The sequence below is a fragment of the Taudactylus pleione genome, unplaced genomic scaffold (genome assembly GCF_031769625.1).
Source record: "Taudactylus pleione unplaced genomic scaffold, aTauple2 ptg001476l, whole genome shotgun sequence".
Classification (NCBI taxonomy): Eukaryota; Metazoa; Chordata; class Amphibia; order Anura; family Myobatrachidae; genus Taudactylus; species Taudactylus pleione.
Window position 1 is genome coordinate 928267 of NW_028285874.1, and position 120770 is coordinate 1049036.

The 120770-nt window shown below is 45.0% G+C and overlaps 1 protein-coding gene across 1 annotated transcript; it reads right to left on the reverse strand.

The window, feature by feature from the left end:
* Positions 1-15739: 15739 nt before the first annotated feature.
* SIGLEC1 (sialic acid binding Ig like lectin 1) lies at positions 15740-94788 on the reverse strand. Its single transcript, XM_088463866.1, has 22 exons — positions 94743-94788; positions 91503-91562; positions 85030-85377; positions 82037-82333; positions 72177-72440; positions 66693-66947; positions 65363-65662; positions 61662-61919; positions 55343-55639; positions 53560-53817; positions 45983-46282; positions 42817-43071; positions 35074-35373; positions 33543-33797; positions 30460-30759; positions 29773-30027; positions 26509-26805; positions 24929-25177; positions 24366-24668; positions 22985-23081; positions 17078-17147; positions 15740-16086 (listed from the first exon to the last, which is right to left on the reverse strand). The coding sequence occupies exons 1-22, from the start codon at positions 94786-94788 to the stop codon at positions 16054-16056; spliced, it is 5097 nt and encodes a 1698-aa protein (XP_088319992.1). The 3' UTR covers positions 15740-16053.
* Between the last annotated feature and the right edge of the window lie 25982 nt (positions 94789-120770).

Here is a 120770-nt window from a genome sequence, read left to right on the forward strand (position 1 = left end):
ATCCTCCTCGCCAACTTCCTCCTCAGCGCCAGTTACACCAGTATCCTCATCCTGTTGTACTTCAACAGTGACATCTTCAATTTGCATATCAGCAAGTGGACTGTGGGTGCTCCTTTCAGCACTTGCAGGGGGCGTGCAAATGGTGGAAAGAGCCACCTCTTCCCGTCCAGTGCTGGGAAGGTCAGGCATCGCAACCACCACCACACTTGGACTCTCCTTGGGGATTTGTGATATCTTCTTAGAAAGCACAGTTCTTCGCTGTGCTTTTGCCAGCTTAACTCTTTTGATTTTTTTAGTGGGAGGAGGGCTTCCATCGTCATGTGAAGCTGAACCACTAGTCATGAACATACTAGGGATCGACCTTAGCCATTCCTTGCCACTCCGTGTCGTAAATGGCATATTGGCAAGTTTACGTTTCTCTTCAGCTGATTTAAATGTCTTTTTCAAGGTCATTTTCCTGAACTTTGCCATTTGGGATTGTATGTGCCCGCTACTATGACATTGGGCATCGGCCTTGGCAGACGACGTTGATGGCATGTTATCGTCTATGTCATGACTAGTGGCAGCAGCTTCAGCACTAGGAGGAAGTGGTTCTTGATCTTTCTCTATTTTATTTTTATCGGAGAAAGTTTGGTCCTCCATTTATGTTATATCGATTTGATATATACGTGCGGCTAAACACAGAAAATAATTTTTTTTTTGGTTTGGACTGGAGTGTACTTTCGGGGGTTACAGCACCCTTAACGGTCAAGCCAGCCGGCCCTTTACTTATGACACAGGCGCACGCTTGGCACTACTTTGTTGATGCACGTGCGGCTACTGCGCACACAATTCACAAACACAGAAAATAATTTTTTTTTTGGTTTGGACTGGAGTGTACTTTGGGGGTTACAGCACCCTTTAACGGTCAAGCCAGCCGGCCCTTTACTTATGACACAGGCGCACGCTTGGCACTACTTTGTTGATGCACGTGCGGCTACTGCGCACACAATTCACAAACACAGAAAATATTTTTTTTTTTGGTTTGGACTGGAGTGTACTTTCGGGGGTTACAGCACCCTTTAACGGCCAAGCCAGCCGGCCCTTTACTTATGACACAGGTGCACGCTTGGCACTACTTTGTTGATGCACGTGCAGCTACTGCGCACACAATTCACAAACACAGAAAATAATATTTTTTTTGGTTTGGACTGGAGTGTACTTTCGGGGGTTACAGCACCCTTAACGATCAAGCCAGCCGGCCCTTTACTTATGACACAGGCGCACGCTTGGCACTACTTTGTTGATGCACGTGCGGCTACTGCGCACACAATTCACAAACACAGAAAATATTTTTTTTTTTGGTTTGGACTGAGAGTGTACTTTGGGGGTTACAGCACCCTTTAACGGTCAAGCCAGCCGGCCCTTTACTTATGACACAGGCGCACGCTTTGCACTACTTTGTTGATGCACGTGCGGCTACTGCGCACACAATTCACAAACACAGAAAATAATTTTTTTTTTGGTTTGGACTGGAGTGTACTTTCGGGGGTTACAGCACCCTTAACGGTCAAGCCAGCCGGCCCTTTACTTATGACACAGGCGCACGCTTGGCACTACTTTGTTGATGCACGTGCGGCTACTGCGCACACAATTCACAAACACAGAAATTATTTTTTTTTTTGGTTTGGACTGGAGTGTACTTTGGGGGTTACAGCACCCTTTAACAGTCAAGCCAGCCGGCCCTTTACTTATGACACAGGCACACGCTTGGCACTACTTTGTTGATGCACGTGCGGCTACTTCGCACACAATTCACAAACACAGAAAATAATTTTTTTTTTGGTTTGGACTGGAGTGTACTTTCGGGGGTTACAGCACCCTTAACGGTCAAGCCAGCCGGCCCTTTACTTATGACACAGGCGCACGCTTGGCACTACTTTGTTGATACACGTGCGGCTACTGCGCACACAATTCACAAACACAGAAAATAATTTTTTTTTGGTTTGGACTGGAGTGTACTTTGGGGGTTACAGCACCCTTTAACGGTCAAGCCTGCCGGCCCTTTACTTATGACACAGGCGCACGCTTGGCACTACTTTGTTGATGGATGTGCGGCTACTGCGCACACAATTCACAAACACAGAAAATAATTTTTTTTTTGGTTTGGACTGGAGTGTACTTTCGGGGGTTACAGCACCCTTAACGGTCAAGCCAGCCGGCCCTTTACTTATGACACAGGCGCACGCTTGGCACTACTTTGTTGATGCACGTGCGGCTACTGCGCACACAATTCACAAACACAGAAAATAATTTTTTTTTTGGTTTGGACTGGAGTGTACTTTCGGGGGTTACAGCACCCTTAACGGTCAAGCCAGCCGGCCCTTTACTTATGACACAGGCGCACGCTTGGCACTACTTTGTTGATGCACGTGCGGCTACTGCGCACACAATTCACAAACACAGAAAATAATTTTTTTTTTGGTTTGGACTGGAGTGTACTTTCGGGGGTTACAGCACCCTTTAACGGTCAAGCCATCCGGCCCTTTACTTATGACACAGGCGCACGCTTGGCACTACTTTGTTGATGCACGTGCGGCTACTGCGCACACAATTCACAAACACAGAAAAAATATTATTTTTTTTTTAGCACTTGGGGGGAGCACCCCTGATGGACAGAGCACCCCCTGGACAACACTACAGCACCCCTTTAGGACTGGGACACTGCACAGGACTTTGGAGTGGACACAGCCCCTATGGACAACTGACTGCACAACACAGTCCAGCCAGCCCCTATGGACTTTGAAGTAGTGGACACAGCCCCTATTAACAACAGCAGCACAGCACAACACAGCCAGCCCCTATGGACTTTGAAGTAGTGGACAACAGCAGCACTACACTACACTACACTACACAGCCCTAACTCCCACCCTCCCTCTTCACTGTCCACAGCCGAGTGAGAAAATGGCGCCGACGCGGGTACCTTATATAGGATCCAAAACCCGCGAGACTCGGAAGGCGGGATGATGACGTTTTGCCTCGATTTCAGATCCGAGTCAGGCGGGAAAAGTCGAGCCTGACTCGGATCGGACTCGGATCGGACTCGGATCGGGGGGGCTCGGGGGGGGTTCGGATTTCAGAAATCCGAACCCGCTCACCCCTAATATAAAGACGCCCAGTTCCCCTTACTCACATCCGCAACATAGCGAAATAATCGGTAACATCGGATCTATACGCACAGGTAGGGCAGGTCAGACCTCAGGAATTGTTAACTTCAGTGCACAGTATGAGGCCTCAGGCTGCGTAGGGAATTGTAGTAGATAATTTATGCACGCCCCTGCAACGCACATACAAGCCTGCGTCCCACAACCACCCCCTCGTCACCACCCACAAATGGCACTTTCGGTCAAGTCACTCTGCCATGGGTCTGCGTACCCTTTGCAATCGCAGTTCAGATAGCAAATGCTGGTTTGCGCACGCGCACTGCTTTGCATACGCATGTGTAGTGCGAATGAATCGACTGATTGCGTGCGTCTTTGCAACTGCGGTCCTTGCTGAATCAGGCCCACAGATCGACAGATTCATTCATTTGTCCATGCGCATGTACTGCAGTGCGTGGGTGAGTTCGCACTGTGATCAATCACGCAGATAAGATGCCATCGCAGAGTGGGTGATGGGAGGTCAGCATTTGGGGGTGGCGACGGGGGGAGTGGTCGGAGAAACGCAGGCGTGCCAGTCCATTTGAACGCCCGTATTTGCATAAATTAGCCACTGCGACGGCATACGCAGCTTGAGTACTCAAGGCGTGCGATGGTGTTAGCAACTTCTAAGTAAGGTCAGATCTACTGTAATTCTGTGTGAGGGGCCGATGTTACCGATGTATACGCAGGACTGCAAAGTATTGCGGATGTGAGAGAACGGTAGTGGGCGGCAGTGGGCGTCTCTATGCTGGCAGTGCGATGGCTTTGCGATTGCACTCATTAGCATATTTTCGCAGAAGACCAGCGTGCATAATCGCAGCAGCGATCCGTAGTAAATCAAACCCTCCATTCCCAAATCCGAATCAGGCCCTGAAGGCTCTCTGGTCTGATCACATATTTTTTAACAAGAAAACTTATAGAAAAAATATAAACTTTAACTGTATGAGATTCTGGGTAAAGGTTTCTGTATGCTGGTAACTTGCAGGTGACGTTGCTGTGGATGTACAGTATAATCATACACTTAGTGACCGTCACCGGAGGAGTTTTCTGTTCATATTAAGTCGTGGCCTTGGCGGAGCCGCAGAGTCAGCTCAGGTTACGGCACGATTCTGCTTGGCCTCACGTAACCACCGACACAATAGGCTGAGCGACCAAGTGTCCCTCGACATCAGACGCTGGAACACAGTCAATAGAATGTGCTGCACGCAGGTCACCGAGCCTGCCGGCCCATCTGCTCCTTCCTCTTACTCTCAGCTGTCAAGGAGAGCTGCGATGAATCTGACGCAGTGTTAATGGCCGGGGCCGTCCTTGGGTCATCACAGCCCTTCAAAGTCACATCCAGTTCTGCGGTGCAGGGATGCAGCTGCGACTTCCCCTGCATTGGCTGTTCTGCGGCCAAGTCCGTGCTGGAACTGACATCTTCTTGCTGTGACCTTGCTGTGCCCTGAATGTGATATAATGAGAGCAGCAGCACAGGAGACAGACCGAGTACGCTGCCCGTCTCAGCTCACTAACAGCTTTACTGCTACAGGGTAACGTCTAACGTGATAAGCGTCCGGCACAGGCAGCCAAAGCTTCTCTGTGTGTCCCTGATTATCATACACCAACATCATACACATCTAACTGCGGATCCCATTCTACCAAACCGCAGTTATTTGGTCGGCATTCACGGTGTTAACAATCATTATGTCGGTGCCCACCGTGTTGACAGTTGTGATGTCGATGTTGTTGAAATGTCCTCCAGAGTGGGCAGCCAGGTCGGTGCAGCAGCGGGCGCGGCGGTGGCAATGGTGGGCGGTGCGGGAGCGCGATCGCGGCCTTGATCCCCCACCATACAATGCAGAGATTACAGGAACTGTAACGCAGGGAGAGGGATTCAGCGCAAATTGCATCATCGGCTCCCCCGGACTGCCCACTTTTACTCAGGGGGGCGGGGGGGGGATTGGTGGGATTTTGCACACGTGGCGGCCAGGAGACTTGCCCCCTCTTACGGAAGCCTCCCAGCCACGTTCCTGCAGAGTAGGGAAGTATGTGTTATTTATAGGCTACGGGGGGTTATGGTTAGGCGCTAGGGTGAGGGTTAAGGGTAGGCATTATGGTTAGCGGGCAAAATGACTAATCACATATGTACTAACATACAATCAGAATCGCAAAGGACAGCTCTTTGCAATGCAGACGACGCCGGGTGAGGGGGTCTTCGTGGGACACCGCCCCCTCCGAGCACCGGGAACTTCCTGCTGGTGACCTGTGCAGGAAGTCCCGGGCTCTTCCTCCTCCTCCTCACTGCACCCGGAAGATTAGGAGGAGAAGGAGGCGGAGGACCCAGGAGGAGCACGGGCCGGCAACCAGGAGACTGAGGTGAGTGGGGGCCAGCGCTGGGCGATTGCGGGGCGGCAATCCCGCCCAGGGGGGAATACTCACCGCAATGCCGTCCCGTCAGCTGAAGTGGTAGTAACATGACGGCCAGAACCCGGAAGCCACCACTAGAGCCACTGCTGCTGCCGGCTCTACTAGACCACCTGGGACTGTTTGGCCCACATGCTATCATATCGAAATTTCTGCAGAGTCCACATGCTGGTCTGTCAACATGCTGAATGCCGACCTAGCAAACAGCCCCCGGTCCGGGGGGGGGGGACCCTCATGTAAGAGGACGAAGTTAGTAGTAGTTCATATATTTTAGCAGGGCCACCACGGCAGATTTTGGGCAACTGACATTTAGTGGGGGGGTATTACTTAGCATGCGGGGGTGCAGGCATGCCACTTTGGGATATCAGCCCCTTCTGTGGATGCTCCAACACCGGTGAGGGAATGGATGTGCTTCTATGCAGGTCCTGGGGATTTGTTCCCCACCCAGCCATATAAAGCTTGCCCTAGCTGGACAGCTCACCTCTATGATAGAAGGAGAGGAATGTGGACCCTTGAACATGACCCCAATGTTAGTGTTTCTATTAACCAAACTTTATAGACTGGTGCAGGGCTGCCTACCTTCAGCTCCCTCCTTCACGGCCGGGGGGGGGGGCGTGTCATGGCGATGATGCTCCATCCGGGGCTGAGCATGGGGCGTGACCAAGTCATCGTGGCCCTGCCCTCTCTTCACAATGCAGCAATTAACGGCATTGTGAAACGGGACGGGGACATGATGACGCGGTTCAGCGCGAATCTCGTCCTGGTTTTCTATTGTGATGGCGGGAGGGGGTGGGTGGGTTGTAAGACTTGCCCGCCTTTCCAGGGGGGGCCGGGAGCAGCACCTGATTTTCGGGAGGCTCCCGGCCGAATCGGAAGGGTAGGCAAGTATGGTCAGTGGTGTTCTAACCTCTCAGGTTTGCCAAGCGCTACCAGTCCATACTCCATACTAACATCGGGCTGGTTTTTTTTTACTTTTCATAATGTTCTGGACTTGGTCTGCAGCATATAAAACAAAACCCACTGGGACAAAGTACAATTATGTTCCCGGATTACAGCACAGGAGACGAGTGTCTGCAGCAAATTCAACGGTGCGGACAGTAGTATTGTACAGTAATCGCACTGTGGCGGCAGGGACACAATTTAGGCCCGACAGATGCTATAGAAAATTACATTGGGAAACAAACTGTTTCTATATGAGCATCAAAAGCTCTGAGCAGTGAAAGGGGCCCATTTATCAATAATTACTTTTGCATTGCAATCTGGGCGCAAAATTAGCGCTCAAAATCACATTGCAGGATGCGATTATACCGCCCCCAAATATATTAAAAAGCTCTATTGTGCCGGCATTCCTGCGTATAGGTAGCCTACTGACCAGGCATGTGCTGCGGCCTTTGCTGGGGAGGGTACCGGAGTGATACTAAATATTGGCAGGTATCCCCTGAAACAGCTATTTCTGGGGAATATGCCACAAATAATTCATGATAAGTAGGCCCCAAAGGGAGAGTGAGACACAGGACTTGGGCTTCTCAGACAGTGCATCGATAGGCCCACACTGCCTCCCAGTGGCCACATCGGGAAGAGCATTGTTAGGCAATGTCATGTGTGTCACTGGTATGATATGTATCTTCATCCCACATTATTGTATAGATTTCACAGTATTTTCAATACTGACCCACAAAAAAACTTTTCCCTGTCACTGCTGGTACATCTTCCAAGGAGTAACAGCTGAGGGGCACCAGAGGCACAGAGTGACATCTGCCCAAATACTGTACAGTCAGCCGTTTGTCAACCTGCACAAACGTGGGCTCCCTCCTGTGATGTCAGACTCCTACCCATATTTATACCCGCACATATCAGTGCAATAGAATAAAGTGCCTGGTTCAGTCGCCCCCAAACAGCCACATCTGTGATTTTTTGCACTGTGCATGCTAAATTTCCGGCATTGCGCAGAGCAGGCTTTGGTACGATGACGCGATTCAGCACGCACACTTCCACGGGCTGCCAGGAGTGCCATACGATTTTCTGGAGCCTCCCGGCCGTTGTGGGAGAGTAGGAGAATACGACCTGCAGCGTTCTTCATAGTAGCACGTAAGTCAGATGGTTCCACACTTGGGTGTAACTGGGCAGCAATGAGGCATCAGCTTGCTGATGGCATGTTGTGGGCGCGGGAAAGGATTGGGTGGGCACCCATGCGGACGTTTCAGGGCCCCGCATAAAGGGAGGCCCGACACTGCAATTACTGAGAGTAGCTGCCCAGTGTCCTGCATGCACAATGCATAAGCCCGTGAGTCCCCTCATCAGTGTAAAGTGACACTTCATGTCCCTGATGCCGACGAGGGGACACGGGAGCCGATCTGCGCTGCATAACAAGTGAAGGTGGCAATGCCGTGGGTGGTGAGGACTCAGGGGCACTGTGTAGCAGACAGGGGTGTCTTGTGAGACATATTGTGGGAGTGGGGCACTGTGTGGCATACCAGGTGAGACACTGTGGGACAAGTTAAGGGGCATAGTTGGGTGGGTCAATTTTATTGGAGGGGGCCCCCACAGCTTAGTTGCCATGGGGGCCCCTACATATGTTAATCCGGCCCTGCATGGACGTCTAGACGGAATCGCTCTCACACGTGGATGCGTAAGGAACATTTGTGGCTAATTTCAAGTGCACAGTGTGGCGCAGATCCTGCCATTTTGCCTGCGGCTCTGAATCAGGCCCAATGTCTGCAACTATGACACATGGAATAAAGAAGACTGATGCCCCCTTACTCTAAGGGACATATTCAATAGGCTGCGAGAATAGCAAAAAACCCACACCTGCGCGGTTTTTCCAGCAGGTGCAGGTTTTTTGCTATTCTATTTTGAAACACGTGCCGGGAGGTTTTTATTCTCGCACCTCCTGAGCAAGCGTGATTTTTCCTAAAATCGATGATTTTACGTAAAATCACCGGGACTTGCTCTGACACCCCCGCGGCACCCCCCCTGAGGACAAATTAAGCAATTGGAAGTATCCAGTTAGCGTAATTAGTCCTTACTTACTTACCTTCGGCGCTATCTTCTTCAGCCTGCGTCGGGAGTCAGCTCTTCTGCAGCAGGGGTGAGTATGTGAGTGTGTGTGCTGTTTGTAAGTGTGTATGACTGAGTGTGTGTGTGTCCCGTTGTCAGTGTGCCCCCCCCAGTGTCACTGTAGCCTCCCCGGAATGGGCGCTGGGAGAACTACATCTCTCAGCAGCCCTTGCCCCACAGACCTGCCCCTGGAGCCTCCCAGGAGCCCCCGGGACACCCAGCAGCCCCCTCTCCAGTAAGAAGAGAGAGGGGAAGCCACTGGGAGCCGTGGGGACCACTGGGGACCCCCGGGCAGGTAAGTGACTTTTTTTTTTAAAATTTATTACACGGCGCGTGGTTTTCAGTGATGAAAACCCTGTGTCCACTGTTTTTTTTATTGAATCCCGCAGGTATCAGGAGCATGCATACCCGCGGGATTTCGAAATTGGGCGTGAGGTTTTAGCCTCGCTAAACCTCGCACCCAATTCAATATACCCCAATGTCTCAGGGACAGCCCCAGGTTTTCAGTATTGACCCAGCTGCATGATAAAATCAAATGCAAAACATTTGTTCGAATGTTACATTTAGTAACCTGACAGGATGGGATTATAGTTCTACTAGGTGTGCCGAGACAGCGTCACTAGTAATCAGTATTAAAGGACACACTCTCCAACTGGTTGTAAAATAAAATATTAACTGAAGAGGCAAGTGGATGAAGATGTTATGTTACATTTAGAAGAAACTGTGACATTTACAGGTAAAGATACATTTGACATTTGACATGAGTTAGACATCGTTTGCCAGTTACAGCCACAATGTAATATAAATAGTGCTTTGCTGCCATCCAGTGGATATTTCGATCATGGCAGGGCATTGTCTTTGAGTATAATCATTTTGCGTTCTCTGCTGACACCTTGTGGGGAATTTAGCAATTGCATGAACTAGAGCTAAAACTGAATGTATAGTGGTGAATATTCTTAAGAACATTCTTACTGATATTCCTAAATCAATATATTTACTACAAATTGTTTATAACTCATTTGTTAGAAATGATAAACAATCTAATTAATTAAGTTGTGTTAATGGTAGTAAACCATAATTGTATTTTTTGATGGATATTTAATATACTGTACAAGGTACATAACTGAAATAAAAATTCTAAACAACAATGTTAGAAGGATGAAGGATAAATATATTTCTCCTATTGAATATAATAATTTTTTATGTTTTATCTGATCTTAAAATGATTACAATGGTTGCAGATATACCGGCGCTATTAGAGACTGTGGCCCTGATTCAGAGCTGGACGCTCTGAAAGAGCGTTCGCTCTGAATCAGGGCGTTTTTTTTTGTGCGTGACCACCCACAGCTATTGCGAGCGGCCAGGATGATGGTCACGATGGTGAAAACCATCGCGACCATCGGGGCTTGCGACAAGACCCTTGTGGTAGGGTCTCGTGGCCGCAAGCACCAGAGAGCTTCTGGCTCTATTAGAGCCGGAAGCTCTCCCACTGACATCACTGGTGATGTCAGGGGGGCCGCCCCCACAAATGGCAGGTGTTCGCATGGGAACGCCTCCGTTTGTGAAGCCACCCTCCCGTCACGCCTACAAAACGGGGCGAGCTGTTGATCAACATCGACAGCTGCCCCTTTTGTAGTGAGCCACGGAGCGAGAGAATTTCTCTCTCGCTCCGGGGCTTGCGCACACGCAGTATGGCCGCAGCACGTGCGCAGAGAACACCATCGACCCGCTCGCGAGCGCTCAAGCGCTTGCGAGCATGTCTGAATCAGGCTCCGTGTTTGTTGTGGACCCGAGTTGGTAACTGGAGTAGACACCGGAACAGGTTTAAACTGCAAGGTGGGTTGTTTAATGAATGTTGGTAGTCATGAGCAATAAGATAAACTAAAGTCCAGTAATAACAACTTATATATGTGGCAGGAGGGAACTGTAGTGAGTGGGAATAAACAAATGTCCAGATCAGTGACAGAGATGAATGAGGTGAATCCAGATAGACTGTAAGAGTGAAGTGGATATCCTGGTATGCTGAATAGTGGCTGAAAGGGAAATCCGGTAATGTTGTGATGATAGCTGAAAGGGGAATCTGGTAATGCTGTGATGATGGCTGAAAGGAGAATACGGTAATGCCGTGATGATGGCTGCGCAGGAATGGATTAACTGAGGAGACAGGTTCAGGCAGGAGTGGGTCTGGTGGAAGGTGCAGGGCTGATCCCAGGGGAGTGCGAGGCAAGGCACAGTGGTGCAGGCTATGCAGGGAGCCGGAGGCTGACAAGGAACTAGGGCAAGCACCGGAGCACAAGTCTAAGGTTCAGGAGTGCAGAGAACTCGCTCTCACAGCTGACGCTGTGAACACAATGCACTGGCAACTACAGGGTGCTCCAAACACCCTTAAGTACCCAGTAACAGAACGTGATAGGCCAGAGAGAGCAGGTGACCCACAGACGATTGGCCTGTTATGTCACATGGCCAAAGACAATATGGTGGCGCCCACACAGCCGTGACGCGGAGACGCCACTAGACTTGCCAGGGTGGCCCAATGCTGGCAGACCTCTATGTATACTCAATGCCAGTCTCCACATGCCAGCTCCCCTGCCAGAGGGACCGCACTACAGCGCCCTCACTGGTAAGGACTGCAAACCTCCACGCCACGAAACCCTGGTCGTGATAATACCCCCTCCTTACGGGTGGCATCAGGACACCTTCTAGGTTTTTCGGGATGAGCCAAGTGGAATTTGCTGTTGAGTTTGGGAGCATGGACATCCTCAGCTCTGGTCCAACAATGCTCTTCCGGACCATAGCCTCTCCAATCAAGCAGGTGTTGCAAATGACCATGACGAATACGAGAAAATCTGAGACACCTCAAATTTCACCCGCTTTTCAGTTTGGATCCTGGGGGGAAAAGGGAGAACACTGAGGAATTTATTGAGAACTAATGGCTTGAGCAGAGATATATGAAATTAATTAGGGATTTTTAGATAAGATGGGAGCTGAAGATGATAGGAGACTGGATTGATTATCTCTGTAATGGAGTATGGTCCAATAAACCGGGGAGCGAACTTCATATACGGTACCCTGAGGCGAAGATTGTGGTTAGAAAGCCATACTTGATCCCCGACCCGCATCTGAGGAACTTTTCTTCGCTTCCTATCAGCCTGATCCTTGTACCACAGGGAGGTTTTAACAAGAGCAGTCTACACTTCAGCCCAAATCGAAGCAAAGTTCTGCACAGTGGTATCCACAGCTGGCACATCAAAGGCAAGTAAACTTCAGAACTCAGGGACCCTAGGATGAAGACCATTCATGATGTAGAAAGGAGTTTGGTTAGTAGAAGAGTGGTATGATGCGTTGTGCGCAAATTCATCCCAGGGAATGGACTCAGACCAGTTGTCCTGAGATGAGGACATAAAGATTCTCATGAAGGTCTCGAGGTCCTGGTTCACCCTCTCAGTGTAGCCATTACTTTGAGGGTGATACACTGTGGAAAAGTTAAGTTTCACTTGCAGAACAGAGAAGAGAGCTTTCCAGAATTTTGGCACGAATTGGACACCCTGGTCTGAAACGATTTCTGAAGGAAGTCCATGAAGGCGTAATATATGGTGAACAAATAGGTGAGCCAAATCAGGTGCCGAGGGTAACTTCTCTAGCGGAATGTAATGGACCATCTTTGAGAAACGATCCACTACAACACAGATGGTGGTATATCCATTAGAATTTGGCAGGTCTGTCACAAAATCCATGGACAGCTGTGTCCACAGATAAGAAGGTACGGGAAGAGGCACCAATTCACCGCCTGGAGACTGTCGTGGAGATTTATGCTGGGCATACTGGGTACAAGACGAGATAAATTCAGTTAGCTCGGTTCTCTAATAGTTCTGCATTATAGAATTTATCGGGAAAGGGGTAATTTATCTGAGATATGTGAATTATAATTGCATATAAAAAAAATTCTGTGTGGAACCATTTATATATCTGGTTGCAGATATCCCCTATGTAACAACTAAAAAGTAGGGATGTGCAGGCTCGGATAGGTTCGAGTTTGCACGTTGAGTTCGGATTTTTCCCTAAAAAAAAATGGAACTCAGAAAGAGGCTAAACGTCATCTTACAAGGACGAACATCATCATTCCTGGACTTTTGTCCAGGAATGATGATGTTCATCCATGTAAGATGACGTTTAGCCTCTTTCTGCGTTCCGTTTTTTTGGAGGGAAAAATCCGAACTCAACGTGCAAACTCAAACCTATCCGAGCCTGCACATCCCTACTAAAAAGTAATGCCGCCCTCACATCTCCTATGTGTTATATCATTTACTATAGGACCAGTGTACCGCACAGCTGACAGTCTTCACTGGCCACCCCTCCCTCACTTCATAGAACAGACATATTCTCCAGCAGTGCTCCTCACAGTTCTCTTGTGTTATTACCAGAGGAAGCATCATTCTAATTTTCCCAGTAAAGTTAAATATGAGCTGACGTATCACACTGTGGGCCTGATTCAGAGACGGATGCTCTGAAAGAGCGCTCGTTCCGAATCAGAGCCTTTTTTTTTTTTTTGTGCGGCCTCCTGACCGCTCGCATAGCTGTGGGTGACCACCCACAGCTATTGCGAGTGGCCAGGATGATGGTCACGATGGTCAAGACCATCGCGACCATCGGGACTTGTGATGAGACCCTTGTGGTAGGGTCTCGTGGCCTCAAGCCCCAGAGAGCTTCTGGCTCTAATAGTGCCGGAAGCTCTCCCACTGACATCACTGGTGATGTCAGTGGGGCCACCCACAAATGGCAGGCATTCGCATGGGAACGCCTCCGTTTGTGAAGCCACCCCCCCGCCACGCCTACAAAATGGGGCGAGCTGTCGATCAACATCGACAGCCGCCCCTTTTGTAGTGAGCCACGGAGCGAGATAATTTCTTTCTCGCTCCGGGGCTTGCGCAGAGCACACCATCGACCCGCTTGTGAGCACTCAAGCTCTTGCGAGCATGTCTGACTCAGGCCCTGTATCCAGCTCCTTGTTCATTGAAGGTCTGTATATTCCACATTGAAATGCATACTTACCAGTAACTTTAGTTATCTTATAAGGTTCCCAGACTGATCAGACAGAACAGTCTGGGAACATTATAAGACCCATAGTTATTGATAATAAGTCCAGGCCCTGGATAAAACATGTTGTACATACTACCGTTTAAAATCCCATGGGCAGAACCAACATTGAAGCCACCACTCAGTACTGTAAGGATACACAAAGCAGTTGTCGTAAAACACTACTCCTGGATCATGTGACCTAGAGAAGGCATTAAAACATGCCACAAAGTTTGCAATGGGAAAGGATAAACAGCGATAGAAAACTGGTCCTATGGCTGACTGGTAATATATCGTCCCCTGAATCGCCATCTGGTCCGCTTGCTGTCTCCCCTTTGTTGCCTCCTCCACTATCTCTTGTGTCCCACTAACACTTACTGCACCTTTTTCTCTCTCTCTTCCATGATTATTACTTCATGGGCAGGCAAACAAATCTAATTATAGAGCATACGTGCCGACTATCTGGCTGCCCCTTCTGGGAGGGAGCAGCTAGATCGGCATTACTGGGGGGGCGTGGCCAGCAAACGGGGGCGGGGCCGGCCAGATGGCACATTTTGTGGGCGGAGCGGGGGAGGAGCTACACACTGCCGATATTACAGGCAGTGTGATGCAGGGGGCGGTGCCAAAATGACGCGAATCGCGTCACCGCCCCCTTCGCTGCCGGGGTTTTACAAACAATTGGGGTGGGACAGGAGGGGTCGGCGGCAGCCGGGAGACTTGCCTGCCTTCCCGGGAGGTCGGGAGTGGCACCCGATTTTTGGGAGGCTCCCGACCAAATCGGGAGGGTAGGTAAGTATGTTATAGAGTATAATCAATGAACCAACAGAACACTAACATACTGTATGGCAAATGGGCCGGGATATTAGTACGTTTTTATTATTAGTGATTATTATTGCATTTTTATTTATAGCTATAATACAGCTCCAATGGCTGCAGTCTCATCCTTTCTAACACTGACTGGCGTAAACACCGATGTACAGTATGTAACACCAAAGCCAATCACCGGTTATATACAGTCATTTCTCAAGGACCATTGGATCATTTTGCTAATATCTCTTAGTCAATGACATGTTACATTTACATATGGAGCAGACTTTGTAGCTATTTACATCGTGGCTGAGCATTAACTAAAAAATCCAATCGCCTCTGTTATTTACTATCTCACTGGCCATTAAAACTGGCCCAATGGATATCATCATGACCAGTCTTCATTATATCAGCTAGGACCCTTTACTTTCCTTGGTGTCTAGGAAACTTGTTATAGTGCAGTATATTACCCATTGTTTTAGTACAGTATAGGGTCCATTGTTATAGCACATTATAGGATATTCCCCAACATTCTGACATAGGAATAGAGGGCCTGATTCAGAGCCGGACGCTATTTGCGGTCGTTCGTTCAGAAAATAGGGGTGGCTATTCAAATGAACCGTTCGCTCTTTGCGGTCTGTTCATGCCTCTATGTCTGAACGAGCGAACAAAACTTGCGGTCGTAATTTTGAAAAATACGCCCCCTGGCCGCTCGCATCCTACATCATGTCCGCTATTTAATAGATTAATCGAGTACATCGACCAGCGTATGAACTGCTCGCTATTCTTGTGGCTGGTTTTTCCTACCGCTATTTTGCGAGCAGTTCTGACTATAAAAAAAACCAAGTGACATGGTCAATGACGCTGCTGTATTAATTATGCACACCCATAAAACGCCCGTTTTGACCTTTAAGCACGCCTGCGTTCTGAATTCCACTCCCCGTTTTCAAGCACCTTCCCCTGTTACCACCCACATACGCCTTCTCCTGTCACTCAAAATAGCAGGCATTCATTATTTAGCGAACAAACAATTTTCGGTCACACTGACTGGTGCGCACATGCGTATTACAATCCATACGCATGCGCAGATGTGCGAACATCGCTCGGAACGAGCGAACGGCCGCTTACGAGCGGCTCTGAATGAGGGCCAGTGTTTCCTGCTTTTTTTTAATGACTGTAACGTCTTTGAGTTAGTAATTTATTATAGTGATGGGAATTATTTGCTTTTTATTTTGTTTTCAGTTCCAGTTCATGAAACAAATATGACAATGTCCATATAATATAAGAGCAATATCAGCCGCCATGCAGTTTAGTCCTTCTCCGGGAGAGTGAATACAGACAGGCAAAATAACCATCCATAGGGGCACTTGTATATATATTGGCTGCAGTACATAACGCGTTGGTGATTTGTCGCAGGTCTTCCTGTTGTGGCCATCAGAATATTTACAGGATATATTGTATAATGTTATTTTTCCCATCCAGCCCGGCAGATCTTAGTGACTCCGGATGACGCCATGCCCAGCTGAATAAGTCATTCTGGTACCTGTTCTAGAGAATTTAAATTCTAGGAAACAATAAAAAAACAAATCAACATTTAATGGACGTCTAATAGAAATACCCAACATTACACAGAACACCGTCATTTCTGGACTGGTGCAGGGCTGGACGCAAGCCGGCCGTAATTGCTCCCGCATTATGCGTATGGAACTAAGGGCCTGATTCAGACCCGCTCACGAGTGCTGAGCGCTTGCAAGCGGGTCGATGTTGCCCAAGTGCGCATGCGCACGACGGAGGCTGCTCCGTCGTGCGCATGTGCGAGACCCGAATAATGATGGCCATGCCGTCGTTATGGGTCTCGCACCAAAGGGGGCGTGCTGTCGATGGTGACTGACAACACGCCCCCTTTGGTGGGCATGCCGGGGGCGTGGCTGCCCAGATGGAGGCGTTCCCATGGGAACTCCTACCGTCTGGGTCCGGCCCTACTGACATCACTAGGGGCCGGGCTTGCGGCCAACGAGACCCTACCGCAAGGGTCTCGTCGCAAGCCCGATGGTCGCGATGGTAGGACGGCCCTGATTCAGAGCGAGCGCTCTTGTCAGAGCGTCCGGCTCTGAATCAGGCCCTAAATGTGCATAGTCATTCATAGTCTGAGTTGTGCGCATCTCTACGGCCCGACCGCCGCCATCTGTACGCCCGGCGCTATAGCTGTTATCATTATCAGGGCGCACTGTGCAGAATATTCTTCCAGGATCAGGTTTATCTCCGTGTGCGCGCAGCTCTGCACAGCCCGTAAGTTCCATCACCACAATCCACAGCGCGCCCTCGCTGCATGAGAAGTCTCTGTTACAACCAAGTTTTCCCTTTAGTCGCAAGTGGAGATGCATTTGGTTTGCGTATTATTCTGCATCTCCCGTAGTTGCAGGCGCTTTTGTACCGGTGCATGCGCAGGGCGGAAACAAATAAGGTACGCTCCGCAGATGGGCTGTGTTCATCTCTGCATCAGTCCCTGTGTATGCAGCTCATTACTGAGTCCTCTAATTGCATCGCTACTGTACCTGTGACATTTCCTTGTTGTCCAGCTCTAAACATTCTTTGTGGGTTTTCCTCATATACTTCTCCCTGATCCTGCAAAATGTAAGATACATAAGTGTGTAAAGTGTAAAGAGCAGATTGGATGATGCAGCAGTATTGGGTGGTTGGATGATGCAGCAGTATTGGATGACTGGATAATGCAGCAGTATTGGGTGATTGGATGATGCAGTAATATTGGGTGATTGGATGATGCAGTAATATTGGGTGATTGGATGATGCAGCAGTATTGGGTGATTGGATGATGCAGCAGTATTGGATGACTGGATGATGCAGCAGTATTGGGTGATTGGATGATGCAGCATTATGGGGTGATTGGATGATGCAGCAGTATTGGATGACTGGATGATGCAGCAGTATTGGGTGATTGGATGATGCAGCAGTATTGGGTAATTGGATGATGCAGTAATATTGGGTGATTGGATGATGCAGCAGTATTGGGTGATTGGATGATGCAGTAATATTGGGTGACTGGATGATGCAGCAGTATTGGGTGATTGGATGATGCAGCAGTATTGGGTGATTGTTTGATGCAGCAGTATTGGGTGATTGGATGATGCAGCAGTATTGGGTGGTTGGATGATGCAGCAGTATTGGGTGATTGGATGATGCAGACGTATTGGGTGATTGGATGAAGCAGCAGTATTGGGTGGTTGGATGATGTAGCAGTATTGGGTGATTGGATGATGCAGAAGTATTGGGTGATTGGATGAAGCAGCAGTATTGGGTGGTTGGATGATGCAGCAGTATTGGGTGATTGGATGATGCAGCAGTATTGGGTGACTGGATGATGCAGCAGTATTGGGTGATTGGATGATGCAGCAATATTGGGTGATTGGATGATGCAGCAGTATTGGGTTATTGGATGATGCAGCAGTATTGGGTGATTGGATAATGCAGCAGTATTGGGTGATTGGATGATGCAGCAGTATTGGGTGGTTGGATGATGCAGCAGTTTTGGGTGATTGGATGATGCAGCAGTATTGGGTGGTTGGATGATGCAGCAGTATTTGGTGGTTGGATGATGCAGAAGTATTGGGTGGTTGGATGATGCAGCAGTATTTGGTGATTGGATGATGCAGCAGTATTGGGTGGTTGGATGATGCAGCAGTATTGGGTGATTGGATGATGCAGCAGTATTTGGTGACTGGATGATGCAGCAGTATTGGGTGATTGGATGATGCAGCAGTATTGGGTTATTGTTTGATGCAGCAGTATTGGGTGATTGGATGATGCAGCAGTATTGGGTTATTGTTTGATGCAGCAGTATTGGGTGATTGGATGATGCAGCAGTATTGGGTGATTGGATGATGCAGCAGTATTGGGTGATTGGATGATGCAGCAGTATTGGGTGGTTGGATGATGCAGCAGTTGGGTGGTTGGATGATGCAGCAGTTGGGTGGTTGGATGATGCAGCAGTATTGGGTGGTTGGATGATGCAGCAGTATTGGGTGGTTGGATGATGCAGCAGTATTGGGTGGTTGGATGATGCAGCAGTATTGGGTGGTTGGATGATGCAGCAGTATTGGGTGATTGGATGATGCTGCAGTATTGGGTGATTGGATGATGCAGCAGTATTGGGTGGTTGGATTTAGTTATGGAACTGTGTATATTTTACAGGCAGATTCCTTAAATCTTCCCACTCCTACCCCAATAGCACAACGCGGAGCAACGAGAATTCACTATCATTGTCCCACCTCTTTTTTCATAAATGCTGTGTAATACAGAGACTGCACAATAGCTCGGGAAATGGACATGTACCGGGGCCTGATTTAGAGATTTATGCAATGCTGATATTTACGCAGATTGAGCGATTGTTAGCCATTGCGCATTTGTGAAAGCTGCACTAGATTGCATTGTGATTACTCTCACCCAGAGGATTCACTCGCAAGTTGAGTGACTGGTAGTCAGAGTTTGGGGTAAGTAACGGGGGATTTGTTTACAAAAATGCAGGAGTCTTTGACCATTTACATGATGCTTCATGGGCTCTCAGCGTGTCAGTGTTTGGGGCTGGTCAAACCTGTCTTACATGCTGCATGGCTGCCCGATCTGCGTCTATGTTACCGATGTTTAAGCAGTTGTACATCCACGGATGGATGTGAGAAGGCGGCAATGGGCGGCCCTATGCTCGGCTGTGTTTTGGAAGGTATTAGCATATTTTAACACCTGCGATCCGTAAGAGTTTGCCGTTGCGATTACATTAGCGTAAATCTCAGAATCAGGCCCAGGGCTGGAAGATTGTATCACAGACACATTGCGTGTGACTAAGGATCAGCCCCTAAGGGTTCAGTGCTGCATCATCCATACAGAGGCAATATACTATAACTTTGCTCCTGTGCCCATCAGTGATACATAGAAGAGGCCTGTGTGTTGCATCATCTATACAGAGGCAATATGCTGTAACTTTGCTCCTGTGCCCATTAGTGATACATAGAAGAAGCCTGTGTGCTGCATCATCCATACAGAGGCAATATACTATAACTTTGCTCCTGTGCCCATCAGTGATACATAGAAGAAGCCTGTGTGCTGCATCATCTATACAGAGGCAATATACTATAACTTTGCTCCTGTGCCCATCAGTGATACATAGAAGAGGCCTGTGTGCTGCATCATCCATACAGTACAGGTTTGCCTACCCTCCCGATTTGGCCGGGGCCACCCTATTTTCGGGTGCCGCTCCCGGCCCCCCGGAAAGGCAGGCAAGCCTCCCGGAAGCCTGTGACCCTCCCGACCTCCCCCCAGAAAAAACTAGAAACCCCTGGGGGGGCCAATGACGCGATTTGCGCTGAATCGCATCATCATGGCCATGCCCTCTGCTTCACAATGCCAAAAATAATGGAATTGTGAAGAGGGGGCAGGGCCACAATGACGTGGTCATGCGGCCCCACCCCCAATGTGCTGTCAATGGTCGGCCCCACCACCAATGTGATGTCAATGGCCGACCCCACCTCCAATGTGATGTCACTGGCCGGTTGCCGCCCCCCACTGTTAGCCGACAATCAGCTCCCTCCTGGAAGGCTGGAGCTGATTGTCAGCAAGTATGATACAGTGGCAATATGCTGTAACTTTGCTCCTGTGCCCATCAGTGATACATAGAAGAGGCCTGTGTGTTGCATCATCCATACAGTGGCAATATGCTGTAACTTTGCTCCTGTGCCCATCAGTGATACATAGAAGAGACCTGTGTGCTGCATCATCCATACAGAGGCAATATGCTGTAACTTTGCTCCTGAGCCTATCAGTGATACATAGAAGAGGCCTGTGTGCTGCATCATCCATAAAGAGGCAATATGCTGTAACTTTGCTCCTGTGCCCATCAGTGATACATAGAAGAGGCCTGTGTGATGCATCATCCATACAGAGGCAATATGCTGTAACCTTGCTCCTGTGCCCATCAGTGATACATAGAAGAGACCTGTGTGCTGCATCATCCATACAGAGGCAATACACTGTAACTTTGCTCCTGTGCCCATCAGTGATACATAGAAGAGGCCTGTGTGCTGCATCATCCATACAGAGGCAATACGCTGTAACTTTGCTCCTGTGCCCATCAGTGATACATAGAAGAGGCCTGTGTGATGCATCATCCATACAGAGGCAATATGCTGTAACCTTGCTCCTGTGCCCATCAGTGATACATAGAAGAGACCTGTGTGCTGCATCAACCATACAGAGGCAATATGCTGTAACTTTGCTCCTGTGCCCATCAGTGATACATAGAAGAGTCCTGTGTGCTGCATCATCGATACAGAGGCAATATGCTGTAACTTTGCTCCTGTGCCCATCAGTGATACATAGAAGAGACCTGTGTGCTGCATCATCCATACAGAGGCAATACGCTGTAACTTTGCTCCTGTGCCCATCAGTGATACATAGAAGAGGCCTGTGTGCTGCATCATCCATACAGAGGAAATACGCTGTAACTTTGCTCCTGAGCCTATCAGTGATACATAGAAGAGGCCTGTGTGCTGCATCATCCATACAGAGGCAATACACTGTAACTTTGCTCCTGTGCCCATCAGTGATACATAGAAGAGGCCTGTGTGATGCATCATCCATACAGAGGCAATATGCTGTAACCTTGCTCCTGTGCCCATCAGTGATACATAGAAGAGACCTGTGTGCTGCATCAACCATACAGAGGCAATATGCTGTAACTTTGCTCCTGAGCCCATCAGTGATACATAGAAGAGGCCTGTGTGCTGCATCATCCATACAGAGGCAATATGCTGTAACTTTGCTCCTGTGCCCATCAGTGATACATAGAAGAGACCTGTGTGCTGCATCATCCATACAGAGGCAATACGCTGTAACTTTGCTCCTGTGCCCATCAGTGATACATAGAAGAGACCTGTGTGCTGCATCATCCATACAGAGGCAATATGCTGTAACTTTGCTCCTGAGCCTATCAGTGATACATAGAAGAGGCCTGTGTGCTGCATCATCCATACAGAGGCAATATGCTGTAACTTTGCTCCTGTGCCCATCAGTGATACATAGAAGAGGCCTGTGTGCTGCATCATCCATGCAGAGGCAATATGCTGTAACTTTGCTCCTGTGCCCATTAGTGATACATAGAAGAGACCTGTGTGCTGCATCAGCCATACAGAGGCAATATACTATAACTTTGCTCCTGAGCCTATCAGTGATACATAGAAGAGGTCTGTGTGATGCATCATCCATGCAGAGGCAATATGCTGTAACTTTGCTCCTGTGCCCATTAGTGATACATAGAAGAGACCTGTGTGCTGCATCAGCCATACAGAGGCAATATACTATAACTTTGCTCCTGAGCCCATCAGTGATACATAGAAGAGGCCTGTGTGCTGCATCATCCATACAGAGGCAATATGCTGTAACTTTGCTCCTGTGCCCATCAGTGATACATAGAAGAGACCTGTGTGCTGCATCATCCATACAGAGGCAATATGCTGTAACTTTGCTCCTGTGCCCATCAGTGATACATAGAAGAGACCTGTGTGCTGCATCATCCATACAGAGGCAATATGCTGTAACTTTGCTCCTGAGCCTATCAGTGATACATAGAAGAGGCCTGTGTGCTGCATCATCCATACAGAGGCAATATGCTGTAACTTTGCTCCTGTGCCCATCAGTGATACATAGAAGAGGCCTGTGTGCTGCATCATCCATACAGAGGCAATATGCTGTAACTTTGCTCCTGTGCCCATCAATGATACATAGAAGAGGCCTGTGTGCTGCATCATCCATGCAGAGGCAATATGCTGTAACTTTGCTCCTGTGCCCATTAGTGATACATAGAAGAGACCTGTGTGCTGCATCAGCCATACAGAGGCAATATACTATAACTTTGCTCCTGAGCCTATCAGCGATACATAGAAGAGGTCTGTGTAATGCATCATCCATGCAGAGGCAATATGCTGTAACTTTGCTCCTGTGCCCATTAGTGATACATAGAAGAGACCTGTGTGCTGCATCAGCCATACAGAGGCAATATACTATAACTTTGCTCCTGAGCCTATCAGTGATACATAGAAGAGGCCTGTGTGCTGCATCATCCATACAGAGGCAATATGCTGTAACTTTGCTCCTGTGCCCATTAGTGATACATAGAAGAGACCTGTGTGCTGCATCAGCCATACAGAGGCAATATACAATAACTTTGCTCCTGAGCCTATCAGTGATACATAGAAGAGGTCTGTGTGATGCATCATCCATACAGAGGCAATATACTATAACTTTGCTCCTGAGCCTATCAGTGATACATAGAAGAGGTCTGTGTGATGCATCATCCATACAGAGGCAATATGCTGTAACTTTGCTCCTGTGCCCATTAGTGATACATAGAAGAGGCCTGTGTGATGCAGGTTACCTATCTCAGTCTCATTACTTACGTCTTCCAGTGCCGATGTACAATGATCCCAGTAACCAGCAGCAGGACACATACTATAGCCAGCCAGGAAATGATCATATATGTCTGAGATTCTCCGTCTGTGTAAATGGAGAAATGACGAGAGCGAGGATTCAAACACAAGTTTAACTTTCATCTTGCCAAACATTTCACAACATGAGAAATAAATAAAAAATGCTGTACATATTATAACACGCGACATCTATGCACAGGTCCCTTTTAATTCCTAGGCCCTCATTCAGAGCCGCTCGTTAGCGGCAGTACGCTCGTTCCGAGCGATGTTTGCACATCTGCGCATGCGTACGGTTTTTAGTACGCATGCGCGAACCAGTCAGTGCGGCCGAAAATCGTTGGTACGCAATATAGCGAGGGCCTGCTATTTTGAGTGACAGAATGAGGCGTATGTGGGTGGTAACATGAGAAGGTGTTTGAAAATGGGGAGTGGAGATCCGAACGCAGGCGTGCTTAAAGGTCAAAACGGGCGTTTTATGGGTGTGCATATTTAAAACAGCAGCGTCATTGACCACGTCACTGGGTTATTTTATAGCCAGAACTGCTCGCAAATTTGTGGTAGCAAACACCAACCACAAGAATAGCGAGCAGTTCATACGCTGGTCGATGTACTCGATTAATCTAATAAATAGCGGACATGACGTAGGATGCGAGCGGCCAGGGGGCGTTTTTAACAAATAAACGAGCGTATGTTTTGCTCGCTCGTTCAGACTTAGAGGTGTGAACAGACTGCAATGTGCGTACGGATCATTTGAATAGCCACAGCTTGTTTTTAAACGAGCGACCACAAATAGCGAACGGCTCTGAATCAGGCCCCTAGTTTACCTTCTTGGTACATACATGTTAGCTTGGAACAACAGGCGCCTCTCGTACTTACATCTTCCTTAGGCAGCTTTGTGCTTGGCATACAGGTAAGTATTGTAGTGTGAGACACAGGTGAGAGAAACGTACAGAAGACATGACTGGGGCAATAGGTGAGTAATGTGAGACCGTAGGCAGGATAGCGACAAAAGGCCGGTACTATACTGTGAGACACAGGAGGAGCCCACTGGACAGGGAGCATAACAGGCACCATAGGTGAGTATAGCAATGAAGAGAAAGTACATGAGACACAGGGAGGGACAATGTATAGGGAGAATAATAGCCATAATAGTAACGTGACATATGTGAGATGAAGGATGAGCCTGTAAGAAAACTTTTGTTGTTATTATTTACAACAATAATAATAATAATAATAATAATAATAATAATAATAATAAAAAAAAGTATACATTTGGTATAATATATGTGATAGAAAAAAGTAACATCATCACAATTCACATTGAGAATAAAAGTCTACATGGAAATCTTACCCTTCACATTGAAGACTAAGGATGACCTCGTGGTGCCCAATGAGTTGCTGGCAGTACAGCTATAGCTCCCGGAGTCCCCATCTGTGAGGTCTCTGATCTCCAGCCTTAGCTGGTTGTATGAAGCAGAGGACCGGTACTTATGCCCCCGGTCAGCCCCCGTTAGTGCTGAGCTGCCCAGAAGGACGTCATTCCGGTAAAGGCCAATGGTAGATGGGGGATCGCTGTCCGCTCTGCACAGAATGACTCCTTTCTCTCTCCCGTGCATCTCTAAGAATGAGGACATCACCAGATGCCTGGGGCCATCTAGAACGCAAGGTCTGGAATATCACAACTGTTCATATTACGCAAAGTATGACCGTGCTCACATTACTTCTCATTATGGAGAATTCTATTTATAGGCAAAGTGGGTAATCTATAACACCTTCCAGATAAGCTAAAATAAAAGTGTGTGTAAAGCCAAACACTTCCATACATCCTTTATATATTGTATAAAGTTCATATTTTCAGGTTACAGTATGTTGAGTTTAGACAACACGTTACAACATCACACAAATGGATCTTACACAGAACATTTATTCCAACCAGGGGGGAGACTCTGTTCCCTCTCCTGTGCTTGACCAGGCAGTGGTAGGAGCCTGTGTCTGAGCTGGACACGTTGGGAAGCACTAGAGACTTCTCGGGACCCTCATGGAGCCACTTGTTGTTCTTGTACCAGGTGTACGTTGCATTGTCCATTCTGGGAACCTCGCATGTCAGATTCACCGAGTGGCCTTCACGTATCTTCTCATAAGGATTGACCAAGACTCTCGCAGCTGGAACACAAGCGAGAAAAACCCTCAATATATGGAGTGTCCTAACTACTGCGATCACACAAACGCCTTCCGTAGATTGCGGATGCCCAGTCCTGGTTACTAACATTAACATATACTTTAAGGTCTTGATTCATCTCTGTGGAATTTTTCTTCTTTTTCTAATGTAGGAATAATAGACTCACGGGCACCAATACATCAACAAATGGCTGCCTATCTTGTTTCATATGTTATTTGCATTCTCGCACAGAGGGCCTCATTCAGAATCCTGCACAATTCTGCTGCATCCACGGCCGCATTGTGCATGCTGGCAGCATCAATGTGTCCCCACTACACCTATCCTCCGCTTGCTAAAGTAGCTGTCATCATTATCAGCGCTCATTTGCACCTGGCCTATTCTTGTTGAAAGTGATCCGTCTGAATAGCCGGCATTTCCGTCTACACGCCCACGGCGCACCCACGGAACAATTGCTAACGTATGTGCATCTAGCTGCCACCTGGTTACACCCGCAAGTGAGGTTGCAGCAGAGATGGGTATAACTCATCCCATTGTTGATGAATGTGGCGTATGCAGGCTTCGATGCATGCGCAGTTGATGAAAATTGCGAGATCCATTCAGAAAGCAGACATGAGTGCGCCTCTAAATCAGGACTAGAGTGTATGCAGGGTCGGACTGGACCACAAGGGTACAGGGGAAATCCCCGGTGGGCCCCACTACCTGTGGGCCCACCTCCCTTTCTAATGTCAAGTTCAATTATACTTTGTTACTCTATTACAGAGTCAGTTACCTGGTAGAGCAGGAACATGGATGAACAGACCATGCACTGTAGTATCCATGTTGTCTAAAAGCTATGTCCTCAATAATGTTTAGGCAAGCCTTTGTGGTGGCTGGCCACACCAATCTGTAGGCTGGCCACACCCTTTAAGCCTGGGCCCCTACCACTGTCTTCCTCCAGTGGGCCCTTCATGCCCCAGTCTGACACTGAGTGTATGTAACATTACTTGTTGAAACAGCCGCCTGCAATGCAAACCCATTCCGTTGAAAGATCCTATTTGTTACAGTGAGAGATCACGTGTAGACCTCTATGCCCGGCCCCCATGACAGCATCATGTGACTGGTGTCAGATGATTGCACCGGAGAAGACAGATAAAAGAAAAAACTTTATTTGATACCCACACTTTAGTTTCATTTGAATAGTGGTGGTGAATTGTTAAAGCTTTACATATTGTAATAATATTAATAATAATAAATTAGACATGTAAACATTATTTGTTCATTTGGACTGGTTGGTTTGGAATTTGGGGTAAGGGTACAATCCCTGCCCCCTACTTACTTTGAACAGAGAAGTGTATGGATCTTATTGACATGCCAAGGGAATTATTCGCCTGACAAGTATATTCCCCCTGGTCGTCCACCGTGATGTCTCTGATTTCCAGTCTCAGAACGTTGCGAGAAGCTGAGAGTGTGACCCGTGGGGGAGAATCGGGAGAGCTGGTTGGGGTCAGTGCTTCCTTCCCTTTCAGAAGAGACATGTGCGAGGGAGGCTCGCTGTCCGCACTGCACAGTATGACTCCCAGCTGCCTCCCCAGCACCTCTAAGTAAGCCGTCAGTGACAGGTTCCTCGGTGGATCTATTGTCAAAATAAGATAAGAAACAACATTCTTTTGAAAACATGGGATGAACCGACAGATATGTCGCCTACACTGTACAAAATGGAGCTCATTTGGTGGTGGATCTGCATATGTGCCTTTGGCGTACATAGAAACAGCTACACACAAGAAAAACCATACATGTACTTGCGCCTGCATACGACAAGCTCCAAAAAAGAGTATTACTTAGGTGGACAGACACATAGGATTTGCACGTGTAAGGTGTAATAAGTGTTAGTAATTTTTTTTTTAGTACAATAGTATGTTGTAATGTGGTCAGATACACAAATAGGAACAAAGCCATAATATTAAAGGAAGACAGTGGCATTTACCATGTTTACAGATAAAAATAAACACACCACCATTCCCAATATGTCTCTCCCCCCTTCGTGTCTCCCCAGTGCCACCACTGCTACCATTCCACTTTATGTAAGGCAGGACCCTCCCCTTGTTCTATCCCTTACCCATCTTAGCTCATGTAACTAAGCCAATATATAAATATGTACATGACCGTAATAATAAATATATATATATATATATATATATATATATATATACATACTGTATATTAATACAAAATCTAGATTCGGATACTTGCGTATGCATTGTAGTGCACATATGCAGTACGATAGTCCATGACATATACAAAATAAACACACGGATCAACCTCTAAGTGAGCCCCCAAGTGTGGAAAATAACTATAAGCTATCTGCCTCTAACCAACGTCTGACCCCCACCATTTTATCAGCCATCTTTCCTAACAGTCAGAGTTGGAAAGGGCTGTAATTGATTATAATGGAATACAGCAACAAAGATCCAACAGAAGATAGAACATTTTCCCCTCACTCTCGCAGAACATATTCCAGTTATTTTTCATGTTTAAATATAATTATTAGGGTTAAACTGACTAAAGTGCTGGGTTTATAGAAGTGGAGATGTTGCCCATAGCAACCAATCAGATTCTAGCTATTATCCTCTGGAAGGTGCTAGATAAAAGTTAAGTAGAATCTGATTGGTTGCTATGGGCAACATCTCCAGTTCTAAAAAACTCTCACTTTAGTAAATTTACCCCATAATCCCGTATTCAGTTTGAGCTGAGCCGCATTACTTTTTTGCCTCTCTGACTTTTTCGCCCTACATCGCGTGTTTTGCAGGCGGAAAAGTATCACTCTGACATGGGGGTTCCCTATAATACCCCCGATTTGGCTTGCTGAAGGTATTTGGTGTTTTTAAATGGGCTCAATAGCTGCTAAATAGCATTTTTGTATACCTGAAGCAGAATAGTATTCAGGAGTATTTTTTGCAGAAAATAACTTATCCCAGCAAATTTGGGGAACTTGAAATGGGGGTCAGCATATTTAAAGTTGAAAAAGTGAAGTTGAAAAAATCGTGAAAAATCCACAAGCACCTGCAATGATAAAAACACCTGGGGCATACTTGGGGACCCCTCCCAGAGTCAAGTTCGCTAGTTTTTAACTTTGTCCCCCAACACTTTTTTTTTTCGCCCTAAAATTCAAAGTGATTTTTTGGGGTGTCAAGTGTTTTTTTTTTTTTTGACATAGATTACCTTTGGGGGACTGTCTGAAGGCTGCACGAGGGTTCCCACAACGTTGCTCCCCAAAACCCCAATTCTGCACTTTTTTCCGCCTGCTATTCATAGGCGATACTTTTTTGCCTATTACATTGCACTTGACTTTCTGCCTAGGCGGAAAGTCTTTCAAATTGAATACGGCGATACTTTTCCGCCTGGCGAAATGACATCATCGGCTTTTCGCTCCAAATTGAATACGGGCCATAGTCTTAGATTTTACCAAACTACATTTATTAATCAGGAGTACTCTTTGTTTTTACTCATTGCTCCCTATCACAGCCCTATCCCTGAGATGCACACTGGAAACAGTAATACTTACGTGTTATACACAGCTCTGCTTAGTCTGCATCCTCTGTGAACTCCGCTTACATGATAGAACCCAAAAGGAAATGTGACTAAATTCATACTTGCCTACACTCCCGGAAGTCGTGGGAGGCTCATGATTTTTCGGGTAACCCCCCTGCACCCCCGTAAGTGTAAGCAGACCTATCGCATGATGCCCACTTCCTAGTGAAGCGGGCAAGATGGGGAGATTTAACGAGGAATTTGCGGGTCCCACGAGGAGGGGGTGGGGCTAAACGGCACGTTTTGTGGCATTTAGCTCCGCCCCCTCCTTGCAGACACGGGAATCGTGGACTTTTCAGAGTAAGGGCCTAATTATGTCACCAGTCTGGCCCCCCCCCAGATTCAGCCTGCTGCAGGAGCTCTCCAGCCTGCTCCTGGAAAAAGATGTTCTACAAAGTCAGTAAGTATGACTAAATTGTGCACGCCAATGCATCACAGTACTAGTGTAAGCTCCACAGCATGTGCAGTGCGAAAATCCACAATATACTGTACGCTCGGCCGACAGCCATTCATCTCTGCTTCTGCCCGAGGACACACAATGGTAAATGGAATGATTTTCTAGAGCCACCCTGTTCCCTCAGCCACCTATTCCCTTCAGTCTACAAACCCCGCGTGTTGCAGATATGCCTGTCTGTTATCTTCTCTAGGCCAATTACTGGAGTTTGCAAAGTTCTAGCTAATTCATTTGCAGAAGTAGCATGTACACTCACGAAGTCACTGGTATGAACACTGAACAGAGCAAAGTATCGGAAAAATAATTCCAATACCTGGTCTAGAACTCAAGAACAATTTCCATTGCATGGAATGGGGAGATCCCATCATCTTGAGCCCATGATCTTAGGGGACAAACTCAAGCCCATGCTTTGCTTCCTTATGTGGAAATCCAGGCTAGAACAAACTGATGAAGCTATTAGACTGCCTGTAGGGCTCTGTACCTACATTACCTGAATAACTAAATGCAATCTCTCACTACTAATGTTAGTACATTCTGGTGGGACCTCGGAGTACTCACATAGCACAGACAGAGAGACTGGTGGAGATGGCCTGGAACCCTCAGCGCTGTGGGCTGTGCAGGAGTAGGAGCCGGCATCACTGCTAGTTACTCCCTGAAACCCAAGGGAAGCCCCAGACCCTTCTTGGTACCATCTGCCATTTTTATGCCAGGTGTAGCCAGTCACAGCTTGGGAACCATCTACAACATCACAAGTCAGCGTGACCGACTGCCCCTCCTGAAGCTCCGTGGATGGGCTGACAAGGACTCGGGCTCCTGTGGAAAGGTTATAAAGAAGTCACAATTAAGATCATAGTCTGACTGGCTTAACTTTCATAGACTATCCCATTCCTATGGCTTGGAAACATTTGTGAGTAGTATTGCTAGGTACGTGTTACAAGGTGCCACAACTTTAATATCTCATATTATTGTCATGTTTAATGTCCTTTTGATACCATCAGAATGTGGAACTGGTGGTAACTGATATCCCTGTCTCCCACTACCCACATCTATATCCCACCCCCCATCTTCCACACGGCCAGGTCCCCCTGGAGGCTGCTATGTTCAGCAGTAATAGGCGTTAGTAGGGGCACATGTCAATCTCAGGACTTGCTATTCTCGACTATTATATAGATGATGCACCATTTATGTATTATCAGGAATAATGCGCCCTCTATAGGTATCGCGTGACTGATACCTCTAGCTTACCTTCAACAGTAAAGAACACTGAGCCTCGTCCCGTCCCCTGTGTGTTACTGGCAATGAAGACATAGGTCCCTCGATCACTGGTCAGGACATTCCTGATCTCCAGTCTAAATGTGTCTGGGAAGAAGTAGGCATGCACCCTCTTACTGGGCCTACTAGCATCAGTGGAGGAAGCCAGGAGGCGGCCATCTTTGTACAGAGACATTGCTGACGGCGGGTTACTGTCCACAGCACCTAGAACAATTGCTACCTTGCCATTCTCTGTGTCTAGAAATGATTTAATGTTAATATTTCTTGGGGGATCTAAAGAGCATAAAAACAAAAATAAACCAATCAAACGAGCAGTTGGGCAGCAGCTTATACTGTACTACACTTATTTGTGACTATACACATAAAACATGGCTAAGGCATACACCTGTATACTCGTTTTTCTTTATTGTAGTACAGATAATAATAATAATAATAATAATAATAATAATAATAATAATAATAATAAAATACTAATAATACTACTAATAATAATATTGTAATTTATATAGCAGTTTTCTAAAAAAAAAAAAGACCTTAAAATGCTTTACTTTTGGCCTTAAAAAACACAAGATACAAAATAATCTCTACAGAAAAGAGCACTAAGCATTTGGGTTGTATTTTTAGGAACTAAAGGGACATTAGTGAAATGCGTGAGTAAACAAGTGAGACTTGAGAATGTTTTTGAAGGATTCTAAAGCGGAGGCCTCTCAGACAGTGCGAGGAAAAAAGTTCCGTAAAGTCGGAGCCGCAAACCTAAAAGCTGGACCCCCAAATAAATGAGAGATTCTAGGTACTGCAGTAAGCGAGCAGGGCAGTAGAATGCTGCTATTGTGAGATATATTTGTAAAGGTGTATGACAGCGCTGTCTGTTTGTGTGACATGCTGGCTGCTTCGTCCGCCATTTTTACCCATTCAAATGCCATCTTGATGCTTCGGTATGCCCTAATTACAGTGGGGCAACAGTTTATACTGAGATCATCCTTTATTAACAGCGCCATTTGTTCCCTTGGTTGACAGCGCCGTCTGTCGTTTATAATCCTGATTACGGTGGCCGCTGCGCCCGCTGTCTCTATAGCTATTGTGCATTCAAAGAAAACGGAGTTACCGGATATGAAATGGACTGTTAGTCCCTCAGATACTGTTTCATTGATAACACTCACTTGTCTTTTTGCGGCCTGCAGTGATGTGTATAGCAGTCAGATGACATTTCTCTGTCGGTGGATAGGTTTCTCTTTTGTACCCCTAAATTTATAATACTGTTCTGTTAATTTTTTTTTTTGCTGCTAAGTAGAATCACTTTGTTTTACTATGTTTCAGCATCATTTTAAACTATATGTTACCACAGTATTCCCACAGATTCTGCAGCTATACGAACCGGACTGTAGAAAGCTGTCATTGTACAGTATGTAAAAGGATGGCTACCACTTGCTATGACATTAGAGGATTACCTCAAACAGCCTCTGGCGCTTTTTTTTTAATTGCTATATAACTGTTGCAGCAGTGATCTGTGTTGCCCCTGAAGACAGGCAAAACTATGGCTGAAACGAACGTCGGCGGGTGGATATTACATATATCAAACTTGGTGTAAAGTTTCACATTGCCCTCATCTAAGTGAGTGCCAGTCCGACATTACAGTCTGTCTCCATTGGATTCGGTGATGAGCATGCACAACAGCTTCATGCCGTCCCCTATGCTGCATGTTGCGGCCACAGCTCTAGTAAAATCATATTTTATACTACTGCTAATACGGTCATGCTCTGAGCCACTGACCAAGTCAAGGGAAAGAGGAGTTTACAGGCACCTGGAAGCCCTCTTATTTCATTTGCCTATGGTTAGATAAAGGGTATTCAAACGGACTTGAACCCTCTGTGCCACTTTGATTTTTTTTTTAATATACAGCATTCTGGACCTCATTCAGAGTCGGTCGTTGCGGCCGCACCGTCGTACGCCATCGATGTTCGCTAAACTGCGCATGCGTAAAGTTCGCAATGCGCGTGCGCAAACTAGCCGCTACGATCAGAAATTTCTCTCTCCTTGAACACAGCCAGGTCGGTAGTTTGAGTGACAGATTGAGGCGTTTGTGGGTGGTAACAGGGGAAGGTGCTTGAAAACGAGGGAGTGGAGATCCGAACGCAGGCGTGCCTAATTATGCGAACGGCGTTTTATGGGAGTGCATAATTAACTAAGTAGTGTCATGGCACACGTGACATGGGTGGTTTGTACACTGACCTGATCGTAGTACTTAAGAGAGGGTATGGTCAACCTTATGCTCTACGACCAGTTCCGATGGTTCCCGATGCTCGCGATTAATCCTTATATGGCCGGAGATGACGTGTAATGCGTACGCGTTGGGGGCGTATTTTTTGTGTTCCGACCGCTTCCTCCCCTTGGTCGGCCAGCTAACGATCCGACCTTAGGGACGCAACATGCGAGTGCATCATTTGAATATCCGGCCCCTTTTCCAGTACGACCATGCGGCCGCAAAAACCTACTCTGAATGAGGTTCTCTATCCTTTGAACTCACGCACTGTAAAGAGGATACAACCTCTTTGATGATAAAACATATAGAGAAGGAAGATGACACAAATGGCTGTATCTAGAGCATGAATAATCCAATATACTAGTCATTGTAATGCTAGAAGTCCAAGACAAAAGTCTCCCCAACATTACAAATTGCAAAGGGAATATCAGTCCCAATGTTCCCCAATTCCTCCCGGGATTATGATGAACCACGTTTCCCACCCTCTTGTACATAGTGCCACAATCTGATTGCTGTCACTGATTATAATGCAGGTATATTACGTATATATGTTCCACAGCAAAGGATCCCAATATATATTGCTATATAAAGTATTAACCATCTCTGTATAGTATTTATGTTTTGAATTGTGGATTGTCTTGATAACCACCTCTGTGGTTGGTACCCCAGCTTCCGCCTAGCTACCCATTACAAGGTGTGCTGAATGCAGTAGTGATTCTCAGTTATAAAGGATCTACCTAAGTGGATCCCTAATGATATTTGAACATTTCAAACCACTTGGCAGTTGTTTACTTACACAGGACATTGAAAGTAACAGATGGTGAACTTTTGTTCCACTGGTGACTGTGGGCGACGCATTGATATGTTCCTCTGTCCTCACTGGTCACATTGGCGAACCCCAGCATCCTCACCGCCCCTGGCAGGTACCTGTTCCCATTTTTATACCAGGTGTAGCTGGTCTCCTCTGAGGCTTCAGTGGCCACCACACAGGTCACGTTTACAGCCTGTCCTTCCTGGACCACTGAAGAGGGGCTGATCACGATTCTGGTGGCTGTCAGTGAACAAGAGAAGAGGGCAAACATTAAGTTCTCAGAGCTCACATGTACTGTGGATGGATGAAACTATAAAATACGATAAAGTCACAGAAAACTGTTGTTTTTACGGTGGTTTACCATAATATATATTGATCACAATATGTATTAAAAAGGTCAGCAGAAGCTACAATATCAGAGATACCTGCTTTCAATCCTTGGCACAGCAGTCCCCATAGAAGTCTATGGAGCTGCGATGTGCCCATATGAAGTAAACTCTGCAAAGCTTAACTCACCGGAGCTTATGCCCAATAGACAATGCCATCTGCATTGCCTATAGAAACCTATGGCTTCTTTATGCACAAACTACCAGTAGAGACTCATAAACCCAGAAGTCACATCATCTCTGGGACAGCTTTATATGGGCTGTACCGGCCGGTAAGTATCCATGCATACCAATATTAAAGGTGAATGTGAATAGGGGCGGGATGTATTGCAAACAAATGGAGACATATGATACATTCATCCCTCGATGAGCAGTGAGGTGGGGGGCTAAGAGATAACCATTTGCAACCTTTGAACTTGGTTTCAAAGTAACTTGCAAATGAACGCAGTTTGTGATCAAATTATAGTTACCTAGGGTGGTTCCACTTGTGTCTTTGCCCAGGTTATCTACTTTTGCTCTCACCAAACTGAAGGGTGGCATCAGAGTTCCATCTTTCCTAGGACAGTACATTCACTGGCACAGAGAGAAGATGGCCGGTACCCAGAACCGGGCTGGTTTGGAGGTCCAGGGCTACTTGGGAGGTGTAACCATTCCCCCAAGGTGGCATGGTCATGTCCATCGCTGTACATGCACATACGTGAAGCTGGCCCGGTATCCTATACAGTTAATGGCCATGCTCCCTCCCTTGGTCACAATTCCCTCTAGGTCTGGGTACAGATCTATCTCTTGGTGGTCCTGAGTATATTGTCTGGTTATGGTTCTGTGCCCAGCTGTGGACAGTGTGAGGTCACTGATGAGAGTGGAGGCCGTGTTTCCCTGAAGCAGCACAATGGAATATTTGCCCAAAGTAACCAATCAGCTTCTAACATTCATTCAAAAAGACTGTGCTAGATAAATGACAGTTAGGAGCTGGTTGGTTGCTTTTAGCAACTTCTATACTTTATCTCTTTCCAAGCCTTGATACATCTCCCCTTTGAGGCATGATACATCTGCCCGGTGTATCCTAGAGAATCTAAATATAAAATTATCAAGAGATGAGGTGAAAATAGGCAGTGATGTCTCCCGCTTACTTTGCGTAGTGAATGTTACTGTTGCTCGTGACTCCCCGATGGAATTTGCTGCAGTGCAGAGATATGAGCCCTCGTCCTCCAACATGACGTCTCTGATCTCCAGCTTCAGCAGATTCTGCGAAGAGGAGATTTTCATTCTGCGACTTGTGGATTCGGAGGAGTCAGAAGAAGCCACCAACAGGTCTCTGTAGTGCAAGGCCAGCCTGGAGGGTGGATCGCTGTCAACTGAGCACTGAATGATGCCAATCTGCCCACTTTGTGCTTCCCAAAATGATGACACCACTGGCCTCCTAGGAGCATCTGCGAGGCATAAAAGTTGTTACTTAAACCTGGAAAGATTGACCAACTTTTTTTACGATCATAAAATAAAAATATTATGGGCCAAAATAAAGAAATATCTCTACCACAATGCAAAATGATAGACATTATGTGCTATTGATTTGCTTTTGTCACATTCCTTCTCTAGAACAGCGCTTCTAAAACTGTGTTGCGGCACCTGTGTTTCACGAGTTGGTCCTTGGTGTTTCATGCACAATGACAGTGAGGAGAAGAAAAAAAAAAGGGCAAGCTCTTGCAGGACAGAACAAGGGGAGGAGAGTGTGCTTTCACACTCTCTGCCCTGTTCCAGGATGTACTCTGGCAAATCAGCAGAGCAAGGGAAGGAGAGTGGGATTTTTCGAATCCCCCCCGGTCCAGGACACTCTCTGGTCAATCAGCAGAGCAACAGGAGGAGAGAGTGCTTTTCCGCTTTCCCCCATTCTCAAGAATGCGCATTGGCTGATCAACAGAGCAAGAGGAAGAGAGTATGCTTTCCCGATCTCCCCCCTGCCCCATGATGCACTCTGGCCAATCAACAGGGCAAGGGGAGGAGAGTGCACTTTCCCATTCTCCCCCTGCTCCAGAACATGCTCCGGTCAATGAGCAGAGGAAGGGGAGGGGAGTGTGCTTTCCTGTTCTCCCCCCTGCTCCAGAACATGCCCCGGTCAATGAGCAGAGGATGGGGAGGAGAGTGTGCTTTCCCATTCTTCCGATGCTCCAGAACATGCTCCGGTCAATGAGCAGAGGAAGGGGAGTGCATTTCCTGTTCTCCCCCCTGCTCCAGAACATGCTCCGGTCAATGAGCAGAGTAAGGGGAGGAGAGTGCACTTTCCCGATCTCCCCCCCTGCCCCATGATGCACTCTGGCCAATCAACAGAGCAATGGGAGGAGAGTGCGCTTTCCCGTTCTCCCCCTGCTCCAGAACATGCTGTGGTCAAAGAGCAGAGGAAGGGGAGTAGAGAGTGCTTTCCCATTCTCCCCCCTGCTCCAGAACATGCTCCAGTCAATGAGCAGAGGAAGGGGAGTAGAGTGTGCTTTCCCATTCTCCCCCCTGCTCCAGAACATGCTCCGGTCAATGAGCAGAGGAAGGGGAGGAGAGTGCGCTTTCCTGTTCTCCCCCCTGCTCCAGAACTTGCTCCAGTCAACGAGCAGAGGAAGGGGAGGAGAGTGTGCTTTCCCGTTCTCCCCCCTGCTCCAGAACATGCTCCAGTCAATGAGCAGAGGAAGGGGAGGAGAGTGTCCTTTCCTGTTGTCCTCCTGCTCCAGAACTTGCTCCGGTCAATGAGCAGAGGAAGGGGAGGAGATTGTGCTTTCCCATTCTCCCCCCTGCTCCAGAACATGCTCCGGTCAATGAGAAGAGTAAGGGGAGGAGAGTACATTTTACCATTCTCCCCCCTGCTCCAGAAAATGCTCTGGTCAATGAGCAGAGGAAGGGGAGGAGAGTGTGCTTTCCTGTTCTCCCCCTGCTCCAGAACTTGCTCCGGTCAATGAGCAGAGGAAGGGGAGGAGAGTGCACTTTCCCATTCTCCCCCCTGCTCCAGAACATGCTCTGGTCAATGAGCAGAGGAAGGGGAGGAGAGTGTGCTTTCCTGTTCTCCCCCCTGCTCCAGAACTTGCTCCGGTCAATGAGCAGAGGAAGGGGAGGAGAGTGTGCGCTTCTGTTCTGCCCCCTGCTCCAGAACATGCTGCAGTCAATGAGCAGAGGAAGGGGAGGAGAGTGTGCTTTCCTGTTCTCCCCCCTGCTCCAGAACTTGCTCCAGTCAATGAGCAAAGGAAGGGGAGGAGAGTGTGCTTTCCTGTCCTGCCCCCTGCTCCAGAACATACTGCTGTCAATCAGCAGAGGAAGGGGAGGAGAGTGCGCTTTCCTGTTCTCCCCCCTGCTCCAGAACTTGCTCCGGTCAATGAGCAGAGGAAGGGGAGGAGAGTGTGCGCTACTGTTCTGCCCCCTGCTCCAGAACATGTTGCTGTCAATGAGCAGAGGAAGGGGAGGAGAGTGTCCTTTCCTGTTTTTCCCCCTGCTCCAGAACTTGCTCCGGTCAATGAGCAAAGGAAGGGGAGGAGAGTGTGCTTTCCTGTTCTGCCCCCTGCTCCAGAACATGCTGCTGTCAATCAGCAGAGCAAAGGGAGAAGAGTGCACTTTCCCCCCTGCTCTACTGGATACTGCGTGGGCTTGTCAAAACAATGTCCCATCCATCCCATGGCTTCATGCAGCATCAGTGAGGAGCCTGGAGCAGACAGACAGCCACAGCAGTGCAGAAGTCTCAGCATCAGAGAGGAGCCAGGAGCAGGCAGACAGCCACAGCAGTGCAGAAGTCTCAGCATCAGAGAGGAGCCAGGAGCAGGCAGACAGGTGCAGCAGTGCAGAAGTCTCAGCATCAGAGAAGAGCCAGGAGCAGGCAGACCGCTGCAGCAGTGCAGAAGTCTCAGCATCAGAGAGGAGCCAGGAGCAGGCAGACAGCCGCAGCAGTGCAGAAGTCTCAGCATCAGAGAGGATCCAGGAGCAGGCAGACAGCCGCAGCAGTGCAGAAGTCTCAGCATCAGAGAGGAGCCAGGAGCAGGCAGACAGCCACAACAGTGCAGAAGTCTCAGCATCAGAGAGGAGCCAGGAGCAGGCAGACAGCCACAGCAGTGCAGAAGTATCAGCATCAGAGAGGAGCCAGGAGCAGGCAGACAGCCGCAGCAGTGCTGAAGTCTCAGCATCAGAGAGGAGCCAGGAGCAGGCAGACAGCCGCAGCAGTGCAGAAGTCTCAGCATCAGAGAGGAGCCAGGAGCAGGCAGAGAGCAGCAGCAGTGCAAAAGTCTCAGCATTAGAGAGGAGCCAGGAGCAGGCAGAGAGCAGCAGCAGTGCAAAAGTCTCAGCATCAGAGAGGAGCCAGGAGCAGGCAGACAGCTGCAGCAGTGCAGAAGTCTCAGCATGAGAGAGGAGCCAGGAGCAGGCAGACAACCGCAGCAGTGCAGAAGTCTCAGCATCAGAGAGGAGCCAGGCAGACAGCCGCAGCAGTGCAGAAGTCTCAGCATCAGAGAGGAGCCAGGCAGACAGCCGCAGCAGTGCAGAAGTCTCAGCATCAGAGAGGAGCCAGGAGCAGGCAGACAGCCGTAGCAGTGCAGAAGTCTCAGCATCAGAGAGGAGCCAGGAGCAGGCAGACAGCTGCAGCAGTGCAGAAGTCTCAGCATCAGAGAGGAGCCAGGCAGACAGCCGCAGCAGTGCAGAAGTCTCAGCATCAGAGAGGAGCCAGGAGCAGGCAGACAGCCGCAGCAGTGCAGAAGTATCAGCATCAGAGAGGAGCCAGGCAGACAGCCGCAGCAGTGCAGAAGTCTCAGCATCAGAGAGGAGCCAGGAGCAGGCAGACAGCCGCAGCAGTGCAGAAGTCTCAGCATCAGAGAGGATCCAGGAGCAGGCAGACAGCCGCAGCAGTGCAGAAGTCTCAGCATCAGAGAGGAGCCAGGAGCAGACAGACAGCCACAGCAGTGCAGAAGTCTCAGCATCAGAGAGGAGCCAGGAGCAGGCAGACAGCCACAGCAGTGCAGAAGTATCAGCATCAGAGAGGATCCAGGAGCAGGCAGACAGCCACAGCAGTGCTGAAGTCTCAGCATCAGAGAGGAGCCAGGAGCAGGCAGACAGCCGCAGCAGTGCAGAAGTCTCAGCATCAGAGAGGAGCCAGGAGCAGGCAGAGAGCAGCAGCAGTGCAAAAGTCTCAGCATTAGAGAGGAGCCAGGAGCAGGCAGCGAGCAGCAGCAGTGCAAAAGTCTCAGCATCAGAGAGGAGCCAGGAGCAGGCAGACAGCTGCAGCAGTGCAGAAGTCTCAGCATGAGAGAGGAGCCAGGAGCAGGCAGACAACCGCAGCAGTGCAGAAGTCTCAGCATCAGAGAGGAGCCAGGCAGACAGCCGCAGCAGTGCAGAAGTCTCAGCATCAGAGAGGAGCCAGGCAGACAGCCGCAGCAGTGCAGAAGTCTCAGCATCAGAGAGGAGCCAGGAGCAGGCAGACAGCCGTAGCAGTGCAGAAGTCTCAGCATCAGAGAGGAGCCAGGAGCAGGCAGACAGCTGCAGCAGTGCAGAAGTCTCAGCATCAGAGAGGAGCCATGCAGACAGCCGCAGCAGTGCAGAAGTCTCAGCATCAGAGAGGAGCCAGGAGCAGTCAGACAGCCGCAGCAGTGCAGAAGTATCAGCATCAGAGAGGAGCCAGGCAGACAGCCGCAGCAGTGCAGAAGTCTCAGCATCAGAGAGGAGCCAGGAGCAGGCAGACAGCAGCAGCAGTGCAGAAGTATCAGCATCAGAGAGGAGCCAGGCAGACAGCCGCAGCAGTGCAGAAGTCTCAGCATCAGAGAGGAGCCAGGAGCAGGCAGACAGTCGCAGCAGTGCAGAAGTATCAGCATCAGAGAGGAGCCAGGCAGACAACCGCAGCAGTGCAGAAGTCTCAGCATCAGAGAGGAGCCAGGAGCAGGCAGACAGCCGCAGCAGTGCAGAAGTCTCAGCATCAGAGAGGAGCCAGGCAGACAGCCGCAGCAGTGCAGAAGTCTCAGCATCAGAGAGGAGCCAGGAGCAGGCAGACAGCCGCTGCAGTGCAGAAGTCTCAGCATCAGAGAGGAGCCAGGAGCAGGCAGACAGCCGCAGCAGTGCAGAAGTCTCAGCATCATGAAGTCTGTCTTGGAGAGGTGCCAGGAGCAGGCAGCCGCAGACACATTAGGATGGGAAACTAAGAGAAAATGAAGAGGAAAGGAGTCCTAAGGTAAGGTAAGAGAATGGGGGGCGGGGTTGGTATGTAAAGAAGCATTGGGAGTGTGTACTTTGGGTACCATAGGGTTCATTAACTTTTTTTTTTTTTTCTATAAAATTTTGTGTCATGCATGTTGATGCCACTCTTCACTCTGATCTAGGCCCTTCCTACTATTGTCTGTGGGGCTCATGTAGGGTGGACAAATATAGGAATTCACTTTGTCCATGAAAATAGGCAAGCTCCATAACACGTCTTGCCGTAGGCACATTATTATAGAGTTAATCTTTTTGTAAGTAATGTAATTTAGGCAAGTTAGTCAGATTGCATATGTCATGCTAATAGCCTAAGCACACAATTGCGGATCTTACACAGTTTGGGGTAACTCTTCAGCGTAATTGCTGTGGGGTTTCCCCATGGTCTAACCATGACCACGGGGAAATATCGGCTGTATAATTAGAAGTGCTAACATGTCCAAACAGTTAAAGGCAACCTGGGCCTTGCAGGACCTGTAACCCATACCCACCTCCTGGGGGTGTGAGAGACCCCTAGGGCTGTCAGGACGGGACTGGTTTTCCTAGAATAGTGGCCGCATTTATTGTGCATAATGATCTGCCTGGGGCTAGTTGGTATTAGAATAGGGGGAACACTTTGCTAAAGATCTATGCTATAGTGCCATCAGCCTTGGTTGGCATAACCTAGTGCTGGCAGTGGCAAATTCAGTGGGACCCCATGCTTTTTGCTGACACTAGCCTAGCCTATGAGCACTTGTGCTGGTTTCCCTTTCAGTGCATTAAACAACATATTTTATATTCTTAATAATTTATCCAAAAATCTGCCTATCATTGTGTTCCACTTTTATGGTTCATTTCAGTGTATTGTGATACACCTCACCCAGTTTTTATTCCAGGCATATAAACTCAAACCTTAAGAATAAGAAGGTAATGATCCCTCTACAGTACAAAACTGCAGAAGTGAGGGTCTCTCTAATGTCCTCTGAAGAAAGTAAGAAAAATAAAAATCTGCATCTCTCCCATTAATATAAGTTTTTTTTTTGATTATTAACAATTTGACTCCGTACTTTCATTACGACACAGCCACTGAGCAATCTGACGTATTGCTGTACAGAAGGAATTTCAGATGCTGCAACAAATGTACCTAATTACTGTTTGTAGCATTTTAACAAATGCACCCCTCTCTCTCCTCTCTCTAAAAAGCTCCTCAAGATTCAAAGTTGCTTTAGGGCCATATTTAATAAAGTTATTTTGTGGGGAATTCCAGCAAAACATTAGCACCCTCAGGATGTATGTAGGGGGTATTTCAGGTACTGTATCTGCTGTGGCTCTCCTATTTCCAATCGCAATAGCAGCCCCCATAGGTTTCTATGGGGGCTGCTATATTGTGAGATTTATGAAGAATGCAAAGCATTCCAGAGCTTGGAATCCTCAGATGTCCCACAGAAAAAAAGATTCCCTCCAGCTCACTGCAGCAATGTCAACAAAAAATACTTATATCCTACATGATAATAGAGATTCAGAGGTATTCGTTACATACATTTGCAAATATATGAATAAGCGCCATCATCAAGGCTCCTCTATACTGGATGCCAGTATAGAGGAGCCTTGACGATGGCCTGGCACTTATTCATATATTTACAAATGTATGTAACTGATACCTCTGAATCTCTATTATCATGTAGGATATAAGTATTTTTTGTAGACATTGCTGCAGTGAGCTGGAGGGAATCTTTTTTTCTATGGTTCAGTGCAAACCCGCCCTTTACAAGCACCTGTGCTATGTCATTAAGCTGATATGAGCAATCACCATACTTTTTGTTTGCAATCCTCAGATGTCGTTAGCCCACAGCGGCCAATGGGCTACTCTCAGGGGTTAAAGTGGGACGGAATGGGGCGGAACTGCGTTTCCGTGACTTCCATAATGGAGACGGAACCAGTTCCCTTTTTTCTAAAAAAAAAAAAAAAAAGCTCAGAGGGAGGGGGTGAGTTCCAGCACTTCTCTAGGACCACTTTAAGTACTGGCTACTCAAATGCATTTTTCACCAGATCCCTCCTCGTCAGCCCCACTGACGCACGATCATCCCTACGATTGTGCACACACATTAGACTGGCTATCTCTCTGCTTACAGCTCTTCGCTGGGACGGGCGTTTATCGGAGCCTGTGTCTGGGCAAGAGACTATTGTGAAATTCCAGCAAAATAGTCATCCATGAATTGTTCTCACCTACGGTACGCTATGGACCATTAGTACTTTTCGGCGAACACATAGGGGAATGGTTAACTTAAAATTCAGCAATTGTCCGACATAAATGCCCCCTGTGCAGGTAGCTTTATTACAGACAGAGATAAGGAAATCCCTATGTTGTTTTGTATATTGCGGAGTGATAGATGAGCTAATGTAGGTTTGTGCTGGTAAAGAATTAAAATAATAGACCTTTCCGTGAATCTCATATAGGGGAGATGTATCAAACCGTCGAGAGGAATAATGTGGACAAGTTGCCCATAGCAACCAATCATCTTCTGCCATTTTTCTGGCACTGCCTGTAAAATGATAGGTAGACGCTGATTGGTTGCTTTCGGCAACTTCTCCCCTCTATCTCTCCTGACGGCTTGTTACATCTCCCCTTGGTAAAAAAGCTGGTTTTCCATGACAGGATAGGGAATGTTTGGTAGAGCACATAAACGATCCCTACTTACAGGACACGTGCAGCGACACAGACGGAGAGACGCTGCTGTCTTCTGAGTCCCTGGCGACACAGTGATAATACCCAGTGTCGTTTCCCTTTATACCCTGGAATGCCAGAGAATTGTCGCTGGTCTTCTCCAGCCACCGGCTGTTTTTGTACCAGATGTACTCTGTCCCCTCTCGCTGTGTCTTCGTCGTGTCGCATGTTAATTTCACCTGGGCGCCTTCCACAACATCCGTGGCAGGAGTGACTAGAACTCTTGCAGCTAAAGTGAAATGAAGAAATAATAGGGGTCTATTTACTAAGCCTCGGATAGAGATAAAGTGAATGGAGATAAGGTACCAGCCAATCAGCTCCCAACTGCCATGTCACAGGCTGTTTTTGAAAATTGACAGTTAGGAGCTGGTTGGCCGACACTTTATCTTCTTCCAATTCTTAGTAAATAGACCCTTATGTTTTAAATCTACCAGAATAACCTGTGTATATAAGTTTAAAAGTAGCGCTCACTTGGCAGTTATTTAATAGGTGCAACATTCGCACTAAAGCAGAGCAACCAATCAGCAATTAGCTTTCATCTGTGAAGTGAAAGACATAACATATGAAAGCATCTGATTGGAAACTGAGATGAATGTCTGTAAATAGGCCCTTCTGGTCCTAGATAATAAAAAATAGATTAGTGCTGAAGTCAGCTCACGGCGCAACACAAGGTACAAGTGTTAAATACAGCAAATAGCTGAATATTTTTAGTTACTCACAATTAAAATGTGAATATATCACTCTCGGGGACATTTATCAAACTTGGAGAGAGATAAAGTGGAAGGAGATAAAATACCAATCAGTCAGCTTCTGACTGTCATTTGACATTCTGTGCTAGAAAAATGACAGATTCTGATTGGTCGGTACTTTATTCCTCTCCAAGCTTTGATAAATCTCCCCCATAGACAGCAAGGGGTTTCTGACAGCTGCTTCTGTATATTGTGAAACTGTCACTGCGAGAAAATGGACTCTGTCATCTGGAAATAACAAACTAGTGTGAAATACAATCTGCAGCTAATTCGCTCATCTCTAGCAGCAATATGTCTGCAGGGGCATCAAGGGCCAAGAGGTAACTCTCTACAGTCTTTAGGAAGGACTGGCTAATGCACACATACTGTATGTAGACCTCTTTAAAAGAAGAAAAGATTGGAAAAACTATTTTACACCATAAGCTAAATATCTTTTTGGTTGAATTAAATATTATTATTATCATCATCATTGTTAATTTATAAGGGGTGTGGTATGACAAGTCGACAGTCAGAATGTCGACACCGCAAATATAAACTTCTGTTTTCAAAAAAACTAAATTTTGCACAATTTATAAGATCTAAATAATGTTTCCTTAAAACATATTTAAGTATAATAGCTATATATCTATATCAAATATAAATAATATTAAGTATTGCTGTAATTAAACTGCTGTAGTTTAAATAGCAAGACATTTAAAATGAAAAAAATACAATACAGTATAATTAATATGTCATTTGCAAGTGAATATGAACTACTGTCTTCTTTAATCCTATTGCTTTACCGTGACTTGTCAGAAAAGAAATGCAAAAATGTAATCAAGTACAGTATAAAAAGATGGGTGTTAATTGGACATGCGGGTGTGTGTCTCTATGGTGGTGTGTAGGGCAAAATATAAAGTGATATTGTGTTAAATTAGAATAATTTAGTGGCACACAGTTGAAAACAGCAATGAACTGCAGTCCAGAAAAATGCACAGTCCAAGGAATCTCCCTAAATAATTAGGCATAGTAGTGCTATATAAGCGAGATATCATTGTATGGTTGCCAGTTTTAGTGGGAGTATAGATAAGGGTTGCACTGAGATGTGTGTTGACTACTGCTTTCTGTTGTGTGCCTGAGGCAGTGAATGACAGATGAGAGAGTAACTAACACATACAATAAGCAGCAAGTCTGAAAATGAAGATTGCCTCTGCTGTCAGGTGGAGTTGCATCCAACATTTACCCTGCTTAATCTGAAAAAGGAAAGTGAAATGACAACAACTAATGACAGTGCAGACAAAAATGAAAGGTGTACTATGAGAGGTATGCTCAGAGAGGACTGCTGGAGCCATGGTGCAAAAGGATCTCATTGTGAGCACATGCCATCACATGAGACACGCATTTTGCTGATAGTAGCTTGTGCTTCCACTCCTTGGGAAATACACATCTCATCTCACAGGAATTTCTGATGTATACACATTGGGATCCCTCTGCTCCATGGCTCCAGCACTGCATACATGTTTAGTGTCTTATAAAGGGTTGGGTATGAAATCCCAGCTTTCGGAATGCTGCTGGTCAGAATACCGACAGTGGCATCCTGACAGCCAGAATCCTGACACCCTTAGGATCTAATGGTAAGTCTCCCCCTAACTCTACCCTAACTCTAACCCTCCCTCCCCGGTGCCTAACCCTAACCCCCCCTAGTGCCTAAGCCTAACCTCCCCCTCCCCGCACCCTAAACCTAACACCCCCTTCCCGTGCCTAAATCTAACCTTCCCCCTAGTGCCTAGGGGGGGGGGGAGTGGAGAGAGGGTAGGGTTAGGGTACTTACCAGCCCCAGTTGGGATCTTCAGCATTCTGGCTTGTGTTGTCGGTATTTAGTCAGACAGCTTCCCAGCCATTGGCATTTCATATCCAACCCCATTCTATGTCTCCTGCTCTAGTATGGTCAGACCCTCTTGTGGGAAGTATTGGGGATATTATTGTGCCCTTTTCTAGGATTCTAGGTTAAACCAATTGGTTCTTGTACATTAGAAAAGAGCAGTGGTCAGAGAGTTGTGCCCTAACTATAGTGGACTGAGGAGAAGATCTAATGGTTCCCGATCGCAGTCACAGGAACCAGCTTTTAAAATTTAATTGGTGATGCTCTAAATATGACTGAAAAATACCTTACACCGATCTTGTTACTGGCCACCCAAATACTGAGGTTGCTCTTGCACCTATAGTACCCACAGCACTGTAACCAGAGGTGGCCACAGTCATCCCAGGACCAACAGCGGCTGGTATAGTATATATAGGCACAGTTAGACTGATATAAGACACCTGGACCTGATGAGCACCTCATCTTACCAGCAACTTATATACGTTAGAAAACAAATAAAAGGTGCATTCATAGTAATGCAGATAACTTACTCTGCACCTGTAGATGAAGTGACTCAGATGTTGATCCAATGCGGTTTCTGGCTGTACAGTTATATCGTCCTTCATCTTCTAGTTTTAGGTTTTTAATGCTCACTGTCAGCTCATTGATGGATGAGGAAACCCCATAGCGCTCATTCAGAACATCAGAGCTTCTGCTGGAAGCGACCAGTTGGTCTTCTCTGTAGAGCGACATCTCTGCCAATGGGTAACTGTCTACGGTGCAACGGATGAAGGCGGATCTCCCTTCTTCTGTGTCCCGGAATGACATCAGCTGTGTACGCCTCGGTGCATCTGTGCAGGACAAGCAGGGGGTGCACTCACATAAAGCACTTCTAGAGACGGAGTGTAAGCTCACTGAGCCAGTGTACTTGGTATTCAGGTGTGTTTGAGCTTTGCTAAACTTTTATTTACATGTTTTTAGATTTTTATTGAACATACCACTAAAAACCTATATGTAACATACATACATTATGTAACGTAACACATGGTATGAAGTGATGTGTATTGTCTATAAAACAACACACTGTAGCTGAACTAAATAGATGAATAGATACAACTAAATGTATAATAACAACAATAATATTAATAATAATAATAATAATAATAATAATATACTGTAATAATAATAATACAAAAATTATAAAATAATAATATAATAATAATAATAATAAATACAATAAAATAAATGTGAATAGTAGCACTTCTGCAGTAATCATATACATAGAGATATGTACTTTTCTTACTGCTGCTCAAGTCGCGTCAAATAGCCGCACTCTGCACGCAACGTCCCGGGTGACTCATCCACACCAAGCGACTTAATTGCTCAAAATATGCTTCTTATTAGCACAAATAAAACAACTGGAAGTAACAAAACTACTTTGTTATATCGCAGTGATCAATCCGATGTGCGACACTTGTACGTCTGAATCCCTAGACAAAGTGATACGATGTACAGTAGTGATGGCGGCTTTTTCTTACGCTAAATTCCGCAGTGCTTCATCTGCGATTTTGTACGTGTTTAAAGCCAATTTCTGTGCAGTTAAAGTAGCAGCCCGGCATCTCCGGTACACCGTGAGTGCTGTTTCGCTGCGATTGCGATGCAAATAAGTTGCAAAATTTAAAGAAATAGATGGTACGCTACACCTCTCGGAACATACATAAATAATATTATTATGTAAATAAAAATTCATCCATCCTTTCGAAATCCTTTTAAGGAGAAGGAATTGCAATAGACAATGCAGAGAATTATACAGTAAGTACACAAATAAAAGTTTTTGGAGCAACTTGTGCGATATGTAGCAGGATTTATAGACAGACTGGATGCGGGACACAAAGTGCAGCTCTGAACCTAGATAACTAGCTGGAGGAGTAGGGTTTATTGTGATGCTGTCAGTAGAAGAAGAAATGGCAGAAAGACATGTAAGTAACTTGGGCCAACGCAGATGGTGAAAGAACAATAGATACATTTCGGTATCGAATACATAGATATAATATTGGATATCGAAAGCAGAATATTAATTTTCCATGAGAAGCGGTATAAATAAAGAAGCACATAATGCCTGGGACTGGGCTCATGGTTCTCCAGCTGGGAATGGGTGTGTAATGCCGGCTGTCGGGGACCCTCCTGTCAGAACACCGTCAGCGGCATCCCGGTGGTTGGAATCTCGACAGGGGTCGGGTAAGTATACTTACCCTCCCCCTTCCCCCCTAACCCTAATCCTCCCTTTTTGGAGTATAACTCTAACCCTCCCCACCCCACACCCTAACCCTAACCTTTCCTGCCTAAACCTAACCCTCCGCCTTCATGCCTAACCCTCCCCCCGTTAGTGCCTAACCCCAGTGGTGCCTGACCCACAGAAAGAGACCATGATGAATTGGTTTGATAGGTGGGATGAGACCCAGGACAGGGCAATACCTTAACTCCTTCAGGGCTATTTCACATCTGCTGGTTTTGACCGGCCGGCAAAAAAACGGCCATTTTTTGCTGGGTGTAAATTTGAATTAAACACAGAAACTCCTTTCAGATGACACGGTCTCTGAGAAGGACGGCTGTCATCCTGTGGACGTGCCGTCCCTGCAAGTCAGTGGAGTATAGGATACAATGGCCCTCATTCAGAGCCACTCGCTAGCGGCAGTACGCTCGTTCCGAGCGATGTTCGCACATCTGCGCATGCGTACGGATCGTTATACGCATGCGCGAACCAGTCAGTGCGGCCGAAATTCATGTGCTCGCAATATAGCGAATGCCTGCTATTTTGAGTGACAGAATGAGGCGTATGTGGGTGGTAACAGGGGAAGGTGCTTGAAAACGGGGAGTGGAGATCAGAACGCAGGCGTGCTTAAAGGTCAAAACGGGCGTTTTATGGGTGTGCATAATTAATACAGCAGCGTCATTGACCACGTCACTGGGTTATTTTATAGCCAGAACTGCTCGCAAGATTGTGGTAGGAAAAACCAACCACAAGAATAGCGAGCAGCTCATACGCTGGTCGATGTACTCGATTAATCTAATAAATAGCGGACATGACGTATGGTGCGAGCGGCCAGGGGGCGTTTTGAACAAATAAACGAGCGTATGTTTTGCTCGCTCGTTCAGACTTAGAGGTGTGAACAGACTGCAATGTGCGAACGTATCATTTGCATAGCCACCCCTTGTTTTTGAACGAACGACCGCAAATAGCGAACGGCTCTGAATCAGGCCCAATGTTTCCTTTCACACAAGCTGGCTTTTCAGAGCCTGTACTGTTGCTGCTGTACATGCCCCCCCAAATAAAACAGCATTAAAACGCCTCAGAGCCATTGCATGTGAAAGGAAATGATTGCCGGAAAAAAAAGGCCGACTTGTGGTCTGTTTTTTTTTGCCGGACGGTGAAAACCGGCTGGTGTGAAATAGACCTAAGGGAAAGCAGCATTTGTATGACAAGTTATTGGTCAGTGGCGCTAAATGGTCAGAAATAAAATAGAGGTGAGAAGTGACATTTAGATGTGTCAGTAAGTATGGGGGTCTATGTATTCAGACTTGAGGGGAGATGTACTAAGGGCCTGATTCAGAGTTGGGAATAGAGTGAGATATCTCTCTCAACTGATCATCTTGGTGAAACCATGTTGAACTGCAGGTGGGGCAGATGTAAAATGTGCAGAGAGATTTAGATTGGGGAGGAGTGTTTCCAAACTGACATCTAAATTGTAATAATAAAGCTGTGCAGTATTTGTGGGCTACATGCAAAAGCAGCCAGTATTTACCCTACATGTAAAAAAAATATGTGTGATACCCCCAAACCTGCAGTGTTTTCTCCAGCATGGAAGGGGTTAATGGCCAGGAGTTGGGACCCTGCTGATCCCCTGGAGATAGTTCTGCCAGCCTTAAGGAGGGAAACTACAGAGAGGCTGTTGGGGGTGGAGCTAGAGAAGCCCAGTGAGTTCTGCTCAAGACTGAGAGAGGAGCGTGGCAGGAGCCATGGTGTGTGCTGGAGAGTGCTGTGACTGAGGGCATAGAGAGCAGGGATCAGCAGCTGATCGTGGTGACTGTGAGGAGAAGAACCCTCTCATGTAAGGCAGCAGGACAAGAGAAGCTGACAGGACACAGATCTATTAAAGCTGCTGCAGCCCAAAGGAGAGGAGAGAGTGTGCATGCTGCAAAGACAAGTGCTGGCATCTGGACAGTAGCCCAAGCATTACAGCACATGGCACGTGAGAAGCACCACAGTAAAGACAGAGATCAGTCAGCACATAGCAGTCTGTGATCTCAGGGCACCAGCTTACTGCTGTACAGTGAGAGAAGCCTGCAGCAGGATATATAGCAGTAGTGCATAACACAGAACTGTAGTGCATAACACAGAACTGTGCAGGATATACAGCAGTAGTGCATAACACAGAACTGTGCAGGATATACGGCAGTAGTGCATAACACAGAACTGTGCAGGATATACGGCAGTAGTGCATAACACAGGACTGTGCAGGATATACGGCAGTAGTGCATAACACAGGACTGTGCAGGATATACGGCAGTAGTGCATAACACAGGACTGTGCAGGATATACGGCAGTAGTGCATAACACAGGACTGTGCAGGATATACGGCAGTAGTGCATAACACAGGACTGTGCAGGATATACGGCAGTAGTGCATAACACAGGACTGTGCAGGATATACGGCAGTAGTGCATAACAGGACTGTGCAGGATATACGGCAGTAGTGCATAACACAGGACTGCAGGATATACGGCAGTAGTGCATAACACAGAACTGTGCAGGATATACGGCAGTAGTGCATAACACAGAACTGTGCAGGATATACGGCAGTAGTGCATAACACAGAACTGTGCAGGATATACGGCAGTAGTGCATAACACAGGACTGTGCAGGATATACGGCAGTAGTGCATAACACAGTACTGTGCAGGATATACGGCAGTAGTGCATGACACAGGACTGTGCAGGATATACGGCAGTAGTGCATAACACAGGACTGTGCAGGATATACGGCAGTAGTGCATAACACAGAACTGTGCAGGATATACGGCAGTAGTGCATAACACAGGACTGTGCAGGATATACGGCAGTAGTGCATAACACAGGACTGTGCAGGATATACGGCAGTAGTGCATAACACAGGACTGTGCAGGATATACGGCAGAAGTGCATAACACAGGACTGTGCAGGATATACGGCAGAAGTGCATAACACAGGACTGTGCAGGATATACGGCAGTAGTGCTTAACACAGGACTGTGCAGGATATACGGCAGTAGTGCATAACACAGGACTGTGGAGGATATACGGCAGTAGTGCATAACACAGGACAGTGCAGGATATACGGCAGTAGTGCATAACACAGGACTGTGCAGGATATACGGCAGTAGTGCATAACACAGGACTGTGCAGGATATACGGCAGTAGTGCATAACACAGGACTGTGCAGGATATACGGCAGTAGTGCATAACACAGGACTGTGCAGGATATACGGCAGTAGTGCATAACACAGGACTGTGCAGGATATACGGCAGTAGTGCCTAACACAGGACTGTGCAGGATATACGGCAGTAGTGCATAACACAGGACTGTGCAGGATATACGGCAGTAGTGCATAACACAGGACTGTGCAGGATATACGGCAGTAGTGCATAACACAGGACTGTGCAGGATATACGGCAGTAGTGCATAACACAGAACTGTGCAGGATATACGGCAGTAGTGCATAACACAGAACTGTGCAGGATATACGGCAGTAGTGCATAACACAGAACTGTGCAGGATATACGGCAGTAGTGCATAACACAGAACTGTGCAGGATATACGGCAGTAGTGCATAACAGAACTGTGCAGGATATACGGCAGTAGTGCATAACACAGAACTGTGCAGGATATACGGCAGTAGTGCATAACACAGAACTGTGCAGGATATACGGCAGTAGTGCATAACACAGAACTGTGCAGGATATACGGCAGTAGTGCATAACACAGAACTGTGCAGGATATACGGCAGTAGTGCATAACACAGAACTGTGCAGGATATACGGCAGTAGTGCATAACACAGAACTGTGCAGGATATATAGCAGTAGTGTATAACACAGAACTGTGCAGGATATACAGCAGTAGTGCATAACACAGAACTGTGCAGGATATATAGCAGTAGTGCATAACACAGAACTGCAGGATATACAGCAGTAGTGCATAACACAGAACTGTGCAGGATATACGGCAGTAGTGCATAACACAGAACTGTGCAGGATATACAGCAGTAGTGCATAACACAGAACTGTGCAGGATATACGGCAGTAGTGCATAACACAGAACTGTGCAGGATATACGGCAGTAGTTCATAACAGAACTGTGCAGGATATACAGCAGTAGTGCATAACACAGAACTGTAGTGCATAACACAGAACTGTGCAGGATATACAGCAGTAGTGCATAACACAGAACTGTGCAGGATATACAGCAGTAGTGTATAACAGAACTGTGCAGGATATACCGCAGTAGTGTATAACAGAACTATGCAGGATATACAGCAGTAGTGCATAACACAGAACAGGCAGAGACAGTGACACCATTTTGGATACCAGTAATACAGTTCAGTATCATCTATAAAGTTTGTGCACCAACGAAAGGCTGTACAGTGAATTCTGAGTACTCACAGGGACATTGTGCTTTCTATCTATTGAATTTATAGTTGAACCATTTGAGATTCTGCCAACTACAAGTGCAACTTGGTATATTTAGTTTAACTACCTCTAACACATAGAGGGAGCAGGTTGGCATTCATATGTTTAGCATGAGGTTTTATTAGAAGAATACAGTATGTATAGAGTGAACCTAAGCTTATTAATGTGATATCCTGTATGTGTACCTTTTGCATTGCAACAATATTGCATGTTCTAATGTTCATTTAGAATTGTCCTAGTAGAATAGTGATTCAGAGTAATAAACCCCCATTTCTTTATATTGGTCTGGTTTCTGTGCTGGGTTCTGGGGGTTCTCCTGTCTCTCTGCTGTGATAGGAGGAGCCTGAAAGAGGAACTGCACTGATCTACGCCCAAGCAGGTTCCAGAAGAAAAGCAGGTACGATCCACTCACTGACATCCCACCAAATTGGGGGTGTTACATTTGTATTTACACCCCTTGCATTGCAATTAGGGATGTGCAGGCTCGGTTCTACTCGGTTCCGTTCGGTTTTTTTTACCAAATCTTATTGGTTATCCAAAACTCGTGACAGCTGAAACCCAATAAGATTCGGTAAAAAAAAACGAACGGAACCGAGTAGAACCGAGCCTGCACATCCCTAATTGCAATATGGTTTGTTCAGGTTCACAGTTGAGAGAGATATCTCACTCTATTCCCAACTCTGAATCAGGCCATCAGGGGTCTAGTTACTAAGCAGTGTTAGGAGACAGAGTGAAAAGTGATAAGGTGCCAGCCAATCAGCTCCCAACTGTCATCTCACAGGCTGTTTGAAAAATGACAGTTGGGAGCTGATTGGCTGGTACCTTATCACTTTTCACTCTGTCTCCTAACACTGCTTAGTAACTAGACCCCCTAAGGGGTCTATTTACTAGGCAGTGTTAGGAGACAGAGTGAAAAGTGATAAGAAAGTGATAAGGTGCCAGCCAATCAGCTCCCAACTGTCATTTTTCAAACACAGCCTGTGAGATGACAGTTGGGAGCTGATTGGCTGGCACCTTATCACTTTCTTATCACTTTTCACTCTGTCTCCTAACACTGCTTAGTAACTAGACCCCTTAGTCTTGTAGAGAGATAAAGTGGAGAGAGAAAGAAAAACAATCAGTGTTTGGTAAATATAATAAATGTACAATCGCTGTGACCAATGTGAGCAATATGGTCAACGGATCACAGGCAGACATGTGAGAGTTACAGATTACAAATGAATTAACTAATTAATTGTAAAATGAGCATCACTGGTCAAAGGATAACAGGAGGAGCGATGTCCGGGGTATAAATAGTGACAGAGCCAATGTTACTGGTGATATGTTGATAGTGACTTGCTGTTGCTTTATTGTATCAGTGACTCATGTGACCATCAGGAGTAAATGGTACTTTAGTTCATACTCACATGCGACGCTAAGACTGACTGCGGCAGAGCTGGTGGCGCTCTCGTTGTTCCATGCTTTGCAGTAGTAAGATCCAGAATCTAAGCTGGTAACCTGCAGAAGTGCTAAGAGGATCTCCCTTCCTTCCATGTACAGGGCCCCGTTTTTATACCAGCTGTAGGTGTAGTTTCTGGTATAGTACATACTGTTTATGGAGCAGGTCAGGCTAATGTTGCCTCCTTCCCGTACCTCCGCGGATGGAGACACAATGACTTTTGGTGCTATTGCACGGAGAGAGCAGAAATATAAAGTAAGAGATTTAGTTACACTTTTGCTTATCAGGGATCTTACACTCTTGAACTACTGTATCCACGTTAGTGAAAATTGTGTATAAACACCGCCAACAACCGAAACCATCCAAACTGAATTCTTACATGAAGGGTGCAATTGTATCTAATCCATTTATACATCCACAAAACATTCAGTAGCATTTATAATGTAATAGCTATTTTGTATGGATGAAATGTTGCACCAATAGTCACAATTTTACTACTATACTATACTATTGGTGCTGAAGTTATTTTTTAAAATGTCTTCTCTCATTTTGGGGCATATTTACTAAGAAAAATGTAATGTAAGTATCCCTTGGATGTATTACAGGGGCTCAGCATCAAAGATATCTGCCGTGGTTCCCCTGTTTCTGATAGCAATAGCAGCCCCATAGGTTTTTATGGGGGAATTGCTATATTGCGAGTTTGCATATATGCATATATAATATGTATATACTGTATACAAGCTGAGTGCGGCGTCTGTAGATGCTACTTTGGATCACCATTGTGACCATCGGTCGCGGTGGCCACTGCCCTCAGCCAGTCTGCATAAGCCAAAGCTTACTCAGCTTGGCCATCAAAGCCAGGGCCGTAACTAGGGTAGTCTAGTCACGGCTCTGGTCAGAACCCCTCTTCCAGGTCCAGGAAGTCTGTGTCTGACGATGCAGACCCTGGGCTTGGCACATTCACAAAATGGGGACGACGCCCACCCGTTTTGTACAATGGTCACCGCCCCTGCTCCATCCCCCAAACGCTGCAGCATGTCAGTCATGTGATCAAGTAGGACCCGCTCTTCACATGCACTTGCACAGAAGTTGAACCATCGGATTTCTACATAACTCATTGGGTTTGCATACAAATCTGAATCAGGCCCCCATAGTGTTCTTTACATAGCACACTGTAGGTAACTTGCTCTCATCTACATTACTGAATGGAGCAGCCCCTCCCAATATGAGTAAGTAAAATGGAGGTTATTATTTATAATTAAAGCAGACAATAGAGTGAAATGTGGTAAGAAAGTGATAAGGTGCCAGCCAATCAGCTCACAACTGTCATTTTTCAAACACAGCCTGTGAGATGACAGTTGGGAGCTGATTGGCTGGCACCTTATCACTTTCTTATCACATTTCACTCTGTCTCCTAACACTGCTTAGTAAAATAGACCCCTTAATTCATTCTAAAGCAAAAGAAGCAGAGATAACTCAGACTAAATATAATTTCTATTATTTGCTAACATGACTCACATATGTAAATGTGCACCAACAATCAACACCAAACAGTCAGATATTTGCTGTCATTGTCTAACTTGTACCAAACAGATAACAGCTAATTTCTAGTTGGTTGCTATGAGTTATCGCACATTTACATCTTAAAAGTTTGTATATGAAATGGCATAAAATATATACGAAAGTGAAGGTGCACATTTTCACGCAGTACATTTGTACCAACACAGCGCAGAGCGCCGACTGCTGATTACCTGCTGCCGTGAGTTCTAACGAATCAGTGCTACGTCCGTATGTGTTGTTAGCGATGCAGGTGTACGTCCCCTCGTCCTCTATTACTGGGTCCTGGATTTCCAGCTGCAAGGAGTTAGTAGAGGAGGTAACTGTATATCTCTTGATGGGAAGAGCTACCGTACTGGAGGCCACCATTGTCTCTCTCCTGTATAGGGCCAGCTGCGAGGGAGGTTCACTGTCCACTGTGCATACAATCACCGCGATAGACGTGCCCTGACTGGGCAGAAGCAAAGTTAGCAAAAGGTCACTCGGCGGATCTGTAGGAAGAATATTGATCAATTTAGTTAATTGATGTAAAGATACAGATGTGTCCTCGCTTAATTATTCCTCTGGCTGGATATAATGGGGCTAGAACTGCATGAAGTGATACTAGTGATGAGGTGATGCAATTGTTCTATTGAGCTCTATTGTGTAGCTTGTGATATCCCCTGTATCTAATGCAGAGGTTCTCAAACTCGGTCCTCAGGACCCCACACAGGTCACGTTTTGCAGGTTACCCAGCAGGTGCACAGGTGTAGTCATTACTCACTGACACATTTTAAAACATCCACAGGTGCAGCTAATTATTTCACTTGTGATTCTGTGAGGACACCTGCAAAACATGCACTGTTTGGGGTCCTGAGGACCGAGTTTGAGAACCTGTGATCTAATGATTAAGTATCACCAAAAACCCCATAAGAGCCAAAGGCCTTTGCTGGCATTTATCTCTAGACATCGTGGCTAAAGCCATGGATGCTTGCCTGAAGATCGGCTGTGAGCAGCCTACAGTGCATCCGAAAAGTATTCACAGCGCTTCACTTTTACCACGTTTTGTTATGTTACAGCCTTATTCCAAAATGGAATAAATTAATTTATGTCCTCAAAATTCTACACACAATACCCCATAATGACAATGTGTAAAAAGTTTTTTTGAGATTTTTGCAAATTTAATAAAAAAAAAACAACTAAGAAATCACATGTACATAAGTATTCACAACCTTTGCTCAATACTTTGTTGATGCACCTTTGGCAGCAATTACAGCCTCAAGTCTTTGTGAATATGATGCCACAAGCTTGGCACACCTATCTTTGGGCAGTTTTGCTCATTCCTCTTTGCAGCACCTCTCAAGCTCCATCAGGTTGGATGGGCAGCGTCGGTGCACAGCCATTTTCATATCTCTACAGAGATGAACAATCACATTCAAGTCTGGGCTCTGGCTGGGCCACTCAAGGACATTCACAGAGTTGTCCTGAAGCCACTCCTTTGATATCTTGGCTGTGTGCTTAGGGTCATTGTCCTGCTGAAAGATGAACCGTCGCCCCAGTCTGAGGTCAACAGCGCTCTGGAGCAGGTTTTCATCCAGGATGTCTCTGTACATTGCTGCAATCATCTTTCCCTCTATCCTGACTAGTCTCCCAGTTCCTCCCGCTGAAAAACATCCCCACAGCATGATGCTGCCACCACCATGCTTCACTGTAGGGATGGTATTGGCCTGGTGATGAGCTTTACTTGGTTTCCTCCAAACATAACGCCTGGCATTGATGCCAAAGAGTTCAATCTTTGTCTCATCAGACCAGAGAATTTTATTTCTCATGGTCTGAGAATCCTTCAGGTGCATTTTGGCAAACTCCAGGAGGGCTGCCATGTGCTTTTTACTAAGGAGTGGCTTCCGTCTGGCCACTCTACAATACAGGCCTGATTGGTGGATTGCTGCAGAGATGGTTGTTCTTCTGGAAGGTTCTCCTCTCTCCACAGAGGAATACTGTTGCTCTGACAGAGTAACCATAGGGTTCTTGGTCACCTTCCTGACTAGGGCCCTTCTCCCACGATTGCTCAGTTTAGACTGCCGGCCAACTCTAGGAACAGTCAAGGTGTTTCCGAACTTCTTCCATTTATGGATGATGGCGGCCACTGTGCTCATTGGGACCTTCAAAGCAGCAGATATTTATCTGTACACTTCCACAGATTTGTGCCTCAAGACAATCCTGTCTCGGCAGTCTACAGACAATTCCTTGGACTTCATGCTTGGTTTGTGCTCTGACATGCTCTGTCAAGTGTGGGACCTTATATAGACAGGTGTATGTCTTTCAAAATCATGTCCAAACAACTGAATTTACCACAGGTAGACTCCAATTAAGCTGTAGGAACATCTCAAGGATGATCAGTGGAAACAGGATACACCTGAGCTCTATTTTGATCTTCAAGGCTGTGAATACTTATGTACATGTGATTTCTTAGGTTTTTTTTAATTCAATTTGCAAAAATCTTAAAATCTTTTTACACGTTGTCATTATGGGGTATTGTGTGTAGAATTCTGAGGACAAAAATGAATTTATTCAATTTTGGAATAAGGCTGTAACATAAGAAAATGTGGAAAAAGTGAAGCGCTGTGAATACTTTCCAGATGCAGTGTATATTAATGATCATGTGTTCGGGGATGGGAAATGAGGGATCAGATACTTATCCTGAGCCCCCCATAATTTGTAAATCTCTCAGATATTCCGGGAGAATAGGCAACGTACAATCTAATACTGTACCTTATATAGAATAAATAGTTTTTAAATGTGTCCACACAAATATATTAGTATAGTAACTGTTTTATGACATGTATTATTATTGGTTTATATTAGATATTAGAATTTAATATTGTACTTATACTTGGACATTGTTATACTTATTTATTTATTGCCAGTTTTCTCTTTTATGTCCGAAAATCCCCTCACGGTGCACCATGTCCAGCATGGTTCTGCTTGCGCCGAGTATATTTGATATGAGGCACTTGTATATGCGGCGCTGCAAAAGTTATATTTTTTCTATTTTTTTTTTCAGGGGGGGCGTGGCCACGCCTCCCGCAATTAGGCCACGCCCCCTTTTCCAGGGCCCAGCCAGGCTCTCTACGGCCCTGAGTATGAATCTATTCTATATACAAAGTGCTACGATGCAGCACTGTGGATTTTCTTCCAGGTTTCGTTGTGCTTCATTTACAGACTCGTTTACTATGTTACACACAGAGATACAAGTGTTGCATATTACATTAATCAGTGCAGCCTCTGGTTGCGTATTATTCACATCGCATTGCAACTAATCTGCGTTTTTGGGGAAAAAGCAGGGTCACACAAGACCTGTCAGCTCACTCACGCCAGACCCTGGCGCCACATCCTGTATCGAAAGTAAGTGCATGAGGTCACATCTGTAGTATGTTACAGGCAGACAGAATCTAATTGGCTGCTGCACCCAGGGCCGGCGTTGGGCTGGAGCTCACTCGTGACGTGACGTCTCTCCCGTATAGCCCAGTGGGATGGAAGTGGATGATGGCGGGCGCAGGAGTGGGGATTCGGGAAAGTAGCTTTGTGTTCTGTGTGTCTGTGTGTTTTATGTGTAAGAGGCACTACTACTGGGGGCACTGCATAAGGAGTACAACTGGGGGCACTGCATAAGGAGTACAACTGGGGGCACTGCATAAGGGGTACACCTGGGGGCACTGCATAAGGGGTACACCTGGGGGCACTGCATAAGGAGTACAACTGGGGGCACTGCATAAGGAGTACAACTGGGGGCACTGCATAAGAAGTACAACTGGGGGCACTGCATAAGGAGTACAACTGGGGGGACTGCATAAGGGGTACAACTGGGGGCACTGCATAAGGAGTACAACTGGGGGCACTGCATAAGGGGTACAACTGGGGGCACTGCATAAGGAGTACAACTGGGGGCACTGCATAAGGGGTACAACTGGGGGCACTGCATAAGGGGTACAACTGGGGGCACTGCATAAGGGGTACAACTGGGGGCACTGCATAAGGAGTACAACTGGGGGCACTGCATAAGGGGTACACCTGGGGGCACTGCATAAGGGGTACAACTGGGGGCACTGCATAAGGAGTACAACTGGGGGCACTGCATAAGGGGTACACCTGGGGGCACTGCATAAGGGGTACAACTGGTGGCACTGCATAAGGGGTACACCTGGGGGCACTGCATAAGGAGTACAACTGGGGACACTGCATAAGGGGTACAACTGGGGGCACTGCATAAGGAGTACAACTGGGGGCACTGCATAAGGGGTACAACTGGGGGCACTGCATAAGGGGCACTATTGGGGGGACTGGTTTAGGGGCACTACTGGGGGCACTGCATACGGGGCACTACTGGGGCTAATGCAAAGGTGCACTACTGGGGGCACTGCATAAGGGGCACTATTGGGAGCTCTGCATACACACATACAGTAGACACAGATGTACATGAGGTATGTAGTCATCATGTCGACAGTCACATTATCCACAGTACAGGTTTAGGGTTAAGACTCTAAAACTAGAAAAACGCTATGTCGATATGCGCAATGTCATTATTATGACTATTTGACATGGACATAATGTCGACAAGCACAAGTACTCCAGTGTCGACATTCTCAGTGCTGACTCACAGAGATGCACACACACACTTGAAGTTCACCTATATTATATTTTAATATGAAAAATAAATAAAATTTTCCTGCAAACTTGTAGTATAGCTAAAGAGGTCCCCTACACAAATTGTAGTGCATGGCTATAATTATATAGCTATAGTAATTATAATGCCAGAGCTCATTATATTGATATATACTTTGCACATACTGTATTTGCCAACTCTCCCTGATTGTCATTGAGACTCCCTGAAATAATAGCAATCTCCCTGTCTCCCTGAGGAGTCCAGCAATCTGCCTGATTGTACCTTACCCCCATTATGAAGCTGTTATGTAAAAGAAAAATAACTAAAAAGAATAGTGGTCGCTCACATCAGCTTAATGATATTGCACAGGTGCTGGTAAAGGGCGCGGTTTACTCTGAACCACATAATAAAAGGATATTCCCTCCAGCACACTGCAATAATATCAGAAACAATACTTGAATCCTACATGATAATAGAAATTCAAAGGTGTTTTGTAACTAATACCTCTGAATTTCTGTTATCATGTAGGATTCAAGTATTTTTTCTGATATTATTGCAGTGTGCTGGAGGGAATATCCTTTTTTTATGTGGTTCAGAGTAAACCGCGCCCTTTACCAGCACCTGTGCAATATCATTAAGCTGATGTGAGCGACCACTATTCTTTTTAGTTGCAGGTCTGAGAGACATGAAGGGAGCCAGCATTGGGAGGATGTGCTGGTCCGTATAGTGCCAATTGGAGGTTTCTGGGGTACCTCCTCGGTGAGTCAGCTCTCAGATTATATATATATGCTGTTATTTTGCAGTACATTAATTTGTAATTATATGACCCAGAGTGGGTGCTACTATTAGGTAGCATTAATTATTTTTGGGTGAGCGTTTGGGCGTGGGGACCCCGGAGTTGTTCTGGCTGGGCCTTTTTCAGGGCATCACCACTTAATTCACATAGATACTTTCTCATCACCTTTTTTTTGTTTGTTTATTATTTATGTCATTTTAATTCTCTCATATTATAATAACACTAATTGATTATCTTTACACATCTACACTTTACACTTTTTTCCCTTTTTCGTGAGATGCCCTGGGGATGGTCCTTGGATGGATCCTTTTGGGGTGCCCTGCGCCTCAGACGTGAACCCTGAATGTTAGGGATGCCAGTATAGAGGAGCCTTGATGCTGGCCCGGTGCTTAATCATATATTTGCAAATGTATGTAACTAATACCTCTGAATTTCTATTATCATGCAGGATTCAACTATTTTTTCTGATATTATTGCAGTGTGCTGGATGCAAAAGAAAAACCCAGATATATATATACATTCAAATGGGATCATAAGTATAATTTCCCTGCATTGGTAGTTAGGCACAATGATCCCTGTAGTTACATGCATTTTCTGAAAAGTATCAGTGTGTTTTCATCAACAAATAGATACAGTATTACTAACTGCTTTGAGGCTCATTTACATTCGGGTGTAAATCAGGTTATGACACGCCCCTCAGATGTAGCAGTACACGCCCATCACATGTATGACACGCCCCTCAGATGTAGCAGTACACGCCCCTCAGATGTATGACATGCCTCTCAGATGTATGACACGCCTCTCAGATATAGCAGTACACGCCCCTCAGATGTATGACATGCCTCTCAGATGTAGCAGTACACATGCACTTTACCGCCGCGCTCATAGGTGCTGCTTTCACAATCTCCCTGAAATGCTTTTTCAAAAGTAGGCTAGTGTGACTTTGCACCTTCACATAGTAATGTGCTGAGTCTTGACACCCCAGCATGTGGTTTGTGGTTTCCCTGTGTGGTCATTTCCTGTGGATATGTGAATTTCCGAGCTCATGCCGGTGAATAGGAGAAATGAAACTCACACAGCACGTGCACTGTCACCGGTGGTGAGATGCTGCCTCCCTGGTTATTGTGGGCTCGGCAGTAATAAGAGCCAGCGTTATCCTTAGACAGTCTGTGGAAGACGAGCTCCTGTCCTTCCAGCTCCTCCTTCAGCCACTTGCCGTTCTTATACCAGGTGTAAGTGGCACCTTTCTGAGAGCTCTGTGCTGCCACACAGGTCAGAGTCACCTCTTCTCCCTCTCGTACCTCAGGAGACGGCATTACCACCACTCTGGCCGCTGTAAAAACAGACAGAAGAGAAAAAAATAAGGGTCACTGTGAGCTACAGAATCCTGTACAAGTGAGACTGACATCTCCAGGGAGCCTGGGAAAATAAAATCCAACTTAGACTAAATAACTTTGTTGTATTTTTTTTTTTAATCCTTTCTACTAAACGTCTGTCCAGTACTTCTGCGTTGATTAATAATTACTATGCGGCGCTGCAAAACTTTTAATTTTTTTTAATCCTAAGGGGGTGTGGCCACGGAATTGGTATGAAATACCGCCGGCCGCGGCAGCCCGACAGGAGCATAGTGCGACCAGCGGAAGCCCGACAGCGCTGGAAATCCCGATCGTGGATAGGTAAGTATTCACTAACCTAACCTATCCTCCCTAACCCTCCTTAGGGGTGCCTAACCCTAACTTCCCCCCCAAGTGCCTAACCCAAATCCCCCCTCTAAGTGCCTAACCCTAACCACCCCCTTCCCCACTGCCTAAACCTAAGTCCCCCGTGGGGGTGCCTAACCCTAATCCCCCCTGTAAGTGCCTAACCCTAACCCTCCCTCCCCCTAGCCTAACTCTAACCCTCCCAGGGGGGAACCTAACCCTAAGTCCCCACCGGGAGCCCTAAACCTAACCCTCCCCCCCCGCGGTTGTCCGCTCGCGGCGCCTGGCATCACTACGATCGTGATGCCAGGCGCCGGTCTCCTGGCTTCGGGGAAATGTGGGCGTCTACATCTAGACGCCCGGTATTTCACCCTTGCTGGGATAAGACGGTATTTAGGCAGTCGGCTTCCCGATTGCCTCCCGTGGCCACGCCTCCCATGATTAGGACATGCCCCCTTCCCCCGGGCTAGGCGCAGCTCTCAACGCCCCTGTGCTTATTGTATTCATTTCTGAAATTAATTCACTGATTTCTTCCCACTTCTGGATTTATTATGAAAATGCAAATATGAGGGCAAAAAAAAAAGGGTGCCTGTACTGCGTACCCCGAAATACCACCACAGATAAAGTGTTGACCATACCTGAGTTTATCGAACTATGGCCCCCTTTGCTAACGAGTTTTATCACCAAAACGAGTGATAAATGTCACTGTGTATGATAAATGGTGCTCCAGCCAATCAGCTCCCAACTGTCATTTTTCTAACAGATGACAGTTGGGAGCTGATTGGCTGGAGCACCATTTATCATACACAGGGGTCCAGTTACTAAGCAGTGTTAGGAGACAGAGTGAGAAGTGATGAGGTGCCAGCCAATCAGCTCGAAACTGCCATTTCGCAGGCTGTGTTTGAAAGATGACAGTTATGAGCTGATTGGCTGGCACCTCATCACTTCTCACTCTGTCTCCTAACACTGCTTAGTAACTAGATGCCACAGTGACATTTATCACTCGTTTTGGTGCTAAAACTCGTTAGTAAATGAGGCCCTCAGATTTGGTTTTGATCTGATATGGGACCTGATTCTGAGTCTCATGCATGTGCGCCCACAGCAGTGTCTATTGGCTGCCGCCCATGTGCGACTTTATGCAAATGGTGCAACAAGCTCCTCCCCTCGTGTACATCTGTGCGGCCGAAGGACTGAGATGCCCACTGTCAGCGCCTGCACATGCAATAATCGGTGTGTCCTTATAAGCCAGCATCGGCTGCACCATTGAAACTTGCGCCGACCCTACTGTATGGCAAGTGCCGTGTCTCCGCCTGACTGCGGCCTCCTACGCCTGTGGCTGTGTGTCTAGGAATGCAGCCGCTTGCATTGGCACGCCCACGATCGGACAATTTTACTAGCCACCGCCTGGGAACAAAAAAACAGGCGATAACGGGAGGTACGAATAAAATAGGCGAAAAAGTCAGGAATTTGCATCTGCACCCAAAAAATGGCTGTCGTACATCGGAAAATAATTTAGAAGTGTATTATTGGCTGTAATAAAAATATTTACGGTACTTAAATTGCGTTGGTTGGCGGTAATTTGTATATATAAATAAAAATGATAAAAGATGATAGAAAGCATTTTTTTTCCAAGGAAATTACTGTTCAGCGTAGATTTGGAGTACGTTAAAATGGGTGCAAGTATATTTTAGTGTCGTAAAAGTGCACTTTTAAAAACTGTTAAAAAACGCCTGCTGCAACTACAGTACTGTATGTGTGATGTTTAAAACAGTTGTTTAAAACAGTTGATGTATCCATATTGTCCCCCAAAATACCAGACCCAATACGATAAACCCATTTTAAAATGTTTATTTTCCTCCAAAATTGTTTAGGGTAATTTATCATTGGGGTGCGGGGTGTCCAAAGGTGATGTAGATCCCGGCACCAGTATCCTGACCATCAGCATCCCAAGGGTAAGTATCGGGGTGTATGGGGAGGGTAGCATTAGCTAGCGGAGTTAGGGTTAGGCACTAGGAGAGGGAGGGTAAGGATTAGGGTGTGCGGAGCGGGAGGTTAGGTTTAGGCACCGGGGAGGGGGTGTTAGGTTTAAGGTGCGGGGAGGTTATGTTTAGGCACTATGGGGGAGGGGGAGGGTTAGGCACCGAGAAGGGTGGGTTAGTGTAGGGGTTACAAAAATACTCACCATTCACTCATATGGCTGCCGGATTCTGGTTGTCTGGATGCCGCTGACGGCATCCCCACAGCCAGGATATCATACCCAACCCGTCCAAAGGGTTCTGAAAGAAATCCCCACAGTTTTAGTCAAAAATAGTTATTTTGAATTTTATTTCTCCTGGACTGAGATGATGAAAGTTTTCGCCTGGTTTTTTTTTGGTGAAAATCAGCCGTCTTCACCATTTTTTTCCAAAAAATTCGGGCAATTTCGCCGCCGGCAGTGAAAACGCTCGATTTAGCCGCTAATTGAATCTGGCCTGTAGTTGCAAAAAAATCGCTCAACCGTGTGAACAGCTGTATTTCATATGGATTGCCTGGGGCAAGGCACAAGTGTAGGTTGTAAATGCAGGATCTGGCTATAGTCAAACAGGAAGAGGCAGGTTACCCACTCATGTTATATAAGCTCATTGCTTTTACTTTTGGTAACGTTCTAACATGCAGAAGGGAAGTAGAACCTGTTAGACAAACCAACAGGCACAACAGAAGCACAAATGTAATAAAAGCAAGAGCCCTGAAAGTCTACATAAGACGTGATACTGTAGGTAACATAGATAACAAACAATTGTCATGTAGAACAATCAAGCGGCATGAAACATGGACATACAGGTGGACAGTATCATGAGAGCAGGTGAGAAGACAGGAGGAGAAAGGTCTCTAGTCGTGAGAGCTTACAATCTAATAAGGTAATACTGTATATACAGTATGTAAATTACATGTTAGATAACAGCTGTCAGCTGTTACTTCCGAGTTCTGAGTGTTTTCTAAAGAGTAATAGTATCTTATATAAAGTAATAATCATGCTCCTTCTTATAATCTATCAGGCACACAAGGAGTGCACCTACAGTAGGTAACTGTTACTAACTTTGTACAGTGAACTGAAGGCTTGAAGTAGAGTTTCCAATAGAATTCTTGGCAAAGCAGCTGTACAACCCTTCATCGGACAAGCCCACGCTCTGGATCTCCAACCTCAGGGAATCTCGCGTGGATATGACCCGAATCCTCTGAGTGGGCGCCCCGTGAGAGGTGGTGCTTGCTATTACATTTCCATCCTTGTACAGTATGAGCTCTGAAAATGGGTTACTGTCCACAGCGCAGTGAATAATGGCCAGGTTCCCCAGCTGGGTCTCCAAGAACGAGGTGAGGGTCGGCATTCTTGGGCGGTCTACAAGGTTGAAAATAACTGTGTCACATGAAGTTATACAGCAGGGTTTAAATCAGTGATTCTCAGCTCCAGTCCTCAAGTACCACCAGCAGGTCATGTTTTCTGGATTTCTTCAATCATGTACATGGGAGTTAATGTGTTTTACTGGGTCGGCAATTATCCCACCTGCTTCCAATGACAGAAATCCTGAAAACAGGACTTGTTGGAAAAACTTGAGGGCCAAGGTTGAGAACCATTGGTTTATACCAATTAGAACAAATTCAGAGTTAGAAATAAAGCAAACAAGACCTTTGCACCTTGGTAAAACCATGTTGCACTGCAGGTGGGGAAGATATAGAACATACAGAGAGAATTAGATCTGGGAGGAGCGTGTTCACACTCCAAACTAAATAATACCCCTTTTACACCAGAGCAAAAACCTGGGTTTTTGCTGGGTCTACCCGGGTCGCAGCTCAGTGTAAAAGGGTCTCTGAAAAATAACCCAGGTCAAGTGACCCAGCAATCCAACCCAGGTAGCTACCAGGGTTGGACCCAGGATGGACCCGGGTAATGGTGCAGTGTAAACGGTGCAACCAGGGTTATCTGACCTGGGTCATGCCTAAAATGAGCTGATTGGCGGTTGTGGAGCAGTCACCTCCCACTTTTTATGACCTCACAGGTTTAGCAGGGCAGACCTGAGTTCAGTGTGAACAGGGCTGACCTGGGAGTAACCCAGATCGAAGGTGCAGCGTAAATGGGTCTGACCAGGGTTGGAACCATGTCCAAAACCCAGGTCGGACCTGGGTTTTTGGTGGAAAAGAGGTATTACAGTGTAAGAATAAAGATGTCCAGCATATGTGAGCTACATGCAAATACAGCCAGTATTTACCATGCATGCCAAATTAAATAAGTGTATTTGCACCTCTTGCTTTGCAGCATGGTCTGTTCCAATAACAATACTGACAGTAACTCTGACTTGTCCTATAAAGTCCCTTATGCTACATAATGCTCTATGTCACATTTCCCATATGGTAAGTTAGGGTAAACATACACATAATGTTTAAGATGACGGGAGGAGAGGAGTCGCTGCCTTTGTCATTCTGCACCTTACAGTAATAGTACCCGGCGTCATGGCTTGTAGCTTCCTGGAAGAGCAGAGATCTCACAGACCCTTCCTTAATCCAGACACTATTCTTGTACCAGCTGTAGTGAACCTCATCAGATTTGGCTCCAGGGACCTCACAAGTCAGGATCACAGATTCCCCTTCTTTAATATCGGAGGACGGACTGACCACCGTCCTAGCAGCTGTGAAAAACAAGAATAAACACTGTGATGTGGGAAGAGCATATGAAGCCATATTTATTTATACTAAGCAGAACAGATGAACACACTGGATTACAGTATGTTGGCATACAGTAAGTTGTGCTTAGATCAAACCCATTGGAATGCTGGGAAATAATATTATTCACTGTCTGCCATATTCTATCTTAGTTGAGGATCGGACTAAGGACCTGATTCAGACCCGCTCGCTAGTTGCAGCTGCTCGCTCCCAATGTATGGAAATTCAGCTAAGTGACGTCAAGGCAGCCGGTCGCACGGCAAGGCATAAGCACGCCCACTATGTCTTGGCGAGCGATCACTTTATAGACGCCCACCAGCCTGTCTTTAGCCGCCCACTTGCGCACGCCATCTCCAGGAAGTATTTACAACCATTGGTACATCGGGAACCATCGGATCAGACAGCAGCGCTTGCGATTGACTGTACCCTACCGCAAGCACTGCGAGCAGGTCAGAGTAAAAAACTAGCCAGGTGACGTGTACTATGACGCTGCCTGTTAATTATGCACGCCTCTGAAACGGTGTTGAAACACTCTGGCACGCCTGCGTCGGCATCTCCAACCCCCCGTTATTAGTGTCCTGCCCCTGTTACCACCCGCAAACGGCCTCTCCTGTCACTCATTTCTTTGCAGGGCGAGCGAGAACATCCCGATCGCTCATACTAGTTTGCGCACGCGCACTGCGAACTATACGCATGCACACATTAGCGAACATCGTCTGCCACGAGCGGCCGCCTGCTAGTGAACGGGTCTGAACCAGGCTCTAATGGTTCTCCATGGAGTCACGCACAACACTGTAACAAACGTTTCCTAAAAAGTTGACTTTTTGTTAGTCCAATGCAACCTGAAGTATGAGCTGCGTCCAGCTGGTGCGTAATGTAACACAGACAAAGAGAATCTCTACACCACCATAAGGTCCCCATTCTCAATATTGCTCTATGGAAAATAAAGGATTGGTGGAAGCAGCAAACCAATATGCAGACTTAATCATGGCGGATTCTCTCATCTTAATAATCAAGTGTCCATCGTCTTTTCCCATCTGGGATACCAGTCATTGGCGTATCTATAATGGGTGCGGCGCATACTGGCCCCTGGATCCGTGAGAGCTCACACCGCACAGCCTCAATTCATTCCAGCTAGCTTGTCCTGCTGCCGACCATTCCATTCATCCAATGATACCTTGGAAATATGACTTTGGCACCATTTTTATATGGCACGTGACATATGTCATTCCATCTCGTCATGCCGTCACTGGGTACACAGTTTGTACCCAGCTTTACTTGATCCTCTGTATATTTTTAACTAATTTGATATTGTATATACAGTTACCATTTACTGTAATTGCTAAAATTCAATACAGAGGTTCACATAAACAGACTTCAAAGTTTCATTTCTCTCTGTTAATGTCAATATTTGTTATTGCATCATAAATAAATGGACTTTCTAAGCTGCTGTTACACTTCTTCATTTCTAGATGTGAATGATGCAAATCTAATAGTCACACACAAGAACTGAATGTTGGCACTTATACAGTATATACACTGTATATGGGATTCATTCCATCATTAACTCACTGTTATAATTGTACATGTTTAACTCCTGACTCCTGAAATTGCACAACTGCTGCTATTTTATTCCATATCATGCAGATTTGTACTCCTTTAACACTATTAGCAATAACCCGGGTTACTGTGCAGTGTGAAAGAGCCAGGTTGTAATAAGCCGGGTCGAGTCTGGTAACGAGCAGGGTTGGCACGGGTTTAACCCGGCTCATGATGCAGTGTGAACGGATAACCCGGGTCGATGCAACCCAGATCCGCTTCCCAGCATAAGAAGATCCGGCTCATGGGAATGATCACATCTCCAAGCACCAACTCAGCACGATATGGCGGTGACGTCATTGACCCGGCAATAAGCCGGGTCAGGCCACCAGCCTGAAAGGGGTATCAGCCGGTTAATACCCTGGATGGACGTGTGAACAAAATCCCGGGTACGACCCGGCATTGCCTTGTGAAAGGGGTATTGCAAACATTGCACTAAATGACATTCTGCAGAATAAGTCCAAGTTTCCATCTATAGCACTTCATACTTCTGTAAGGGGCCTGTTTTGCTGCACGGCTCCATTCTCATGCAATTTTGTGTCAAATTTGATTATTTCCACTTAAATTCCCATTTCTACAAACTATAATATAATAACATCTTAGGACTAACTCTTCCATTCTTTTTACCTATACTTCCTTGTTTGTGTTTGTTACATTGATCTCTAACTTGGAAATAAAGTTCTTTAAAACAGCATGTATTTGACATCCCGACGGTAAGCATTAGGGTTAGAGTGGAGGGTTAAGGTTAGAGGTTAGTGTTAGGCTGCAGGGGGGGGTTAGGGTTAGACTGCGGGGGGAGGTTTAGGGTTAGACTGAAGGGGGGGTTAGGGTTAGACTACGAAGGGACGGGTTAGGGTTAGACTGCAGGGAGGGAGGGTTAGGGTTTAACTGTGGGGGGGAGGGTTAGGGTTAGACTGCGAAGGGGAGAGTTAGGCTGCGGGGGGGAGAGGGTTAGGTTTAGGTTGAGAGGGGGAGAGGGTTAGGTTTAGACTGTGGGGGGGTAAGGTTTAGGTTGTGGCAATGGTGGGTTACGAGGAGGGCTAGGCAACTTGTCACAGGCCATTCTGGAGCATTGTGGGAGGTCTGAAACTTAACTTTCTAGGTGCTCTGGCGGGGTCCATCTGGCGGGGTTGCGGGCTGCTGGCGGCTTGCAGGGTGCGTGGTCGGGTCCCGGAGAGGCAACACTGGGTCTTTGGCCAGGTGGAGATGTGGTAGCTGAGAGTCTGTGCAGATGATATTGGGTGCTGGGCGCCGCTATCTTGGATTTGGTCACATGTCCGAAGTGAACCAATCCAGTCAGCATAATTCTCAGTGGACTATGACAGCCAATCAAGCTCCAGCCTTGGGTATTTAAAGGTTTTCTGGGAGATCTGAGATTGCCAGTGCAACGTCTTACACAACTAGTCTGTGTATCTAGTTCTCTGTGTTCTCTTGCTACGTTTAGCTATCATGCCATGTTCCAGCTTGCTGAATCCAATTGGTGATTTCTCCTGCCAGCTTGTCTGTCAACCTCAGTATTGGGCGACCTATACCGCCACCTACGCTTTCTTTACAGAGCTTCCTCCACCAGCGTCCCCAGTCTGCATCGGTTCAAGGTTCCTGCACTTCAGCATCTCCAGGAGTCGCTCTCAGCTTACTCTGGTGGGGTTAAGTTCATCCTATATTTCCCGGCTTCTGTCCTCTACTTCTTCCAACAAAGGGAGAGATATTCATGTGTAAGTATCCTATCCGTCCAGCTTCATTTCAGTACCAGGAATCTGCTCATAAGGACTCTTCTGCACCCAGTTCGGATCCACACCCAACTTTGGACGTGACAGAATTTACCTTTGGCCATCGGGATTCTGACTGTCAGGATGCTGCTGTCGGTATTCTGACCGCTGGCAACCTGACTGCCGGGATCCCCTACCCAACCCCTTTTAATATTTGTAAAAGAGTGTATTTTCTCCCATACATAGAGCTCAGGATACGTTCTAGAGGGCAGCAGTAGCAAATACAGATGTGTCCTGCTACAGCTTTGGTGCATACACAGCGAATCGCACCCCGAATGGAGCGAGGCGTGTGCCTGAGAGCTACTACGCGCACTGCAATTGCACACACGCCACCATACGAATGCATGGTGCAATCGCAGTGTGTGCCCTAGCGTAGTTTATGCTCTTGTGCGCAATCGCTTGGCTCGATGCATGCGCACGTTTGAAGCACGATTGTCAAAGATGTAGCAGGACACATCTGTAGGGCCGGCTTACACCAGGCACATGTCACAAACACATCCCACTTACACCCATGTGCAATGATCACACTCGCTATCAGAGAAATCAGATAAACTACACAAACCTGTGTAATAAGCAGATACAACTCATTAAGGATAATCTATTCCTGAGCAATGGAAAGAGCACCAATCAGTGTCAGCGGGGCATTTACAAACAGCCAATCACAAAGAGTGCACTAATGCTGGCCATTATCATCATCATCATCATTATAACCACCATCATCAACTGATATTTGCATCTTTCCTGACCATCCTCCAATAATATGGCTTTCCCAGGTGTTCTTGCATCTTTTCCTGGTTGAATGTGGGTGTATGGCGCACATGGTTCCCTGGATCAAGGTGAGCCCTGCACCACACACCCCGCACCCAGAACACTATGACTGCAGTGGGTACTTATTTTATGCCACTGGCATCATCTCCTTTGTGACATTTTGCGAAGGCTGGATCTGGCACACGCTATAGTAATGGCTCTGGCACTAATGCGTATACCCCATTTTCTGATAATATCCCATGAATGACAGTACCACTGGCAATAGATGGGGGCAGAAGGCACTGCACAGGGGGGTGAGCTGCACCCTGGCCTCTGGGGCATTAGTGTGCCTCAGGTGGAAACACTGCTCTGGGCATGCACACTGCAAATTCATGCAAATGACAAAGCCCTCACTGTGCATCAACTCCTGAATTATTAACTAAACAGATCAGCTGTAATTCACTTTACATTTCATACACTCTGATTCCAGCATCATCTGGCTTAATCTACTACCGGTACATTGGTGTTTCATGAAAAGCGATTAACATGACACGTGTGTCATAGGGGGAGTCACAATGTATTGGGAACAAATGCTGCACAGAGGGTGACGTCAGACATAATAGTGTTGCTGTCCTGCAGTCACTTCCAGGGAGTTTTTAAGGGAGGAGGGGGCCCCCGCCTTTATATCAGAGTAGTAGATTCTGGCTTCGTGACAGAATCAACTGCACATACTGTACGCGGGTCTCAGAGTAAATGGCGCCAGCGCCTTCTTACCGGGGACATGTTTTCTGCGCATGCACGAGTCACTGGAAAATGGCCGCCGCCATATTACTAGTGATTCTTTGCTGCTCTGCGGCACTACAGAGCAACAGACCGGAATCTGCTGCACGGTAAGTATAACTAAATATGGATGTGCGGGTTGGGCCCCACCTGGACCCAGGGGCCTGTGTGCATTGCAAACCCTGAACCCATTATAAGTACACCCCTGGTTACTTCCTCATGTGATATTTCTATTGAGTTGAAGCCATCTGGTCCCACTCTAGCCATTACTTACTATCGCCGTTAGTACAGATTACTCACAGAAGATGATAAGTCGGGCGGAATCGGAAGATGAGCTGCCCATCGCATTCTGAGCTTCGCAGCGATATTCTCCATGGTCATTTCTGGAGATGCTGTGGAAAGTGATGAAGCTTTCCCTATGAAATTGTTTCCCATCCTTGTACCAGGTGTAGCTGTTAACTCCAGGGTTGCTGCTGTTAACCTGGCAGACCAGAGTCACGGAATCACCCTGTTTTATATTCTCTCGTGAAGGTGGAAAAATGACGTTTACTCCTTTAGGTGGATCTAAGGATGCACAAGTTGAACATTAGTCACACGTGACTCACCTGAAATAAAAAAATATTACATAGAAACAGATGAGAACCACTTGGCCCATCTAGTCTGCCCCTTTTTTAACCTTTTGGTAACCTCAACCCTATATAATCCTTAGTTCTTTGTAAGGATATTCTTGTGTATATGCCAAACATGTTTAAACTGTTCTACTGTCTTAGCCTCTACCACCTCTGATGGAGGTTATTCCACTTATCCACCACCCTTTCTGTGACGTCATTTTTCCTGAAATTTCCTTTGAACCTACCTTCATGCAGTGTCAGTGCATGTCCTCGTGTTGTAATATCTCTATTCCTTTGAAGAATGTCTCCCTCATGTACCTTGGTAAAACCCTTGATATATTTGAAATTTTCTATCATGTCCCCTCTTTCCCTTCTCTGCTCCAAACTTTACATATATTGTCCAAGATGAAGCCACCAAGCTCTACATTCAGGACCTCATTCAGAGTCGGTCGTTGCGGCCGCACGGTCGTATGGGAAAAGGGGCCGGATATGCAAATGATGCACTCGCATGTTGCGTCCCTAAGTTCGGATCGTTAGCTGGCCGACCAAGGGGAGGAAGCGGACAGAAGACAAAAAATACGCCCCCTTCCCGTACGCATTACACGTCATCTCCGGCCATATAAGGATTAATCGCGACCATCGGGAACCATTGGAACTGGTCGTAGAGCTTAAGGTTGACCATACCCTCTCTTAAGCACTACGATCAAGTCAGTGTAAAAAACACCCATGTTACGTGTGCCATGACACTACTTTGTTAATTATGCACTCCCATTAAACACCGTTCACATAATTAGGCACGCCTGCGTTCGGATCTCCACTCCCCCGTTTTCAAGCACCTTCCCCTGTTACCACCCACAAACGTCTCAATCTGTCACTCAAATTACCGACCTGGCTGTGTTCAAGGAGAGAGAAATTTCTGATCATAGCATCAAGTTTGCGCACGCGCATTGCGAACTTTACGCATGCGCAGTTCAGCGAACATCGGTGGCGTACGACCGTACGGCCGCAACGACCAACTCTGAATGAGGTCCTCAATGTAATCTGAATATTTTGATCTGTGTATAATACAAACATTACCATTTAGAGAAAGAAACAAAATGCTGATTAATAATGTAATACTGAGAATGAAAACGGTAACAAATTCTAGTTAGTGTAATTTACAACAATTACAATTCAGTGGCCCTGATTCAGAGCCGGACGCTCTGACAGAGCGCTCGCTCTGAATCAGGGCCGGCCTTCTTGTTTTTTAGAGTGGCCTACTGGCCGCTCGCATAGCTGTGGGTAACCACCCACAGCTATAGCGAGCGGCCGGGAAGATGGTCGCGATGGTCAAGACCATCGCGACCATCGGGCTGGCGACGAGACCCTTGTGGTAGGGTCTCATTGCCGCAAGCCCCAGAGTGTCTTGTGATGTCAGTGGGGCCGACCCCAGATGGTAGGCGTTCCCATGGGAATGCCTCCATCTGGGCAGCCACGCCCCCAGCCCGCCCACCAAAGGGGCCGTGCTGTCACTCAACATCGACAGCACGCCCTCTTTGGTACGAGACCCGGAGCGACAGAGTGCCCGTCGCTATCCGGGTCTCGCACATGCGCATGACAGAGCCGGCTCCGTAGTGCGCATGTGCACTGGGCCACCATCAACCCGCTTGCGAGCGCATAGCGCTCGTAAGCGGGTCTGAATCAGGCCCTGTGTACTGTAGCAGTGGCTTTAGCAGTTCATCTTCAACTTCCACAGTTACATTACCAGGCAAGAAGTGTCAGAAGAATGTTAAACGCAGTAGAAAATATCATGCAATTGTTGTGAAAACTTAAAATATAATTGAATGCTCTTGACAGAGTTGTGTGGAACATTACACATTGGACCTTATTCAAACACAGCCTGAACTGAGTCTCCCCTTGGCTACGGCACACCCTACTCAACTGCGGCTCCCCCACCTTTGCTTCAGGTTCCTACCATTGGCTGTTTTAGAAATATTAAGTTTGAGGTGGTGAAATACCATCCAACATGAAATGGCAGAGAGACAGTCAGTGACACGGAAAAGGCACAGATGGTGATAAATCTGTGGAGGATAGGTAGATTTCAGTATCATCCGCATACAGATGGTACTGAAATCCAAAAGAGCGGATTAGTTTGCCAAGAAAGGTGGTAAAGATTGAGAATAGCAAAGGACCTAAGACAGAGCCTTGCAGTACTCCAACTGATAGAGGTAGCAAAGAGGAGGCAGAGTCAGAAAAATAAATGGTAAAAGAGCGATCAGATAGGAAGAGAACCAAGAAAGAGCTTTGTCCTTAAGACCTAGGGATTGTAGTGTTTGTATGAGAAGAGAGTGGTCAACAGTGTCAAAAGCATCAGAGAGATCTAGAAGAATTAGGAGTGAGTAATGGCCTTTAGCCTTGGCAGTGACCAGGCATGTTCAATTGAGTGAGAGGTTTAGCGAGAAAAAAACCTTGCACTCATTTATGGATTACAGCGGATTTATGTGCGCTCCCAATACCCGAGGTATCCAATGAAAAAAAAGTGGTTGTAGGGTTTTCAGCTCTTAAAACCCTGCCCCGCGTATAAAAATAAATAAAAAAATCTTCACTTACCTGCCATGGGGTCTTCGGGGGTCTCTGGTGGTCTCTGCGGCTCTTGGTGGCCTCCCTCCATCTAGAGGGGGGCTGCTGGGAGTCCTGGGGGCTACCAGGAGGCTCCAAGGGCTGGTGGGAGGATTAAGGGCTACTAGGAGATGCAGTTCTCTCAGCGACCATTACGGAGGGGCAGGGCCAGTGCTAAACTTCTAGGCATCTTAGGCAAACTTCTGCATGCACCCCCCCCGTACTCATTTAGCCCCTCAGGTGAAAATGACTTTGCACAGGTGGAGTGGCAGATAAGTTTTGTGTTAAAAATAAATATTTATTTATATATATATATATATATATATATATATATATATATATGAGATAATAAAGTGATTGCCAGAAAGGCGACCAGTCCGCTACAAAGTGCTAGTGCATAAATATAACGGTGGTGGTCAAAAATAAATATATATATGTATATAAAGTGCAAACAGTGATAATATATAAAAAAATTATTCTATGACAATAAAAGACAAGGCAATCAATCAAATGGCAAAAATACAATAATACATGATACAGAGGTTGAAAATATAAATACAGTTGATAAAAAATATAAAATATATGTAAAGACAATAATGGGTAAAAGGAGGATAACGGCTTATCTTGAGTAAAAGGAGTCAAGGTTCATGGGCTAAGAGGCTGCTACTCCCTATATTTTTTATCAACTGTATTCTGAATTTGTGCCACTCAAACTAAAAAAAACAATGAAATTATGATCATTAAGGCTGACGCTGTAATGGACGTGTTCCTTGCGCACTACAGATATGGTATGCCATCACACCCTGTGGTTAACTGCAGATTCAGCACTGCAAGGTTTTTTGTCTATGGAATTTCATTGGTTTTTTATAATCTATTAACCATCAGGGTTTTGATGAGCAAACTGGGCCACCTGCAGGGCAGAAGGACAACAAATAGGTACACTAGCATGGGTGGAGGAGTGGACAGCACACAGGAGGAGTCTTGGGACTGGAGAGGGAGAGACGGCTGCGGGGCAAGCTGCAAGTGTGTGATGCAGTGGTAGCAGCAGTGGTGCGGAGCAGTGGCAGCAACAGGGCCATGCACAGAAGCATCAGTGGGCAACAGAGGGACTCATTGTTGCTGGGCATGCGCCTGAGAAAATCTAATCAATAAGACACAGATGTATGGACATATCAGTGAGATCCATCCATGCATCTGTTAAAAAATTAATGTGTAATATAACGAAAAAATGACATGCCCCCACAGCACAACCAGCATCGGGCTGTGGAGCCCCAGTGCTGGTTGTGCTAAATACAGGGGACAAACGACATAGGGGTCCCCTGTATTAAGCACAACCAGCACCAGGCTAATCAGAGCCAGACCCGGTTGTCAAAATATAGGGAACAAAATGGAATTCTCCTATAGAGAACTTCCGATGGGGGGCATTGTGTGTAAGGGGCTACATCTCAAAAGCTATTGGGGCAAAAACATTAAAAATGAGGATTTGGGAGTTAACTAAAGTTCCAACTGTCAGTTTTTTCTGACACGCTTAATTAGGACCATTTTACTGCTGTACTCTATGGGGGATTTTTGGGAAGGCATCACTCAGGGTAGGGGGCGAATTTAGACTTGGGGTTTGTTTTATTAGGTAGCTATTGTTCCAGGGTAGGTGCTTTTGGGGTTAAGGTAATTGAGAAAGTTACAGTTTTTAAACTATTACCTCACGAATCCGCCATTATAGAGATTGGAAGTTTCAACTTGTTGCGCAGCCTCAGTAGGACCCTCCAGCAGGTGTACTCACTGTGGCTTCACTTGGGTGCACCAAGATGGCTGGCCAGTGTGGGCGGTAGTGGCAGTGGGCTTGGGGGAAGGAAGCGGCCATTAGCTGTGGCGGGGACCCGATAGAGGGGGGGGGTTAGTGGGCATTAGCTGCGGACCTGGGGATGATAGCGGGCGTTAGTGGCGGTGGCAGTGGTGTGGGCTGCAGGACCTGGGTGAGGTAGCAGCATACAGATGCAGGCTTGGATCTGAAAGATCCATGATACCTGCAACTGTGTATAAGTAAGCAAACACAGAAGCATGGACAAGATCAGTGAGACCTGTCTGTGCTTCTGTGTTTAAAAAAAACAACCTGTGTAAAAAAAATGGCATGGCCCTGCCCCCCAAAAAAACAATCAGCACCGGGCTTTAGAGACCCAGTACTGGTTGTGTTAAATACAGGGGACAAATGACATAGGGGTCCCCCGTATTTAGCACAACCAGCACCAGGTTTTTCAGAACCAGTCCTGGTTGCCAAAATCTGGAGGACAAATGACGTAGGGGTCCCCCGTATTCAGCACAACCAGCACTGGTTTTGGAAATACAGGGGAAAATAAATGTGTAGGGTCCCCCTGTATCTACCAGATCCAGCACTGGACCCTTTCTAGTGGGGGGGTGATGCCACAGCCAGGGGAGCCCTTTCACTGGGCCCCCCAGCCAAAGCATCACCCCTGACCACTAGTTAGCCCAGGCCGGGGATCCCTGAGGAGCAGGGGACCCCCCCAATAAAAGGGTCCCCTCTCCAGGGCACCCCAGGCCCAGGCTAATAGCCCAGGGCTATCCCCAGCACCCCTGCAGGCTGGGAGTACCATCCTCCCCTGCATGCTGGTACTTGGAGAACCACAAGTACCAGCAGGCGGGGCATTAAGAGCCCGCTGGTACCTATAGTAATAGTGCAAAAGAAATATTGAAATAAAACAAAGACACCATTTTTTAAATATTTTATTACTATGCACCTTCATCTGGGGGGCGGCAGCCTTTAAGCTCTTTTTCATGGCTGCCACTTCCCCCAGGACTTCCACGGCATCTTCACCTGGAGGGAGGCGGCCTTTAAGCTCTTTTTCCTGGCCACTGCCCATCCGGGACCTCCACGGTGTCTTCTTGCTTCAGCAGGTCTTCTGTCCTGCTACCTTGCCGACGGACTGGCTGGACAGCACCTTTATGTAAGCCAGCCGAGGGGGTGGAATGATGGCATCACAGGCTGAGGTGCCATATTTGAAATGGGCATATTCGGGTCTCACCATTGCAGTCAGTGTAACTTACCTGTCCGGATGCTCTGGCGGGGGTGTGGGCATATGGAGATCTGCGCTGCATGCTACAGGGGTCTGGAGGCATAGTGTCCTGGTTGCTAGTATGAGTATAGCTCACGCTGCAGTGTGACATGGGCACCGCCATCTTGGATGAGGTCAGGTGAATCTTTTCGGCCAATCCACTCAGAGCAACCATTTTTCCACTTCCTCCAGGTATTTAAGGGCTGAATTGCAGTCCTCCATTGCCAGTGCAATGTTATTCCCAGCCTAGCTGGGTGCTAGTTCTCTGAGCGCCTTGCTATTTCCCTGATCCTGCTGAAGTCTCACATATCTATTGCTCCAGGTTCCAGCCTGCTAAGACACTCTGTGTATCAGAAGCACTACTCACTGCTACCACCCTTGCTTCAACAAATCTGACAGAAGGTGATCCTCCCTGACTACCCAGTTATCTGTTGTGTGTACCCACAGTTCGTTTTGAGTAAACACCTCCGTCAGAATAATTTCTTCGCCAGCGGGTCACCCATGAGCAACAATCCTCTCTGACCAGTGTCCTTTCAGTTCCAGACATCTGCCCTCATAACATCTCCTGGATCCACTCCAGGTTCATTTCCACAAGTGCCCGATCCTCTCATGACACAATGGTGAGGACCGCTCATCGCCTCTCTCAGCCAATGAGCACTCTGCACCGGGATTTCCATACTGAAATTCTGCAGCCGAGCTGTCATTCGCGTAGTAGTATCCTTATAGGACACTACTAATCTATGAGGGTTTTTGCAGTTTTTATTTTGCCAAGACCCTGGATTGCCTACTTTGGAACGAAGAGGACCTGATCCACACATAGGAGGTGAGGTGAGTATGGATTTTTTATTACAGGTACTCCATTGGATAATCTGCTGGAGAAGAGGACAGATTGGCTACAGGGAAACATAGGTGAGTATGTGAGATAGTGTATGCATATGTGAGTACATGTATGTGTGCATGTATGTTTTAATAAAGTTAAACTTTTCTACAGTGTGTGTGTTCTGTGTTTTTTTAATATTGTTTTTTCTGTGGAACTACAGGTACCAGCAGGCCCATAATGCCCCCCATGCTGATACTTGTGGTTCTCCAAATACCAGCATGTGGTGGAGGCTTGCTGGCAACTGTAGTTCCACAGCAAAAGCCTTGATCACACTTTACATAATCAACCTGGCACCAACCGGCCAGGGGTGCCAGGGATATCCCAGGGCTATCTGCCTGGGCCTGGGGTGCCCTAGAGAGGGAGACCCCTTTATTGGAGGGGTCCCCAGCTCCCCAGGGATCCCCAGCCTGGGCTGACTAGCAGTCCGGGGATATGCTTCTGCTGGGGGGCCCGGTTAAAGGGCCTCCATGGCTGTGGTGTCACCCCCCCACTAGAAAGGGTCTGGTGCCGGTTATGGTAAATACAGGGGGACCCTACACATTTTTTCCCCCTGTATTTCCAGAACCAGAACAGGCTCAGAGCCCAGTGCTGGTTGCACCAAAAGTCATTTTCCCCCCATATTTTGGCAACCAGGACTGGTTCTGAAAAGCCTGGTACTGGTTGTGCTTAATACGGGTGACCCTTACATCATTTGTCCCCTGTATTTAGCACAACCAGTACTGGGTCTCCAAAGCCTGGTGCTGGTTTTTTTTGGGGGGGCAGGGCCACGGCATTTTTTTTTACACAGGTTTCTTTTTAAACACAGAAGCACAGACTGGTCTACCTGATCCCATCATGTTTCTGTGTTTGTTTATTTAAACATAGATGCAGGTATCACGGATCTTCCAGATCCGAGCCTGCATCTATGTGCTGCTGCCCCCCCCGGGTCCACTGCCACTACAAATGCCCGCTACTGTCCCCAGTTTCTGGCCACAGCTAACGCCCACTAACCCCTACCCCTACTCCCATGTGTCCCAGTCACATCAAATGCCGGCTTCTTTCCCCCCAGTCTCGGCCCCTGCTTACAGAGTTCAGCCATCTTGGTGCACCCAGGTGAAGCCACAGCGAGTACACCTGCTGGAGGCTCCTACTGAGGCTGCGCAACAAGTTGAAACTTTCTATGTTTACAATGGCACATTCTTGAGGTAATAGTTTAAAAACTGTAACTTTCTAGTTTACCTGAACCCCAAAAGCACCTACCCTGGAACAATAGCTACATAATAAAACAAACCCCAAGTCTAAATTTGTCCCCTACCCTGCGTTATGCTTTACCAAAAATCCCCCATAGAGAACAGCAGAGAAGTGGTCCTAAATGAGAGTGTCAGAAAAAACTGACAGTTGGAACTTTAGATTACACCCTAATCCTCATTTTTTATGTTTTTGCCCTGAAATTTGGCATGCAGCACCGAGCGACAGTTCTACCCTCCCATGCCAGCTCAGTACCTCCAATAGCTTTTGAGGTGTAGCCCCTTAAACACCCTGCAACTCAGTACGGAATTCTCTGTGGAGATTTATGTTTTTTTAGATTCAGCCTTAATATAATATATACAGTATATATACTCTAGAAACCCCCCCTTAAAAATCTTAAAGTCCCTATTATTAGTTGATTGATTAATATTATTATTTTTTTTTTTTACATCCATTAATTAATTCAATTACTTAACAAAGAAAACTCTGTGTCCCAATTGAAAACAGGAATGGTAGCATTTTACATATTTTATTATTGTCTTATCTGCCAACATGGGCTACTCCGTGGCCTAATGTTGCATACTGCTCATGCATATGCATTGCAGTGCCCGTGCGCAAGGACACCACTGTGATCACCAAGAGCACGGAGAGCCACTGCAGAGTGATTGACAGGCACTGAGCATTTGGGGGTGGTGATGGGGGGGAAGTGGTCGGAGAAACACAGGTGTGCCTGACTGTTTGAACACCGTTGCATGGCCGTGCATAAATTGGCCATTGCGACGGCATACGCAGCCTGAGTACTTACTGCATGCTATGAGGTTAGCAACTTCTAAGTAAGGTCAGGGCTGCTGTAATTCTGCGTGAGGGGCCGATGGTACTCGATGTTACCGATGTTTATGGAGATTTGCAAGGTATTGTGGATGTGAGATAGTGGTAGTGGGAGGCAGTTGGCGTCTCTATCCTGGCAGTGCGACGGCACTGCGATAGCAATCATTAGCATATTTCTGCAGCAGACCTGTGTGCGATTACAGAGCTGCGATCGCAATAGTGATCCATAATGAATCAGGCCCAAAGTACAGTAACATTTTGTAACTCATGTCTAACAAAACCTCCATTTATTATGTGTAGGGCCGCCAAAAGCTGTGCCAGGCCCGGGTGACAGGGGACGTGGCCTAATCGTGGGAGGCATGGCCACGCCCCCTTAGGAAAAAACCACAGAAAAAAACAGGGGGACGCTGTGAGCCCCTCAGCCCAATGCATAGCCAGTGGGGGGCGCGATCAGCATGATCGCTCCCCCCATAGGCATCGGAGACTGCTCAAGCTGCTACTTAGCAGCTGCGAGCAACTTCCCACTGCAGCCCAGCACACAGTAGCATAGAAGGGAGGGGGGGGCCGGTGCCGGACCCGGGCCCCCACATGTCCCTCCAGCAAGCCCAGGCCCCTTGTAATTTGTACCAGCTCCCCCCCTCCTCTTGGCGCCCCTGAGTGTAGAGCATGTGACTCAGAGCAGGGTGACCCAGTATTGGTGGGTTCTATTCAACTCAGAACCCTGTAGTCACAGCACCCTCTATTGTTCCACCCCCTGGCCTTCAATAAAACTGCACTCATTGCCAGACATCTATTGTAATACTATAATCATTAGCATTAAACTGTAGGTGAAGTTGTACTAATAAGCCTAGGTGTGGCATTAGCAGACTGAGAAAACTTGAACTCAAATGAAAGTTATTGATAATTGCTAAAAAAAACCAAAAAAAAACAACAACAAAAACTACTTACATGTAACATTGAGGGTAATTTCCCTGTTTGCTTTCAGGGCTCCAACAGAAACTGTACAATGAATCTTTTTCTGGTTTTCCATCCAGGTGAAGCTGGTTGTGAGGTTCTTTGTGACCAGAACACCACTGGTGTCCAGCTGCACGTTTGTAGATATGAATGACCTGTCTGGGACGTAGTCCTGCCAGTCTAGGGACACCGAGCCATCTGGACAAAAGTATGGTGTTGAACACTGAAAAGTCACTGAATCACCTTCATGAATATGTGTTGGAAGCACAACTTCTGGGGTGAGGAGATCATCTGTAGAGACGGCAATGAAATACACAATGAGATAACTGTCACCACAAACCACTAACATCTCCGATTATTATAAGAATTGTCATGCCAATAATGTTCCTTAAAATGTTGTTTAAGCTTAGAACAATAAACTAGCAGGTTAGACGATAGACCACAGGAAGATGAGCCTCTATGGCAGAGTTTTTAGAATAATGGATTACTAGCATGTAGGCTTCATGCTTTAAACATTCAATATATCATATTAAATATATAATATATAAGAATAAGAAATCTATAGTTAATATAATAAATAAACTTCCTTCCTTTCAGTTTTACAATGTGTAGCTTTGAAATGAATCCACTAACTGTTGTCAAACTTCATCTGTTGGATCTTTCTTCCATGAATATACAGGTTGAGTCTCCCGTATCCAAATATTCCGAAATACGGAATATTCCGAAATACGGAATTATTTTGGAATAACTGAGATAATGAAACCTTTCATTTGATGGTTCAATGTACACAAACTTTGTCTAAGGCACAAATTATTGAAAATATTGTATAAAATGACCTGCAGGCTGGCGTATATAGAACATAAAAGCATGCTGTCTTTATACTGGGGTCCCATTCCCAAGATATTTCATTATGATATGCACATATTCCAAAATACGGAATATTCCATTATCCAAAATACCCCTGGTCCTGCGCATTTTGGATATGGGAGACTCAACCTGTACTGTGCTATTATTTAGTAAAATGAGGCTGACAATACAAATACTGTATAAAAGTAAGAACATGATAATGATGTAGTAAAAAGTTCGACAATGGCACACTGTTAAATGTCGACAGGCAACTATTTCGACATTCTCGGAATGTCAACATTATGTTTAGGCTGCGGAGAGTAGGGTTAGGGTTAGGCTGTAGGTGGGAGGGTTAGGGTTAGGCACTAGAGGCCAGGTTAGATTTAGGGGTAGGGATAAGGGATAGGGAAGAAATACTCATCTGAACGGCGGAGGATCGAAGGTATAACCCGGAAGTCACAGTCACATGACCGCCGGGACCTGAAAGAAGCAGCTTCAGCCATCGGCAGAAGGTAAGTCGTAAGGGACGATAAGACTACATTCTAACATGTCGTCGTTTCATCAATTCTACATAATGAATGTCGGCATGGTCAATGCACATTTGTATTGACACAAGTTGAGCCCAAGTGCATAACCGGTATGTCAACCCATTTGGGTTTGATGGCTACTTAATGGATGAGAATGAAGAATTGGTTTAAAAATGTTGAGGACTTTTATCATCTTCTCTAATCCTCCAATGACATGATCATAACATGAGAGATGTGAGAAGAGAGAGAATTGATCCTGCAGCAACATGAAGACATCTGCACTAAAATATGTCTGGTTTAGAGATAGACTAGTCAATATTCAGGCAGCATGTAGTATCCAAAGTGTGTCAGATACCCATTCTAATATATTGTAAAAGTGGCCCTATTTAACCACTTACAGTAACTGGTGATTTTTTTCCGAAAACTGCTCCAAAATTGTTATTTTTTATGATTGAATTAGGTCAGAACATCTATTTAATACTTATTCAATACAATTTTATATTTAATTTTTTTTTTTTTAACTCATTTACATCGATTTTTACTATATCGGTCATCGATTAATCAGACTATCGATGTTCGGAACATAGTGACCATCACAACTATGATTTAATCTGCAGCTGCTCTTCTGAGGGGGGCTGGGGTGGGAGAGGGTTCATTTACATTTCCCTGACATCTACAGCCGCTGGGCGGGGGGTCCTGGAGTGCTGATCGGCAGCACAGCAGTCACTGTGGGAGGGTGCAGGGGTGCAGAGGGGCCAGGGAAGTCCCTCTGCTAGTGGCGGCTGCTGGAAGATTATTTTATGATAGCCGAACACCGTACATAACGTAATTGTTTTCGACCATGTCAGTTAATGTTTTGCCTGGTGGGGTCGCAAATGATGAAATATGAAGATATCCTCTAAATTCTCACAAATTTTATGAGATACTCTTTGACATTGTATCAACTTTCATTACAATTTAGTTTTTTCTATAAATAACTTATTATAGTGAGTCCGACATTAGCCCCAGGCTATTGCAGCAGTGATGTGCGGTGAAGTCAATGGTTGTGGAGGTACACATGGAGATGGGTCTGAGTGCTGGGAGCCTTTCTCACCCCCTACTCACTGTAACTCTCCCCTCACTATACTAAGCTTCAGTGTCTATTGATTCTCCTACCTGCATCACTGTGTCTTCTCTTGCTGCTGCTGAACTCCAATCTCTAAACACTGCAGTGCACTTCCTGGTCACATGACACATCCAAGGTGTCCATCAGTGCTCAAAGCATGCCCCATACTCAGAGGCATGCCTTTATTAGCTCTCTTTCTGTGCAGCTTACTGCCCATGGTGTGGCCCTGCCCCCTGCTCTGCAAACAGTGTTTGACTATACAGAAGTGAGGCTGAGCTGTTGCTGCCTCATCTCTCATCTCCCTGCAGTCCCAAGGAGCACCACAAAGCTGGTGAGTGTTAACTATAAAAATGATTACAATAAACAAAGAACATGTTTTTAAGTTATAAATGTCTTCTTTGTAGTATTCTTATAATGTTTATATACAATCTCAGGAGAATGACAGAGGATGTGAGAATTGTGGGCAACAATCTGTATCGCCACCGGTTATGTACAATTAGTAGACGTACCGGTCATTTGTAGTGTGACTCCGTTCTTGTCCTGCCATTTATTCACATTTATTATCTCAAACCGAAATCGAAATGTTGCCGCGTCTTCTTTCCGAAGGTTTTTTATAAGGATGCTGCAGTTCTTTGGAGACGAGCCCCCCAGAAATTCCACCCGCCCAGCGAACTCTTTATCAGCTGGATCAGTAGAATGGTATACCAACTTCTGATTACTGTCATACCAGATTGTATTGATTCCTTCCTTAGGCTGGATGTCACTGGGGTAATCATAACTACATGGAATAAAGACGCAGGATCCAGGGACACTCTTCATTGTCTCCGGGCACTTTACAAGCCAGGACGAGTAAATTCCTGTAGGAAAAAAGCCATAGTTACTGATTTATATCCAAAGGTTTAACAACAATATAAATTTAAAGCATTCCTAAACAAAATTGTTACTGTAAATATTGCAGTATAGTATGAGAAGGCATAAGGTATTTATACACAGGTTTTTTTTTTTTCAATTATTATTATTATTATTATTATTATTATTATTATTATTATTATTATTATTATTATTATGTGTTGGTGATATAATTCAGCTGTAGTGGGTATTGTTGATAAAATAAACTCTGAAAATTGTATTAAACTCCCTATAGGTTCATTCTACACAAAGGCCCTCATTCAGACCCGGACGCAAGTGACCGTTCGTACGTTCGGTGTACGTAAAAAAATATTTAAATTCAGGCACACGCTCGAATTTCGCTCGCATCCAAACATCCTCCCCAAACTCAGGCGACCCCTCCTCTAACTAACGAGCGTGCCAAATAGCGAGCGTACATCCCCGAAGTGGTTTGAAGGGAACGCACGCACTAGTACTACCCGGAAGTTGGACTGTCAGATTTCGATTAACTGCTCGTTTATTCTGCCTACCTCCCTCAATCGTAACATGCCAATCAATATATCAATTAGGTTAATTGGTTTTTTTTTTTTTTTACACAATGCAATAAACTTTATTTATGTCCGTGTTTGTGTTTACCCGCAGAATATGTACGGCTTAAACATTCGCTTTTAATTGTCAAAATACATGTTAGCCCCTATTAAATAATTGTTCCATTTGTTTTTCTACCCGCATATTTCCTGGAGTTCAATTCTTTATGTAAATTTGCTAACGCATGTCACTGCATCAAGCCTATCATAAGTCTCAACAGATTTCTGGCCCTGTCGAACACATGACTCATACACTAACCAATAGAATTGCTCCTGTTAATTTCCTAAATACATTAGCCAATCATAAAATTTGGGTGCACTTTATCAAAAATGTTTTTTAGGAAAAACTCCATTGCCATCATGAGAGCCTCCGCATTCACCAGGCGCGAGCTGCTGGTGCTTACGGAGGTGATGGATAGGCGGATCACCAACCCATCACCAACCGCGAGAAGCGTTCCGCATATGCATGGCCATGTTTTCCCTGTATTTCATATTTATTCATTCACTTCATATCTGCATGGCCATGTTTTCCTTGTATTTCATATTTATTCATTCTCCTCATATCTGCATGGCCATGTTTTCCCTGTATTTCATATTTATTCATTCACTTCATATCTGCATGGCCATGTTTTCCCTGTATTTCATATTTATTCATTCTCCTCATATCTGCATGGCCATGTTTTCCCTGTATTTCATATTTATTCATTCTCCTCATATCTATTTTTTTGTTTTTTTTTGGGGTGCATTTGAAATTTTTTTTGGCCGCGGATTTGTGTTGAAACTAACCACAATTTGTTTCCCATCTTTTAGGGGCCCAGCGAAGACTACGCCGTCAGCGTCGGCCAGACGGCGATCACGGCCACTCTCCCCAACCCCCAACCAACACTCCAACTCCAGTCCTTCCCCTATTCCCCACTCCTCCCCAGCCTTCCTACACCCTCAGCCTGATTTTTCTGGCCTCCTTCCCCTCCGTCCCAATTCCCCCTCTCCTCCAACCACCCCTCTTAGAATGACCCCCTCCCCAGAGTTGGTCATTACCCCGCCCCGATCTTTGGGGAATGGACCCACCTCCGAGGAGGACGATGGAGGGCCTTCCGTAGCTGGCGTTGGGTCTTCCGGTATGTTTTTCTTTGCGGTTTTTTATCGTCACAAACTGTTTGTATGTAATCATGGGTGTTTCCTTTTTTTGGGTTTTTTTGCTAAACTTTTGGGGTTTTTGGCAATTGCCTTTACCTGTTACTGCTGTTTGCAACATACACATAGCACACCTGTCGGAATTTGTACATAGGCCTTGTATTTTTGCCCTACACCATTTTAGTTTGATGAGTTTTAATGGTGTTTTTTTTAAATGTTTTTTGTGGAGTTTGGTTTTGGTTTTTTTTTTAATGTGGTTTCACTATTGTTGTATTAATCCCCACACTTTTCTCACCCACAGAGGAACAGAGGCGTCGGGCCGATTTATCCACCTGTGTGGCCCAGATGCACACCAATATCATCGGGGTGCTGGTGGTCCTTGACCGTATGTCGGTCCTCCTTAGGGAGTAGTTTTTTATTTTTGGCCCATTATGTTAATAAATTGTTATTTTTGAAGTTACGTTCTGGCTCATTCGTTTTTTCTAAAGCACATATTGTTTACCCTGACATAAGTAGACTGTTCCTGCAAGGATTTCAAATTTTTGACACTAAGAGTGTGTGTTGGATTTTTATGTCAAACAGCCACAAGAAAACACCTAACAGTAACAATCTGATTTCCCTTTTTTGGTGTAGTCACAATTAGATATTTCTACATTTTACAGGTTCCTAGTTGGTGTGCAAGCTGCTTAGGCCAATCTTATGAAGCAAAATGATTGTACAGGCTTCCTTTTGGTGTTGGTTTGGACCCTGAAAAAAAATTACATTTTATCTCAACTGGCGTCAGTACTGGATTACCCCTTAGTCAAATGTAACGTGTGTGAACCTGGTTACACTTGCTGGTAACGTTACAAAAAATGTACAACATTTCACTCTCCAAACATTTATTATCAACATAACTGAAAAATCAAAGTGGTCACTCACAAACAAAATACACAGTGATAATCTCAAATACAACACATACCAAAAAAACCACATCACAAAACAAAAAAATCAAGAACTGGTTGACGAAGGACCATGCCAACATGATTCCACAAATATGACGTTGCAATAAGGGTTCCAGAATATATCCCCAAAATGTCCACATACAGGTTTTGTAAGGGTAGCAGGAAGTAGTCATCGTTGGAGTGCCAAAGATTATGTGAAAAAACAGAAGATGGAGAAAATAATTAACAAAAAATTAGATGTTCTCAAACAAAACCAAACACATTAGGTATCAACACTGTTTTTTTTCAAATAATTACCTAAAAAATCTGGCCACCACATCATCGCGTATGGCCCCCCCACATACTGACCTCCGACCAACCTCGGGGGGCCATCCTCAGATAAGACATCCTCTGGCTGCAGTGGGACACCACTCCTTATGGCGATGTTGTGATATAATCCACACAGGACCACAATTTTCAAAACCATATCCGGCAAATACATGAGTTCGCCACCAGAGTGGTGGAGGCATCTGAATCGGCCTTTTAAAAGGCCGATACAGCGTTCCACCACTTGCCTGGTGGCTGTAAGTGCAGAATTATACTCACTTTGTGGCCCTGGTGTGGGAGCCAAATAAGGAGTGAGCAGCCAGGGCGTGCAAGGGTAGCCACTGTCTCCTGTGAAAAAGAATAGTCAACATCAGGCTCACTCTGTATGAAGCTTAACATTGTTATGTACTAAAGGTCTCCACTTACCCAGAAGCCACGCATCACCAGCTTGTAGGTTGGTTAATTTGTGCAATATCCCTGATTGCCGGATGACGAAGGAGTCATGTGCACTTCCTGGTAATTTTGCATTCAGGGACAGGATCTGGAGGGAGGCATCACATACCACCATTACATAGAGGGAGTGATAGTGTTTCTGGTTTCTAAATATTGCCTCCAGCCGTGCTGGAGGCTGAAGTGGTATGTGAGTACCATCCACAACCTCTATGATGTGTGGGAAGCCAGCTATTTGGTAAAAATTGGCCTTGGCCACACTAAGGGCACCCATATCCAAAAGCATTTGAATAAAATGATGGAGGTGCTTGAAAAGGGCCTCCATCACTGCCCTCAGGATCCGGGAAAAGGAGGATTGTGAGATGCCCGCCACTATTCCCACCGTTGTTTGGAACGATCCTGATGTACAGAAATGTAACACAGCCATAAATTGCGTAAGTGGTGGAATTGCTGTAGGACTGTCAATTTGCCGCTCAAGATCACTCTCTATTAATGAGAGAGTGTCTATGATGATTTTTGGAGGAAGACGGTATCGTCTTAAAACCTCATCATCTGGCATTCCAAAAAGGGTGACACATGTTCGAAATATCTGGGGCCTTGCACGTCTACGATGCCTACGCCTGGGATGAGATTGAGGTTGGTCGGCTTCGGGAGTAGGGCCAGAACAATCCGACCCATATCAACCTGAAATGGCAACATTGGAATGTCAGGCTTTTTACCCCACCCATTAAAAATACATTTTACTTAGCTTGAAATTACCATCCATTGATGCTTACATGCTGGGGTATTGTCATGATATGTTGTAACTGCAAATAATCACATCAAAAATAAACATCATTTTATGCTGGCCAAGTCATTATCAAAAATTTAAGCAAAAAAAACATAAAAGGGGACACACACACATTTTGGCAAAGAGCAAAATGACGTTGCGCACACTACGTCAAATTGAGGCCAAATGTAAGCAACCAATGCTCCCGAAAAAAAAAAAAAATTTTAAGGGATGAATAAACATTTCACAAAGCGCTAATTAGTTCGCATATACAAGTCACAATAGTAAGTAGTAAAAATGCGCTAATTAGTTCGCATATACAAGTCACAATAGTAAGTAGTAAAAATGCGCTAATTAGTTCGCATATACAAGTCACAATAGTAAGTAGTAAAAATGCGCTAATTAGTTCGCATATACAAGTCACAATAGTAAGTAGTAAAAATGCGCTAATTAGTTCGCAAATACAAGTCACAATAGTAAGTAGTAAAAATGCGCTAATTAGTTCGCATATACAAGTCACAATAGTAAGTAGTAAAAATGCGCTAATTAGTTCGCAAATACAAGTCACAATAGTAAGTAGTAAAAATGCACTAATTAGTTCGCAAATACAAGTCACAACAGTAAGTAGTAAAAATGCGCTAATTAGTTCGCATATACAAGTCACAATAGTAAGTAGTAAAAATGCGCTAATTAGTTTGCAAATACAAGTCACAATAGTAAGTAGTAAAAATGCGCTAATTAGTTCGCAAATACAAGTCACAACAGTAAGTAGTAAAAATGCGCTAATTAGTTCGCAAATACAAGTCACAATAGTAAGTAGTAAAAATGCGCTAATTAGTTTGCAAATACAAGTCACAATAGTAAGTAGTAAAAATGCGCTAATTAGTTCGCAAATACAAGTCACAATAGTAAGTAGTAAAAATGCGCTAATTAGTTCGCAAATACAAGTCACAATAGTAAGTAGTAAAAATGCGCTAATTAGTTCGCAAATACAAGTCACAATAGTAAGTAGTAAAAATGCGCTAATTAGATCGCAAATACAAGTCACAATAGTAAGTAGTAAAAATGCACTAATTAGTTCGCAAATACAAGTCTCAACAGTAAGTAGTAAACATGCGCTAATTAGTTCGCAAATACAAGTCACAATAGTAAGTAGTAAAAATGCGCTAATTAGTTCGCAAATACAAGTCACAACAGTAAGTAGTAAAAATGCGCTAATTAGTTCGCAAATACAAGTCACAATAGTAAGTAGTAAAAATGCGCTAATTAGTTCGCAAATACAAGTCACAATAGTAAGTAGTAAAAATGCGCTAATTAGTTCGCAAATACAAGTCACAACAGTAAGTAGTAAAAATGCGCTAATTAGTTCGCAAATACAAGTCACAACAGTAAGTAGTAAAAATGCGCTAATTAGTTCGCAAATACAAGTCACAATAGTAAGTAGTAAAAATGCGCTAATTAGTTCGCAAATACAAGTCACAACAGTAAGTAGTAAAAATGCGCTAATTAGTTCGCAAATACAAGTCACAATAGTAAGTAGTAAAAATGCGCTAATTAGTTCGCAAATACAAGTCACAATAGTAAGTAGTAAAAATGCGCTAATTAGTTCGCAAATACAAGTCACAATAGTAAGTAGTAAAAATGCGCTAATTAGTTCGCAAATACAAGTCACAATAGTAAGTAGTAAAAATGCGCTAATTAGTTCGCAAATACAAGTCACAATAGTAAGTAGTAAAAATGCGTTAATTAGTTCACAAATACAAGTTACAACAACGCCGCATAAATAAAAAAAAAAAACCACAGAGTTCGATTTTGCAAAAACAAACGTTACATGTGTAAGGCCAACCAAAGTTGCGTACAGACAAACAAGAACATTTCCAAAACAGTTTAACAAATGAACTTACCAAGAGATAATATATAAGAATCCGGAACAAAATGTCTTTGGGGCAGAGCCAAAATAAAACCTAAGAGAGATGAAATGACGGGAAAAACTTATTAGAAAAATCGACACCAGAATGAGAGACAAATTGACCCAAAGTTAGACTTCCCCAAACTTACCAAAACTGGAAACGACCAAAAAAATTAAAAGGGAAAAAAAACGAACAGAAATCAAAAAAAGAATAAATCCCCCAAAAAAACTTCAACAAACGCAATCTCCTACACCAGCCAACAATCAACTCCAACCAACGTAACCTCCAACATTCAATAAACGCCACCTCGATTCGAGACGCCCAAAGCCATAAATAGTGTTTCGTTTCCCGCACAAATTAAGGAAGGATCATAGGAACGCACAATCAATGATGCGGCCGCAAAATAAGGACGCATGTATAAATACGTCACGAGACAAAAACACAATTCTGGTGTATTTCTAGTTTGAAGCTCACACATGGCTACAGACCAGGGAAACAATGGACAACAGTCAGGCGGTAAGTATATCATGCATTTTGACTCAATGATTAATTTGAAACATAATATTGTGCAAGTTGTGAAGTTGACAATTCACCAAAATTACACACATAGGTGAGGAGGATGACATGGAAGAGGCTGCTGGGCCCAGTATTCCGGGCAAAGCTGCCAAAAAGAAAAGGCAGCCACAATTCACAAGAAAGGAGATGGAGGTTTTGATTCAGAAATGTGTGGACATCCTGCCACAGGCAGACAGGAATATGAGTGCTAGCCAGAAGTGGAGAATGTGGGAAGAGGTAGCCATGGATGTCAATAGGGTGGGTGATTATGTCCGTCTAGCCCGGGATGTCAAACGGCGGTAAGTAAACACTTGACCACCCTAAAACCAAAAACCAAATAAAAAAAAAAATAATGGTTCCAATTTCATCCCACAGATGGGCGACTTCAAATATCGCCTGAAGCAAAAACTGGCGGACAGGGCTAGGCATGCAAGGGGGACAGGTGGGGGTCCCACCCCTGTGTCATTGGAGTTGACTGATTTAGAAGAGCTGGCACAGGGGTGTGTGCAGCCTGTGGAGGTGTTTGGCGTGTCCAACATGGATACGGACATGCCAGACTTTGCGGCTCCTCATGTTGTCCCAGGTAAATGTTGTGATGTCACCAACTCTGAAATGTTATTGTGCCAATATGTAGATTCTAATGTGAGTCTTTTCTCATTTTTCCAACAGAGACACAGGCGGATGAGTCTGCTCCAGAGGGGAGCCTTGGCCGCAGAATTTCTGCTGGCTCTGCAGGGGAGGAACCAGTACATCCGGCTGAGGACCCTGCAGAAGCCAATCCAGGGCAATCCCCCTAGCAGGCAGTGTCCCTCCTCACAGAACTCAATTTTAAATCGGATTTCCATACGGAGATTCTGCAGAGGATGGACGCCAGTCTGGTACGGGTGGCTGAGGCCCTGGAGCAAAATGCTGTGGCCAACGTGACCATTGGTCAGGCCCTGGCGGAAAATACCAGGGCCAACATCCGCGTCGCCACTGCCCTGGAGCAGCTCGTTCGCCAGCACATGGTGGAGCCGACCTCCCTTCCTGCCGGAACATCAGGATCCTCCACCTCTGGCACAACATCAGCCAATCCTCCAAATGTGCCTAGCCCTGTGCCTAGTCCAGAGGCCACAACATCTGCCTCTGGACAGGCCAGCCCGATGACATCCCGGACCCGGTCTGGCGCCCTCCCTCCCCCAGCCAAACGGCCGAAAAAATGGTGACACCATTGGCTACTTTTCCCACACTCCTTCTGTGCTTGCCTCATATTCCTTTCTGGCCAAAACTTCCCTCTCCTTTCTTGTGAATTGTTTTTAATTTTTGCATTTACGTTTACCCAAAAATTATTGTTTGCACAATTAATAAATATTGTGGAACACTGCCAAAAATGTTTGAGTTCAATATGTGTATTTTTTTTTGGGTGGATACCAATAAATTTACCACAAATGTACGACTTTGTATTCTGACATTATTGTAAAAATGGGTTACATTTAATCCGGGCCCACAAGCCAACAACGTTCAAACTAAAAAATTACACATTGAAAAAAAAGGGCTCATTAAGGAACGTTTAAAACATTACCTAAGGAGGAAAAATCACCTTGCAAACACAAAATGAGGGACCAAACCTAAACATGATGACATTATTGTTACAATAGTCCAAAAACGAACACATTGCGGCCAAAATACACCCCCACAAATGTACGCTAATTGATTGTGTAATCCAGACATTAGCAGCTATGATTTCCACCTGCGTTCGGTTTTGTGCTATCCAAAAAAACTGCTTTCCAAACACATACCAAGCCGTTTTTCAATCCAACACTAATTGAGTTCCTGGCAAGCCGTGATTAATCGATGCTACATCGTGGAGTGCCGGGACGGAGGAGAAGGCCATCGCCACTGTGGTCGAGTTATCCAGCCCCTAAGCTGTGCGAGCATTTTGAAGGGAAAGAGGATTATCCAGTGACGTATGAGTTGGTACGAACACATTTGACGTTCGCATTTGTTAATGTATGTACGCCCAAAAAACGCCTCGCCACGCCTGCGTTTTTCCATCTCCACCCCGTCAACGCCCAAAAATGGCCTGTTCTGTCAATCACATTTGACATGTCACTTCCTGTACGCTATTTGACGAACGAGACAAAAAAAACTCGCAATCTGCCGTACGCACATGCGCAGTGTAACACCGACGCATGCGCGGTTACTCAACATGGGAACGCAACGAGCGTACTGCTGTTAACGAACGGCTCTGAATCAGGGCCAAAGACCCTTTCTTAATACTTTTATCAAAACTTATCTAATAAATAAAGGCACAGACAACAGGAGTTGGTATTTAAAATGAAGGTCAAATTTATTTTGACAGGTTAAATTGAAAATGAAATCATTCTGATTAAATTATAAATTAACGTTAAATCTGGCTGACTAATATGCAACATGTAACACTAAACCTCATGTACCAAACTCCTTCTCCCCTACGCATTGTAAGCTTGCGGGCAGGGTCCTCTAATCACTCAGTTTGCCTGTTAATACCCTGTCTCATTGTATTACTGTGTTACCAATTGTAAAGCACATTGTAATATGCTATATAAATAAATGTTAATGAATAAATAAATGTTTAGGCAAGTTCCTATTTTTGTATTTGCATTACTTGTACAGTCACCAGTAACCACAAAAGGAGGATATATCAATGGGATACTGTACCTGAGACACAGAAAAGAGCCAGAAGATATATCTTCAGCATCAACATTTCCATTTATCTGTGGAGGAAACAGTCCAAAGTCAGCGTCATTTCATATCAGCCTTCTCTAAGTGATAGTTACCATTTTTGTTGCCATTGTTCATTAACGTTACACAAAGGTTGTACATATAATTATGTATGTAAGTAATATCTCAGGGCTATGCACATTGATCAAAACTTTGTTTTTTGTTTATTAAAATCAAAATACATAGAATAATCTTACATTATTAATAATGTGACAGTCAGCATTTACACTTCTGTCTCTGTGACACGGATTTGGCCTTGCTTTGAGTATTAAGCAGGCTTGAAACACTAGATTTACCGTGTCCAACAGAGGACCTGATTCAGAGATGGACGCCGAGGTTTACGCAGTTGAGCGATAATCGTTAATCTGCGCATTGGTCTGAATCACACTGCGCATGCATCAATTTTCATTTTTATCATCGCTCTCCGTGAGGATTTATTTGCAAATTGATTGACGGGCAGGGACCATTCGTGGGCAGCAAGAGGGGGGTGGCGACGTTTTCCGTCTTTGCCAGCGATTGTGATCCCGTACCAGCTAAATATGTCTCTGGCGTTTCAGTCACCGCGGCCAATGATCGACTATAGGATTACTCAGAAGACCGATAATCGACTGATAGCGACCAAGCTGCGTGTTTGCACGCAGTTACTTGGATTTGCAAAGCCGCCAGTTTGCGCCTCATTACAAGCCCCTGTGACTGCGGCGTTTGCACATTTTCGCACATCAGAAATTGCAGAACCATCTGAGACCAACATTCTGGTTATTCCTGAGCCCACACCGGATACAGTAAACACGTGCGCCATTATCTATGGGTGGGTACACGGCCAATGCTAATGACAATGGCTGCAGCTGCGGGAGGAAGTAAACGGTGGGTGGGATGGGCTTCTACTTTCAGTCGCACTGATGTTTTACTATACACGGGTAGATTCTCGCATTTGCATAAGGAAATAGGTAGACTGCCGCAGCTGCACGGTAAAGCAGCCGCAGATGCATCTGACTCAGAAGCAGGCCCTGTATGACAAAATATAGAAAGATTTAAACATATACAGTAAAATATACAGTATTTCAAGTGATAGAAAAGGAAACATATATTAAAATTGTAGTCAGAAGCGGATAGTGATAATGGGCGTAAGAATAGGTATAAGGGGTGCAGCTGCTATGTGGCCCAGAGCTGAGGGGGGCCCATCCTCCTTGTAAAAGTTACACATGTTATATAGAATTTTCACCATTGGGTGATACATAGCGGCCCTTACACACTTTTACTATGGGGCCTCCAAATACCTAGTTATGCCCCTGATAGTGAGGCTTCCGCCCCCGCCTCTCAGCCAATGAATGGCTCCCTCTATTTAACTCAATGATGGGAAACGCAGTATGAACTTTAGTTTCCCTGTCACTTGCCATTCAGTTCAATGGAGGGAGCCATTCATTGGCTGAGAGAGGTGGGGGCTGACCTCTCTCAGCCAATGAATGCTCAGACACGGACCTTCAAGAAGGAAGCAGCATCTGAGAGCTTCATTCGGGAAGTAATAACCTTCCTGTTTAGCGTGGTTCACTTTTTTTTCATTTTGTTATTTTAAGAAGACCCACGGATGCCTACTTTGGACCGAAGAGGACCAAACCACGCATAGGAGACGGTGAGTATGTTTATTTTCAACAGGTACCCTATGGAATTTCTACTGGAGAAGGGGACCGATGCTACAGGGATACATAGGTGAGTATGTGTACATGTGTGTGTATATGTGTGTACATGTGTGAGTGCATGTATGTTTATTAAAATTATACTGTCACAGTGTGTGTGTGTTTTTTTCAACATTTCATTACAGGTGAACTACACATGCAAGTGGATCCTTAATGCCCCGCATGCTGGTACTTGTGGTTCTCCAAGTACCAGCATGTGGGGGAGGCTTGCTGGGACCTGCAGTTGTACTGTAAAGACAATGTTTGACATATTCCCTTTTTACATTACATTTACACAATCAACCTGCCACCCACCGCCCAGGGGTGGCGGGGATAGTCCCGGGCTATCAGGCTAGGCTAGGGGTGCCCTGGAGAGGGGGACCACTTTATTGGGGGTCCCCAACTCCCCAGGGATCCCTGGCCTGAGCTGACTAGCGGTCAGGACTGATGCTGTGGCTGGGGGGGCCTGGTGATAGTGCTCCCCTGGCTGTGGCATCTGCCCCTCACTAGAAAGGGTCCCATGCTGGTTCTGGAACTTACAGTGGAACCCTACATGTTTTTTTCCCTGTAAGTCCAGAACCAGGACTGGTTCCCAGAGCCCAGTGCTGGTTGTATTAATCACAGTGGAAACCTACGCAATTTTTTCCCTGTACTTAAACAACCCGACTGGCTTTCAAAAGTCCGGGGCTGGTTGTGTTTTTTTGGGGCGGGAGCTCACGTAATTTTTTTAAACATTTAACTCTTTATTTGCTTGTTACAGTAAGATACATGCTGGCATCTCACTGATGTCTGCATGTATCTGTGTCAAAATGAACTGCTCATGCTGGAAGTGAAAGCATGAAACAGCTCTATGCTTTCGGGGATTTGCAGTTCGGTTGAAGTGGATTTGCAGTATGATTTGTATAAGAACATGTCAAATCGAACAGCAAATCTCTGCTCCAAACCAAACCAAATCGAATTTGATTTGTAAATCGAACTCAAAATCGAACAATAGTAAATCTGGCAAATTCACAGGGTTTTCCAAATTCGATTTGAGTCGGTTTGAGGTGAGCTAAATCTAACTTCAAATTGACAATCAAATCGACCTTTGATAAATTTAGTCCAATTATTCATCATCACAATAGTGACCCTGCAGGTCTATTTGTAATAGGAGTAGAGCAATACACCAATAATAAAAGAGCTGGCAATAGATTTAGACAACTTTGCCTTGGAGAATCCACTTGGATATTCATATTAGACACTCTAAGCCCAAGAGGACTAAATGAAGCACTAGATTTTTTATGTTTAGATGAACATACATAGTTTTTTCTCCTTATCCCTCCTCTTAGCTTTATTTGGTTACTTCCCCTTATTCCATCTAATTCCAACTCATTGTTGTTCCAAGCACTACATTAGGGATCACACGAGGGACGTCTGTCGCCATGTTTTCACTATGACCATGTGATTGTAATTTTGGGGTGGCATTGTTTGTTTTTTTCTAATAAAATATATTACCTAATATCTATAGATACATGTTGACTGCTCATGTGTTTATGTAGGTAATCTTCTCAGATGTGTATATTATGTGCACATTTATATATTTATATACCCACATACATGATTTATTTAAGAATGGACATCAGTACAGTATATATAAGGACTATATCCACTTATTTCACATTAGATTTTGTGTTAGATATGATTTCTTATACCTATTTAAAAATACATTTACTTTTTATTAATTTTATGATTTTTATGAATATATGCATTCTTTTTTTCTTTCTCTTTTATTTATATATATATATATTTATATATATATATTTATCTTATTTATCCTATTTTATTTGTCATTATATTTATTATTATTTCATTTATTATTAGAAAAAGCAAGAAAAAAGAAAGGATTGTGTGTATGACCCTATAAGTGCACCAGACACAAATATTTTCTTTTTTCTTGTTTTTTCTAATTATGTAAACTTTAAGATTGTCAGGTAGCACCTTCATATAATTAGATTGAAAGAAACACTTATGAAGTATTAGGGTATAGGAGAATAATCTATCATATTTCTTGTTTTTTATTATTATGTCATTTATGTTTGCTATAAGACACATACAGTATCATTAATCAATTCATTGCAAAACTTAAGGAGACCATTGCATTAAGTTGTAGGTTTAATATTGAGTTTTATTATAATTATATTCAGGACCGTAGGGAGGGTGGTGCGGCCGGTGCCTCCACACAGGGTGGAATCCTCCAGCAGTACCGGCCACACACTTCTCTGCGCCGGGGTGCTGCAGGAAGAGACCTCTGGCAGTGGAGCGCGCCGCACAGTAAAAGTCGGCATAGGAGCCCACCCTCCCTCCTCCCCTCAGAAGGAAAGGTAAGCGCTCAGGGGGGGAGGAGGGGGGTGGAGTGTGAGCGAGAGGGGCGGCTGTGCTGCACAGGGTGCACTGCGGTCCAGCTACGGCACTGATTATATTTATTGGTATTATACATAAGAGGCTCGTATAATGTAATTTAAATAGAAACATGCATGTTATATACTTTATATACAACAACATTATTATAGTTTATTTATATTTATATGTATTTCCATTTTTCTTTTTATGTGTTGATTTTTACTTATTAATGTATATTAGATTACATTCCTCATCAGAGAGGCTATGTGGGTGATATGACTAATGACCCAATTAAACAATAACCAATGATTAAATCAGAGATGGAGGATAACAGTTAGGAAAAGGAGCTCTCAAATTCAATCTTGAAAAGTTCCCAGACAGTAAAGAACTAAACGCGTTGATAACCTGTTTACCTGAGCTCCACTACATGCTATAAGGTGACTCTACAGCGGATGATTGTGCTACAGCCAAAGGAAACAGATTGTGAGAGCTCCATTATATCTGAATTGATCTTATGAGGAGGACTGCTTAGCATAGCGTGGCGGCTGACCCCAGCACCTCTGGCACAGCGCGCATGCAGTGTGGCTTCTTGCAGGTCGTCCCTGGCAAATCTATACGGAGACGGATTGAGCTACTGAGATCTGCTTACACACATCGGCTGGCCATTAAAGGCTGCAACCAGGGCAGTGTCGGCCTCGTACACCGAACTCAGTTTTACCATTTGACCACGACATTATACTACTATACCTGGAAGGGTAAATATTTTTCATTTTTTTCCAACATTACAGCACATAAGCATTATTACATACTTCACTAGGACGCCAGTGCCAAGTAATGTGAACATTTGGACATTATTCAACTGTTACCTAAGCGCTTTCTTTTTCATTTACCAGTTTCAGATAAACTGCTCTGTTCATTATATTGTTTATTATGCACACTTAGCAGCATAGTAATTCTATATAGGGGAGATATACATGTGCAAGATTGTATCTACAAAGTGATATCTTATATTATAGATGCGAATTGCCAATGAATAGGCCTGTTTATGTGACTGTGCAACAGATTTAATATTTACTGAATGATATATTTTTTATGTGTTAATAAATATTTATTGATTTACAAGCCTCCTGTGTGCCTTAAATAGGAAGCAGATCATTGTGGTACTTACTTACATTTTCAGTTTAATTATTTTTAAGAACTAAGTGCAGTGATACCTGTTCTATTAGTCTGTTTTTTAAATATAAGTCTTCACCTGGTTTAATTCTCTTGCGGCAGAGTTCTTTTCGATTTGTTTATATATTTTTTTTTTAGTCTTTATTATATTTGAGTCATTATTTTTAGACACCAGCGCCGGGAATTAACGGATTCATTCCGTATTTTGTGTATGGTAACTTTCTAGCAGTGCCTCATTTATGGATCTCCTGCCAGGGGTGCAGGCGGTTATATCACATTACTGAGAAACTAACTAACTGCTCTGTAGTGAGAACCACTAAATGCAGACTGGTGATGATTACTGACGACAGGTTTGATAACTATCTATGGCACAGATTCAGAGGTGGACGATATTTGGTTATGGTCACAATTGACCAATGTTTTTGTGCATGGGCCAGCCCCGCAGTGCAGTTTCAGTAAAAAGGGGCATAGCAGTCAGAACCAAATTCACTGACTGCAGGAGTTTAGGTGTGGCGGGCAACCTTAGAGCTGCTCTTATTCCCGTCAGCCTGTGCAATGTTCCTCATGGTGATCTGATGCTGAGTCTTTGGAGGCATGCAGTGGATCTGAGAGGCCAAAGAGGGGCGTCTCTATTCAAATGACAACACCTGCATCATTTACATCCCTTCTCAGATCCACTGCTACAGAAGGCGCAGCACCGATCACTCCTGCGGCCCCCTCTCTACCAGCGCCTATGCTCGAATTATTCACACTGGTTTACAATTCAATTTAATTTGGCTGATTCAAAACTTTTTCAAACTACATTTGTGATTTTTAGGCCAGGTACAATTGTGATAAACAACTGAATTCACAATTCAAAGTGTGAGTTAAATGTTCGTGTTTGTACCCCACTGTTACTGCAAAACATAATATATTAAAATGCAGTAATACATTAAAATAAACTGTACAATATTGCCTGTTAGAGCAGAAATGGCTACATTGTAATGTTTTTTTTTCTTTCATTTTAGTAGTAAACATTGTTGCATGTGATCGTGCCTCTGGAATAGAAATCTGTTAAAACCATGATTTAGGCGTCTATTTACTAAGCAGTGTTAGGAGACAGAGTGAAAAGTGATAAGAAAGTGATAAGGTGTCAGCCTATCAGCTCCCAACTGTCATTTTTGAAACACAGCCTGTGAGATGACAGTTGGGAGCTGATTGGCTGGTACCTTATCACTTTCTTATCACTTTTCACTCTGTCTCCTAACACTGCTTAGTAAATAGACCCCATAATACCATGATACACTTAAAAAATCTCAAACCTGCTCAAATCTGTTCGCCTTGAATGTACTGTACATAGCTAAAATTTTGAAAAGTTTATGAAATTCTAGAACTTTAGAGTTTATTCTGTGAACTAGTTTGAGAACGACTGTGAAAAAAAGTCAGGATCTCTATTTAAGATCAGTGCTCTAAATTAAATATATATTTTTTTTTGGGTGGGGGAGCTCGGGGGTTAAATAGATCTTTACATAATTGATCTATGTTTAATAAAAATATCATCAATATTCCCCTCAAACCATTTTTCTTTACTTTGATGTGTTTATAAAATTCTATTAACAATTACACAATAATTAAAATTAGGATTCCCATTTTGTACAGTATACAGATGCCAAATAATTACAGAAATTAGAGAAGACAATAGATCAGGCTGCACAGCAGCTGGTAAAAAGAAAACAGCTCTTTGCCCAGGTTATTGTCATCACAGCAGATTTATCTTTTAGGAGTCTATATACTAAGCAGTGATAAGTGACAGAGTGAAAAGTGATGTCTGTGATAAGTGCCAGCCAATCAGCTCCCAACTGTCATCTCACAGGCTGTGTTTGAAAAATTACAGTTGGGAGCTGATTGGCTGGCACTTATCACAGACTTATCACTTTTCACTCTGTCACTTATCACTGCTTAGTACATAGACCCCTTATTCTCATAAGAACTGATTCTGAGTCACAGGCAATGTGGCTGTAATAGCGGCAGCCGCGGAAGCCTGATTTACTATCGTATGCTAATGCGAGATTCCGTTCAGCTAGCGCCAGCCCAGGGTGCATGCATCTGCGAGCGGAAACCTGCACTGAGCACTGATTTTATACCACCTGCGGCAGCCGTCATTATTAGTATCGGCACGTGCACCAGCTCCATGCTACGTGCAAGAGATCTATCAGACACAGGCTTCCCTTCCCCGCTCGCATGACTCAGAATAGCTTTACATACAAACCCATGACACTCCCACAAACCAAGGAGGTTCTGTGCGCTCACAGTTCCCTCCCTGAAATGGCCAATTTCACGGAAAGACTGATCTGGCGACTCAGAATAGGACAGACATTTGCGAAGATGCGTAAAGTCGCTTCTGCGCATGCGCTGTATGGATAAGCTCGCTGTTTCCATCCGTGCACAGATATCCATCAGCCCCATAATGACCATATTGACTATTTAAAGTAGTTTAGATTTAGAATATCCTGCGGGTGGAAAAAAACATGCTCAAAAAACTTTGTTTGTGCACTTAAAACCTTTTGACAAGTAACATAATGAATAATGATATAATGATTGTAGAATTATCCCCATTGCAGAGTTATCCACAAATGTATCTAGTCTTTAACAATTTTTGCAGAGGATAATTCTCAAACTGATGTCAGTTATCAATTTCCTTCAGGCTGTGAAAGTGGTTGAGGATCATTACAAAAAAGCAAATCAATGGATTTACCCCCCCATAAATAAATACATATATAATGGCAAGAGAAACAAACAGGCAGATGTTTCTGTTACCGTACATCCAAATCTGTACTGCACCTTTGTACATATACACCACAGGCATGTGCGACTCAGGTGCATTCGCATACATAAATCATTGTTCTACAGTGTCCGACATCGTTGCTGCGTCCAACTTAGGTCCATGGTGTCATTTACCAAGGAAAGAATGTAATATGTCTTGCTACAAAATATTCACCCGGATGTCAAGTTTTATTACTCGCCTTATAGGCTGAGAGGAGAACCAGTCATTTTATTTGTTTGTTGTGAATGCTTACTGTGCATTTCTGTCCCTACAAACATTATTTGCATATTTTATGCTATATTAATATATTCATATATTCATTTAGTTATTTTTCAAGGAATATGATTTAGCTCTGTATTTGCAGTGATGCTTACATAGAAATAATAAATTAACCACCATCTTGATTGCACAGCACTGTAAAATACATTTATGTGTAATATATTAATAAAAGTTTTATGTCACCAGACCCATAGACCAGTGATGTGCAGTGAGGTCAATGGCTGGGGAGGCACACATGGAGATGGGTCTGAGTGCTGGGAGCCTGTCTCACCCCCTACTCACTATTCACTAACTCTCCCCTCACTACACTAAACTTCAGTGTCCATTGATTCTCCTACCTTCATCAATGTGTTTTCTCTTGTTGCTGCTGACTGAGCTCCAATCTCTAAACACTGCAGTGCTCTTCCTGCACACTTGACACATCCAAGGTGTCCATCAGTGCTCAAGGCACGTCCCCCATACTACGAGGCATGTCTCTATTAGCTTTCTTTCTGTGCAGCTGACTGCCCATGGTGTGGCCCCACCCCCAGCTTTGCAAGTGGTGTCTGATGATACAGAAGCGAGGCTGAGCTGTTGCTGCCTCATCTCTCATCTCCTTGCAGTCCCAGGGAGCTCCACAAAGCTGGTGTCAACTATAGAAATGATTACAATAAACAAAGAAGATGTTTAGAAGTTATAAATATCATCTTTGTATTATTCTAATCATTTTTATATCAAATCTCAGGAGTATGACAGGGAAGTCTCTGCCTCCCCTGACTGCACATTCCGGCCATAGACCTATTTATTACAGCATGCAATCCACCGCCATTAATTATCAGTCTTTATCGCTGCATGTTACGGTAATAAGAAATTATTTTTATTGTCCTATATATCAGAGCTCTTGCTGGGACAGCAGCTCCACTAAGAGAACATCCTGTCAAAGATCTTTAATATTGAAATGATAACGCTGTCACGTCACTGCAATTTCTGACACTGCGCATCCCACCCAATAGGTCACGCATGCGCAGTGACATTTTGCAAATACGGCCACATAAGTGGACATTGGTTGCCAGAGGTGGATCAAAATCTCCATTTTCTGCATCACTTGTTGATAAATAGGACAAGACCCCAGACTCCATTTAGAATAATGGAGACTGCAATCTGCCTCGTTAGTTAGCCTAAGGAAAGAGATATCTATGAATGTTGTTAAACAGCCCCAATACCTACATCATGCAGAAAGTGCTGGTTCCACATGAGTCTTGGGTACGATTGGCTTGATGATTGCAATGACAGCCTAGAGAAGGGCTACACAACCTGCCGTTCTCCATCTCTTGTGTAACTACTAGTTGCAGTCATAATTCCGCAGGCTCAGACTCATAGTTAGACAGCAGGAGGACACCATAGGTTGCATAATGTGCCTGTACATATGTAACATTCAGGAGTGGAAGCTGAAAGTGTAATAATGTCACATACTGTATGTGTTCTGGAAAACATGCAGAATAAAAGAGGCGTTTTTACAGTATTAATAAACAAAGCAATGTGGCCTGTTTAATATGGCACAGAAATCAGATAATATAATCAGTGAAAGCTGCAAACACTATAAAGATTAGTAAGACAATCATTGCATTGAATATAACATTGTTACAATATCTCAGTACCTTTACGGGGAACCCAGGAATCTTTCAGACAGACGTTTATAATCCTGTGTATTCTCCAGTTATACGGTGTCCTTTATATATTGTCTGTACAAGTCAGTAAATCTAGTGCTTCCTCTTTGTTGTGTAGAAGAGCTTTGGGTCAGCATTTTCAGGTTCCTTTCTTTAGCTGAGAGATGGGGAAGAAACGAAAATGATTCTGACCAGATGAAGACACTGAAGGATGTTATTGTCGTTACAAACATCAGGTTCTCCAAGAAATCAATATTATTTGGGTTTGTGTTGGTTTTCCAGGGATTTTTTTTAACTGTATTGTGATAGAACTGGATCCAATTATTTCTGTCTGAAAAATCTCCCATTATATCACTGTCATTGTTAGCTACATATTATATAATGGACTGCATGTGACAATCACACCCTCTTCCTGGACATCCCTCACACCATTAGAAAAGCATGACCTTATTTATTGACCCTTGGCTTTGCATCAGTGTAGTTAGCCAGTCTGCGGAGCCCATTGCAAGGTGCGTGTATGCCTACTCTCCAGTTCTTGCATAAGCTTTCTTACTGGTACTGATGCTACGGCCTGCTAACATGACCCCAATGCAACTCTGCCCACAATCACCATACCAGCATACCTGTGAAGATATAGGGAGAAAGTAAAACCCAAAGGACATACAATAAGGCATATGGGGCAAGTAGCTGGATGTGGCTGCATAGCCACTACCTGGAGCAGTTCCCCTGATTTCTAGGAATGAGAGGCTACAGATGGCCATCACAGGGAAGAGCCCCCCATGGGCATCCTACATGCACAGATGTCAGGGCCCATCACAGAGTGGCTGCAACACTAACCTGAGTCACTCACCAGTATGGACATTGCTTCTTCTTGATCATCATTCACTAAAACACTTGATGCCACTAGCAGAAAGCACACACAGTCATTGCACAATAGCATGGTACGGTCTACCACCCACACTGCTCATTGCTTACCCTATGATGTGGTCATCCAAACTGAGCAATTCTACAACTTCCAGCCAGGTACCCTATCCAAATAAATACAGTATCAAACAATACACAACAAGATCCAATGCAATGCATAAGTAATACAAAGCAATGCAAAGGACTAATGAGGAACCTATCTGCAGAGGACTCTGGGAGTTCTCTTTTGCCAAATTACTACTTGGGCTTAGAAAGGATAATATCCTGTATTGGTGGAAACCAGCCCAGGGCATGACTACTGAGGACCTGCTCAGGCCAACACTCAACCACCCTCATGGCTAGTAGCTTTGGCACTGTTTGGGTGGTTGAGTACCTCGTACCTGCTTCACAGGAAAATGGTGTTGTAGCTTTTACACGGCCTGATCTTGAGTCAAAATGGATCTTTGTGCTCAGGCGCAAATGGAGAGTTTTTGCATGGTGAGTTTCAACCAGTTTAGGAACACCTCTCCATCCCGGATTACATCCCTGTGTACCGGTGTGTTCTTCCTGAGAAATAGCACAGGTCTAAAGTACAAATTCAAAATTCTTCCCCTTGAAGCAATGTTCCAGTAAAGCTGCTTTTATTGGATAGAAAATATATTTCCTTGTTATTTAACCTTTTTAAAATTGCCCCAGGTTGCCCACTCACCAAAACTATTTATCTTGTGGGAATTCTCTTTGACCCTATTCCCTGATTTTCTTATGTAACAAGACTATGGGTAATAGAATGTGACTTTGAAGCAACTTTCTCTCACTGTGTATTAATGTGCTGAGATGTAATGAAATGTCAATGTGTGTGTTTGATGAATAAGCAGCAGTATTAGCTAGAGGTGTCCCTAGAGGTGTCCCTATGCAAAGTGGATTATTCAGAAAGTGAATGCCAATGGGCTTATTCACATCACCGATGCCACACTGCATTTATTACATGCTGCCAGGACACCTGTGCTTTATAGAGCGGATAGGTGCTGAATGCTGAAAAGCTGAATGTAATTACCTGTTCTGTTCTTCACCAACAAATAGCTACAATAACAAGTGGAGTCTAAACAGCTATAATATCTGTGTGCTGTGAGCAATAAAACATCTATTCCGATAGGTTAAAATCACTTTATTCATCATAATTCATCATTATTCATCATAAAAAAGTTTACTATTGTGTTACAATCTACAACAATCATCCAGTGTAATCAATGAGGTGCTATTTGCAAGTCACAGAGAATAAAAACGTCACTGTTGGCAAGGTAACATCACTCCATTTAGTATAACAGGACCTGTCACCAGGGGTGTATCTAGGGGTCCAAGCGCCCAGGGTAAACTAAGGGACTGGCACCCCCCTCCAATGACTGCTTCTACTGAAAAACAACAACAACACACACTGGGGGTAGTTTAATTCACACACGTGAAGAAATAGGGAGAGTATCATTTTTATGTCTCTTTTTAATATATATATATATATATATTTTATAGAACTTACTCTATTGCAAACCACTATATATAAACTTATTTATGCAAAAACACACAGGAAAAGCTTGAAAATATTGAATCAAAAACAAACAAAATGCATTATGGGTAATATAATTTACATATATTCAAATTGGGCCATCTATACTGCATTACGCTTTTTAACAACTGACACCATTAATTTACTGGGATGATAACTCACATGAATTATTTATATTATCCCACATAAGAATGAAGACAGTCCTTATGGATTGCGTCTTTTTCCCAACACAGGGTTAGCCACAACCTATAAAAACCATAGCCAGACCCCCAAACTGAGGAAAAAATTTATTTATTACACTTACACTGGGGGTAGTTCAATTTACATGCCTGTAGAAATAGGGAGACAATATATGTATATATATATATATGTATTTTTTTCAGTCATAACACTTACTACATGAAAAGCACTGTTTATTAATTTCTATATGTCAACAACACAAGAAAAGAGGGCATCAATAACAAACAAGATGCATTGTGGGCAAGATAATTTGCATATATGCAAATTACCTTGCGAATAGAGCCTTGTGATTGATGTGGTGCTTGCACTGTTTTCCTGCACAGTTGACATATTGGAATTAGTGAGTGGTGATTGGTATGTGTTGGGTATTGTGGGGGAAGAAATATATTAGGGATAAAAATAAAAAAAAATTATTCTCCCTAATTTTAAATGTTTCTGATATAAAGGGACATATAAGAAGTCTAATACATATGAGCAACCAATGAAGCACACTGGTAAGAGCAGAGGAGACAGAAAGAAACCTGGTATCTTTGCTGCTGCTGACTGTAGAACACTGCTAAGCGCAGCGGAAATAGAAGATCATGTGTTAGTAGTGCCCCACTTTGGCCGGCATCCCTGGCAAGGGCCATCCAGGCCAATAGGAGGATACACCCCTGCCTGTCGCTACTGTCTTTAACCACTTGCCTGTCATGGTCACATTGTTTACGACCACACCAGGTAGTGCGTTAACGCACAGTGGGCAGCTGCTGGATGATACTCTCATGGTCCCTCTGCATCCCTGTACCCTCCACCAGTGTCTGCCGTACTGCTGATTGTCGGCATGTCAGGACCCCCCCACCCAGCAGCTGCAGAGAGCAGCATTTGCTGGGGAAATGTAAATTAACCCCCCCCTGTGAGTTTCATATCATCAGCTGGCTGGGGTCACAGAAGCTGAACACTGATCCTTGACTGCAGCAGTGTTACAGGAAAATTTTTTACTTTTTATTTTCTTCAGTGATTAGCCTGTGGTCTATTTAGATACACATGGCTGATCACAGGTGCCAACTCTGAGCTCTGTTCTCCCTGTCAGAGCAGAGCTGGAGTAGGGAAACCAGGAGAGAAGCCATAATGAGATGTACAGTTTGGTTCTCCAGAAATCCGAATCCACCCAAATTTTGTGAATCTGGACAGATCCAAGTGGCGGTTATGATCTCGGGAGGACATCCGGACAGATCCGAGTCGCAGTTCTGATCTTTCCATGGTACAGAAATTGGGTATTAAATCAGAATTTTAGGTTTTGGATTGCAAAAATTACATGATTTTACCTGTTTTTAAAAACTTTTATCACTTAAAAAAAAAAAAACCCAAATCCAAAAACAAAACAAATGAGGCTGGTTTTGTAAAACCAAACCTGAAGATGAATCCAGATCCAAAACCAAAACCAAACCATGGGGGTGGGGATGAGGCGCCATTTTTGAAAAGGGCACGCTCGGTTCTCACCATTGAAGTCAATGGTGAGAACAGCTCATTGGATGAGAGGCGGAAGGCTCGCCTCTCCCAGCCAATGAGCGCACCGCACCGGGATTTCTGTACTGAAATCCCGGGCGGAGCTGTCATTCGGGCTGTAGCGTTCTTAGAGAACACTACTAACGTGTGAGGGTCCGCGTATCTCGTTTTTTTTTTTTTTGCCAAGACCGTGGATTGTGTGAAAAGGACCTGAACTACGCATAGGAGAAGGTGAGTATGGAAATTTTATTACAGGTACTCCCCGTTGGATTACCTACTGGAGAAGAAGATAGAATGGCTTCAAGGATACTAGGTGATACTAGGTGAGTATGTGAGATAGTGTGTATGCATGTGTGAGTACATGTGTCTGTGCATGAATGTTTTAATAAAATTTAACTTTTGTACGGTGTGTTGTGTGTTTATTTTGATATTGCTTTTTGCTGTGGAACTTAAACTACCAGCAAGCCCGTAATGCCCTGCATCCTGATACTTGTGGTTCTCCAAGTACCAGAATGCAGGGGAGGCTTGCTGGGATCTGTAGTTCCACAGCAAAAGCCAATATTTATATTTTCATATGCACCACACTGTACATAATCAACCCGGCACCCACCCCCTGTATTTCTAGAACCAGGACCGGCTCAGAGCCCTGTGCTGGTTGCGCTAAATACTGGGAACCCCTACGTCATTTGTATTTTGGTAACCAGGACAGGTCCTGAAAAGCTGGTGCTGTTTGTGCTTAATACCGAGTACCCCTACATTGTTTGTCCCCTGTATTTAGCACAACCAGTACTGGGTCTCCAAAGCCTGGAGCTGGTTGTTTTCCGGGGGGGGCGGGTGTTCCATTAGGAATGCCTGGCGTTTGTTGGGCGGACTAACTGACATCACTACTGATGTCAGTAGTGGACTTCCTGCTCTATTAGAGCAGGAAGTCCACTTGGCTTTGCGGCAGCTAGACCCTACCCCAGGGTCTCGTCGTAAGGCCGATGGTTGAGATTATCATGACGGTCTCCTGGCTGCTCGCACAAGCTGTGGGTGGTCTCCCACAGCTTTGCGAGCGGCCGGAGAAAAGAAAAAAAGCCCACATTCCCTGCAAGCAGCGGCCAGCAGCGAGCGGCTCTGAATCAGGCCCTTATTGTTTATATTTAATATATTACCATCAAAGATATATGTGTACTCCACTGACCCTGCAAAATGAACAAATTTAACACACATTTTCAAAAAAACATTTAAGGACATAGAGACAGCAACATGTGACCAATGTTATTTATGTTTAAACAAAATAATTTATTTGAAAAGAAAGTCATTAAAAAACCTACAAACTCTGGGCCTGATTGAGAGATGTACCTTAACCCAATGATTAGTGCACATCTTTGATGGTGGGAGGACTGCACATTCGCAGGATGTGTACTGTGCATGGGCAGCTCTCCATCTGCAAGTTCACTTGCAGAGCCTCCTAATCACAACCTGATTGACAGGCTGCGGCATTAGGGAGGCAGAGCAGGGGCATTTCTGGGCAGTGTGTCACCCCGTTTTCTGGGAGGGACAAGGCCAGGGTCTGCGTCCATGGATGCAGACCTCCTGTACTCGCAAACTGCTCGGATTTGGTCAAGCTGCGCTAAGCTTCAGCTACCGCAGCCTGACCAATGAGACAACAATCACATCCATCTGGTTTCTGCATAAGCATCTGAGCCACTTTATAATATTATCCTATAGAATGTCACATAAGGACACTTTATAACATGATTCTACAGAATGCACACAAGGAAACTTTATAACATAATCCTACAGAATGTCACATAAGGACACTTTATAACATGATCCTACTGAATGCCACATAAGGACAATTTATAACATGATCCTACTGAATGCCACATAAGGACACTGTATAACATGATCCTACTGAATGCCACATAAAGTCACTGTATAACATGATCCTACTGAATGCCACATAAGGACACTGTATAACATGATCCTAATGCCACATAAGGACACTGTATAACATGATCCTACTGAATGCCACTTAAGAACACTTTATAAAAAGGAACCTGTTTGTGTCACCAACTGTTGATTTTTTTATTGCTTTTCAATTTGAGGAACTTAAAAAAATACATGCAGATAAAATGACATAAGGGCTTATTGGCCTGAGGGAAATAAATGACGAGTTTAAGCATTATTATTCGCAATATATTTAGTTCTGATTTACTTTTTATTAATGTTTGGTAGGGAAGATTTTAATAGAACGTGCTAAAAGTTAGGATCTTTGGTGGTATGGTTGTGATTGTCCATCAGGAATGTAAGGGGCTAGCAGAGTTTATATAAGTTTTGGGGTGTTGAGTTTTCCTCTGCAATTGAAGTTTTCACACTCAGGTGAGGATTCAGCTTCCAGAATGTTTTCCTGTGTGTTTTGTATATGTTTCTGCTTATTCCTTATTTCAGTTCCACTCTCTGTCGCTCTTCCTTTAACATCTCTCTTCCTGCCGCTACCCGTTTTCCATTATCTCCCTTCTTTCCTCTGTTTATTTTTCCTCTCAGTCTGCCCACCCCCCTCCAGTGGCACAATGACCCATCCTCACCACTTCCTGCAGCCCCCGAACTGAGTGTGATGAAGCTTTCATCTCCCCAGCCCAGCCAGTGACACCCCTCCACCTGCCTAGCTGCACAGCAGCTGCCTAAGAACACTCTCCTTGTGTGTCCCTTGTGGCCCATTAACCTTCCTGACTCCAGTACAGGTCCCAGCTACGTCCCAGCATGACCTGCCCACCTCTTCATCCACCTGGTAAAGCTGTGGGTGTGGCCCTTCACCCTCTGCCAAGATGCTGTAGCTGCCCTCTTACTCTCTCCCCCTGAGTCTGTTTTTGAGCTGTTGACCCCCATTGTGGATATGTCTTGGCCTGTGGTGGTGCCCTCCCCATGCTTTCCCCTGCAGGAGATGTGTCCTTCTCTGCCCTTTGCCTGCTACTCCCTCTCCCATGGTGTGTGCCACTGTTTAACAGCCCCCATTATTCTCCCCCACTCCATGGTTTTCCAGGTTCTCTCTTACTACCCCATTATGTCTGTTGGGGGCTCCTCTCTTGTTATTTAGTGTCTCTATGGGTTGGCCCTTGTCCCCTACTGTGTCTCCTTCCCTGTCTGCTTCTACTTTCCCATATGGTGCCCTCTGGTTGGGGTTTTGATACTGGTTGTTTCCTTCCATGTGACCTGCTCCCTAGCCCCTTCTTCCTGCCCTTTTAACTCCATCGTGGGTATGCCCTCATTCTCATCTGTGGCCCCTCCACTTTACCTCCTACATTGTCTCTGCCTTCCTTGGTGGGGCCTCAGTCTTCTCTTGGGGTCTCTCCTTCTGTGGCTGCACCTGATGTTGTGTCTTCTTAGAGGAGCTATTATGCCATTGATGGTCCCTTTTAAGGTCTGATTCTCCTGATGCAGTCAGTGGTGGCCAGTTCTTCTGGTTCAGATGCTTATTTGCACTTTGGAGATGGAGATTATGATGATAAATGGTTTGATATTTCTTCATGCTTTAGCTCCTCTTAATCTACACAGCATCTGTCTAAGTTTATGTGGCTCCTTGCACAGTAGATCCACCTCACCCAGCAACAGTTGACAAGATGATCCCAGGCCACAAAGACAAGAAAACTGCCAACCCAGTTATGAAGGGAACAGGAAGTCTCCTCTTCGGCAAAGTCAGTAGTCTTTTTACCATCCTCTGTCACAGTAAAGATATCAATAAACCTGTCTTGACAGAACCTATCATGCATACTGTGCCACAGACAGTGCAGAATAGTAGTGTTAGCACAGTGCACCATACCCCCCCACCAGTCATAGCACTAGGCATAGGTAATCAGGTGACCCCGTGGGTGCTTCACCTACTGTATGGTTCATGGGGGTAGAATATGGTGCACTGTGCCAATACTGCTGTTTTGTATTGCCAGCAGCATAGTGTGGATAATAGGATCTGTTTATTCTTTTTCACAAGGTTATAGCAGACATGTCTCTTGGTCGCATTGTTGGCCTCTTCTCCTGCCCTTCCATGTCTCATTTGTACATCTCCCATACTGGAGTTGTGCAGAAAAAGGTGCTTGATAAAAAAACAGCTTATACAACACTTGTCCTACTTTGAACATGGCTCTACCAATGATGCCATTTATCCTAATCATTTCAGGGTTGTTTATCAGTCTTTTGAAGATGCCCTGGGCTTGGTGCATTCTGTTGTTTCTGGAGCTCTTCTCAACAAGGTTGACATTGAGTCAGACTTCTGGCTGCTGCCCTTACATCCGTATACATTTAGTTTCAAAGGTTTTTGCTTGCCTGGTGGTTATTTTCTGGACAGGTGTTTGCCCATGTGCTGTGTTTTGTCTTGAGCCTATTTTGAGTGCTTTTCTTCCTCTTTAGACTGGTATGGGTCACTCTGGCCTGGCTCACTACTTGGATGACTTTCTAGCTGTTTGGTTGGATGATTTGGGGGTCTGTTTGGATAGGCTATTCTATGTCATTGATCTTTTTGGCATTCTTGGAGTGCCCATTGAAATTGACATGGTGGCTGGCTTGTGTCAGCTTTCTATGGACAAGGTGTGGAAGCTGCTGGTTTAGATTTCTTTGTGTCTGAGTCATGAGGCCATGACACTTAGGGTGGGTACACACCCAAATGACTTGTAATTTGACCAATTTAACATCCGATTTCTCTTGAGGCCAGAACATCCAATATTGAGTGTACACACTATGCAATATTGCATATGACCAAATGACTGCATCGTTTGATCATATACGATTTATCACTGCTCCCTTACACGCTACAACAATCACTGGCAACATATGACATCAAAATTGGCCAAATCGGACCGACATATTGTCTGGTCGTCCATTTGGCTGAACACACTACATGATTGGAACCTAATCACTTGCGATATCTTTTGGTTGGCTGTGCAGCATGGCCGACCGGAAGATATCGCATACGACCCGCGGGAGTGCACAGTATTGCATACATACTAGCTGATATGTACAATTTGTCGTTATGATATACCAAATCATGGCGATATCAGCCAAGTGTGTACACGGCCTTAGTTAGGTTAAATCATTGTTAGATCCTCTGAATAATGTGGGTCTGCATGTACCCAGGGGTGTATGGAGGGCAGTGCAGAGAGCCCTGGTGGCATTGTCACAGTCCCTTAGCCGCCACATTTATATATGCATCTGCCTATTATAAGCTTTAGCTTTAGAGAACAAAACCTCAGCACCTGTAGCCTCCAGTAGGTGGGCCACTCTGAAAACAGGTGCAAATTTAAAAAGGAATCATTGGTTCTGATGTCCAAAATAATAAAGGAAAATAAAATGGTATCCATTTTTTTAAGTTATTAATAAAACGTGTTGATATTACTTTTAATTTTGATATTTGAATGACATATTTCATTTAAAAAAAATTCACTATTGGATATTGAAAAAAATGATATCCTATAGAATACCCTACAACAACACAAAAAGATCACAATTTTATGGACGGTAAAAAGAAAAAAATCTATTTCTCTCTTTAGAAAACTGCATTTCGATGACTTATCAAGAGGGGAATTAAAAAATTATAAAAATGAAAAGAAAAACATTTTCAAAAAGATCAAAAAAGTTATTTAAAGCAGAAAATAAACCCATATTTAAAGTTGTGAAACAGGTGTAACATGCTAAAATGGTACTGAAAAAGTAAAATTACTTCATACAATTGCACGATTCACAATACACATGCATGCACAATCAAAACAACAGCATAGAAAAATAGCATACCTGCCTGAAGGGGCCCATACGTCAATTGCTCGATTCCTCTAATCCCCAATCTAATTCCCCAATTCGCGATCAGATTCTCGATGATCTGCAAAATCCAACATGTTAGAAATCCCCTTCTTGCTGATTCCAAACATTTTTTTGATCAAAATCTGTGAAACGAAGATTTCCAACATGTTGGCATTTGGCAAGTTTTTTACACAATCTATTGGCAAAATGCAGCATTGTGCTGATAGATTGTTGATGTATGGGTCCTTAGAGTCTTCTCCCACAAAACTCCCACAAATATCTTTTCTACCAATTATTTCCTATAGGTGTGTTTAATGAGAGCAGTGCTGTAACCTGTAGGGCTATGCTAGCAACCCTCCACTGCTAACCTATGAGTCATAATCATCATTCTGGATTTGCAAATACACCGTAGGAGATGCAAATTGCAGCTCTTCAAATTCTAAAGATCTGCATAGAACCCACTTATGTGAATATAACCTCCACTGTACATTGTCTACATGAGAACACCAAACCCAACCACAGTTGAGCTTCTTCTATTGCAAATGAGCCTGGAGCCTGTACAGTGCAAAAGATAACCAAGGTACGGATAGATCAGAGGGCACATAAAACCCCTAGGCAGGGATGCGTGGGGTAAATAAAGTTAGGTAGGGGAGTGTTAGTTTTTTATGGTCAGATTGACATTAGGTTAGGATTGGTGGAGTGTTGTGTAAGGGGTGTGGTTAATAGGAGTGTGGGTAGGTCAGCAATGTTACACTGCCTCTTTGGAATCTGATCTGCAAGCTGCACAGTTACAAGGTTGTGATACTCTGGTCTTTGTTTTTGGTATTTTTCCCCTTTTTCTTCTCATACATGTCTTTCCTGCCTTCATCTTTATCTCTTATTCTTCTTATTCTGATCTATTCTTTCCTGCTTTGCTGTTTCTTTATCCTATACATTCCTCTCTACAGTATACCTTGCCCCTGGCACGCCCGTTTTTTGTCCCTGGATGATGCTGCAGATCTGGGTTTCACAGTCCTCTTCCCCCCCTTCCCTCCTCACTGTGTGAGGCTGTGAGCTATAACTGCTTCATCTATCTTTAGATGAGCTATTACTGCATGAGCTATCTCAGCTTGAGCTATCTCTGTGTGAGCTATGTTTATGTGAGCTATTACAGCCCTGTACCCCTCACAGCGCAACAAGGCATGCTTGCTGCCATGGGTTTCCAATTGCCTTCAATTGTAATATAGTTCCAGCTGGTCGTGCTGTTGCTGCCGCACTGGATTCTGGGTCTATTGCCGGACAGCTGGTGGCAGTGGGGGTGCTCTGACACCCCTACGGTCTCTGCAGTCTGGGGGTGTGGGGGTAAGATTTAGCACCTTGGCTGCACTTGCGGCATACATCACACGGGCTCAGCAGTTAAAAAATGTGTGTGGCCTCTCCCTCCTCCTTTTCTTTTATACAAAGCAAAAGCTATTAGCAGAGCATGCATATTCAGTAATAACAGGCTGAATGATACGCACAGTGTAAGGGAGCTATTAAGTTGGTCCTTTCGGGCATTAGGTATATGGTTACGAATGTGGTAGGTTATGTATCGATAAGCCAACAGTTTAATATATTAAAAAATGACTGTATGGAGGCAGCTGTATTCATATCTGGTTGCAGGCAAAAAGCAGTTCTCCAGCGCTCATGTCAGCCGCAGCTCCTGGGCTGGGCTGTGGGAATATGTAATGTACAGGGCTGGGAGGTTCCCTCGCTGCTCCGTGTCAGGAGACGGCGGTCTTATACTCGCTTGTTGTTTGTGTTATTGTGAGGGCTCATTTCATACATAACCCATGACTACAAGGCCGTGGCGTATCTCGTTTATCGGCCATATGCCGTTTCCTCAGAAGCTTACCAGCCCACCTCCACACATCTTTTTATTTGGTCTATTCACAGCCGGCTGGTCATTGTCAACAAACCAGTTTTTCTTCATCTAGTCATACAAAACAGTTTTATTAATCAATACTATTGGTAGAGCACTTATTTCATACATAAATGCAGTGCATTTTTTATACATGTTAAATGCGTTACAGCACGTTATCATTATTACCAGTTATTATTATTACCAGTTTTTATATAGCGCACACATATTCCACAGCGCTTTACTGAGAATATTTGGCCATTCACATCAGTCCCTGCCCCAGTGGAGCTTACAATCTATGATCCCTACCACAGGCACACACACATACACACTAGGGTTAATTTATGTTTGGAGCCAGTTAACCTACCAGTATATTTTTGGAGTGTGGGAGGAAACCGGAGTACCCGGAGGAAACCCATGCAAGCACAGGGAGAATATACAAACTCCACACATGTAGGGCCGTAAGCCAGCATGTCAGAAACCACGGTGCCTTTGGCCCTTTGTTCTGCAGTTCGTCTGCACGGTTCCTTATTAGATTATTGCGTTAAGATTTTGTCATATGACCTTCATTTATTACAGCAAACATGTTATAGTCATGCACATGGTTGACATTCGAAAATTATAAGTCAGTACGCACAATGAAGTTATATTGATTTAATATTAATACAAGCAATTAATTACCTAAATCTTAATAAGACCATATCGTCCATTAAACTCATTTATTAAAGCAAAACATTCATGTTTAGTCATGCACATAGATAAGAAAATAAGTGCGGCAGAGAAGTGTGGATAAGGAAAATATGTATCATGGAGTATTCATCAGTTAATCAATCACAAATGTGTTCTTGCACACTATTACTAATATCACGCTATTACATACTTTCTACTTCATAAATGTACTAAATTACATTACATGGGTATCCCTAAGTTTCATAGAGTTTGGGGGTGTCTTGGGACCCGATGACCACGTAGGGACTTGAAGTGTGTGTCACTCCCCCTCCCACCAGGCGTTCAAGTTGGAGTCAGCTTGTGAATGGTTTCACGGGCTCATAGTCTAAAATCAAGTATTTGGAGCCTATCATCTCCTATTCTGTTATTCTTCACTTGTTTACTCTCTTTCTCTGTTATAACATGTTTGGACCACCCTTTTGGTCATAAGTGTGCATGCATAGGAACACCACATGCCGGTGCGTCATTTTTCTTTTGCCCATATGATTTACCCTTATACTTTCTGTAGTTGAATTGTATTAATCCCTGTACAGTAATTTATGCTCTTTACCTGTAGCCGGTGCTCGTGCATGCATAGGACCACTTCGTTCTGGGGTAATTTTTCTTTTGTCCATATAATTTCCCTGATACTTTCGGTAGTTGATTGCATTTTATTCACGTAGGATTTTCTGGCCCTTTTCCTATAGCCGGCGCCTGCGGTTGGTTTTTCTTTCCCATGAGTGGGTGCTTTTCCATACTGTTTTATTTTGAGAGCTTTGTCTAATACATTGTGAGGTCATACATAAGGTACATTTATGTGATAACTGCTGGTGTGATTTCAATTATCCCCTCAGTGGTCCAGTTCCTCCTCAGACTCAGTATCTGGCCTTTGGGAATATTTGTTTTATACTTTACATTTTGGTGTTGAAATGTTTTATATGCCAAATATGGTTCATAGGATTTAGGCGAGCTACACATTTTTGCATGGTAGTCTCATCCCTATTCCTATTGAGACCTAATCATATATATTTATTTTATATACAGATACAGGTTTGACCCGAGTCCACCCCCACATGCAACGCTCTTCAAAATACACCATATCTTATACACGCACACCCCCCCCTTTTTATTTTACAAATATATGGTCATAGGATTTAGGTGAGCTACACAGCTTACATTGCATCTGATCCCCATTCATATATACCTAATCATATATTTATATATAAATCTTACATAGGGAAACAGGTTTGACCCTGTCCACCCCCCCCACATACAACGTTCTTCTAAGCACACCATATCTTATACACAGCCCTATGTAATAACGGCACACGCCCTGGCTTGGGTTTCCCTAGCCCGTGGGTTGTGGTCTCCTAATGGCTTAGAGAAGCTCGGTCAGTGTTTATGTGGGGTTGCATATATTGGGGGAATACTACATCCCTGGATTCAGGAGCCATCGCTGCACTGCTTGTGCCAGTGGGGGTGTTTTTTAGGCCCCTGCTGTCATAACAGTTGGGGGCTCTGTTTACAACAAGGGTTGGCATTGTTTGCTCCCCCAGCATCCGATATGTCGGCATGCTGAGTCCACTAATTAAGCAGCTAGATATGATTTGAGGCTGTTGTTCCTTGTGTCTCGTTTGCTCTTTACACTGCTGCGCTTGCTCATACAGTTCATTGCCTAATGCAAAGGACCCTGAATTTCGATACTGCCCCTGTTTTTCTTTTGTTTCAGACATCGATGTGGCCGGATCCCCTCCTACCGCCACCCCAAGGATTGATATTGTCGCTCCTGTTGTTGCCAGGAATGGAGTCATCAGTGCAGATGATACCCTGTTCAATTCTCAAGCCGCCATGGACAGTTTTTGCATGTCAGTCCTTGGCTCCTCAATCCTATGATTGCCTATCAGACTTCGTGGCAGCATTGAGAGTCTTTCTGGCAGTCTCAGCTCGGCAGGAGATACAGGCTCTATGATGATGGAAGTCCTATGCCTATATTCATGTGGACTAATGATGTGTAATGTTTGTTTGTGGACTTGAGTGCTCCGGCCAACTCGAGGGATTTTGCCCTATTTTTTGCCCTGCTTAGGACAACATTTGGCTAATGCTATAGTTTAACTTCGTGTAAACAAATAAACAACAAAAATATGAGAATGACATTACTAAGCAATATAAAAAGATCCAGCAGGTTTTTTGTAGGTTTTTACCTCGGGTCAAGCCCTCCTTCCCCCCCTTTCCCTCGCCCCCATACCTCCCTCTGCAATATGTCATAATCACGGTACTCATGTGTATTTCATGTATTGCAGGTGGTTTACAGGATTACAGCTCATTTTGTTTACGGACACTTGTTTATATATTTTGGGCAGGTCATCCCGCTTTGCTAGTTTGGGTTGGGAGGCATTAGTGCCCTGTAAACAGACGTCAGCGAGGACTTTGGTTCTCCTTTGGCCTTAGCAATTCACCTGGGAGGGAATGATTTGTGCCGGCAGATGTCGCTTTACTTGCGGCACACTATTTGTTCATGATTTGGGTGGGTTGCTTGGCTTTGGCTAGATGTCGTGATAATTTTGTCCAATATTGTGCTAGCCTTTCCTGGTGATGTAGGTGCATGGTTGGGGAGGGGTAGATTTGTGGAGCATCACCCTTTAATGGGGTACAAGATGCCTAGCAGGGATAAATTTCATTTATAGAGTGTTTTTTGTTTGGTGTGGGGAGGTTTTAGAGGGTAGGTTGTATGGTGGCGGGCATGTTCCATCATTGGGAACTTGTGTGGTGGGAAAGAACGGCAGTATCTATAAAGCGTCCACCTTGCTGCAGTATGAGCGGTGTGCCTCCTTCAATGCACTGGTTAGGCTGATTTTACCCTACTGGGGTCAGCGGCACCTCTAGTCGGAGAGGGCTAAAATAGTGCATTGGGATGGGGCTGGATACCGTCTCACTTGCCAGAGAGGGATATCGGCCCTTGCAAGTTTTATATCACTATTACACTTGAATTGGGATAGTGGCCCATTCAGTGAGTGTTTTACATCTTTGCCTAAGTCAAGTGTGGGGCTTCAGATTACTGGCCGTTCTTTCTTATGCCACCATACTCTGATTGTAAAATAAATAAAGCTGACCATATATTTTTGATTGCATATTTACTTGGTCTGTCTATTTATTTTATTTAAGTTGGTTAAATAACTTTAAGATTGCATGCATTATCTGCCGATGGGGATTTTAAACATGCACAATATGCTCTTCAATTATACTTTCATCTCTGCATCAGCCCTGTTGTCTTAAGTTGTTCAAATTATAACCTAAACAAAAAATAACATAGAACAGGGGGCATATAAACCTCTAGACAGGGATGGATGGGGTTAATTAAGTTAAAGGAGGGGTTATTTAGGATTGACAGTTGTTAACGTTACAGGGATAGGTTGTTGTTGTTGTTAAGGGGAGTGGAAAGTGGGAGTAAGGGTAATGTCTGTAAGGAT

What these genes read in the sequence shown, in the direction of transcription:
- SIGLEC1 (XM_088463866.1), bottom strand. Translation starts at nt 94,788, where the DNA reads ATGTTGATGCTGAAGATATATCTTCTGGCTCTTTTCTGTGTCTCAG. An exon ending in CGTCATCTTAAACATTATGT is followed by an intron (nt 65,663 to 66,692) that starts GTATGTTTACCC and finishes TCAACCTTGTAG; the next exon opens with ACCGCCCAAGAATGCCGACC. An exon ending in CCTTCAGTTCACTGTACAAA is followed by an intron (nt 61,920 to 65,362) that starts GTTAGTAACAGT and finishes CTGTTTTTACAG; the next exon opens with CGGCCAGAGTGGTGGTAATG.